Source organism: Podarcis filfolensis (genome assembly GCF_964270895.1).
Source record: "Podarcis filfolensis genome assembly, chromosome: 15".
NCBI classification, from domain to species: Eukaryota; Metazoa; Chordata; class Lepidosauria; order Squamata; family Lacertidae; genus Podarcis; species Podarcis filfolensis.
In genome coordinates this window covers 32,256,395-32,376,611 of record NC_139618.1, presented here as the reverse complement: position 1 = coordinate 32,376,611, position 120,217 = coordinate 32,256,395, and the positions used below count along the sequence as shown (strand labels likewise).

Below are 120,217 nucleotides of genomic sequence, written 5' to 3'. Positions count from 1 at the left end.
TTTAATGTTTTAATATGTTTTTTACATATGTTGGAAGCTGCCCAGAGTGGCTTGGGCAACACAGTCAGATGGGCCAGGTATAAATAATAAAATTATTATTATTATTATTATTATTATTATTATTATACCTCTGGTTACGTACTTAATTTGTCCCGGAGGTCCGTTCTTAACCTGAAACTGTTCGTAACCTGAAGCACCACTTTAGCTAATGGGGCCTCCTGCTGCCGCAGCGCCGCCGGAACACGATTTCTGTTCTCATCCTGAAGCAAAGTTCTTAACCCAGGGTACTATTTCTGAGTTAGCGGAGTCTGTAACCTGAAGTTTATGTAACCTGAAGCGTATGTAACCCGAGGTACCACTGTATTATAGAATAGGGTGTCCCTATTTTCATCAGAGAAATGTTGGAAGGTATGCAAACTGTGTGTTCAATGCCTTGAGACTGATATAAATACAATCAATTATGCCATAAGCTATTATTATGATTATTATTATGATTATTATTATATCCCACCTTTCCTTCAAGGAGCTCAATGAGGCATACACAGCTCCCCTCCTCCTCACTTTATTCTCACAACAACCCTGTGAGGTGCAATAGGCTGAGAGGCAGTGACTGCCTCAAGGTCACCCAACAACCTCCATGGCTGAGGGGGGATTTGAACCCCCATCTCCCATGTCCTAGTAGTCCAAACCTATAACCACTGCACCATGCTGCCTTTCTTATGGAGTAGTAGAGCCCCGTCTCTTCAGATCCCCATCTCTTCAGAGCCCTGTCTCTTCAGAGCCAGTGTGGTGTAGTGGTTCAGAGTGGTAAACTCGTATTCTGGTGAACTGGGTTCGATTCCTCGCTCCTCCACATGCAGCTGCTGGGTGACCTTGGGCTAGTCACACTTCTCTGAAGTCTCTCAGCCCCACTCACCGCATAGAGTGTTTGTTGTGGGGGAGGAAGGGAAAAGGAGATTGTTAGCCGCTTTGAGACTCCTTAGGGTAGTGATAAAGTGGGATATCAAATTCAAACTCCTTTTCTTCTTCTCTTCAGGTGTGTGTGAAGCATCTGCCCAGGCGACAGCAGAGGGGGGAATGTAAACATGAGATAAAATGCAAAATGTGGCTGTCTAGGGCAGGTGTGGGGAGCCTGCGACCCTCCAGACGTTGCTGAACTGCAGCTCCCATCAGCCCTAGGAAGCATGACCATTGGCTAGGGATTGTGGGAGTTGTAGTTCAGCAAAATCCAGAAATCGCCCACACCTGGTCTATACCATCTGTGTGCAAACTTCAAATGTGTGCAAGACAAGCAGATGCCCACTTTTGAGAGAAGCGTGGCAGGGAGAACGCACTCCAGTTTCCCTCTTCCTAACCTGTTGCAGATTGCAGGCTCATGCATGCTTCTCTAGGAGCCCCTTAATCTCAGTGGCACTTATTTACGTGGGGGGAAAATGCATTCAGTTACACTGTTAGATGGATTTTTGAGGGCGAAAGGCCTAAGCCCAGCTGCATCAAGATACTGGATTTCTCCATTGATTTCTTATTAATATTTGTCACTTCTAGCCCTGGGAACTTTTGAAAATAGCTTCTCAGCATGAGCCAGGAGATGACCTATGGAGACAGAGAAGTGGTTCGCTCTGTTATCTACTCTATAAGTCTTTTGATCCCTTAGCAGCTGCTCCATCCCATTCCACTCCCCACCTGCCTCTCTTGTTGTTGTTGTTGTTTTCACTCTCAGACCCTAAATATGCCATGCCATTGAGTACATAAAGGACTTTTTAGGAGCCTCCTCCTTCTGCGTTTTTTCTAGAGACTTTTTTGTACTTTTGCAAACCTCTGGGTTCCCTCAAGCCTGCCTGTACCTTCCTTTCCTGTGTGGGACAGACATGGTTTGTTTTAACATTAAGGTCGCTTCCTATGTCCCTAACCAGTTAGTTAAAAGTTGCAGCCCTAGTACAATGGTACCTTGGTTCTCAAACACCTTGGTATTCAAACAACTTGGAACCCAAACAGTGTTCCGGTTTGCGAACTTTTTCGGAAACTGAACTTTTTCCAGTTTGAGTGCCCCACTTCCGTTTTGAGGGTTACGCTGAGGTCCATCTGTTTTTGCTATTTATTTTGTGTTGTGTTTTTGCTTTTTTGTTTTGTTTCTGTGACTGTGTGGAACCCAGTTCAGCTATTGATGGATTGATTGTGTGACTGCAGCACATTGTTTATTGCTTTCATTTTATGGATCAATGGTCTCGTTAGATAGTAAAATTCATGTTCAATTGCTGGTTTAGGGGTTGTTTTTAAAAGTCTGGAACGGATTAATCCGTTTTGCATTACTTTCTATGGGAAAGCGCGCCTTGGTTTTGGAACGCTTTGGTTTTGGAACGGACTTCCGGAATGGATTAAGTTTGAGAATCAAGGTACCACTGTAAAAGGTTTCGATAAGTGTTCTGCAAATTGTTGGCCACTTTAACAAAGCAGCAAGAACACAGGTTTGCTATTTCATGAATACTAGAAGGTGTTTGGTTGGACACCAGGAGAAGTGGATCCAGGAGGGATCACCATGCCTGAATGTGTGGTGTTCCTGGGGTACTATTCCCCAGATAACCAGGATGGTAGGAAGGAGGGAGGGAGTGTGGCCACGTGGTATAGAGCTTGCCCTGTATTCAGAAGGTCCCAAGTTCAATCCTAGCCAAAAGTATTCTGGATAGGAAATTACTGGAACCAGCACCACTGCCTGAGAAACAGGCACCAGCTAGACAGGACCATAATGGGCAAATAATCTGCCCCAATCACTTCCTGTACTTGTGATATCAACTGGAATTATACAGAGATAGTTCAGACACCTGTGGGTATCTTTAAAAAAAGAAAGATCATAGCTTTTTTGCTTCAAGCCTTTGAAACCAAGACAAATACACCCACACATCAAAGCAACCTTGTGGAACGAGGACTTCATTATGTAACGGCTGTGACAAACTGCAGCTGACCTTAGACTAGTGCAGCGATGGGGGAAGTTATGGCTCACCAGATGTTGCTGGACTCCAACTCCCATCAGCCCCAGCCAACACAGCTGATGCCCAGGGATTATGGGAACTGTAGTCCAACAGCAGCTAGAGGGCCATATGTGCCTTAGCCTTCAAATTGCCGCTTGCTTAAGTCCACTTACGGTGCAATGCTTTCTGTGTCTACTCAGACATACGTGGGCCTAGGATTACAGCCTTTCATATGGCGGATTTAGATATGAACCAAGTGCAGGGAGCCACTGAGTGCCAACTGCATACCCTCTAACTGTCCCTATTTTCCAGGGACCGTCCCAGAATTACGAAAGCCACCCCGGCTTCTGATTTGATATTGAAATGTCCCTATTTCCTTTGCCAGTGCTGTCCCAAGCAACAATAAAACAGCAAACAGCATGGTGAAATAATGACTACTGTGATCGACACGAGGTAATATCACCAAGGCAACTATCAGGGGGAAAAAACAATAAACACCCATAAAAATGGCAAAAGTAGCTTCTTTCGCAAATAGGTTTTATCTTAAACAATAGCAAACGCAGTAAATAAAGAGTTCACTTGTAATATATGAGTGGTTCAGCGCTCATTTCTTCTCCTTCCAAAACAGATTTTATCTTGAACAATTGCAAACGCAGTAATAAAGAGTCGACTTTTGAATAGCAGTGGTTCAGTGCTAAGGAAAATTAAAATTAAAAATACGTTGAGAATGCATAATTAAGACATAACTTTGTAGTAAATAATATACAAGAGAAGACAGTATGTAAATGCCTTAAAGCAGGGGTATATCTACAACAGGGATGTCCAACAGGTAGATTGTGATCTACTGGTAGATCACTGGACATTTGTGGTAGATCACTGGTAGATCACCGGCTCTCAACCAAAGCAGCTCAACATTTTTGCCCCCCAAAAACAGGGCTTTTCTCCTCCCTAAAAGAAGCTCAACAACTTTGACCTGAACCCCTAAAAAAGGGCCTTCCTCTTCCCTAAAAAAACTCAACAACTTCAACCTGAAACCCTAAAAATTAGGATTTCCTGCTCCTTAAAAAACAAACTTTGACCTGAACCCCCAAAAAGGGGGTAGATCACTGCCAGTCTTTAACTCTGTGAGTAGATCTCAGTCTCTTGGGAGTTGGCCACCCCTGATCTACAAGAATAAAGGTGAGACTATAACTAGTCTATTTGCACATACACAGTGAATACCCCCAGTCCCACTAATACAAAAAATCTCTGTAGAACAGCCTTTCTCAACCTGTGGGTCCCCAGATGTTGTGAACTACAACTCCCATCACCCCTAGCTAGCAAGACCAGAGCTCAGGGATGATGGGAGTTGTAGTCCAACAACATCTGGGGACCCACAGGTTGAGAACCGCTGCTGTAGAACCTTACCTGTCCCCACCTGCATGTTCCCATCCGGAGGAGCACAGAAAGAGGATGATGTCCTTAAGTTTGTTAAACCTCCTTAGGAAACATGGTCAGGGCTCACAAATTTAAAATGATAGCGGTGAAAAGCCAAGCAATGGCAGCTGTGGCTGTGAGGAAGCATCCCGTTGCGTCTCCATGGCTGTGAGGGGAGGCTGGCTCTGACGGGCAGGCAGAGGGCAGAGCTGCCCCAGGCAGGAATAAAGGGGGAACAGAGCGGAGAGCAAGAAGTCTTGATTTGGGGGGGGGTTAAAAAAAATGCTTTGTGCATCCGCGTCTAATCTTACCCCTTTCTAAAATTTATTTATTGGGGTGTGCATTTCTTTTTGTAAATCTACCATGGAATAAAATAAAATTGGGATTAAGGGGTTTTCTCTTCCTTCTTTCTTTTAGAAATTGCTTTTATTTGATTTTGCAAACATAAATTTATAACAATACCAAATCTATATCTGTATAAAGAGCTTTCTCTGAATCTCAAAACTTCTCCCCCCCATCCCCTCTATGGGTCCTATTGTCAACATTTTCAACTGCATATTATTTCATAATCTATATTTTAGGTCTATCCATATTGCCCTTAGTGCTTGTTACATTACAAGTGAAATTAAAATCCTGCTAATGTTTTCATCTGCTTACATCGGTCACCTAAATAAATTATAATTCCCCCCCCCATTCTTTCCTGAAGTTTTTGTCTTCTTTGGTCCTGAGCTTTCCGGTCAGTTTTGCTATTTCGGTGCAGTCTAACAGCTTGGTTTGCCATTTCTCTCTGGTAGGGACTCTTTCTTCTCCCCATCTCTGGGCTAGTAGCATCCGTGCACTGGCGGAGGAATGGGGGGGAGCGCACTGCCCCTGGCATCATCGGGGAGGGGGGTACCATTGCAGCTGCCCCCCGTACACACACCACGCACCCCCCACCATGCCGGGCGCCATGCCCCCGCAGGCGGCACGCCACACCCCCGGGACACACGCCACTGCATCCATGCTGCAGTTGTCACATACATAAAAAGTCTTTCCTGCTCCTTTGGGATGTAAAGGTAAAGGTAAAGGTAAAGGGACCCCTGATCGTTAGGTCCAGTCGCGGACGACTCTGGGGTTGCGGCGCTCATCTCACTTTACTGGCCGAGGTAGCCAGCATACAGCTCCCGGGTCATGTGGCCAGCATGACTAAGCCGCTTCTGGCGAACCAGAGCAGCGCACGGAAACACCGTTTACCTTCCCGCCGGAGCGGTATCTATTTATCTACTTGCACTGGCATGCTTTTGAACTGCTAGGTTGGCAGGAGCAGGGACCGAGCAACGGGAGCTCACCCCGTCGCGGGATTTGAACTGCCTACCTTCTGATCGGCAAGCCCTAGGCTCTGTGGTTTAGACCACAGCGCCACCCGCGTCCCTCCTTTGGGATGTAGGTACCTACAATTCCTAATAAAAAGGCTTCTGGCTGGGATTAAGGGGTTTTCTCAGGACAATGGAGGGCATGTGTGCCATGGCCCATTGGGGTGGCGGCACTCACCCTTCTTCTGATAGAAGATGCTCTGCAGGGAAAGGGACAAAAATGGAGAGGGGGTGTCTAGGAGGGTCAGTTGTGGGGGAGTGAGAAATGTCCCTATGTTCATTTGAGAAATGTTGGAGGGTATGCAGTTGGTGGGAATCACAGAGCAGAACGTTGTTGCACTCACAATCTGGGCTTCCCAGTGGCGTAGCGTGGGGGGTGCAGGGGTGGCCGGTCGCACCGGGCGCAACATCTGGGGGTTAGGGTTAGGGGGCGCAAATCCATGGGTTAGGGGGCGCAAATCCACGGGTTGGGGGCGCAAATTACTTGCCTTGCCCCGGGTGCTGACAACCCACGCTACGCCACTGGGGCTTCCTGCAGGATGCTGGTGTGTAGATGGGCTGCTGGCCTGATCCACGCAGGGCTCTGCTTCTGCTATGTCCTTACGTTGTCAGAAGGGAGCTTTGCTGCTTATACCTAAAAGCTCACGGAAACGTAACCTGCCCCTCTGTCCAATCAAGGCAAAGCGTTCAGATTTAAGCCCAGCCAGCTCCCAACAGGGCTTAAATCAGCTTTCGTCCTCCAAGGAGTTTGGCAGAGAGCAGACTAAATATCTCTGCACTATGAGATCTCTTTGCAACGGTGAGTGCCTGTGTAATTAAATCCACGCCGAGAAAGCGGGGCGAAACTTTTGTGCCTGTCTGAGCCCAAGCGAAGCGAGAGGCTGAGAATTAACACGGCTCAACTGTATTCTCTCCCATCTGAGCTCCCTGCCCACATGGAAAAAAATTGCTGCCGAAAAATAAAGGCTTGGATGTTGCTAAGCAACCTTACAATTCTCCCACTTTATCTTGCAACTGTTCGGTGGCTTCTCTTTTCTTATCGCCCGGGGACTGATTTCTAAAATAAAAATAAAAATCTTTCCACTACCAGGTGCTGAAATTTCTTACACCTCCCTGCCCGCCCCCATTCTTAAGTACCAACATGTTCGTCTGAAAATCAGACGCAAAAAATAATCACAGTGTTCTCCTGTATCAGAAGGAGTAGTGCTAGCTAGTTGTCTGACCTTATGCTTCATGTTTAGGCATGTTTAGATATAAGTATTGTGTATAGTTATGCTTTTTTAACTTGCTATCTTATGGTATTTTTTCTAGAAAAAGAGGTGCCGGAACTCACCATGAACGCCTCCCTTGTTCTCTTAACATGGCAATGGTGTCCATCTAGGAACATACTCCTCAACATTTCTCTAATGAAAATAGGGACATCCTATTCCATTATTCTTCTTATTCTTCTTATTATATTTTTGTCCCACCCATCTGACTGGGTTGCCCCCAGCCACTCTGTGCAGCTTCCAACATATATAAAAACATAATAAAACATTTTAAAAATGTCCCTGTACAGAGCTGCCTTCAGATGTCTTCTAAAGGTTGTATAGTTACTTATCGCCTTGCCAAGGGGGGTCACATAACTCCATACCCTCCAAGATTTTGCCAGTGAAAATAGGGACATCCTAAGGAAAAGCGGGACATTCTGGGATCAAATCAGAAACAGAGATGGCTTCTGTAAATCCATGACTGTCCCTGGAAAATAGGGACACTTGGAGGGTCTGCCCGAGAGGTGCCAGAACTGAGCTCCGGCTGAAAACAAAAGCCATGATTTTATGGGTCATGATGTTTTGTGAAACACTTTTAATGTTAAAAGACAGCTGCTATGGATATAGATTCATATTTTTTAAAGTGGGATAGAAATCTACTTAGTAAATAATATCATAAGAAGAGCCCTATAGGTCCGTTGAGTGGAGCCGTCCAAATGAAACTCTACTACTCCTATCAGCCCCAGCCAGCCTTTGATGGCTGAGGCTGATGGGATTTGTAGTCCAAGCGATCTGGAAGGTGCCAGGTTTGGGGAAGGCTGTTAGGTTTCTGTTATGCCACTGTGCAGTTCTTGGAGTCACAAGACTCTGTTGACATTCCAGACTGTTGGAAGTCTCACGGGAGACGGATGTTGATGTTACTGGTTTCCTGTTTCTTTGTCCTGTTGTTCTCTGTCTCTCACAGAGAGCAGGCGCATAATCTTTCCTGTCTTGCGCAGGTAGAAATAAAGTAGCAAGGTAGCACATATTTCTGGCTCCTTCTGCTGCTGTCTGGGTACTCTGCGAATGGAGAGCGTGCCTGAAGTCTCATTCAAAGGCTTAGGTCGTCAATCACCATCGGAGGAGAGCCTGGATGGGTTCCGAAGATACGTCGAAAGAGTAGCCATTACATCTTGGTCGTATAGAGGCTTCGACAGGCTGGCCTAGTCTAGGATCCTATTTCCCACAGTGGTTCGCCAAGTACCTGTGGGAAGCCCACAAGAGTGCATGAAGGCTGCAGCCCCCTCCTGTTGTTCTTCTCGAAACCTTGTCTGAAAAGGTACACTGCCTCTGAAACTGGAGGCTCCATTTAACCATCATAACCGACGACGGCTGCTAGGCCTTTACCAACCAGGAATGTGTCTAATCATGCAGCAGTAAGTTCCACAAATCAGTCATGTGTTGTGTGAAGAATCATTCCTGAATCTGCTTCCAGTCGACACCATCAGTTCTAGTATCAACAAGTTACTAGATACAACATGCAGTATGCTTTACGGGTCAAACTTCGTTTTTATTTTTTAAAAGCAGCTCCATGGCAAGGACAATTCGGATCAGGACTGCTTCAAGGTGGGGAGAAAGATTAAGCCTTGTTCTCCTCCACCAATTACCTGACATCACTCAGCCCTGCGTATGGCTACAGTGGTACTTTGGTTTTCAAACGTCTCCGTTGACAAACATTTCGGTTTTCGAATGCCGTAAACCCGGAAGTAAATGCTTCAGTTTTCGAACATGCCTTGGAAGTCGAACTTGCCATGCGGCTTCCACTGAATGCAAGATCCTGAGGCCTAGCTGTCGGCTACTGAGTTTTCAAACATTTCAGAACTCGAACAGTTTTCCAGAACGGATTACAGTGGTACCTCGGGTTACATACACTTCAGGTTACATACGCTTCAGGTAACCCAGAAATAGTACCTCGGGTTAAGAACTTTGCTTCAGGGTGAGAACAGAAATCGTGCTCCGGCGGCGCAGCAGCAGCAGGAGTCCCCATTAGCTAAAGTGGTGCTTCGAGTTAAGAACAGTTTCAGGTTAAGAACGGACCTCCGGAACGAATTAAGTACGTAACCTGAGGTACCACTGTATGTTAAAAAACTGAGGTACCACTGTATTTGCTTCCCCTTCACAATTTATAGCAGCTTGCTGGGGTGAGGGGTGGGATGGAGAACAGCCTGAGATGAAAGGGTTAACCCCCCTCCCCATTCCCACTCCCCACAGATTCCTTCCTCCACCTTTCTTGGCACTGCTGCTATTTGGAAAAATGAAAATAACAACAGAACTGCCCTCTGTCATAAACACGCATTGAGTTCAGTGAGATCTGCTCCTTTAACTAAGGCTGTGGTCCATACTGGACAGGAAATCCCACTGACCAAATACAACAGGGCTTGCTTTCGACTGCAAATTCACCTGTTGAGAGGCTCGCCACCTTGGCAGGTTGCTCCGAAGGGAACTGGCGCCAGCTCCAACGCTAAGCCGCCGAACCATGTGCCGCACCGCAGCCATTATAAACACAAGCGCAATTACTGTCATGTCGACTGCAAGACTTGGCAGGTTTCGCTTTGTATTTATGTCATAATGCTGAAGGCTGTGATGCGCCGCAAATGTGGTGACGCTTAAAGGATTAATGCTGATCGCTCCAGTAATAACCTGCGCTGGTTAATAGCAACATCTTCCCTTGGCTGAGAAGGCGTTCGAAGGCAATTAGCCCGTTCTATGGAAAGCGTCATTTGTTAAGGATGCTGTTAGGAGACCCCTCTTTCCAGCATATAGCTATGTTTCCTAGCAAACAATGTCTCTTCCCAGGGAATTCTGGGAATTGTTGCTCTGCGAGGGGAATGCGGGAGGGAGGTGTCCCTCCAAACAAGACACAGTACCCTGAACAAGATACATTTCTCTTTTTTTGGGGGGGGGGAATCCAAATAATTTTTATTTGATTTTACAAATTTAAAATTATAATCATACCACAACAAATTCATAATTTAAAGATTCTTCCAAATTTCTGGACTTCCCACCTTCCCCTCCATGGGTTCTGTTGTTACCCCTGTTCTACTGCATCTTATTTAAATAATCCAATTTTTTTGTACCTCTGTTATATCCGTAGTTCTTGTTACAAGTGTTATCGCAGTCCTGCTAGTGTTTTCAGCTCTTTTCAGTGGCCTTCTACGTAAGCTATAATTTCCCCCCATTCCTTATTAAAGTTTTGGTCTTCCTGGTTTCTGAGCTTCCTGGTCAGTCCTGCCATTTCGGCATAGTCCAACAATTTTATTTGCCATTCTTCTCTGGTAGGGACCTTATCTTCTTTCCATGTCTGGGTTAACAACATCCATGCAGCTGTCATCGCATACATAAAAAGTCTTTCTGCTCCCTTGGAATTTCACATCTATAATTCCTAATAGAAAAGCCTCTGGGTTGGTTTTTTAAAAAATAGATTGCTTGAAGTGAGATGAATGTGTGTGTTTCTTTCTCGTGTTTGTCAGCCAGAAAGTTTGTTTTTGGAACATGAGGCTTTTATAGCACTTCTCAAGTCCTCATCGTCTGTCTCGGTGCCTCTGTCTTGCAAACATAAGGTTCTATCTACTGCAAATGTTGCTTCCCCTCCCCCTTTGTGCTGGTATGGAGGAAACTTTTGTTTTGCCACTGTTTTCGACAACATTTGCATTGAAATCATCTTTCAGCTTCTAAATAAAGACTCTTCTATTTCTGTGGCTCAGATCCCAACTCTGCTCAAACTAAGGTGATTTTGGTGCTTGTGAGTTTTATTGCTTTCAGTGGGTGTTTCAAACCTTGATGATAATCCTCTACGGGAGACTACTTTTCTGTTTGATCTTAACCAGAAGGTATCTCAGTCGCTTTCTGGACCCATCCTGGATTTGCTGCTATCCAGACTATCTCACTGCTGGATTTTTCCTTTTACCCTCAGGACATCGGTGGCGCTGTGGTCTAAACCACTGAGCATCTTGGGCTTGCCAATCAGAAGGTCAGTGGTTTGAATCCGCGCAATGGAGTGAGCTCCCATTGCTTTGTCCCAGCTCCTGCCAACCTAGCAATTCGAAAGAATGCCAGCGCAAGGAGATAAATAGGTACCACTGCAGCGGGAAGGTAAATGGCATTTTCGTGTGCTCTGGTTTCCGTCATGGTGTCCCGTTGCACCAGAAACGGTTTAATCATGCTGGCCACATGACCCGCAAAGTTGTCTGTGGACAAACACCGGCTCCCTCGGCCTGAAAGCGAGATGAGCACCGCACCCCATAGTCGCCTTTGACTGGACTTAACCGTCCAGGGATCCATTACCTTTTATCCTGCTTCCTGTTTCCCATTAAATTAGGGTCACCATATTTCAAGAAGTAAAAAATCCAGACACAAAAAGTTGTTGTTTAGCTTTTTGGGGAAAGTTTCGAAACCCAAGACATTTTGACTATTTCCCGAAATTCCCCCCAAACACTGATTCCGTCATTGGAATTCCAGACATGTCCAGGAAAATCTGGATGTATGGCAACCCTACATTAAAGCATCAAATGGAACTAGAATAGGATCATGGGGAGCTGACTTATACTGAGTCAGTCATTAGTCCATCTAGCTCAGTATTTCCTACACAGTGAGTAGCAGTGGGTCTCCAAGAAGTCAGGCGCAGTTCTCACCCCAACTTACCGGGAGATGTTGGAGATTGAAAGGGGACCTTTGGCATGCCAAGGAGATGTTTTACCACAGAGCTGTGACCCTTCCCAGTTCCTGTTCAGATAAATGCTAAATATACTTCAGCAATGACAAATATACTTCAGCAATGACAAACCTAGACAGCATCTTAAAAAGCAGAGACATCACCTTGCCAACAAAGGTCCATATAGTTAAAACTATGGTTTTCCCAGTAGTGATGTATGGAAGTGAGAGCTGGACCATAAAGAAGGCTGATCGCCGAAGAATTGATGCTTTTGAATGATGGTGCTGGAGGAGACTCTTGAGAGTCCCATGGACTGCAAGAAGATCAAACCTATCCATTCTTAAGGAAATCAGCCCTGAGTGCTAACTGGAAGGACAGATCCTGAAGCAGAGGCTCCAATACTTTGGCCACCTCATGAGTAGAGAAGACTCCCTGGAAAAGACCCTGATGTTGGGAAAGATTGAGGGCACAAGGAGAAGGAGACGACAGAGGACGAGATGGTTGGACAGTGTTCTCGAAGCTACCAGCATGAGTTTGACCAAGTGGGAGACAGGAGTGCCTGGCGTGCTCTGGTCCATGGGGTCACGAAGAGTCGGACACGACAAAATGACTAAACAACAACATACTTCAGCGAACAGATAACATGGGTTGTTGAAATATCACCTATGGGTTGTTGGCAACAAGTTGTTTTTTAAAACTTATTAATATGGAGGGCAGAAATACCGGCAGGCATTTTGATGCGAACAATATCATGTGGATGTTGCAAAGAAAGAAAAAACACCCAGCATTGGGATGTATCTGGAAAACTCACAATATGGACCCATTTGATGTAAGCACCTTGTGTGGATTGGCAATGCAGAAGGAGTCACAAGTCTAGTGATGGAAGATATGTTTGTTTCTTGATCCACACAGGCTGACTCACCCAAAGCTAATCTTCAAGGCAGTGGTGGTTTTCAAACCCCTTAGCGGTATTCTTGTTTGATCTTCCAAGTTTCGAATCGATCCGAGGTTTTTTAATCCCCCTTAGTACCAATTACAGCTTTGAAGTAAGGATAACTTAACATGTTGTTCGTTCCACTCAGAAAACCACCACAGAGAAAACAGAACTGCTGGCGTTACGAATCTTCTGGAAGGAGGAGGTTGTGCCGCAAAAGTGAGCTTGGTCATAGATGGTGAGAGGTAGCGCGGATCAGTGGGGTGGCTGCTTTAGTTTGAAGATGCTGAGGTCAGGGAGTGGCAGTGAGGTATTGGAGGACCTCCAATGTGTGCCACTCAGACTTTGTTAAACCAGTCTACTGTCCTCAAGGTCAGTGGAGGAGTAAGATTCAATGGTGAATGCTGAAATAAGATTCAACAGCCAGCCATTGTAGCTGATGCCCACTGTAGGGTTGAAGACAGGGAGCCCAACTGGGAGCCCAGTACACATTCTGCCCTGTATTCATCGCACGCAGCACTATTTCTGTTCCACTGCAGTCCGTCTTCGACCAACAACTGTGATATTCATCTCACTGTCTGTTGTCACAAAATTACGACTGTAAATTGTCATCACGTATGCCACCTTGCCCTCGTGATTGAGGGGGCCCAGGGCTGTGCAACATCACCATGCCATGCATGCACACACACCCCAGTGTGTTCGCATGACGTCAGCATGCAGTGGGGTGTGCTTGCACTGTACAAGCGTGCATGGCTGTCACTGAACTTTTTTGGGGGGGGCTGGCCCCCTGGACCCCCACTACTCGGCCTGTCTGGTTGTCATTACATTATTCTACCCCATTCATTTCAATACAAAGGAAACCGTGCACATGGGGACGCAGGGAGGAAACGTAATCATCCCATATTGTTTGCAGACTGAAAGCAACAACAGCAGAGAATACTGATCGCATTCACTGGATTGATTTCCATTCTGGACATGGGATAAATAAGCAAACGTCAGCTATTCCTACTCCTCTTTGCAGTTTTTGTCAGAATTCTCCAACACCCTTACTTCAAAGCTAGGGTGCATATAGCATTGCTGCCTTAGGGTTCCTCTAGACCAGGGGTTGTCAGCCTGGTCCCTACCACCCGCTAGCGGGCGTTTCAGGATTCTGGGTGGGCAGTAGGGTGTTCTACGGCACAAGTGGAATCCTCCTTCCATCGAGCACTGGTGGGTGGTAAGGAAATTTTACCATCAAGAAAGATGCATTAGTGAGCGGTTGGTATAAAAAGGTTGACTACCCCTGCTCTAGACAATCTACTTACTGAGCATTTATCATAATTCGCTTGCACAAAACCTGTGCAGAGGTTCGATTATATCTAGTCTTTATTGAGCATTCATTCTGATTTGTTTGCGGGGAGGTTATATGACAATGAGCATTCATTCTGATTGGGGGTGTTTATATGTCTTCCTGTTAACCATTTTTCATTCCACACATTTAAATGCATTTCACAGTCACTTTCCTTTGACCCACTTTCACTGCACAACCCTAAAAATCCCTGGAATGTGCTTGAATCCGTCCCACAAAGCAGTGACAGTCTGGAGGCACCCTTCGTTAAATTTCCAGGACATATTGCCCCACCCTCCAAATACTGGAGCCACTTTTGTCAGAAGCGAAGGACAGTCGAATGTTAAGGCTTTCCTACCACACAAACGTTGAGCTTTTGCATTTCCTTATTACTCATTGCGATTACATGATTTGATGGCTTCCCACTGAGCTGAGGGAGAAAGAAAAATCCTACCGGTACCTTTTTGTTCCCCTAATCCAAACCATTTCAAATCTGCTATTAACTTGATTCCAGCTTTCTTTCCTTGCCAGAGAACCACAAGTCTTTCTTGGTTTGGATTTGCTGACTGGAGAGGGACAAGCTAATTGCAGATAAACTGGGTGCCCTTAAAATGTCCCACCTGAATCTGCTCGTCTGAACCAGCAAGGATCTTCTTAGGTTCTTAACTCCCACCATGGCTAACGGTGGGTGTGATGGGAGTTGTAGTCCAGCAACTTCTCTGGAGGCATTATGTTGCCAACCGTTGCCTCAGAGCACCTCTGTGATATTTGTATGCTGCTTTCTCTATGTCCTGTCATGATTTGGAATACCTGCTAAGGAAGGGGTGGGAAACATTATTTTTCAATTGAATTCAAGGTTCCTTTGCTATGCAGATGGTTGCTTTGGAGACTTCCAATTATTTTATATATATATAAATAATTGGAAGTCTCCAAAGCAACCATCTGCATAGCAAAGGATTAATAAACCTTGGGCGATTATGATCATGTGCAAACTTATTCAACAAGTGCAGCAAGCGAGGAATTCTTGTTTTAAAAATGATTATTACGATACTATCGTTTCTGTTTATTTATTACGTTCGGAGTCTTTCATATGCCACTTGTCCAGGTGCCTATGGAGGTTTCTTGTATGAAATATGCATGGCTTGATAAAAATGCTGTGGGTGCCACGGCCATCAAAAAAAGGGGTGCAACTCTACACCAGGGAGTACTGTCACAAAAAAGGACTTGGTGGGGAACCTTTGGCTCTCCATACGGTTTTGCACTGCATCTCCCATCTTCCCTCACCATTAGCTACACTAATTGGAGTTGACCAGGGTGTTGGAAGCCGGATGGCTATAGTAGGGTTACCAGACATCCCCATTTCCTGGGGACAGCCCCTGGATTTGCGAATAAGTCCCCGGAAAAATTCCATCCCCTGAATGCGTTGTGGCTCTTTAAAGACTTCACAAATTTGTGTAACCAAAACTCAACGTAATCCTTTAAAAAAAAATCTGCTAAGTGCATTGTAGTTCACAAAAGCTCAGCCTTTAAAGGTTCAGCCTTTAACGACAGGGGTGTGGAACCTATCTTCCCCTCCCCCACAGGTGAACTCTTGACAGGTGAGCAGAACTACCTACCTCTTGAACACCTGACCTCAGCTGATCGCAGTGATGGAGCTTCAAGCTCTGGCGGTGGGGTGGAGAGCAGGTGGGGGCGTGGCTGACGTGTGTCCCGGGGCCATAGCACACTGGCCACAGGGGCGTGGCAGTGTCCTGGGGGCATGGCGTCCAGCGCGGGGAGGGGGGGAGCCGCAATGGCACCCCATCGGGATAGTGCCACCGGGGTCGAAGCACTCTCCCCTCACCTGTTCCTCCGCCAGTGGCTGATCAGCTGTGCCTGCAAATCTGTTTTTGGCCCTACAGTCTTTACCTGTGCCACACCCTACATCATACAGGGCACCAGGTGCAAAGCAGGATGTGCCTTGGCCAAAATGGCCTGGTCAGCCAAATGGGGGAGATGCCTGAAAAGCCTAATCAGATGTCAGAGGTTCCCCATTCCTGCTTTAAGGACATTTGCCGTAGTGCAAGATCAACATGGCTACTCCTCAGGGAGAAGTTTAGAGAGGTTATCTGATGAATTTTCCTTTTACTTCATACCACAGAGGAAAACCTGTATCTGAAATCCTTTGCCCTTCATCCATTTGGAACACAGTGGATGTTACCAGCTTAGAAGAAATCAGCTTGACACATGCCCAAGAGTTTTTACTCTGACCTCCTCACGATAGCACTTTATTCTCCTTTTCGCTATTGCATATTCATGACGCTTGCGATAATAGCAGATGCCACATTCCTCCCTCACGAAGGGAGTTGTGACAGCCTCCTGAGATGCTGGGAAACTAAAATTAGAACCGTTAAGTATCATCTAGAGAGAAGCACATGTAGATCACTTTTCTCTCTCCTTAAGAGACATGGGAGCAGGGCAGCACAAATGTTCTTACCCTAAAAAAAAAATTAAAAATACACCCTTCACAGAGCTATGAGTAAGAACTCTCAGGTGATCACATGTAATAATTGCAGAGACCTTGGGGATATATCCAATTATTGGCGACAATTTATTAAGTTTGCATTAAACAAGATTCCTGATGAGCTAATCTTCCACCCCACGAGCACACAAAGGAGGCAAGGTACTCTTTTGTTCTTCAATCATTGGTTTAGACATATTGTTAAGGAGGAGTGGAAAGGGAAGTGTTTGATCAAAGAAAAAATGACAACCCCCCGCTTTTGTTTTGGCAGGCTGTGTCCTAACATAACTATTATTTTTTAATAAGATACAATCTCACACACAAAAATTTAGAACTAGGCTGGAGGACTTGTGGCCCTCCAGATGTTGTTGGACTCCTTTGAGCCCTAGCCAGCATGGTCAAAGGTTTGGGAGGATGGGAGTTGTAGTGCAACAACAGCTGGAGGGCTGCAGCTGGAGGGTTCCTCATCCCAAGTCTAGAACAATGTTCCACAAGGTTTTGATGACTGAAGCATATCTTCCCTCCCCCAGGAATTAGAAAGACATTCTCTAGAACAATGGTACCAAAAATCCGCCTCTTCCCATGAACTACTTGAAAAATTTTGAGGGTCTTGGCAGACCACTTTGATTCTTCTCTTTGTCTGTTGTAGCAACTATAATGCACTGCACTAGGTGTGCTATAATTTTTATTTGCATTTTCATTGCTTTTTATTTCTGATGCTGTATTTTACTGTATTGCACAATGTGAACTCCATAGAATTCATAGAATGTCCCGTGTTTTTTCATAGTACACCAAAACAACAGCGTTATGTTGACTGCAGGGGAAGTGTTGCTGTCTTACCCAACTAGAATAACAGAATCATAGAGTTGGAAGGACCCTGAGGGTCATCTAGTGGTTGTAGTTTTACTAACAATATTGCAACATTAATACCTGTGACACCAGTAATTACTGGTGTGAAAATACTGTGTTGTATTCCTCTAGCTTCTAATCAGGAACACTCCTTAACTGCACTAACAAGGTAGCCAAAACGTTTACATTTTCCATCTTTTATCTGGGAGTATGTTTTGACACAAAAATATCAAAATAGCTTGATTACAGATTTTGATATATAGAAAAGGAACTAAGAGAGAACAAGCTTATACACTGCATACAGGAATCAACAGCATCTAGCTGGTCTCGAAAGAAGTACGAGGCAAAAATAAAAGCATTTTTAATAAACAGGGCAAGCATGCAATGAAAACTTAGGGTACATGGTGGTATGCAGGTTTTTCCTCCCAGGGCAAATAGCATCTCTAGGGAGGAGGATTAACCCCATGCCACAGTCCCTAATGCATAACCCCTCTCCCCAAAAACTGCTATTTAAAATATGTACGGAAATATGGAAATGCAACCATGTGTTTCTCTTCTTGTCTTCCCTGGCAATCACTCTCTGATGGAAATGGAGCATTTCTGTCTGCATTAAAATAGTAACAGCTTTTTGTTTGTTCTTCAGCAGTATGGCTTTTACTAGAACCTTACCAAGGGTATAGTGTGCTCTCTCAATATATACATTCTTTTATTTAGTTAAGAAATTTGTATCTCACCTTTCAGAAATATTTCCTCACATATGTACTGGCCTTGTGAATCAGGCTGAAGCTACAATCTTAAACACACATTTACTCAGTGCTTTTTTTCTTTAAAAAATGTTTAGGGGTCCTCAATTTTGACTCAAGAAAATCACCATTTTATAGTTCAAATCGGGGGAAATAAATACAGTAAATGGACAAAAGTACAAAGATTCACAAAATGTTTAGGTGTACCCCCTGCGTACTCCCAGAAAAAAAGCACTCATTTACTAACAAATAAACTCCACTGTAGGCAGTGGGACATCCTTAAACTGAGTTGTCAAGGAAGCAGGGGTCAAGAGATGCAAGTAATCCTGATCCCTCTTCAAAACTGATCCTGATGTTAGTTTGTATAGATCAGAACTTAAGAAGAATATTGTCAAGCTGCAATGTGTTCAGAGAAGGGCAACCAAGATGATAAAAGGGTCTGGAAACCAGGCCTTATAAGAAACAAGGCCTTATGAAGGAGCTGGATATGTTTAGCCTGGAAAAGATGAGACTGAGAGGAGAAACGATAGCCATTTTCAAATATCTAAAAGGCTGTCACATGTAGGATGGAGAAAGCTTGTTTTCTCCTGCTTCAGAGACCAGGACCCAAACCAACGGATTAAAGTTATAAGAAAAGAGATTCTGATTAAATATCAGGAAGAACTTTCTGATAATAAGAGCTGTTCAACAATTGAACGGACTCCCTTGAGAAGTGGTGGACTCTCCTTTCTTGGAGGTTTTTAAGTAGAAGTTGGACGGCTGTTGAGATTCCTGCATTGCAGAGGGTTGGACTATGACCCTCGGGGGGGGGGGGTCCCCTCCAACTCTACAATTTGATGATTCTATGATCTATGATTCTAAGACTGGTGAAGTAAAAGTCAAGAGCCCAGGATATTAACTGAGAAACAGAAATAAGATATATGAATTTCTCTTTAAGCTTGAAGAGTGGATCACCCTCTCTTTCTTTCGACTGCTGTGGCTAATATGTATGTATGCTTAAAACTTTAACCACCCCCCTGGTTCTAGGGATGGAAGGAACCATGCTAAAATAGAAAATCAGTATTGGTATTAAAACAAACTCAGCATCGATACCATTGGATGTGAAGTTAAAGTAGGTACTTACCAAAATCCATGACATTTTTTGGTCTGTGTTGTTCATGGTTCAGATTCAAAGAAAAATTAGACATGGGTCAAAACTGGCAAACATGTTTAAATACATTTAACTTGTGTGCATTCAGCTTTAGGAGCATGGCAAAAAATAATAATTAAAAATTAAAAGGAGGTGCAAAGGGGGCAGAATTATGGGGGAAATGACTTTGGCAATCCTGCCTGCCATTGAATCCCAAGGGTTTTGACTATACACAATTTTGGCTTTAGGCACAATCCCTGGAATGTAACCCCCATGCAAGTTGTGGGCTTACTATAAATATAAAAATCTCCAACCCAAACTAAAGATTCCCCACCCAGCCACCTGAGGCACCAAAACTGGCATAACCACAAAAGGAGACGACAAGAGCAAGGTCTGATTGTACAGGCTACAACGTTCATAAAGGTGCTTTGCACTTTACATCCAGAGAACCACAACAACTTAGCAAATGAATTACTAACAGAGCCATAAGATCATATACCTCATTTTGCTCCTCAATGTAGCCAAAAGGATGATGAAGTAGTAGGAGACTCACTATTTGTGCCTTAAAACAGATTCAGGCTGCCGTTCTGCTAATGAGCACCAAGAATGACAAGGTGTGCTTTTGAAGGTTATTGTTTATTTCATAAACGTGACACATGCTCCTAAAGCAGACCCAGGGGCTTTGCCTTACGCCACTTCTAAACTTGACTGCTGGCAGGTTGCTGTGTAGCATTACTGTGGCTCTTTCTTTTCAGGTTCACTTGGCTTTTCCTCCTTTCCCGGTGCCTTCTCCTCCTCCCTCACTTCTTCCAGTTCTTCCTTTGTGGATTTTGTGTTCCTCCTTGATCTGTATCCCCTGTATGTGGCTTGAATTTTTGTAGCAGCCTCTTCTTCAGTTAGGCTCATAATACTCATAGCTGCTGGTGGTTTCTCCACTCCTCCCTCCTTTACAATGGAAAAGAAAAACAAATGTACATGTCTAAGCTTTGCCTTTAACCAGCTGAGGGGTTTGAAGAGATATATAGATCTCTCTTTGAAAAAGAGAGTGAGAGCTTTAAAAGTAACTCAAACCTCCATTATTCCAAAGGCTTTTTGGAAGGTGGTTTATGAGTCCTAGGGTGGGTGGGAAAACAAAATGCAACTTGTTTTGTCATTTTTTAAATATGTACTTTCCACAATATATTCACAGGACTATTTTTAGTGCTAGATGTTCTGTATGTCACTTGGGCAACTTTCCATCATTTTTTCAAAGGAAGTTTTGTCTGCTAAAAATGTGAGAATTTAGCACTCAGAATTTAGATATTGCCAACTGTTCATCCTTGGGATGCAAGAAAAAAAAATCCCCTACCAGAAGAGAGGGGAGCAATGCAGTTGCCTAATCTGTTTGCCTGCAATGGACAAAGGCTTCAATGTCATTCAAACGTTACAAAATACACTTCATCCATAGTTAAGAAGTTTCAAATCCCAGTGATTTCAATGGGTGAATAGAACAGAAGCTTAAGCCTGCAAATATCTGCACACCTACCTGGAAATAATCCCCACAAACACAGCAGGGCTTCCTTCTGACTAAATATGCATATCATCATCATCAGGGCTGGGCAATATACCAATATATTGTCCAAAACCGGCTTTAAGTCCATATCATGATACCGGTTTCATAATTTCTGACCTACCAATATATTGCGAATCATGTTGTGTGTGTGTGTTATGCAAAAAGTAAGATGCAAAGAAAACCATTAAGCCAGTCAGTGCCTCTACATAGCTCCAACCTTATTTCAGATATTGTGATACAGTGGTATAGCAGGAAATATGTTTATCGGGCGGTATATCACGATGTTGAAAACTAGATATCACCCAGCCCTAATCATCATCCTATTTGTTGCTGCCTTTCCACAAAAAGAAGCACGCTGAATGTGGTTTAGAAGAAAGAAAAGAGTACTACACCTCAAAATCAACATTGCAAGAACAATTTCATAGTAACATCATAAAACAACACAATAGCAATTATAACTGCATGCAAAAAGCAGTATTTCAATAACAGAGTATAAATATAACAAGATTAAATTAACATTACACCTTCTAGCAACAGTAGAAATAACAAGGGAGCATGACAGTTTCGCCTTAGTCCTATGGTGTTGCTCACACTGCAAGCCTTTTTCATAGAAAGCAATGGGACTTTAAACACTTGGTTGGGCTGTGCCTACATTTTCCCTAATGGAACTTGTTGAACAAAAGTGTAACATAGCTCTCACTGATGAGCTGCTCCCTTTGATTGCAGGTTCAGAGATCCAACTCAAATGTTAGGGAAATGTTAGAAATAGGGCAGGCATAGGTAAACTCTGGCCCTCCAGATGTTTGGGACTACAATTCCAATCATCCCTGACCACTGGTCCTGTTAGCTAGGGATGATGGGAATTGTAGTCTGGAGGGCCAGAGTTTGCCTATGCCTGAAATAGGGCCAGCTGCCCATGATGTTGATTTCCAGAAGATTTCTATACAGATTAGGGCAATTTCCTTAGGAAAATATCCTGATGCCTTGGAGAGGGCATGGGCGTAGCCAGGATTTATTGGGGGGGGGCTTTATGTTAGGGGGGCAGAACCGAGTTATCTGCAATTGGTCAGTTAGTTAAGTATTTTTATTTCTTTACTTGATTTGAGTGAGACAACTGCCCACCCCTACCCCCCACCCCACTACTTACATGGGAGAGGGAGCTAATTCCCAATGTTTGTTCTACCTGTATTTAAAACTAAGGACCTGACACCATCAAGCTTACTTAATATTGCATTTGCAACTGGCATCCATTCATAGTTACTAATTAATTTATGAAATGGGAAAACTTTCCATTGGAAAATTTTCTATTTAATTTTTCCCACACCACACTGCCACTGTCTGCCACTTTATCCAAAGCAGATTTAAAGGTAAAGGGACCCCTGACCATTAGGTCCAGTCGTGGCCGACTCTGGGGTTGCGGCGCTCATCTCGTTTTACTGGCTGAGGGAGCCGGTGTTTGTCTGCAGACAGCTTCCAGGTCATGTGGCAAGCATGACTAAGCCGCTTCTGGCGAACCAGAGCAGCGCACGGAAACACCGTTTACCTTCCCGCTGGAGCGGTACCTATGTATCTACTTGTACTTTGACGTGCTTTCAAACTGCTAGGTTGGCAGGAGCAGGGACCGAGCAACGGGAGCTCACCCCGTCGCGGGGATTCAAACCGCCGACCTTCTGATCAGCAAATCCTAGGCTCTGTGGTTTAACCCACAGCGCCACCTGCGTCCCTAAAACAGATTTAGAGATGTGTTAACTGCTCTCACTTATGTGACTAGGCTAATTTCTCTCCCCCCCCCCCCCCCCGGCATGCATTTAAACTTCAAGTGAAGGATTTTTTTTCAGTGCATCAGCAACTAGGGATTTGAAACTGGAATCCATGCAGGGAAGAAGAGACTCCATAGATTGCTACCGATGAGAGTCTCTGGGTTGTATCCAAAGTAGAGCTAAGTTGGTAAGTCACAGTCCTGTGTTCAGAAGGATTTCCGTTTGTGCAACAGATTCTCCCCCCTCCCCAATCTGTTCTTGGGGTTCCCCATACCCTCTGGAAGGCACAGGGTGCACATGGTGGGAAGATGATGGGATGCTTTAGTTGGATGCCTCCCTCTGTAAAAAGCAATGGAAATTATTTAGAAAAGTGAAAAGATCATGACAAATTGACTGTTGCTGCACTCTATGCAAAGATTAGTCTGGCCTCGCGGCAGCTTTTGAGCATGGCAAGGTCAGTAGTGATTTAGCTATGTAGCAAAGGGCTGAGAATGGTCTTCAGGTTCAAGAAAAGTACAGTGAACTCATTGAAGATTGCTTACTGGCTGTGCCTCAGATCCTTCCTTCTTCTCTTCTGCTTTATCACCACCTCCTGGTGGTGCAAGTTCCTGCAAAAACAAAGGCTATTTTCAATGCACTTGCTTGCAAGAAGAGCACCAGGGTCTGGTGGTACAGATGATACAGTGGTACCTCGCAAGACGAATGCCTCGGAAGACGAAAGAGTTTTTCGTTTTTTGAGTTGCTTCGCAAGATGAATTTCCCTATGGGCTTGCTTCGCAAGACGAAAACGTCTTGCGAGTTTGTTTCCTTTTTCTTAAAACCGCTTGAAGAGGTGCAGTTGCGACTTGACCATGCTTCGCAAGACGAAAAATTCGCAAGACGAAAAAACTCGCAGAACGAATTAATTTCGTCTTGCGAGGCACCACTGTACTTAATTCAAGCCCAATCAAGGTGTAGGGTGAGAAGGGTCAGGGAGTTGCTCACAATCATTTGGGTGGGTGGTTTTCTCTAGATCAGGGAACTTGTAGCTTTCCAGATGTTGTCGGACTCCATTTCCTCAACCAACGTGAGTCAGGATTGATGGGAACTGAAGTGTGTCACCATTTAAGGTCACAAGTTCCTCACCCACAGTCTAAGAAGGGGTGGACTATGTGCCTTGATAGCCTCTGTGACCAAATCAACAAACACATTTGTTTTTTCTACCACCTTCCATAGTACTGTTACACAATTGACACATTCAAGTGTTAAATGAGCACCTAGAATTATTTCTGAGCTTTTGATTCAGTTCAGGCATAGCAATTTGAGGGCGGTGGCAGATGTTTAACCTGCCCTTCCAAAGCACCACAGTGCTTCCTATGCTACTAAGCTGTCTCTGCCCACACCCTCTGCCCTGTTAGTCCCATCCCGTCCCCCCAATATGCCCACCATAAAATAAGACTTACATTGAAGGCATGGTTATTGTAGTATCGGTCGTCTATTTTTGCTCCCCATTCACATGGATCATAACCACTTTCTAAACAGAGTTTTGTAAAAGAAAATAAACACTGAATTATTTTATATAAAATAAGGGTCATATCCAATGCTGGTCACTAAAATTAAATAGGCATAGCTAACTTGGATCTATTGTTCTTGTGTGTCTAATCTAAGTACAGTTTAGTTGGGGACAACCCAAAATAAGCTACCCATTCAAGTATTTAGAGTAGCAGCTGCAATGAAATGCAGGTATCAAGTAACATGTCTTGGTCTAGTTATGCACTTTCAGCTTTAGGGACTGTAGGATCATATTTCTTTTAAAAATCTCTTAACTATTTATACTTACACCTGTGTACTTATATACAGCCAAGTGCAAGACAAAGGGGGAAGCAACTGTAAGATTCTCTATGGAGTTGAGTCAGGATTGTAAGTCAGAACACATGATTTCCTTCCAAGAAAAGAGCAGAAACAACCAAGTACGATGGGTTATAGTAAATGAGCGAATGGGCAAAACAATGCTTTAAAACGTCTTGTTTTCGACAGGGAAAAGGGGTCTGATAATGAAAGAAATGTAGAGTAAGAGCTGGAATGATACACGTCATGAAACATTTGCCCAGTCTTACTGAGTTAAGGTATTCAATTTTGCATGAGTAAGTGGGAAGTAGAATGGTAATCAAGGACAGTTGGGTGGCAGAATGAGAAGTGACTATACTGGCTACTCATACCATTTTAAGTAACAGATGGTGCAAAAAGGAGTTAGTACATTGCAATCCTATGCACGTCTCCTGAGAAATAAACATTTACTCCCAAGAAAGTATCAATAGTATTGCTGCCTATATCTGTTTTCAGCAACTACTTCAGGTCCCACAAACTGAGAGCTGCTACTTCATTTGTACTGCTTTGGAGGACCAGCCCCATCTTGCGTACAACTGCTTATTCCACTCTGTTCATCATCACCCATCCTAAGCAGACAACATCCACAGGTACATTAGTCACAGGCGGGAAACAATCTCAGTGTCCTGTGACCCAAACCCTTTCTTTTTAGATGCATAGCCTGCTTTTGGGCTGGAATACACAAACAGGCTTAAGGTGTTCATACAGTTCAACAGTTTCCCTTGAGACAGTAAAATATTTTTAAAAACATAAACAACAAAACAAATGCTCACAAGGTTATATTTCATGGCCTCAGACCATATCCACCCAGCTACAAAGCTCACTGGGTCATCTTAGGAGAGCTACTCTCAGCCTAGCCTGCATTACAGGTTGCAAGGATAAAGTGGGTGCACCACCTTGAACTCTTTGGAGGAAAGGTAGGATAGAAATGAAAGCCCCTTTAAAAAAATACTGAACTCAAGAAAGAGGGGGGGTCAACACAACCAAAGGGGGGGGAAGAGTCCAGGTGATTCACAGTAACAGATATATAATGGCATCTTCAACTCATGCAGCAGCTAGACTGGTGACTGGGAGTGGCTGCTGAGACCACACAATACCGGTTCTGAAAGACCTACATTGGCTCCTAGTATGTGAGTCATGCAAGCTGGAATTGATGGTAACTGGAGTTCAACAACAACTGGAGGGTGACATGCTCTCTCTCCATCCCTGTCCTAAACAGGACTTTGTAGACTCTTAAAAAGCAAACATAAGAAGCTTAGCCTGGCTCCCCACGTTTGGAAATATTTTTCCTGTCCCGCTTATGCAGACAGATCTGCACGGTGTCCTTAAGTTGCATAATAAAATCTGGCTTCACAATTTGTGTTTCGGGGCCAGGTGGATAAGGTGTAGAACTCACAGAACCCCATTATAAAATTGCTGATGCTGCATGCCCTATAAAATTAAAACAACCCTCCTGAGTGTCAGTCTGCCTAGCAACATCTACACGTATAGAACCAATTACATTCTGAAGGTCTGCTAAAGAACAGTGTATTTTGAAAGGAGGGTATCATTCCAAGCAAAAAAGTGTAGGCTTCTACCTGCAGCTCTGAGGCACAACTGAGTATTGCCTCTGGGAAGAGGAAAACTAATTATATGAGATGGTAAGGGGTTCTTTCTCTTGCACCCAGAACATTCACTGCTCACTAACTTTCCTTGCATAACGCTATAAACCTTCTCCAAAAGTGTCATTTACTAGACATTTTAAAAACAAAAAAGAGGCCAAATAGCTCTGAACTTCACTGTGAGTCATCCTGCAATTAAAAACACCACCAGTTTGTAGCTTGGTCAATCAGCAAGACTGCTTCCTCCGGCCGGCTATTTTTTTAAAAATGCTTCATAAAAATTCTCCCAAAGAACTAGGAGTACCACATTACCAAGAGAAGGCCACAACAACATGAAATTAATCATACTTGGATTGCTGTCAAGTAGCTTCAAATGAAGAAAGGGGCTTCAAATCCATCAGGGGCTTTTTCCTTGCCTCAAGATGCAATCCTACTAACTATCAACACACTTTCCTGGATAGTACCTATATATAAAGTAGACAGGAAAGTCCTACACTTGCTTTTAGTAGAGGGTCAAAATGCAACAGTGTGTAAGAAACCTTCTATCTTGGAAAAGAGAAGTGTAAAGATGGGGAATCTTTGCTCCTTGTTCACAGAGCAAGCCATGTACTCTGTACTTGCACACCAAATGGCCAAGAAGGGAAAGAGGAACATGTCTTCTCTGCACCCTCAGACTTCCAGTGCATTTTCTTCTTCCCATCCTACCAATCTAGGTTTCCCATGACCTAAAGAAAATGCCTCTGTTTGTGTAAAGCTAGTACTGGGTAGTGTTTTATGACTGCAACCACAAACAGTAAACTTCCACATCTGCCCTCCAGATGCTATAGACAGCTTCAATCATCCCTGACTCTTGAAGGACTGTGAGTGATAGAAGCTGTAGTTTAAAACATCTAGAGGGCACCAGTTGAGAAAGGTTGCTGTACACACTTACCTGGAAGTCCCACTGAATACAGGGGGACTTCTGAATAACCGTGCATAGGATTAAGTTGGTTTGGATCTTTCCTCAGGGAGAAGAATGTGTGCACATTTACGTTAAACATATGTGAAATTATCTCAGTTTATGCTCACTTTCTCTTTCAATGAGAAGAGTTTCAAAATACTTGGCTGCAAAGCTTGGTATATCCGCAGGCTGGCTCCTCAAGACTTCCCTGGCAAGCCCTTCGAGCAGATTTGCAAATCCTGGAGGAATGCGTTGAGTGGTGTTGGAGAATGGAATGGACATTGTCTCTCAGTAAGTTTCTATCCCACCTGCAGCTTCATTAACAAGAGAAATGCATTATTTTTGTATCTGAAAAACAGAATTTTTGTTGGTCTAATATATACAGATGTTACAAGTATTACAACTGAAGTTATGAAACTCATACATTCCTCACCCACTGCATCATTTACTGAATGAAGCGTGAACACAAATGCCTACATTATACTTAAGACACAAATAGCACAAAATAACAATAATCATCACTGCAATTTGCTATCTGATATTCAGAAATCTGCAACGGCAGCTTTACTCTGGGGCTGCAATGCCTTATTTATGAGATCTGTTGATGAAAAACGTTTTGATCAACCCGAAACAAGAACTCATTTAACCAGGGACAAGGTATTTAATTTAAAATAATTTTCTTTCAAGACCACAGACTGCACTTCCTTCTCTTTCTTATTATGAGACCAGAGAAGCCATGCCGGGGGCGGGGGGGAGAGTGATTTAAAATTGTTTTTAATACAGGTTCTTATATGGCAAGTGCCATATCAAGGCAAAATGCCCACAAATGAAAGACAAGAGATGTTCCTCTTCTAACATGATTTTTTTTGCACGAACAACTCCCCTTTTCTTCAAGAAAGGGGGTGCAGCTAGCATGAAGGAAGGCTAGGAAGGCAGCCTCAGATCTTCCTGTGAGAGGAGGGACCTCCTGCCTCAATCCCAGATGACTTCCTGACTTCATGGTGAATGGTCAGACACTGAGAGGGCTGCTGTTGTAGGCAGACCCTAGTGCAGGGCTGGGCCAGATGTGGTTCTTCAGGAATTTCTAGCTGACCATCAGAATGTCCCCAGCCTACACACCCTCCCTAGCTGCACCATCTGTAAATATTTTTCCCCTAGCTGGAATGTGTCCTTGAATACTGATGATGACTCTTGTGTGTCTAGATAGAGCATAGAGAGTGGGGTCTGTGAGTGTCTGTGTTGAAGCTAGCCTAAAAAGAGAGATGCAACCTTCCTCAAGCAGAGTTCATTTATTAATTATATATCTTGTTGCAATTTATGAAAGCATGTATACTTTTCATGTTGCAAGCCACCTTGAGCATGGTTTGAACAGTGGAAAGGTGATATACAAATAAAATTACTGATGTATGTACACAGTGCTTTTTTTCTTTAAAAAATGTTTAGGGGTACTCTCATTTTCCTACTCATATTGAAATACTGCCCCTCAATGATGCCAAACTTAGATTCACAAAATGTTTAGGGGTATGCATACCCCTGCATCCCCCCAGAAAAAGGCACTGTTGTACATATGCTATGCTTGAATGCATCATCTAAACACAAAAAGTATGCTATCTTCTGCAGGAATCCCCTCATATGCAAATTTATCTGTTTATGTGATTAAAGTTCAAACACTTAACTCACCAAGGTTTGGTTAAGTGGGCCCTACTTTTTAAAGCTTGGGAGTACATATTTCCACTAGCTAATTGCAGTTCAAACAGATGTTTAAAAGCACAGCAAAGCAGTCAATACAAAAGTCAAAGATTCAATAGAGCACCTCTGTTTCCTCAGTTCTGCCATTAGAAATAAACTCTAGGATATTAAATGACAACAGTTTGTTGTAAAATTCTTCTTATGAATTTAGTAGCAAGCAAAGTCAGGGAATGCAGGAGTTACAGAAGATAGAAGCCTTAATTCATTCTATTCTGACATATTACACCTCTGCTAAAATTTCACTTGCCTTTTATACAGTCACAGTTTACCTTCACAGCTTGAGCGAGGTTACAAATGTGAGTTTGTGCACCTCTCATTACCCTAATGGATGTAATTAGAAGCGCAAGTACTCAGATCTGGAAACAGGAAACAAACTCATACATTCGCAAACACTTTCAACAGTGCAATCTTATACATACATGTCTAAGTATTCCACAACAAGCAGAATTGGACTTTCTCTTAATTAAGTATGTATAGGATTGCAATCCTATGCTAACCACCTGGAAATAAACACCACTGAAAACAGTGAAACTTCCTTCTCAGTAAACATATAGTAATGTACTGCTAATACGGTAACTGTGATTGCAATCAAACTATACTTAAGTCTCCTTGACCTCAATGGGTTCTGCATTCTGAGCTGGCTGCAAAGGATCAGAATGCAAAACTTACATGAATTTGTAATTTTTATTTGGGAAAATATTTTAAATTGTGGTATAACTACTGCCTGTAGCTGCTTGCAGTCCTGGGAACACTTACTTGAGAATAAGTTCCACTGAACTCAGTGGGATTTATACTCAAGTGAGTACGTATACAGCTTCGATCCTGTATACCTGAAGGAGCATCTTCCCCCTCATTGTTTAGCCCGGACACTGAGGTCCAGTTCTGAGGGCCTTCCGGCAGCTTCCTCATTGTGAGATGTGAAGCTACAGGAACCAGGCAGAAGGCTTTTTCGGGTAGTGGTGCCCACCCTGCGGAATGCCCTCCCCTAGACCACTGAAGGCAGCCCTGTATCAGGAAACCTTTAATGTCTGGTGTTTTGTTGTGCTTTTCTTATATTCTTTTGGAAGCTGCCCATAGTGGCTGGGGTAACAAGTTATAAATAATAATTACTATTATTTCTATGTAAATATGCACAAGATTGAGCTGCAAACTGTGGATTTAGTAGCCTTACTGACAAAACAGACAGAAAAGTCTACATTCAAGGTTCAATTCAAAATGACCATTATTTTTAATTTTAAAACATATATAGCACCATTCATTTTGTTTAGGATTCTAGGGCAATGTACAATTTACTGGTCACCATGCTTTCTTGTTCTATCTTTGAGATCAGCATAGAAATGTCACAGACATCTTTGGCCCCAGCAATTCCCCCAACTCAGTTTATTCTTGTCTATCTTTAACATGTTACCATTCAACATGGTTGATATTATTAATTTATGATTAATTTCTTAACCTCCCTTCACCATGAGGTCCCAGAGCAGGTTACCACAATCTAAAAATATATTAAAAGATGACTTGTAATAAGCTATACCTATTATTAGGGATTAGTGACCTGTTTTCCAATTCCATTATTTTATAATGATTTTTTTAAAGCACTTCCTGGAAGAAGAGGAGCTGGGTCACTTCTAGACTGTCACTAATTTCAGGTGGAATTCAATCATATGCCGACAAATGTGAATAAATGCACAATAAATAGGTTTGGAAGTGCCCTAAGTCTCCCATTTGCTGGGAATCTGCACACACAAACATAAGACAGATGCTCTGCTTTCAAATGCAAGAGTAACAATGCCTGGTTACTTCCACACAACTCGTTCACTGAATGTTCATTTTGATCTTGATTTGTTTGCAAGGAGGTAACATGAAGCAAATTTCATCCCGTACTGGCTGAGACCCTACTTGCCTGCAGACTGTCTCGCCAGAGTAGTGCATGCTCTAGTTATCTCCCACTTGGACTACTGCAATGCAGTCTATGTGGGGCTTCCTTTGAAGGTGACCCGGAAACTACAATTAATCCAGAATGCGGCAGCTAGACTGGTGACTGGGAGTGGCCACCAAGACCATATAACACCGGTCCTAAAAGACCTACCTTGGCTCCCGGGACGTTTCTGAGCACAGTTCAAAGTGTTGGTGCTGACCTTTAAAGCCCTAAACGGCCTCGGCCCAGTATACCTGAAGGAGCATCTCCACCTCCATCGTTCAGCCCGGACACTGAGGTCCAGCTCCGAGGGTCTTCTGCTAGTTTTCTCCTTGCAAGAAGCAAAGTTACAGGAAACCAGGCAAAGGGCCTTCTTGGTAGTGGCGTCTGCCCTGTGGCCAGATGTCAAGGAAATAAACAACTATCTGACTTTTAGAAGACATCTGAAGGCAGCCCTGTTTAGTGAAGTTTTTTATGTTAGAAGTTTTATTCTGATTTTAATGTTATGTTGAAAGCCTCCCAGAGTGGCTGGGGAAACACAGCCAGATGGGCGGGGTAGAAATAAATTATTATTATTATTATTATTATTATTATTATTATTATTATTAAAAATGTCAGTCCCTCAACTCAGCTGCCATTATTATTATTATTATTATTATTATTATTATTATCCAGTGCGTTTTCCCCTCACTTTCTTCAGCGCAAAGAAGTCCCACAGAGTTTATGAAATCCACTTTAAAGGCGCACCCTGAACTGGGCTGCTTGAGGCGGAATCCCAACGGCCGAGTTGCACCAGTGGAAGCACCCTGGGCGGAGATTTTGTGGACCTCAAGACGTTGCTGGACTTCAGGTCCCAGCAGCCCTAAACCATAAGGGCCAACGGTCAGGAACAGCCGTAGACCCACTTATTCCCCACTGCCTGGGTTAGCCGCCCTTTCGCGTGGACAAGGCACTCTGTCCATGCTCAGAAACACTCGCCCTCTCCCGACCCGCCCCACCTGAAGGTGACGTCACAAATACGCTCCTCGCACTCCTATCAGTCTTATTTCACCTCGGCCTATTTGACTGTGGGGAGCGGGAGAGGAAGCGGCGGGAGCGATAACGAAACCCCACCTCTCGGCCCTTTTTCTCAACTCGCCTGAGAGAACCGAGGGAAAAGCTCTGCGTTTGTTGTTAGTTGCCTTGGCAACCCCAAACGGGACGGCAAGCGGGGAGGGACATAAGAGCGAACCGTTAGGGGAGCTGTCGGCCGGTTGCTCTCGCGCAGCCCCGGATTCGTTCTCCGAGCCAAGGCCCGCCTCTCGGATGCCCGGAGCCGCCCACCTATTGGACGACGGACCCGCCTTTCAAGCAAAAGTTTCGCCCCCTCCCCTGCCCGCCCACTCGAGGCCTCCGCTTATTGAAACTGCCTCAGCGCCGCTCTCGGGTTTCACCTGGTTGCCCGTTTACGCAAGGGGAAGCTCGCGGCGTGGCCAGAGAAGGAGGCGGTGGCGAGGCCAAGCCTTTTGGCCGAAGCAGGGGAGCCAGCGCTCCTGTCGCGTCTAGTCAGGGCCCATTGACTTGGGACTCTGCGGGGCGGAGCGGGGGCCGGCAGACGCCTCAGGGGTCGCGCGAAGGCCTTAGGCAACAAACGGCGGCGGCGTCACGCGACGCCCCCCCCCCCTCAACCGCCTCAGCCCGGCAACATCCGGGGATTCAGGGCCGCGGCCTAAGGTGGGGAGCGGGCAGGTACAAACCCGCCGCCCGGTGCGCCCTGTTAGGGTGCCGGGGCTGCCCAAGGGAGACTCGGGCGCCAGCGCCTGGTAGGCCGCGGGCTAACTCTGGGCCAGCCGCGCACCTGAGCAGGGTTGTTGTGAGCAATCCCATAGGTTGCTTCGGTCTTGGGGAGGAAAGCCCGGATAAAAATAAAATGCAGAGAGATTGTTCTGGCCGAAGGGGTTAAGAGGCTGTGGGAGCCCAAGTCCCCATCTGTCATAAAGGACTCTTGAGCCAAAATCATCCTTCGCCATAGCCTGAAGGTTCTGGAATAAAGTTGTTGAAGCCTTGGACTCTCCAGAAGAAAGGCGGGATATAAATGCATGGTTAAATCAAGAGTAATGCTGACATATTTTACCCATTTGACATTATGGGATTTGTAGAGACGGTCGGAATTGCTATGTACCTTCATCCTTTGCTCAACAGACCATTCTTTGCTAATGTGCCCAGGTAATTTCTCGGGAGCAATTTCAGCAAGTGCTTTTTTAAAAAAAACACATAAAATAATGGAATTGGAAAACAGGTCACTAATCCCCAGTGTACTGCTCATTACAAGTAATCTTGCAAGTAAGTATAGACACATGCACAATAAGAGATTATTCCTGAAGCCCAAATTTGGGGAGTCGTGTACAGTGGTGCCTCGCAAGACGAAATTAATTCGTTCCGCAAGTTTTTTCTTCTTGCGAGTTTTTCGTCTTGCGAAGCACGGTTTCCCATAGGAATGCATTGAAAATCAATTAATGCGTTCCTATGGAGACCGCTTGCCAGGCTGGCGGTGCGGAGAAGGGCTTTTCTCCCCACCGCAAGCCTTCAGGACAGGTACGGGAACAGAGGGGAAGGCGTGCAGCGCTTCTCCTCTGTTCCCGGGGCTTGCGGTGGGAGGAGGGTTTTTCCTCCCCACTGCCAACATTCAGAACAGCATTCTGAATGTTGGCGGTGGGAAGGAAAACCCTCCTCCCACCGCAAGTCTTCAGGACAGCCATCCGAAGGCTGGCGCGGGGAGAAGGTCTCTCCGCCCCACCGCCAGCCTTCGGAGGAGGTCCGAGGACAGTGGGGAAGACGCGCTGCGCTTCCCCGCTGTCCTGGAGATTTCCCTATGGGCTTTCGTCTTGCGAAGGAAGCCCATAGGGAAATTCGTCTTGCGAAGCGCATCGGAAAACGGAAAACCCTTTCGTCTAGCAGGTTTTTCGCCTTGCGAGGCGTTCGTCTTGCGGGGCACCACTGTATATATTTCTGGTAGGGATGGTGGGAGCCCCTCCACCCGGCAACATCCAAGGTTTTTAGGGCCTAAGCTGCCCCCTTATGGTGCTCAGTAGGGAGTGGGCAGGTACAAAGCCCCCAACTGGTGTGCTCTGTTGGGGTGCCAGGGTTGCCCAAGGGAGACTCGGGTGTGAGTCCTTGTTAGGCCGTGGGCTTCCTCTGGGTCAGCTGTGCACCTGAGCCTCTCACAGAGTTGTTGTGAGCAATCGCATACATTGCTTTGATCTTGGGGAGGAAAGGCCAGATAAAAATAAAATCCCTTTCTGGCCGAAGGGATTAAGATGCTGGGGTTTTTATTATTATCTATTATTATTACTTCGTTAAAATAAATTTAAAAATGAGGGGGGGAGAGACTGGGGGGAGCCCAAGTCCCCATCTGTCATAAAGGACTCTTGAGCCAAAATCATCATTCACTTATTATAGAAATTATAGAAACCATCAATTCTAGCATCCGGAAGGCCGCCTAAATTATATAATTTGAATGATTTGTATTAGAAATTATATTATAATTTGGCATTGTTATCATGACGCTCTTATTGGATTGTTGTAATTGAAAACTCATAAAAAATATTATCAAAATCATTATTCACCATAGCCTAGTTTAGGCTCTGAAGGTTCTGGAATAAAGTTGTTGGAAGTTGTGAAAACCATCTTGAGCTCTACAGAAGAAAGGTGGGATATAAATGTGTTGTTAAATCAAGAGTAATATTAACATATTTTACCGATTTGACATGGGATTTGTAGACAGCCGATAGTTGCAATGCTATGTACTCCTGCAATCCTTTGCTCACCAGGCCATTCTTTGCTAATGTGTCCAGGTAATTTCTCAGGAGGAACAGAAGTCTAGACGTGTGCTCAAAAGCTCTGCAAGAGGCTACTCCTGAAGCCCAAATTTGGGGAGTCGTGTATATATTTCTGGTAGGGATAGTAAGAGGCTTGGATAAGAAATGTTAGGCTACGATACTGCAAAGGCTACCTATTCCTATCTGTGGCAGACCTGAAGCCACATGGCTGAATAAAGCAGAAATTGTGTTATATAGCATTCCAGCTGGTGGAGGGCATTTATTAAAGCGTGCATTGCCTTTTCTGTACTAACGCTTTCAAATGGAAATCATGCCCCACCCCCATCCCCTTTTTTTTTGGCCCCAGGTCAGTTGTGAGATCACAAGGAACCTCGCCTCTTTAAGATAAACTGGCTGCTGGAATTCTGCACGCCCTAGAATCACGTGCTGTTACTTCCTGCTTTTGTTTGGTCAGAGGGGCCATGGCTTCTTCCGTGCTGCTTGTGTTGCTGTTGGTTTGGAGGGCAGGTGAGTGCGGAGGGCGGGAGCTGCCCCTCACAGGAAAATGTCCTTTGCTAGGAGACATGTACACAAATGGGCTAGAGGGGAAATTTGAAACGGCAGCAACTGTATTCACATTAGTCACAGAACTTTCATGTTTATTCACCTTCCTATTTGAATCTCCTGATGTGAAGGGATTGCAGTTCTTTCAAAAAACAAAACTAATAGCAAGGACAGAGAGAGGTTTTTCGTGGGAAGCGTTGGAGCACAACAACCAGAACTGTGATTCCTTTCACAATAAAAAAATTGTGTAACTCACTTTTTTTTTTCAGTGTAACTGTCACTACCCTGTGCTTTCAGCATTTCACTTTCCTCTCATCACACTTTTCATATTAAGTCAGGGGCTTAATATTAATAAAGCAGTTCAGATATTGCTAGCCGGTGACTGGAAACAGGTTTTTTGTTTTAAACTTACTGGATTTTCCCTGGAAAGAATGTATCTGGATTAAATGGGGATAATTTATGGGGTGGCCTTTTGATGCCAATGTGGATGCTGGGAAAAGTTGCATGCAAGGTTTCAATAATAGGTTTATGTGTCTGTGTATCATATTGCAGATATCCAGCTGTGTATCATATTGCAGATATCATCGGGTTTTTTGATGTGAATGTAACATCCCATACCATGCTTCCTTTCGTTGTGTTTAGTTTTTATGCGTTTGCCTCATTAAGTTGTATTTTGTTATTTGGGTTATATGGCTAATAATTCATTAAAAAATACTTTCACCAAAAAAAAATAAAATGAAAAAGCATCCTGGGGAGGGGTTCTCCAAAAAGTCAAAAGAAGCATGCATATGAAATATTTTCTTGAAATCTAAGAACAATTCAGGGTGAAGAAAAGTAAAATGTCTGAGGATCTGTTCCTCTTTTCACTAACAGACTTGGCTTCCTTGACAACCTGATACAGACTGGCAGCTGTTTCTGCAATCAGAAAAAATCTAACTGTTGATTGGCTGCAAAGCAGCCCATTTCCCACAGGAACATTCCAGAGAAACCCCAACTACTAACAAGAATGTCATGACATTTTGTGTTCTCCCAGGTGCTACGCTTCGTCTTGCCTCCTATTATGGCGATCACATGGTACTGCAGAAGCAACCAAGTCAGGCCGTCATATGGGGCTATGGGGATCCTGGCGCCAACATAGTAGTGACTGTTTCTAAGGATCGCAACGTTATGGAAAAAATGACAGACGTTAAAGGTAAAAAAGGCAGATTCAAGTGGTGGATTCAGAGCCAACAAAAAGCAGAATTGTAGTTTTTACACATTGCTTCCTTAAATTCTCAGATATGTTGCCAACAGATGTGGTAATGACCACCAGCTTGGGTGGCTGTAAAAGAGATTAAGCAGATTCATGGAGGATAAAGCTACTATCCGTGGGGTAGCATCCAACTATGTATTATTGCTCCATGTTTTTGTTTTACAAACCACCTTGAGAATATTTTTAGATGTTAAAGGTGGCACAAACATATTTCATCTAAACAAATATTAGCTTCAGTTTCGGAGGCAATATGTCTCTGAGCACCAGTTGCTCTGGATCACAAGTGGGAGAATGCTATTATGCTTATGTCCTGCCTGTGGGCTTTCCAGAGGCATCTATAGGCCACTATGGTCATGGCTCTTGGTCTGATTCATTTGGGTTCTTACATTCTTAAAGTATATAAAGCTTGCCCCACTGCCCAATCCTAACACACAGTCTCCTGAACGGCACAACTTTATTTGACTTCTTTGTGCCTCTATTGCATACTTCTGTGAGTACCAGTATGGTACAGGGATCCCATAAAGAGGGAATGTTTCTTGTGACAAAAGTTAAGCATTGATAAAATGGAGGAATCGTTGGTCCGAGATTCTGGCAATCTGTTGGCTTGGTTTAGGCATGTATACTTTCCTTGGAACAGATTCCATATGATAATAAGCCCGAGATCTTAGGTGTCCTTTTTATGTTGAGATTCGTAGAGACACCATTGATCCTTTGCTGAGGAGGCTCGCCAATCTTTCAGACAAGTCTAAACTTAATTCTCTCCTCTTAGGCAAAGATCCTAAGACGACCTGGCTGGTAGCCAGACTCTGCGCCTAGATTTGTAGGCACAGATCATCCTCTAGAATAAAATAGCTTACTAGGGAAATGCTGAAATAGCCCTTTGGGGTGCCTCAGGGTCAACTTTTTATGGTAGCCCAAATCTCAGTTGTACAGGTGTATGTATATATCTCAATTTTAATTCATGAGCTATTGCTGCAATCTGCTCCAATTGTATATTTTATCTTTATGAACGCTGTTTTTATTGTGTTATGTTATGTGAGCTAGTCTTTGACCATAATAAATTATCTATCTAAGCCTGAGATCTTTATAAATTCTCTCCCTCCCCCCCCCAAAAAAAGGCTCTGGGATCTGGAAAGTACTCCTGAGTCCTATGGCCCAAGGTGGCCCTTTCAATATACATATACAGCAATACTGGACGGGACAGGAATCAAATGTGACGTTGAACGATGTCTACTTTGGAGATGTCTGGTTTTGTAGTGGGCAAAGTAACATGGAAATGACAGTTTCTCAGGTAAGCCACATCACTATAGAGTGCAGCATATGCTCCATTGGGAGGAAAAGTACTGATAAAGGCCAAGTTTGGACAATATGCAAAGCCATGATTTCTGTTGCTTATGCAGGGGTGGGAAACTAATGACCCTATAGATGTTGCTCAACAACAACTCCCATCATCTCTGACCACTGGCCATACTGGCTGGGGCTGATGAGAACTGGAGTCTAACAACATTTGGAGGGCTAGAGGTTTCTACCCTTGAGCCAAACCCGAGCCTGCCTCCCAAACTTTGATTTTATTGTTGCTGACAAATCCAGATCTGAAACCATGGGTTCAGGCTTTCTTTCAGGTTTGCTATTATGTCTGAATTCACAGGTTGCAATTAGGGCCATTGCTTTGCTTCAGGAGGTTGCAGCACATGCAAATGGGAATGAATTTGATAAGCTTACAGGCTGACGGCTAAATGTGGATTAGAAGACAACACAAATATTGTGCTCTTGTGTTGTTCAGCCACTCCTCCGACTCAGTCAAGGCAGGGGATCCTGCCTTCTCTCCAGGCTGAGGGGATTGGGTGGGCTCGTTTGTCCTAGTTTCTGAGTCTCCCAATAGTGACTCCTGCTCCAGTCGGGCCTCAGGGACCTGGTTTTCTAAAGTTGCTTGTTGTAGCTCAGTTGCCAGATCGACTCCCTCCCCTCCTCTGTTTGCTTCCATATCCTTCCCATGCCAGGTACAGTCAACAGACCATTTGTGAGTGTGCAGGCTCTCCATGTTTCTTGTATCGTCTACTTTTGGTTTGAAATAGTATAAGATTTTGGCCTTCTTTTTCCTTGGGGGGGTTTCTGCAGCTTGTGTAAGAGAAATTCCCAGTTCTTTATAACTCTTTCTTATGAGTACCATCCCCGGACTAGATTTGGGTTACTTTGTCCTGTCCGTATATTTGAGGGCTTTGTTTTGAATTTTGCTTACCTGTATTTCAGTAGAATCTGCCCTGTTTCCTAGATATTCAATGCCAGTAAGGAGCTTGCAGAGGCTTCCCATTACTCACTCGTCCGTGTGTTTTCAGCCGGTCTTGTCCAGTCCGAAGTGGAACTGCAGGACCTTGTCAGCGTCAGCTTGCCGTGGTCTATTCCGACAGCCAGTAAGAGCCTTTTTTTAAAAAAAGCAATACCTCCGGCAAACCATCTGAAGCAGAGGTTTTGAGTGTGTTCTGTCAAAAGCAGGCATCTTCTGTTTGTGGTTTGGCCGGTGGAGTAAGAGTTGAACAATTTTCCTTCCTGAACTTTACCATGGACTTCAAGGTAAAAAAAGACCTTGAAGATTTAGTTAATGGAAGCAAGCATCTCAAATATCTCCGCCGATCAACGGGCACTTTCATTCTGGCTCAGATACATGATGATCCACACAGCCTGCTACACAGTTTCTGAGAGTGGCCAACATTAGCTGCTTCTGCAGAGCATGTAGTAGTTCTTCAGTATTCCATTCCCTGATCTATCACAGCTGTACAATGGCTAATATATGAAAATACAGCAGCAGAAATTATTTTTGTAATACAGCATTTAGTTGTATTACATTTAGTTGCACTATTAGTTTGCAAGTTTGTATATGCTCTAAAGTTTCTTTTAACATTGCATTGAACAGAGAACCTTGGCCATGGAGACTTCAGTTACTTCTCTGCTGTGTGCTGGCTCTTTGGCCGGTATTTGTTCGAGAAGCTCAAGTATCCCATAGGACTGATAGACTCCTCCTGGGGAGGGACACCAATAGAGGCCTGGTCTTCCAAGAGGGCACTGCGGGAATGTGCAATCTCAGGATACTCTAAAAAGTAAGGAGGGTTAATGACAGTATGCTCTGTTCCTTCCAGCCGTGTTAGACTGGTTCCTCAGTACACTGAATGCTTTCCACTATTACAGAACATTGTGTGCTCACTGGCTTTGCAGCACCTCCTTCCTGTGTGGAAACAGCACACAAGCATCCACACAACCTGCAGTCCTGCAGATGGTGTTGGACTTGGACTCAAACTCCCATCTTCCTTAACCATTGGCTAAGCTGATAGGAGTTGGAGTCAAACAACATCTGGAGGGTTGCAAATTTCCGTACCCCTGGCGTAATCCCATTTGGCACTAGAAAGGCAGTGCAGTGTGCCTGACTTGTGCCTAGTTTCTTACAGGTCGGATGAATAACCTTAGACCCTGCAATCATTATGATAGGAATGTAAGAAGAGTATACTTCCCCCGCCCAGAAGCCAACCAGTTACGTTTAGGAGGTCCCCAAGCAGGACACAGGGACATTAACCACCTACTTCTTTCCTCCATCACCTAGTATCCAGAAGCATGTTGCCTCTGATCCTGAAGGCAGCAGTGTAGCTCTCATGACTAGAAACCATTGATAACCTTATCCTCCATGAATTTGTCTTAACCATTGGCACATATTGTGGAAATATGGGGCGCGGGTGGCGCTGTGGTCTAAACCACTGAGCCTCTTGGGCTTGCTGATCAGAAGGTCAGTGGTTCAAATCCCTGTGATAGAGTGAGCTCCTGTTGCTCTGTCCCAGCTCCTGCCAACCTAGCAGTTTGAAAGCACACCAGTGCAAATAGATAAATAGGTATCACTGGACTTAACCGTCCAGGGGTCCTTTACCTTTACCTTTTTTTATTGAGGAAGCATATTCCATGACCTGGGAAAGCCGGTGTTTTCTCTAGGTTTTGTTCTAACATGGTTTAAAAGGTTCAGTCCTTGAACATGTTATCGGCATGAAAGCTTTTCTAGTTTTGCTGTTTTATTCTGACAGTAATGAGAGAGGTGTATGTAACAAGATATTTGCACAAATAGGATGAGTTCAGTGAGGGGCATATTTTCTCTGAGGTGTACAGATACCATGACAAAATAAATGATTTTGCTAATGTATTCTACTTTATGAAAAACCATTGAAACATTTTTTTAAAAGAGTTACGTTTAAAAGCCTCTGGTAAGACATATATGACCAGGTCAGCTTCAGAACAATGCAATAACATAGCCTGAGCTGTGTAGATGTGTGCTTAATCCTTCAGCCCTCTCTGATCACAAATATTCAGAAAAGTGCTTCACCAGCCGGAAATCAAGCATTGGCTGCTTGCTGTAAATTCTTTTCTAATTGGTCGATCTCATATGTTGCAGGGCTGCTTCCTTATCCATTGATTCTGGCCCCAAAGTGTTATCGGTGCTCTGGAACGCCATGATTCACCCTTTTCTCAACATGACCCTCCAAGGTGTTATTTGGTATCAAGGTAGGTATTAATAATAATAATAAAATTATTATTTATACCCCTCCCATCTGGCTGGGTTTCCCCAGCCACTCTGGGCAGCTCCCAAAATAATAATAATAATAATAATAATAATAATAATAAGAAGAAGAAGAAGAAGAAGAAGAAGAAGAAGCAATAAAACATATAACATTAAAAACTTCCCTAAACAGGGCTGCCTTCAGATGTCTTCTAAAAGTCAGATAATTGTTTCTTTCCTTGACACCTGATGGAAGGGTGTTCCACAGGGCGGGCGCCACTACTGAGAAAGCCCTCTGCTTGGTTCCCTGTAACCTCACTTCTCGCAGGGAGGGAATCGCCAGAAGGCCCTTGGTGCTGGACCTCAGTGTCCGGGCAGAATGATGGGGGTGGAGACGCTCCTTCAGGTATACTGGTAGGCCCCACAGAGTTGAGCAGGCATTGTGTCACTATAGTTACCCCATCTGGGCTATTTCCTGCTTTGTGTGCCCTACCACAGGTGAAGCGAACACCCTTATAGACACCAGTCTGTACAACTGCACATTTCCCGCACTCATAGAAGACTGGCGGAAAGGCTTCCACGAAGGGTCTGATTGGCAAACTCAGCGGTACTTTCCCTTTGGCTTTGTCCAGGTAAGTGGCCGTAGGGTGGTGGCTTGAGCCCTGAGCTATCAGCTTTGAGACAACTGCAGGAAGGCAGCACTTTGTGCAAGCAACGGGAGGCGGTATCAGTTTGTCTCCCATCCTAGCTATTTCCTATGTCTTGCATCACAGCTGAGTATTTTCTCACATTTGTCTTCGAACCTCACCCCCCTCCCCAATACATGTTGTGTAGAACCACTCACTCCATGTCCTGACATGATCACATTGCTGGTTTCTCAACACCCTTCAATACTGCTGGTAGTTAAGTGATTCTACAAATGATGGAAGACAGGGTGGTAGGCTTTGGAATGTGGGTGCCATTCTTAGGAGCAGGCTTGAGTCTTGGATAACAGAGTAATTCAGGTGAATTCTTTGTGTGGCCTTACATCTCCAATGTCTTTCCTTAGCAATATGACAGTTGACACCTTTGTCTATGTCTGTAACGCAGAAGCAGCCTGTGGGTCTATTGCAGCCAGCCGAGTCGCCTGCCCGTTCATGATCTGGTGTGTATGTGATGTGCGTATGGTTCACAGTGTGAGCATCTATGGAGTAGCCATCACCACCACTGGCATGCCCTTCCCACAGGGTATGCAAGGTGGTGATGTGGTCCTCAAGTCTGGAATAGCTAACCCCCCCATGCTGTAGAAAACTCTCCCTTCTCTGTATCCTGGATCAGAAGGCAGGTTCTGGGTCTGCTGTGGGAGATATTTCCAGCAGTGCTTCCTTTTCTGCTGGCCTGTATTGCTTCTCCCACCACTGCCATAACTGTGATCCCAAAATGTGTAGGTGTCCTATTTTCCGCAGTCTCTATGTTCCTGATGGGCAACATGCACACTGTTTGCTTAGATTTGTTATTCTGATTCAACAGGCATGGCTTCCCTTAAAGAATCTTGGGAACTGTAGTTTGCTCAGGGTGCTTACCTCACAGACCCACATTTCCCAGCAGCCTTAACCATCAACAACTCCTGAAATTCTTTGTGGCCGCTAAAGTGGTATAAGAATGCTTTAGATGTACGCTGTGGATGCTGTCATTAAGCCATGTCTGTCTGCAGGAAGCACAAACAAAAATAATTCTATGACATCCACAGCTGGAGATAGGTTTCGTCTCAGAATATCAAATGTTGTTCTGTGTTGCAGTTATCTACAGTTCGCTCTAAGGAACATAATGACAACTTTGCACGTATCCGATGGCACCAAACAGCAGACTATGGCTTTGTCCCTAATAAGAAAATGCTCAATACTTTCATGGCTGTGACTATAGATCTTGGTGATGAAAATTCCCCCTATGGAAGGTAAAGATAGCCCACTTTCTTTCTTCGTCCAAACCCGCCCAAACCATCCATAAAGATTTTCAGGTGCCTTCTGTAACAGAAGGCATCTGGAGATGGAAACCTTTGCATCTTATTGGTCGGGAGTCTAAGATGACCTAGAGTCTACACCAGTGCTCTTCAGACAGGTGGAGGGAGGAGACGGGTAGCCTGGGAGGCAGAGGCATGATGCCGGGGGGGGGGGGAGAGAGGGAGGAACAGTGGAAGAAGAAACGGGTACAGCTGCTGCCATACATGAGAACAGCTGCTGCCCCAGCTGGGTCTGGTCCAGCTGCTGGCAGAATGCAGCAGCTAGACTGGTGACTGGGAGTGACCGCCGGGACCATATAACACCAGTCCTAAAGGATTTTCATTGGCTCCCAGTGTGTTTCTGAGCACAATTCAAAGTGTTGGTGCTGACCTTTAAAGCCCTAAGCGGCCTCAGCCAAGTATACCTGAAGAAGCATCTCCATCCCCATTGTTCAGCCTGCACACTGAGGTCCAGCTCCGAGGGTCTTCTGCTCGTTTCCTCCCTGCGAGAAGCAAGGTTACAGGGAACCTCTAGGAAACTGGATTAAGCACTTTTGCTGTATTCTTCCATGTACTTCGAGATTTTTAGGGGGGGGAAAGGAATGACAAAGAGCATGGAGAGAGGGGCAGAGGCAAAGGATGGAGACTGTATAGAGATGGGGGTGAGGAAAAAGAAAACTAGGGACAGTGGCAGTAGGTGGACAAATAAGAGCTATTGCGGGGGGTGGGGGGTGGGGATTGCTCCATCTGTTGCCCTCCTTCCTCAGACAACTGTTATGAACCTCAGCTAACACAATTGTTCTCAGCTAGCATAACGTTTCTCTACATCCATGAGAGCTAAATGGGATTTTTATGAGAACTGGAAAAAATGGTTGGTTTCATGTTTTGCACCCAGTACCTACCTTAACTCAGTAAATTTGCAGGGCTGGGGACTGAACAGAACCCCAGTAGTAATCTCCTCCTTTCTTCCCTCCCACTACTACTTTCCCTTGCTTTGCAGCATCCATCCTCGAGATAAGCAGACAGTGGCCTCTCGATTGCTCCGTGGTGCCTTGGCATTAGCGTATGGTGATAAAAGCATGGCTTTCCAAGGCCCATACCCTGAGAGAGTGGAGGTGGATGTAGCCCGCAAAAGTATCAATGTCTCCTATAAAGGAGATATCCTGCTTCGCCGCTTGACCAATAACACATTTGAGGTAAGAACCGCAGGGGAAAGGGGTACTCTTTCTGCCATGTACCATGTGGGAAAAACACAGAGTTGTGCTGCCCATTAGACAAGCCGTTCATTCATCCAATTTACTCATTCCTGAATCCAGCAGCGCCAGCCTGGTTTGTGTCCCATAAGAAAGAACAGACTGAACGGATGTGGACCTGCTATACTTCTATCCTTTATGTTTTTACCAATTCAGATAGCAATATTAGATGCCACGATTATATTATTCCCCTTAACTGGGCTTGTAGCAACTTCAGGAGTGGAGGAATAGGGTGGGTAAAAACCAATGGTTTTAAAAAAAATAATAAAAAAAATGATTTTTATTTAAATCGGGGGTTTTTATTTAAATCGGGTTTTTTAAAAATAAAATGCTTCTGGAGGAAAAATCTTTCTAAAGATAGTTTTTTATTTAAGTTACATTATTGTCCAAAGCCTATTCATCAGGAAATAAGGATTTGTTTTAAGTTTTTCCTGTGTGCTAAAACTCAGCCTAAGTTTTATTTTTAAAAATTGTTTAACCACATCAATTAACAAACATGAGTACATATGCTATAATGTTATTGTTTTAGCTAAATAAATTGTTTAAATTGTTATTAAGGAAATGACTATTTTTCTGCTTCCAACAAAGCACAGCAGAAAAGTTGTCCAAATATAAACAGTTAACTTATTAAACCTCACAATAATTTCATAGTTATCTGTGTATTTCTAATAGTATAACCAAATCTGTAATTTTTGATACAAGTGTAAAAACTATTCTGAAAACTGATTATTCAAAAAATGAAACCTTCATCTGGTTGTAAATATTAAGATTATACCAGCAAGAATGAGTCTTTCTGTAAAAAAAAAAAAGATTTAAATCAAGTCTTTCCAGTGATTTAAATCGTGATTTAAATCAAATCCACCCTGGGATTAGATGAGGAAGACAACATAGTGGGGAAAGGGTTACATGCCCTCTTGCCTAGCACTGCTGCTCCTATCTAATTTCCATTCCCCATTGACTGCTTTGTGGTGGGGGGCAGATCAAAACATCAGCATGCCTGATCATGGCTCCACTGAATAATGTGTACTTTGGCCCAGAGTCTGGTGCCAAGTGCATCTTCCACAAGCTGAGAAGGAGCTACATGTGTTTAATGACTCTACCATTCTAGGGCTTTAGTTCCTAGGGCTTCATCTGAAGCAAGTTTGGGTAAGTCCTCTATCTCTCTCTTTGGCAGGTGTGCTGCTCTGCAGAGTCATTGTGCCATTGGAGCCCAGTATCCATTGCTACCAGCGCCTCCCACACAGTGATTCTGCACAACCCAGAGTGCCCAAATAGCACAGTCGGCCTCCGCTACGCGTGGAATGAGTGGCCATGCGACTACAAGCTATGTCCCATTTACAACACAGAAGGATTGCCTGCCCCTCCGTTCATCACATTTTCGCAGAAGAACTCTGGTTGGAATATATCGTGAGCAGAAAGATGGGTGGACAATCTTAGATTTTGGCCTCACAGGCTGCCGTATGAAGTTCTGAAAAATTGTAGTAGCAGATTATGTTTCTCAATGTAGTAAACCTCTCTGACAGAGAGAGAGAAAAACCTTAAAATTGGGGGTTGTGGTTGCTTACTCCTCAGAAAAGATTATATAGAAGTTGCTGCTGGGGAACTTTCATTGCACTTAGCGCCTGCACGAACCTTTAATGGTCCCTTCTTCACTGCCTGCTCTGAAGTTTTGCAGAAACCGCATCATCTTGGTGAAACAAGGCAAACCTGCTCAAAATTCTCTCTGTGCAGCTGTCCAAAGGAAAAGACCTAATTTGGACCACGGCTTCAGACTAAAACAGGTGTAGTGCTGCAACATAATACGTTTGTTTGCTGCTTCTAGAACATAGCTGAGTTGGCTTAAACAGAAAGCCAACTTTATCTACTTGCACTGGCATGCTTTCAAACTGCTAGGTTGGCAGGAGCTGGGACTGAGCAACGGGAGTTCACCCCGTTGCGCAGATTTAAACCGCCAACCTTCTGATCGGCAAGCCCAAGAGGCTCAGTGGTTTAGACCATAGCGTCACCCACATCCCCTGCCCCCCCAAAAAGGGAGTATTAGTATTTTTCTACTTATCACTATGAAAATCTTTGGCCACAGCCAGAAGCTATGGAAGTTTTTCCAGTAGAGGATTGTGATAAACTTGATTGACTTCACCACTTAAGTGGAACTTATTGCATGTCTGCTTTAGAGAAACAGAGAGCCAGCCTTTTGACTGCTGTGATCCTTGAATGCATTGTGTAAACACAAAGTCTTCTGTATAACTTCCCCCCTCTCATATGCAGATTTTCATATACGCTTATTTTATTAAAACTCATACCTTTAACTCACTAAGATTTTGTTAATTGGGCCCAACTTTTTACAGCATGTGAGGGTAAATACTTTCTCTGGCAAATTGCAGCAGTTCAAACAGCTCTTTTCAAGCACAGCTTAAAGGAGTCAGTTCAAAAGTTGGGAATATAGCACTTTGGTTTCCTCAGTTGTGCCTTTAAAAATAAAATTTAGGAAATTAAATGCCAACAGTGTGTTGTTGTAATGTTGTACTTTTGAATTTAATAGCAAACAAAGTCAGAGAGTGCAGGAGTTAGAGATGGCCGCATTCATTCTATTCTGAGCGTATTACACCTATGTTAAAATTAATGCTTGCCGTTTTATACAGTCACAGTTTACATTTGCAGCTTGAGTGAGGTTGCAAACATGAGTTTGTGCATTTCTCATTACCCTAATGGATGTGTTTAGAGGCGTAAGTACTCTGATCTGGAAACAGAAGACTTAACACACATTATACATTTGCACACACAGTTGCTAACCTATACATACCTCCTTAGAAAGTAGACTGGGGCTTACTCTCAACTAAGTATATATAGGATAGCAAACTTTTGTTCCCTCCATAGAAGTTAGCACCACTGAACATAGTAGGAGTTCACAGTAAAAACTATTAAATAAATATAATTGTGATTGCAATCAGAACTTTCTGGTGACCTGCAAAGAATCACACTACAAAAGATACACGATTTTAAATTTTTATTTTGGAAAATATTAAAAATTTTGGTAAAACTGCTGTATGCAATCCTGGGAGTAAGCTCCACTAAACCCAGTGGGACTTATTTCTAAGTGAATATGCACAAGATTGAGCTGCAAATTGTGAACGTGGCAGCCTTATTGACAAAACAGACAGAAGATTTAACCTCAGCAAATCCTGACTCTTGTGATGTGTGACAAATAACAAAATAAAGAATGAAATAGTTAGCAGTGGAGCCAAAATGCCCCCAAATGCAAAAGGCACAGCCAGCTCAGAACTTATGAAAGATAAGCTGAATGACCGTTACTTTTATTTTTAAAACATGAATAGGATTCCAGAGCAGTGTACAATTTAGTGGGCACTTTAATTAACTTGTTTAACGGGGTTCTGCATAGAAATGCCACTGTATTTTCACACTTTGATCCTAGCATTTCCCCCCACGCTCGTTATGTTCCTCTAATGTTTACAAGTCGGTGTACAAAGTGGCACACTATTCTTTGTTATTATTTATTCTTCATTTCTTAACCACCCACCTCGGTGAGGTCCCAGAGCAGATTGCAACAATTTAAAACTACAATGTTAAAAACAGGTTGCTGTATTTATAAGGACTCTTATAAGGTATTAGTGACTTTGTTTCTCAACTCCATTATCTAATACTTAAGTGGTTATACAATGCTTGAAAGGAGAGGAGCTGGGAGAGCTTCCAGACTGTTACTAATTTCAGGTGGGATGCAATCACATGCCCACAAATGTGAATAAATTCATAATACCGTGGTACCTTGGTTTAAGAACAGTCCTGTTTGCAAACAATTCAGTTTATGAACTCCGCAAAACCAGAAATAGTGTCCAGGTTTGAGAACTTTACCTCGGTCTAAGAACAAAATCCAAACGGAAGGGCACCGGCGGTGGGAGGCCACATTAGGGAAAGCGTGCCTCAGTTTAAGAACCGTTTCGGTTTAAGAACGGACTTCCGGAACGGATTAAGTTCGTAAACTTAATCAGTGTGGTGTAGTGGATAAGAGCGGTAGACTCGTAATCTGGGTAACCAGGTTCGTGTCTCCGCTCCTCCACATGCAGCTGCTGGGTGACCTTGGGCTACTCACACTTTGAAGTCTCTCAGCCTCACTCACCTCACAGAGTGTTTGTTGTGGGGGAAGAAGGGAAAGGAGAATGTTAGCCGCTTTGAGACTCCTGAAGCGGAGTGATAAAGCGGGATATCAAATCCAAACTCTTCTCTTATTCTACCACTGTAAATAGGTCATCTGGAAGTGCCCTGGACTTCCCATTTGCTGGGAATCCACGCATAAAAGCATAAAAGACAGGTGGTCTGCTTTCAGATGCAGGAGCAACAATCCCTGGTCACTTCCACACAACCAGTTCACTGAATGTTCATCTTGATTTGTTTGCAAGGAGGTAACAGGATGTCGCATGGAGCAATTTTAATCCTGTACTTTTCAATCCAGTGTGTTTTCCCCTCACTTTCTTCAGTGCAAAGAAGTCCCGCAGAGTTCATTAAATCCACTTTAAAGGTGCACCCTGAACTGGACCACTTGAGGCAGAATCCCATCGGCCAAGTTGCAACAGTAGAAGCACTCGGGGGCGGCAGGGATTCTGTGGCCCTCAAGATGTTGCTGGACTCCGGGTCCCAAACCAGAAGAGCCAACAGCCAGGAATAGCCGTAGACCATGGATAGGCAAACTAAGGCCCAGGGACCGGATCCAGCCCAATCGCCTTCTAAATCCGGCCCGCGGACAGTCCGGGAATCAGCATGTTTTTACATGAGTAGAAAGTGTGCTTTTATTTAAAATGCATCTCTGGGTTATTTGTGGGACATAGGAATTTGTTCATTTCCCCCCCCCATATATATAGTCCCCCCATAAATATAGTCCGGCCCCCCACAAGGTCTGAGGGACAGTGGACCGGCCCCCTGCTGAAAAGGTTTGCTGACCCCTGCCATAGACCCACTTATTCCCCACTGCCTGGGTTAGCCACCTCTTCATGTGGACAAGGCACTCTGCCCATGCTCAGGAACGCTTGCCCTCTCCTGCCCAACCTGAAGGCGACATCACAAAACGGCTCCCTGCACTCCTGTCCGTCTTCTCTCCGCCGGCAACATCTGGGGTTTCAGAGTGGGCAGGTACAAAGCACTGGGCCGGTCGCTTAGCTGAGCCTGCCTCGCAGGGTGGTGACACTCTTTTAACACCTGTGTGTGTTTACATGTTTGAAACTAGCTGCACTTGTTTCTCAAGATGCCTGCTTTGGCCACAGTGATAACATGACTGAGTTACATCCCATTTAGAACCCCCTTTCTCTGTGGGGCTGCCATTGAAAAGCCCTTGGAAACTTCTGTGAGACTATGTTGCTGCGGCCAGATTGCTGATGAGCTGGTTATACAGAGGACAGAAAATACTTGTTAGGTGGCTCCACTGGCTACCAACATTTCCTGGCACCATTCCATGTTCTGGTTATGACCCACAAGTCCCCTATATGGCTTGGGGCCCAGGTAATGTGAATAACCTTCCTTATTATTTATTGAGTTTACCGCCCTATACCCAGGGCAAGTTCACAGAATAAATTCAAGATATAAAACCACAAAATACATAATAAAAATAAAAACCACAACCTAATAGCCCCCCCAATTTTTTTAAAAAGGGCATAGGATGTCAATCCTTACTTACTTACTTACTAATTAATTAATTAATTATACTGCCCTTCGTCCGTAGATCTCGGTGTGTTTCACAGCATAAAAGTACAAGGTAAAAAAATAAAATACATATTTAAGAGAAGAACAGGAAGAAAGAAAAACAAGCCAGCTACTTTGAAGCTCTCCGGCACTAGTATATGCTTTCTGAGATGTGTATTTGTTTTCAGACAGGCTTTCTTCAGATTGTTAGCATTCCCTGAATGTTGGGCATTCATTATGAAATATATATAGAATCTTCCCCCCACTCCCTCTTTCTTTGATCATGATTGTTTAAGTTCATTTGTCTCTTGAGTAAATCTAAAGTATAGGTCCGAGGCAACGGCAATCAGAGAATCGGGGGGGAAACATCCTGGGTGTGGGTCGTTTTCCAAAAAGACAAGAGAAGCATGCATATGTCCTGAAAGAGATTTCAAGACTCTAAAAACAGTTCAGGGAGAAGAAAATGTCTGAGAATGTATTCTTCTCAGCAACAGACTTGGCTTCCTTGGCAACCCGATACAAACTGGCAGCTATTTATGCAGTCAGGGAGGGAAATGTAACCGTTGATTGGCTATAGAGCAGCCCATTTCCCACAGGAACATTCCAGAGAAACTAGTAACAAGAATGTCATGACATTTTGTGTTCTCCCAGGTGCAAAACTTCACTTTGCCTCTTATTATGGCGGTCACATGGTGCTGCAAAAGCAACCAAGTCAGGCCATCATATGCAGTGCCGGATTTACGTATAAGCTAAACAAGCTATAGCTTAGGGCCCCACTCTCTTGGGGGGGCCCCCAAAATTAAAAAAAACTGGATGTACATTTCCAAAATATACATCTAAAACAAGTAGAATGGCTTTAGATACCTATTAGGTCCATAAATTACCATATAGCATATATTCAGCACAAAAAATAGTGACAAATTGCTGTTGACTTAGGACAGCTGGACATATAAAGGGCCCCATTACCTTCACAGTAGCTTAGGACCTCATCAAACCAAAATCCGGCCCTGAGGCTATGGAGATCCTGGCACCAACATAATATTGACTGTTTCTCAGGATCACAATGTTATGGAGAATATGGCAGGCGCTACCAGGGCTTTAGGCTAAAACAGGTGTAAGGTAAAGGTAAAGGTACCCCTGACCATTAGGTCCAGTCGTGGACGACTCTAGGGTTGCTGCGCTCATCTCGCTTTATTGGCCGAGGGAGCCGGCATTTATCCGCAGACAGCTTCTGGGTCATGTGGCCAGCATGACTAAGCTGCTTCTGGCAAAACCAGAGCAGCGCACAGAAACGCTGTTTACCTTCCCGCCGGTGTGGTACCTATTTATCTACTTGCACTTGACGTGCTTTCAAACTGCTAGGCTGGCAGGAGCAGTGACCGAGCAATGGGAGCTCACCCCGTCGCGGGGATTCGAACCGCTGACCTTCTGATCGGCAAGCCCTAGGCTCTGTGGTTTAGACCACAGCGCCACCCATGTCCCTAAAACAGGTGTAGTGCAACATAATGCATTTGTTCATTGCTTCCAGAACAGAGCTGAGTTGGCACTTCAAAGGACTCTTGCAGCCTTGTTCCAGAGCTACAATAAATCGTACCTCGTAGAGTAACACATATGCCCAGGGATTTTTCTCAGCCAGAACTCACAGGAACTCAATTCTGGTTCCTCTCAGATGGGTGCCTTTGCCATTATAACACAAGGTAGGTGTTCATGGTGAGTTCCGGCACCATTTTCCCTAGAAAAATAGCACTGCATACACCTCTCATTGAAAAAGCATTAAATGTACGCTGAAATGGTGAAAATGACCGGGAGGATCAGAACCAGGAAGATAAGAACTTTAATAAGGAATGGGGAAAATTTCATAAGTTACCTTGGAGAACACTGCAAACAACTAAAAACATTGGCAGGGTTGTTATAACACTTGTAACAAGAACTATGGCAAAAATCAGAGTTTTTAAGAAAAATGGAAGAAATTATACGATGCAGATGAAAAAGATTAACAATGGAACCCATTTAGGGGGAATGGAAGTTAAGGATTCAGTGAATCCTATTTTGTTTAAGATTATGATTGATATTTCAATGTAAATATTATTTGTAAAACTGAATAATTTTTTTAAAAAAGCATTAAATGTGTAGAGTGACTGTTCCTTTTGGGTTGTGTTGCGTATTGCAATACCCTAATTTGTCACTGGGCTTCAACTTCAAAAAGGGAACATTAGGGTGTACATCCCTTTCTGTCATCATGGGGGGAAAACCTGGCTGCAGCCAAAAGCTGTAGAAGTTTCTCCAATAGCAGATCCTGAGTAACTTGACTTCACCACTGAAGTAGAACTGATTGCATGTCTGCTTTGCAGGAGCAGAGAGCCAGCCTTTTGCATGCCAAAGAACTGTGACTGTTCCTGTTGTGCTAACCAGAGCAGAAAAGAAGGAACAGCTTGGTCTTGTTGCTGGGTTCATTGGATTTGAGCAAATACATGGACTGCTGCTGAGTAAGGTGTTTGGAGGAGCAGATGCACAGCTTAAGGATAGCATGCAAGCAAATATGCTTTGGTTTATTTCCCTTCCGCTGTCTGCTCTTGAGATCAGCATAAGTCTTGTGATCGTGCATGTGAAACAATCTCTCAGATTTTATACTTGAAATCCCCCCCCCCAAAAGTCCTCTTGGTTATTTACCAGGGACAGGCTATTAGTTATATTTTAAAAAAAATAAAAAGTGACATTTTTGCACTCTGAAACGACTGTCTTATAAATTCTTAAACTTTCCTAGATATATTTCTGGTTCTGTTTATAACAATTCATGAGATAATGGATTCTCAGCTACAGTGGTACCTCAGGTTAAGTACTTAATTCGTTCTGGAGGTCCATTCCTAACCTGAAACTGTCCTTAACCTGAAGCACCACTTTAGCTAATGGGGCCTCCTGCTGCTCCTGCGCCACCAGAGCATGATTTCTGTTCTCATCCTGAAGCAAAGTTCTTAACCTGAAGCACTATTTCTGGGTTAGCAGAGTCTGTAACCTGAAGCGTCTGTAACCTGAAGCATATGTAACCCAAGGTACCACTGTATAGACTGGACTAGTGTTTAAGATGGAATATATGGATTACTATGTGTCCAGGTTTATGTGATCCAGCTGGTAACATGGTTTCTACATCAGAACCAGGTCAGACAGGAGCACGGTCCCCAACTGATCAGTGTGACATTAAATTTAATGATTAGTTTGCAGAACGACCACAGCAAGGCAGACAAATGGGCTGTAGGTTAGGTGAACATTAGCATACAACATAAAAAAGCCACTATTTTTTTTTTCATGGAAAGGCCACTGCACCTTCAGCAGGTTTGTAACAGATATTAAACCGGTGAATCACACTTGCCGTGGTGGAAAAGTTCAATCTGTCTGCAGCACAACTTAAAAGGCCCAGGATTCCGCCAGAACAACTGGCAGCCTAACCTTATGAGTACATGAAGCCTCAAACAATACAAAGACATTTGCCAGCAGCCTATAGCCAGCGTGCAAGAATCGTATTCCAAATATTAAATTCTATGGACTTTGAACCCAATAAGCAAGCAAGCACTTAGGATGGTGCAGTCCTGTACCAGGAAAACATGATACAACTTGGAATCGCGATGAAAGCACACAGCACATTGCTGTACGTAGGATGGGGGCACCGGCTGTCTTTGTGTTCCAGCACTGTTCATCAGTCCCATTTCCTCTGCTGTTGGCTGCCCTGTCTACAGTCTGCTGCCGGCTGGAAGTGTCAGTCTTCTTTAGATTCCAAGGCAGGCTTCATTTCTAGGGGCAGGAAAGAAAAGATTGTGTCAAAATGATGCTGCATCTCACGGACAATGGACAATCGGCGGGTGCCATCCCTGGAGAGGAAGAGGAGGAAGGCAAGAGGGCTCGGTCAGAGCACAAAGTTAGAGCCATGCTGTTGCCTGCCTCTTCTTTGCACCTGATCAGCTCAGGAGACCACAGATGAAACCAAAGCCAAGCAGGATCTTCTAAATATGGTAGTGCGCAGTACAGGAGCACCCTCTTTTTACAGTATATGTACTGTGCATGCAAGTAAATACACAAATATCAAGAAAACTGGGCTCAAGGAGGCTAACAACAAATTTAAAACTCTTAATCGATGCAACCAAAAACAGCATAAAATACAATATAAAACGTGAATAACAATAAATTCAGAATTCAAAAATCAATTTAGGGAGAAAATCCATCCAATAAACATTAGATGATCACCAGGCCAACTAGCTAAATCAGTCCTATTTGGGCCAGCGTGGAGACCAGGGGAGAATTAGCTGTGGGACCCCAGAGTGGGTAATCTTCATAAAAAGCGGAGAGGGAGGGGAGGAAGGGGAATAAAAGATCAGGCTAAGTTCAAGCTGAAAGCCAGGCGGAATAGCTCTGTCTTACAGGCCCTGCGGTAGAGAAACTTGGACTTCCCATCACCCTCAGGCAGCATGTCAAGGATGGTGAACATGGTAGTCTGGAGGTTCGCAGGTTCTCCACTCGTGATGTAGCACATAGCCTGCCATTTCCCATGTTACAGCAGTTGAAGTAACATCTTGCTTTACATTTGCCCCCACTTATGTGCTCAGGTGCACATGGTTCCCTTGCCTGCCGCCTTCATCCGTTGTACAGTGGTACCTTGGTACTCAAAGGCCTTGGTTCTCAAACACCTAAAACCCGGAAGTAAGTGTTCCAGTTTTCGAAGATTTTCGGAAGCCGAATGACCGATGCAGCTGTTGGCTATTGTTTCTGGGGTGCCTGCACCAGTCAGAAGCTGCGCCTTGGTTTTCAAACATTTCGGAAGTCAAACAGACTTCTGGAATAGTTTAAGTTTGGCGCTTTTGTTTTTGCTATTTATTTTGCGTATTATTATTTTTTTGAGGCTTTCCCGGTTAATTTGTTTTTGTGACTGTGTGGAACCCAGTTCAGCTACCGATTGACTGATTGTGTAACTGCGAAAATGGATAAAAGCCCCCCATCCAAACAATGACTATCATCAGTGCAGTTAAGAAAAAATAATAATTTTCCACTCATACCTCGGGTTGAATGTGCTTCGGGTCTCGCTCCACGGCAACCCGGAAGTAACGGAGCACATTACTTCCGGGTTTCGCCGCTCACGCAGACGCTCAAAATGCCGTCACGCGCATGTGTGGAAACGGCAAAACATGACACGTGCAGACGAGCCATCACGTCTTACAATCTATTCAGGATGCGAACGAGGCTCTGGAACGGATCCCGTTCGCATCCCAAGGTACCACTGTAATTTTAATCATCTAGGATACTGACTTATTTATTTTATAGTACAGTACATTGATTCTTGCTTTCATTTTATGGATCAGTGGTCTCATCAGATAGTAAAATTCATGTTAAATTGCTGTTTGAGGGGTTGTTTTTAAAAGTCTGGAATGGATTAATCCCTTTTACAATGCTTTCTGTGGAAAAGCACACCTTGGTTTTGGAACGCTTTGGTTTGGGAACAGACTTCCGGAACGGATTAAGTTTGAGAACCAAGGTACCACTGCATACTTGTAGCAATCCTGTGAGGAAGGTTAAGTAGACAGAGAAACACTGGCCCCAGATCACCCAGTGAGCTTCATGGGTGGAAATCTGAACCCGGGTCTTCCTAGCCCTAGCCTGATAGTCTAAACAAGGGCTGGAACATCTTTTTCAGCTGCATTCTCTTATGGGGAACCTTCGGAAGAATTCATGCCAGTGGTAGAGAGAAAAGCCAAACAGGGTGACCTGAAAAGCATGTTATGGGATTCAGGGACTATCTATCCTTCCAACAAGCTGGCAAAGCACTAACTGCTCAGCTTTTCAATTGCTTAAAGAAGCCAGAACGACCTTCGCTTAGCCAAGACTTTTCAGCCTGCACACCCTACCAGGGAGAGGCAACTAGCCTTAAAAAAATAAAAATAAACCTCTGTCACAAGTCCCAGAAAAATAGCAGGAAAAGATTCTCCTCAGTTGGCATTTGCTTTGCTGCTGGCAGAATCTTGCCTTCAGCACGGCAGCAGGCGGCTATTGGAGTAAGCTTTTCGGTGACACATTTGTTCACGCTACGCTGTTCGTCAACAAGACATCTCTCTCCCACTAAGAGCTACCGTGAGAGTGATGTTTTTTTTTTAAAAAAAAGTCTGTATATTTAATGTATAATACAATACAGAAATACATATACTGTGATTTTTGTAAGATTACAGTAGACTAAGCCCATCACATGGATGTGCATTGTCTTGATATTTATCATTCCAAAACATAAGAAACATTTCCCCATTCATCTGTTTGGCTGATTTGTGTCTGTCCTTTGAAGGTACCTTAATTTTATCATTGTTCCAATAGGCCATACCTTATCAGTCCAATCAAATAAAGATGGTGTATTACTCTCTTTCCAGTTTTTTTGCTGTTATCACCACTGTTCCAGCTATTAGTAAATTGATAGCTACTTCCAGATTGTGGTTTCTAAGAGGTCTAAAAGCAGCTAGCAGTTTTATCTATTGCATCTAGTAGGATTGCCATGTGTCCTCTTTTTCCAGGACATGTCTTCTTTTTCATGGGTATGTAAGATACGAGTCATCATAGTGACCCATAGTTAAAAGTAGAAGTTGGCAAATGTGTCCACTTTTTTGGTCTTCAAAATGCTCTACTTTTCCCCTCCAGGGTTTAAAAGCTTTATCAAACTTATCTGCGAGCTCTGGCATAAATTGCTGAAGATGCTTCATAAACCCTTCAGCACTCAGGGGGTGGGGGGCTAATTTGACAGTCATTCACACCTCCAGCACCAACTAGCAAATTTTGAAAAACTAGTATCATTAGATCAAGTTCATCACTTTTGTGGAACTAATTAATCTAAATTGTGTCAATTGGATTTTGAATAAATTGTTACTGTTGTTAAAAGAATTTTAAGGTCTCAAATATAGAATAAAGGTAAAGGTACCCCTGTCAGTTAAGTCCAGTCACGGACAACTCTGGGGTTATGGCGCTCATCTCGTTTCAGGACGAGGGAGCCGGCGTTTGTCCACAGACAGCTTCCGGGTCATGTGGCCAGCATGACTAAGCTGCTTTTGACAAACCAGAGCAGCGCATTGAAACACCGTTTACCTTCCCGCCAGAGCGGTACCTATTTATCTACTTGTACTTTGATGTGCTTTCGAACTGCTAGGTTGGCAGGAGCAGGGACCAAGCAATGGGAGCTCACCCCGTCACAGGGATTCGAACCGCCGACCTTCTGATTGCAAAGTCCTAGGCTCTGTGGTTTAACCCACAGCGCCACCCGCGTCCCGTAGCAAACATAGACAAGGTGGTAAATAAAGGATTTTGCACACTTAAACACACTTTTGTCAGCTGGATTGCTTGTGTTCAGCAGAACAGGGTTTTTAATAATAACGGGGACTAGCAGTGTGCCTTCCCTCATTCATAAAGTGGTACCTCGAGTTAAGTACTAAATTCGTTCCGGAGGTCTGTTCTTAACCTGAAACTGTTCTTAACCTGAAGCACCACTTTAGCTAATGGGGCCTCCCGCTGCTGCCGCGCTGCCAGAGCACGATTTCTGTTCTCATCCTGAAGCAAAGTTCTTAACCCAAGGTACTATTTCTGGGTTAGCGGAGTCTGTAACCTGAAGCGTATGTAACCCGAGGTACCACTGTATGTCTCTTTAGAGATGGGGTGGATATCAGGGGTGTTGCTGCATCCAGGGATCGTGCTGTTGCTCTGTGCTTTGCTGCACGTAGCCTTGGAGCTGCACTCTGTTTTCCCCAGTTAACGAAAAGCACGGCAAGCAGTCACACTGCACTGGGGTTTTTCCCTTCCTTGGCACTTGCCATGCAAAGTAAATTTCCACAGCTTTCCACAAATGCAGGAGGGTTTGAAACACCCTGAATCCTCTCTTATACTCAACTTATTTTTTAAAAACAACAAACAGTAGCTGATTATGAAGCAGTTGGGATACACACTGCTGAGCCCCTATTGCACGAGTTTACACAAGAGAAGCCCTACAGTATACTTATGTAATTATCATGTGGCACAGAAGAACGTCTCTCCAAAGCCAAAAGGCAAGACTTAACCTGAGCTAAAAGCAGTGCTTTTTTTCTTTAAAAAATAATGTTTACGGCTACTCTCATTTTGACTCAAGAAAATCGCCATTTTATAGTTCAAATCGGGGAAAATAAATACAGTGGTACCTCGGGTTACATACACTTCAGGTTACAGACTCCGCTAACCCAGAAATATTACCTCAGATTAAGAACTTTGCTTCAGGATGAGAACAGAAATTGTGCGGCGGCAGCAGGAGGCCCCATTAGTTAAAGTGGTGCTTTTGCTTAAGAACACTTTCAGGTTAAGAACAGACCTCCAGAACGAATTAAGTACTTAACCCGAGGTACCACTGTATAGTAAATGGACAAAAGTATAAAGATCCACAAAATGTTTAGGGATATGTGTACCCCTGCGTGCCTCCAGAAAAAAAAGCATGGGCTACAGGCAGGTCCCAGCATAAGCTTTAAAATAAGAAAGCAGTCCACATTGTTTGCCAATGTTTAAACCCACATGGTGCAACACAAGTAGAGAGGTTTGGCAACTTGGGCAAATGACGCACATAGACTTGCTGATTTTGCACATAATATATTCGTGATATAAAATTGTGCCCCCTTTTTGTCACTCTCTGTTAAATTTCTAACTGTGCACTAACCACCGAACAGGAGAGGGACACATGGGGCTGCAAATAAGGATGGATGGGTGAATTTCCCTTTCTCAATTTTCCAGTCTTAAATTCAGTGCTGCACATTTCCATATCTGTTTTTTCAAAGTCCTCACTGAAATTCATCGGTGAATCTCTCCTAATAGTTTGTATGAGGTTTTGCGTGAAGTTAACTTTGTGTAGCGTTTAAAGGTGCCCACAGCTAAGTCACACTTTCAAATATGTTATGTGAACCAAAACATAACCATATTTTGTAATTTGCGTTTCTCTAAATTTTGCATTTCTCCAGTCCAGTAATGTGTACAAAAATGTACATACAAGGGTAAATTGTGCAGATACTAGTGTACCTAACATTAAAATATGCAATATCTTCTGCAGAATTGCATATGGCAAAAATGTCTATATTTGAATAAACCTGCTGATGAATTTTCATGACTACTTTTTTCACAAATTGCAAACAGATGTGAATATGTGGAGAAGTGAATTTAAAAATGGAAAGATGAGAAACTGAAATGGACAGATTTGTCCATCTCTAATAAATCTATCTGGTCACTCCTTTCTTTTCTTTCTCAATTGCTAGCAAAAACTGCTCTGTTTACCCTGACTTTTGATGGTTAGCAGAAATGTTTTGTTTACTTGGTGCCTGTTTTGGTTGGCAAATAAAAGTGTTTCAGCTGTCTAATTTGTGGCAACTTGTTTTATGAGAAACTTGCTGCTGCACAGATGGCATGTGTATCTTTTGGTCTTAGTGATTTCTTCTTAGCTGCCCCATTCAGGGGAGAAAGTATGCAAATATTTTCATAAAGTAATGACTAAATAAAGCAGTGTGCTAAATTAGACTTCCTTCATAGTAAACAAAGAATGCTAGCAGACAGGGCTTTATATCACAAAAGGGTCGTTCAGATCCATTTTTTCTGCATGCAAAATTAATTTCCTAGTTCCCATGCATTCTGTTTTGTTCAGGCTATAGCTATGGCTAATATTCCACCGCTTGTCATCAACTCCAGTCTGGGCCAACCCACCTATTGGGCAAGGTGAGTTAACTTGAGCGGGAAAATCCACAGGGGCAGCAGAGAGCTAACAGACTCTCTCTCACTGGAGACTGTCCAGCCTATTAGTCCAAGGACATGTAGAGCTAATAATAATAATAATAAAATTAAATAATTATTATTATTATTATTATTATTATTATTATTATTATTATTATTAATACTCCGGGCTCAGGGTGGCTAACAACAAATTTAAAACACTTTAAAACACTTAATTATAAAAGCAGCATAAAATACAGTATAAAAACATGAATAACAATAAAATTCAAAAATCAATTAGATAAACCCCAGGGCTAGCTGGCTGAATTGATCCTACTTGGGCCAGTTAGGAGGCCAGGGGAGAATTAGCTGTGGGGCTAAGGCGGCTACACAAAAAGCACAATGGTTGCAAGATGCGAAAGTGACCAGGGGGAAAAGTTGGTGGAAACCTTAATTGGGAACACCTTCATTCCGAGAATGGCTGCTTTGTTCTTTTGCTGTGATCATTAAAGACTCTTTAAATGGTAAGGAATTCTTTTTGCTTTTCCTGCTTATCTACGGCCAAAGGAGGGGAGGAAGCTGAGTCCCCGATGCCTGACAAGATATGAACAAATCTGAGTTGTGCTGTGGTCTTTGTCCACAAATGTTAGAAAGCTTGGCTTTCTGCTGGTATCACTTACCAATAATTTCACTGTTGTGATGAGGCGAGTTTCCATTGGCACAGAGATTCTGCTTAGGCTTCGACATCTCCAGACCAGCCAAGAGGGTCATAAAATCCACCACCGTGTCAATGTCCTCCTTATCCGCCCTGACATCCCTCAGAGTGCACAGCACGCTCAGCCTGCTGAAGGACTTGACCTCCGAGATGTTGGCACGCAGGAACAGCAAAATGATGTTCAGGTCGTTCAGAGGGCAGGTCAGCATCTTCCTGCTGAGGAGGTCAAAAGCTGGCAGCATCTCATAGATGGATAGGAGCCTCTTGTCCCACTGGCACAACTGAAGCAGGTGGTAGATGACGACGGGCCCCAGAAGGACATACACGCACCCGATGCAGATGCTGGTCACCTGGAAGACGGTGAAGAAGACGAGCTTGCAGGGGACTGAGCCTGGGATGTGAAGCTCATCTCTAAGCAGGCCCACCTTGATGGTGCAGCTGAACTCATCTTGGAAAAAGACGCCCACATGGAAGTAGGCCAAGTAGAAGCAGGTAGCAGCGAGGAGGAAGAGGAGGAGGAGGTTCCGTAGCACGTAGACCCCAACGAGGTAGTAGGAGCGCTGCTTGCAAGTGAGGTACCTCTCCAGTAATGGGAATTCAAAATAGCGTTCCCTGCGAGCCCTTGGCGAGAGAGAAACAAGGACTGTTTACTGTTATAGCTGGAAAAGAGCTTGGATCTATAGATCTGGTCAATCAGTGGGGCTCTGCCTTACAGGGGAGAGAACATGATCGAGGAGAGGCTGCAATGGTCAGACAGGTAATTTTAGGCTCTGGAGTTTGGACTTTAATGGTTTTACCAGGCGGATGGTGGTGAAATTCTTTAAATCAGTGGTTCCCAAAGGTTCCCCCCCCCCAGACTACTTGAAAATTGCTGAGGGTCTTTGTGGACTACTTAATGTGTCGTTCCCCCCCCCCCTTTGGAAGTTGCAGCAATTGTAATTCACTGTGCTCAATGCTGTATGTTTTTCCACTGTATTTTGTTGCTTCTTTTGCTTCCTATGTTGCATTTTATTAAACAGTGGTACCTTGGTTCTCAAACTTAATCCGTTCCGGGAGTCTGGAACGTTCAACTCCCGAAACCATTCAAAAACCAAGGCACAGCTTCCGATTGGCTGCAGGAGCTTTCTGCACTCAATTGGAAGCCGCGTCAAATGTTCGGCTTCCAAAAAACGTTCGCAAACCAGAACACTCTTGGTGTTCGGGAGCTGATTTGTTTGACAACTAAGCCATTCAGGAAGCAAGGTACCATTGTATTACCATCTGAATCCTAAGGATTTCGGATTGTAATACCATCAAATGCAATATAGGAAATAGAAGAAGCAATAAAAATACAATGCAAAATCAATCTGGATATTTAATGTGGACTCACTTAAATGAAACTCGCAAACCACCAGTGGTTCACAAGCCACAGTTTAGGAACTGCTGTTTTATATTGTTAATTACAATCCTATCATTATTGTTATTATTAAGCCAATATATTGTTATTAATATTAATCCAATTTCTTACCCACCATTCACCATAAGGGTCCAGGGTAGGTTACAACAATTTGAAAAATACAGTGTTAAAAACAGTTGAAAGTAAGTTACAGTCGCAAGAATAGCATGGTAACGTCTGTTGCTTCACTTATACTGCACATTCAGCCAGTTGAGGGACCTGAACTTCTGCCCAAAATCACTTCCGGCAATTGCTCTCTAGGAATTTCTCGGAGAGGGAGATGCCAGGGACTGAACCTGGAACCTTCTGCATGCAAAGTGGGTGCCCAACCACCTCGACTACAGGGGTGCCAACTTGAATAAAATATTGTAAGGGTGGGGTGTGTCATTTTACATTTCTTAGTGCAGAAATTATTGATCTGATGTGTAAGAGATCTTTACTATTCTAATTAATTCAAGAGGGTTCTGGATTCTTCTGGAAGCTTCTCTGTGTGAAAGAAAAAAGCCGAAGGTTCCTTATGTTTGGGTTATTCCTTCCGAGAAGCTGAGTACAGCTGGCTTAAACTACGGTAGTTCTGTTATCTCTCTCAGTCAAGGTCATGCTGACTATAAAAGTAAGGCCAGAAGCAGCCTGGGTTTCACTTTCTCTTTCCATCTCTCTTTCCTTCCGGTGTGGTGTTCTGTATATAGTATGCTTAGTGTTAAGGTTTAATTATAAGTTATTGTAAGTTTAAGTTCAGTCTGCTGCAACTGGATTTCTTACGGAGAGGGCCAATCCTGAATGTATTGGATTTGTGACCATTGTGCTCATTTGCCTTCAGTAGCAGTAAAGCTCTGCTGGATGAAATACAACTGCCTCTGGTCTATTTTTTGGGGGATCCTGCAACGTGTTTAAGTTTTTACTCTGCTAACTATACACTGGAATCTACTCTGGATCTATACTGAGTAGAATTCCATGACAGGGGGTCCACATACGCCATTTGAATGACAATGCCCATCAACTCTGGGGGCCCCTGGCACCCTCAAATATTTTATGGGGGGCTGAAGAGTTCTTGGCCCCTGGGAGTTGGCCCCTGTGCTCGGCTACATCCCTTCTTCTCAGCCATCTGTTTGTCTATTTTTTTTATTGGAAATTTTATTTACAACATAACATAACCCCCCATACAGAAATCCACCCTCATTAAATGTGAACAAAACATACAATAAGCATAACATACAACAGTACAAACAACCAAATAAAAGACTTCCTTTATCCTGTATCTGGCCTCCTTATTTACTTCTTATAAGCTATTTCCTTTATGAATAATTATTAAGATTTTTCTAATTATAACTTAAATATCCACAAAGTCTCCTGCAGACATTAATCGAAACAAGTCCAGGTATGTATTTTAGGGCACTGTTTTGTGAAGTATTCTCTGCATTTTCCCCATACTTTTTGAAATTCTTGTCTAGTGTGACCTCTAATTGCCTCTGTTAATCTAGTCAGTTCAATATACTCTAACAGTTGTCTTGCCATTCCTTTTTTGTTGGCACAATTTCCTTTTTCCAGTTTTTAGCAATTAGGATCCTTGCCGCTCCTGTGGCATAGAGGAATATTTTCTGATCTTCTTTTGCTATACCTATGTCCATTATCCCTAGTAGAAATGCTTCTGTATTTTTCATAAAGTTATACTTAAACATTTTTTTAAGCTTGTCATATACTATGTTGCAGAAGCTTTTGATTTTTTCACAGGTCCACCAAACATGTATAAGTGTCCCCTCTGTTTTACCACACCTCCAGCACAGATTTGTTTTTGTCTTATACATTTTAGCTATTTTGGTAGGTGTTAAGTACCATCTCTCAGCCATCATTTTGAGCTTACTTGTCATATTCCTCCCATAGCTCTTCTGGGTCAGTACCAGACTGTTGTAGTTTCACCATGTGCTGCACTAGGCGGATGGAACGGTTGTAGGATTTGTCCAGCTCATCAATGATGAAGAGCAGGTCGCAGTTCAGCGATGAGGCAGCCGCATATCTCCAGAGCAGAGAAGGCAGGTACATGGCGACTGCAATCACCAGCAAGGAATATGGGAAGACCTAGGTGGATAGAGAAAAGTACAGTAAGAACTGCTGAGGAATCGGGGGCGTGGGAGAAAGAAATACGAGGTATTGGCCCAACATATTTTTCTAGAATACTCTTCTCCAGGAGTTCTTTACATCTTGAAAAGGGAAAAAGAAGAAGCTTGAAATATACTCGGAGTCGAGAGTGGATTTCATGCTCTTTATTCAGCTCATAGTGGTGAGGAGGAATGGAAGTTCCCCCATGTAAAAATATACATTATTTACACAATGGGCCCCACGTGATTGGCTAATTCCGGGATTCACCTGTAGGCCAATCAGGTTGCAGATTCACTTCCACCTGGAGCTGGATTGGGTGGCTCCTGTGGACCAATCAGACTGCTGCATTCTGGACCCTATTGTTCTAGGACCAATCAGACTGCTGCATTCTGAATCCTATTGTTCTAGGACCAATCAGACTGCTGTATTTTGGATCCTATTGTTCTAGGACCAATCAGACTGCTGCCTTTTGGATCCTATTCAACTCAGTACATAACAAAGCTCATTGCATAGAGAAAGGGGCAGGGCCCAAGAAAACAAGAAGAACAAATGTTTTAAAGAAGATTGGAAAACGTTTGTTGAATATATGGGGGGAAATTGTGTGCACTTGAAAACACTGGCAGCATTAAGATAAATTCAAGAGTGTAAATATATTTTGAAGGATGTAATAATGGAATGCTGAACGGTTTAGTTTTTGTAAAATATGCAGGGATTTATTATATGTAAAATGAACCATGGAAAGAGAAGAAGGGAAGTCATGGATATTTTAAGGATGTTTAAATGAGTATTCTAAATTGTAAAATGGAAAATGTAATAAAAATTATATATATTTATATAAAAGAGAAAAGGGCAGGGCCATACTGCTGGCCCCCACCACAGTCTTGTATTGACAGTCTTGCCTTGCCTCCAGCCCCCATGTGATGAGTGCACACCTTTTGCAAGGAACCCGTACGTGTGAGCAGCAAAGATGCTTCCTCTTCAGACATCTGCACTTAGTGTAAATAATGGAACCTTTCAAAAAATATACTGAGAGTGTGCTAGAACCATATTATTCAACCTTAGGTCCCCAGATGTTGGCCAATGTTGTGCCCTTCAGATGTTGCGCAACAGCTCCCATCATCCCTCTCTATATAAGATTCCTGGTAAGATCCCTTCTTGTCCCTCTTAAAAAGAATAGACACGGCAATCTTATTAAAGTGCATATAAAAGTAGTTTACTCACATTCATTCAGTTCACAGTTTGATCCCTGAAGGCAGACTTATGTTACAAAAGTATATTCATATGTGGAACTATCCCACAAGGGAGTTAGTTTCTAAGTGACTGCATAGAGAAAAACAAAAATGGAGAAGAGAGGAGCAAAAGAAGATGGTGTGCTCCTCTTCCTTGCTCTTGTTACCCAGGCGGACTAGGCCAGATTAGACCATGCTCACATCTAGTCACATGCAGAGGAAGTTTGTCCCAGCTCAGGAATGTTGTACTTGACTGCAATGTGTTTTACATCCCACAAATAGGACCCTCATGGGGAGGATGGGAGTCCAGAAGATTCCTTGGAATCTTGTTTTTATGATTTATGTTTGATATATCACTGTGAAATTTTAAGTTGAAAAACCAAATAATTTTTTATAAAAAAAATAGTAAATATACCATATTTTTTGCTGTATAAAACTCACTTTTTCCCTCCTAAAAAGTAAGGGGAAATGTGTGTGCATCTTATGGAGCGAATGCAGGCTGCGCAGCTATCCCAGAAGCCAGAAGAGCAAGAGGGATCGCTGCTTTCACTGCGCAGCGATCCCTCTTGTTGTTCTGGCTTCTGTGATTCAGAATTTTTTTTTCTTGTTTCCGCCTCCAAAAACTAGGTGCCTCTTATGGTCTGGTGTGTTTTATAGAGCGAAAAATACGGTAATAACCCTTCCTTTGAAACACTAAGGTGCCCCACCCTGATACCTTGAGGACCCAGAGAGATCTGGATTGAGAGTCTCCCATAGTATCGTAGTCATGGTGAAGCAAGGAGTCCCAGCACACAGCGTCGACGTAGGCCGATTGCTTCCCTGTGAAGTTGGCGGGAGAGAAGCAACTGATCTGGGAGCCTGGAGGGGAGAACAAGGTGGAAACAGATCCATTAGCCTCCAGGGCCGTTTCTGTTGGTACTTCATCCAGCTGTTCTATCAAACTGCAGGGAAGGTGGACGCTGCTTCATTCCAGCAGTAGCAGCCTTGTGACTCAAGCAAGTAGATGGTCTTCCTGGTCAATGAGCAGAATGAGTCTGGTTCTCCCAGCAAATACTCCTCCTGATCAAACTGCTCCCCATCACGTAACCCCAACTGTGTTTTTTTCCTAAAAAAATGTTTACGGGTACTCTCATTTTGACTCAAGGGAACCACCATTTTGTAGTTCAATTCGGGGGAAATAAATACAGTGGTACCTCAGGTTAAGTACTTAATTCGTTCTGGAGGTCCGTACTTAACCTGAAACTGTTCTTAACCTGAAGCACCAGTTTAGCTAATGGGGCCTCCTGCTGCTGCTGCGCCACCGGAGCAAAATTTCTGTTCTCATCCTGAAGCAAAGTTCTTAACCTGAAGCAATATTTATGGGTTAGCAGAGTCTGTAACCTGAAGTGTATGTAACCTGAAGTGTATGTAACCCGAGGTACCACTGTACAGTAAATGGACAAAAGTACAGTGGACCCTCGGCTTGCAAACGTGATCTGTGCAGGATGCACGTTCGCAACCCACAATGTCCACAACCTGCAGCGGTGTGTCTGCGCACGCGTGGGTTGCAATTCGGCACTTCTGCAAATGCGCAAACGCCATTTAGCACTTCTGTGCATGCACGACCGCCAACACCTGGAAGTTACTCGTTCCAGTACTTCCGGGTTTCAGAGGTCCGTAATCCAAAAAAACACAACCTGAAGCTTCTGTAACCCGAGGTATGACTGTACAGTGGTACCTCGGGTTAAGTACTTAATTTGTTCTGGAGGTCCGTTCTTAACCTGAAACTGTTCTTAACCTGAAGCACCACTTTAGCTAATGGGGCCTCCCGCTGCCGCCGCACCGCCGGAGCACGATTTCTGTTCTCATCCTGAAGCAAATTTCTTAACCTGAGATACTATTTCTGGGTTAGGGGAGTCTGTAACCTGAAGCGTCTGTAACCGGAAGCGTATGTAACCCGAGGTACCACTGTACAAAGATTCACAAAATGTTTAGGGGTATGTGTACCCCTGCGTAACCCACAGAAAAAAAAAGCATTGGCTGCGTTACATTAGCACAACCAGCCTTTGGTGACGGCCAGCCCATGGAGTGACAGTTAACATGCCAAAGTTCAACACTTTGAGATTTTCTCCAGGCCATTTCGAAGGGTGAAAAGTGGGGGTCATGCTGGGGCAGAAAGAGAGAGGTTGCTGGATTTAGGGAAGCAGGGGCAGCAAACTCAGGTGAAACAGCAATGTGCCACCTGCACCCAACGCTTCTGCCGCCACTGTAATGGTCTGCTCTCGCCACACTCGGCAAGAGGGGGAGCGTTCTGCAAGGCCTTCTTGCTCATCTTCTCTGCTACAGGGGCCCTGCAGATGTGCTTTTACAGCAGAGTAAGGAGAGGAATTAAGGTTGCTAGTATTTCCGCGTGCTAAACGAGAACCTACAAAATCTGCAGTTCCTATACCAATACATGAACTGAGACAAAGCACTGTCACACAATTTGCACTTCTAATTTTGAAATGCAATTTTTCCAGCCATAGAATGTGTTCCAGCCATAGAAAGGTGCATGTGAAAATATATTGATTGATTGATTGAATTTATATAGCCGGAATTTATATACCCAGAGGTTTCAGAGCAGTTCACACAAAAAATCACAATATATAAAGTCAAAATAAGAACAATAACCCCCGAAAGAGCCACTATATAGGATATAGTGAAAAATAAAACAAAAGTGTGTTCTATTGGGGGAAATTCTGAGTAAACATGTATGCCATTGCATCATTAATCTTTCTGAACTCTGGGCTCCCCTTCTGAATGTATGCTACCTTTTTCACATACAAACCCTTGCTGCAACAAATTGTCAACCATCTGTTCCCCATGCAACAGCGAATTACAAGGTATTACTCAGCCTATAAATTGGGAAATTGCTTTAGAATTTATACAGAACGTCTCATTGGACCTGAAATTGATACTGAATCAGCAAAAATTAATATTTTTTAGTATAATGGATTCTTCAACATCTGTATAGGAAGGCAGTGTCTAACACATATAGATGTTGGGGGTGTAATGTTGAGAGTCCCCTTTGAGGCATATGATGTAGGCTTTTCCAGTGATATATTCCTTTTGGGATTGAAGCGGTATTGGCAAAATCCTTTATATTTGCAGGTGCCCGTGTGCCTTTAAATGATACCTCTGTGGTACAGGGCTTACCAGATGGAAAACAAAAGTGGATTTTGCAAGCCCTTGTAGTGGCTAAGACACTTATACTTCCAGCCTGGAATAGTACATATCCATTATCTCTTATATAGTGGTCCGAGAACCTTACTACACTGGCTACATTTGAACATATTTCATATATAGGAATAAATTCCATGTGGATTCCTATTTGAATACCTGGAGCTTTTACATTAACTTGCATGCTTCATTTAAGATTTGTGTTCTGGTGGTCACTGCATTCACAATGTGAAATGATGGTCTATTATTATTACGGTAGTATTATTTTCTTATTGTTTCTCTTTTTCCTTCGTCTCTTTTTCTTCTTTTATTTCTATTTTTATAAAAAAATTCTTGTTAAATTTGCAATTTTTTTAAAAAAAGGTTTTAAATTGGAATTGGACCAGAGTCCTAAGGAAGAGAGATGTATAAATATTTATACAAATGTTTTCTTAATTATCATCTGGTGGAGCCAAAATTTATTGGCTGAAGTTTCCAAAATTTGCACGTAAAATTTCAGAATAAAGTTCGTAGTTCAGTTATGAATTTTTATTTTCAAATTTGAGTGCTTTAGGCTTCTTGACATAACTCTGGCAAGTGCTGAATACAGAAGCACACAAGACATGAATAACTAAATAGTATTGCACCCCAACTAACAAATACTAAAATCAAGTATCCCAGTGCATATATAGTCCATAAACAATTTAGTGAATTATCTAGCAAACATCTGAGTGCAGAAAGAGCATCTAAAGGTGTTCAACTTCAATTTATTGCATAAAAGTTTTTGGAACAAATGAATTTCAGCTTGAGAACAGAGCAGGTTAGATTATGAATATTCATAATCTTATATATTCATATGAATATTCATAATCTATGGTTCAAAGGCATTTTGGACTAGAGACAGACTAGGGTGCATTTAGTTCCCGTTGTAATCAATGCCACTAAATTTTTCACATCCATTTTAATTCATAGGCCCAAAGTGCAACTAACGCAGAGTGAATACAGCCCAGTGAGAATATATTTTAAGTCGGTTTAACTAGAACCCTGGAACAAATAGTAGTAATAGTAAATAAAGCAAGTTAACGTACCCGATGAAAATTCCCGCGCAAACGACAGGGACACGAGCAGCAAGGGCAGCCCCACAGTGACAAACTTCACAATGCGGTCACACGATAGCTCCAAGCGAAGCCCCTTTGCCCTGGAGCCATTCGGATCCGGAAGCAAAGCATCCGAGAGCATATACTCGCCCGCAGTGTGTGCGATCGACATGGTACTTTTTGGCTGGGCCAAGCACAGGCAAGAGGAGAAGAGGCAGCTGCTGCAATCGCACTGCTCACAAACGGCATCTAAAAGCTTGACGTTTGCCTTTGCCAAACTGAAAGCTTTATTTGCAGAGAATTAAGCACTGGACAGCTGCAAATGACAGCCTTGGATGTTTGCGAAAGGGAAGGGTAATTACAAGGCAAGCCGGTTTCTTACAAAGCAGCGACTGCCATCGGCCCCAGAAATAGCGCAAGCAGCATCGGAGCGTTGTGATTGCCGGGGACACCATGTACCTCCGTCTACCACAGGCATAGCATGGCAAGGCTGGGTCCTTGTGGTTTTACATCTCTCTCTCATAAGCAGATGTTATTTCCAGCAAGCATCTGCAAGAATGTGGGGCTGTGGATTTGGTTTTACTTCCAGGAACACGCAGGGGTGGGCTTTCAGGGTTAGCTGACTAGTGGGAATCGTGGACCACGCTTGCATTTTCAGAGCACAGTGGTGGCTTAATCACACGCAGAACACCTGCATTCAGGGAGTATTTTTAGCCCTGTGGGGTACGCAGTGGGATTGGCAAAGCCCTTTCCATACTTGATATTAAAAGGCACACTTTGTGGATTTTGCAAACCCTATAGCTTCAGGTCTTCAGTAGTAAATTGAAAGGAGGTGATCTGGAGAATTGATCCTTGGGTGGAGAAGATCAGGGGGCCAAACGCAGCCTTCCATCCTCTCTAACTGACCTGTGGGACTCTACCGCAAACACTCTCTTCTCAGACCTCCCTCTGCTTTGCAGGCTCCTTGACTGTTTTTGCCTGGCTGGAATGAGCCTTTTGATGGCTGGATGGGAGGGTTTAAAGGGGGGATGTTTGAATATGAAGAAATGAGCCTACTGTGCAGAGACAAAATTCATATTTGTCCCACCCACCACTTGCGCATATGGATGCTGGGTGATTGTTCAGAAGGGAATGTGGCTCTCAGGCTGAAAAGGGTTCCCCATCCCTGGGACAGCAGGATAAAATGATATTTTTGAAGAGTTTGGATTTGATATCCCACCTTTCACTCCCCTTCAGGAGTCTCAAAGCGGCTAACATTCTCCTTTCCCTTCCTCCCCCACAACAAACACTCTGTGAGGTGAGTGGGGCTGAGAGACTTCAAAGAAGTGTTACTAGCCCAAGGTCACCCAGCAGCTGCATGTGGAGGAGCGGAGACGCGAACCCAGTTCACCAGATTACGAGACTACCGCTCTTAACCACTACACCACACTGGCTCTCTCAATCAATTTTGATTGACTGAAATATTAGAAAGCAGCTGTTTCAAACCTTTGCTCTAGCCTGAGGCAGCACTAAGCACTACTACTTAGCATTTGTCATTATCATCCTAGCTACCAGCCTGTAAGGTGCCAGAATTATTATTCCATCCTGTTGCAAATGGGGAGACTGAAGCTGAGAAAAGGTGGCTTGTCTGTAGCCATGGCAGAGGAAACAACTGGGAACTTCCAGATTTCTAGCTTAGTTTCTTAACTGTTCTACCAGCAACTACCAAAGCTAAAGCAATGTCCCAAACTACCCAAACGTCTCTCTTTACCAGTAGAAGTCAATGATGGGCCAGGTGGCTCTAATGCAATATTTCAACACTTGCAATACCCAGTCAAAACATTTGGAGAGCTCAGCCACTGCCAGGCCATCCAAGCTACACATGCAGATTCATAAGGCTAAGCCATTTGCATAGCTGGCTTCTTGCAATGAGTACAGAGGCATCCATCCCTTCCGAAATATCTGCTACCTCCCAGGACATTTCCCACACACTATGCCGCCAAACTGGGAACCAGTATTTTTGTTCTGGTTAAGACATTGGTTTTCAATCCGATATTTTCAGCATGTTTCAGTGTTCTACCAAATCCTCCCCTCCTGCAAAACTCTCAAGTGTGGAATACTTTCCCCTAACCTACTCTCTCACCCCTGGTAATCTTTGTCCTGGACATGTACACTGTAGGGTATGGGATTAAGCATGTCCTTGATTTAATCAGGACACTGAATTACATGCCTAATATCAGCGCCAGCAGAGATTTTCATAGGAAGCCACAACTGCTGATATCCAAAATTACTACTAGAAGCACATCTCTTAGAACACTGTTCATCAACTGGTGGGTTGTAACAGGAACACTACCATTCTGTAAATTGATGCTAGAAGATTAAGAGATTAATTAAAGTTAGGGTTAAAAGTCTGTCCTGGGTCTGAAAAGGTTGAAGATACATTTTTCAGAAGACTAAATCTTATTGACAGACTTCTCTCTAAGAACCCTTCAAGATGCCTTGTAGTTAAGAGTTGCATTTTCTGTCCATCCATTAGAACATGTTGCTATTGTTCAACATATCGCTGAAAACACTCTTAGCTGTAATTCTGAAAAGAAACCCCCCCCAACGCTTCATTGATGGATTCTGCAGTTCTGTGAATCAATTCTGTGTTACTACAGAATATGTCAGTCATCAATATGTCACCTTGCCCCTCACACCTAAAACAAGAAAGCTATGTAAAATTATGCAAGTGGCTGGGATGCTAAATGCTTGAATCTGGTAGCTGCCACCAGAAAGGCATCTTTTGTCTTCGTATTTACAGCCTTAAATGCCACAATTTCTTATTATGTTTGCAACTGTATTGTAGCCACAAGTATCCTATATTTTGTGGCAAACAAAGCACCAGCATGCAAATGTGAACTCAGAAAAAACATTTGGAACAGTTAGGGCTTCGGGGATTTTTTTTAATTGAATTAAGCAGCAGTTTAGGAGGAAATGCAAGAATCAAAGAGGCTAGACGTGGTGCAGCAGCCAGTCTCCATATTACACTAGGGCAGAGGTTGGAAATTTGTGGCCCTCCAGCTCTTATTGGGTCTATATATTATAGTCATAGATGATGCAAGCTGTCATCCAGCAAACATCTGGAGGCCCACAAGTTACCCACAAACCACAAGCTGTAGGTTTGGATGCTCAAGTCTGGACACAGCACTAAACCAAAATATAGCTTAGCTCCAATAGCACACAGCAGCAGGAGCAGCACTTCTGTCCCAGAGCCCACTCATTTGTATTAAGCCATGGTCTGGCTGAGTGTTACATGTGAACCGGGCCTAAGAGAAAGTCTAGCTGTCTAAAGCCAGCAGAGGCATGATTTGAACCTAAGGGCTTCTCAACGTGTAGCCGACTTCCATCACTATTACAGCAGCAGAACAAACTCCAGACTGAGTCTTTCTTCAAAAACCCCGTTACAATTACATCATGCCCATTCAGTCAATTTCTTCAAGCAAGAACGTTGTTTGTACTGGGGCTGGGTTTCAGATGCCTCGACTGCTGTCTCCATCACCATGTCTGTCAGAGGACTACTGCATCTTCAAAAATCCCTGTCTGAAACCTACTGGGACCCCTGTCTTCACTTCCCATGGCAGCTGAATACAGAGCCACAGCACTTGCCACAAAGATTCTCTGGACCGATGTAGGCTTCTAGGAGAAGCAAATCTTGCAGTTCCATGGTTGGCCACTTTAGAGTCCAAAAACCTCTGCACTTAGTGGAATTCCAGGAACTAGGAGGTCAAGGAAATCAAGTTTCTCCAATAAAGCTACATAGGCCATCATTGCTTTGGTTCACTATTTCGTATTTCTGGGAACTCCAGCTTCAGTCGCTGTAAAGAGCGAATGAAGAACAGGGGTGGCTTGCAAACCAAGTGGATTTTATCTTCTTCGCTGCCGTTTTTTGCAGGCAGAGTGAGTTGGCAGGCATGGAGGTGAAGTGGGAGGTGGCGAGCTTTGACTTGTTCCAAGCCCAGCCTCTTCAATGCAGCCTTTGGAAGCTTCTGCAAAAAAGGAGGAAAGAAATGGTTAAACGGTGAATTCCAGGGGCAAGGACCTCTTAACTTTCCACTTTAGATCTCCAAGTGTTGGGAGGTGGAAATGCTCTCTTGAAAAGTGCAAATGATGTAACGAAGTTTTTTTCTCAATTTTCTGAGAGATGTTGTTAGAAATTGACCTGGCAAGGGACCAGAATAATGGGTCTTAATGCTTTCTTGGAGATTTTGAGGATCAGGAATGATAAAAAAGAAAAAGGGTGTGCTTAGCCATGATTAGTGGTTGGCCGCTGGGGAGAACTGGACAGTTACAAACAGTTGATTTGTTCACATGGATGCATGGAGTATAATGTAATGAACATTCTGTGCATTTGGCAAGAGATTCTCTTCAAAATTCGCAAGTACAGTGGTACCTCGGGTTACATACGCTTCAGGTTACATACGCTTCAGGTTACAGACTCCGCTAACCCAGAAATAGTGCTTCAGGTTAAGAAATTTGCTTCAGGATGAGAACAGAAATCGTGCTCCGGCGGCACGGCGGCAGCAGGAGGCTACATTAGCTAAAGTGGTGCTTCAGGTTATGAACAGTTTCAGGTTAAGAACGGACCTCCAGAATGAATTAAGTACTTAACGCAAGGTACCACTGTATGCAGCAGATACTTTTCAGATTATACAATGTATAAAAGGAAATAGTTTATAGTTGAAGTGAATTAAAAAGGAACTTAGTTTTTGCAATAACGGTCTGCTCTGTTCTAGCTATTAGTGCTACTCTGTATTTGATTTGTAATAATAACAAAATTAATATTAACATCATAAATGGTACTGCTCCCTCTCCAAACAGATCAACAAATATGCACCTTGACAGTTCTTAGAAGCACTAGAGACTGCAGCATGCAGCAGGCATATGCCAAAGGATGCAGTGAACGCCCAGTTGGATTAGTGCTTCACAGCAACTCAGACTAAAAGCTCTTTTTGATTCAGCCATAGCAGTGCTCTACAGATTCCAAGTCGGGATGGCAACATCTCATCCAAGCTCCTACTCCATGCAGGAAATCTAGGGCTACAGAATCTCCAAGAGTCAACTGTCAAACCTCTACATGAGGACTGCCAGCAATTACCCTTCAGGTAGCTGGTTCCAGAGATGAACTGCTCTTCCTGTCAATACATTTCTCCTGATGTTCAGCCAAGATCTACCCTCCCGTAATTTGAGGAGCCTTGTGGAATGGTCCCTCCCTGATGGTGTCCTGGCAAGTGTTCAATGTGTTTTAGTCGGTTGTTATTCTGTTGCATACCACCTGGATGACTTCTGGTTAAAGGCGGCATATAAATGATTTTTTAAAATAACTAAATAGCTCCATCAGGCCTCCTCTCCTACAACTGTCACCTGGTTGCAGTCATTCCATCAGGCTGCCTCAGTGGGAAAGGTGGGAAGCAGGGTTCATTCCATCAACTTTGCCGAAAGATCAGCTCCATCGGTCACTTCCTGACGCTCATCTGTTTCTATGCCAGCTGGTCATTATAGCTACTATTTAAGAATTATGAGATCTATTTTTTTTAAAAAAGAATATAAGTCTGAAGGCAGGGACTGTCTTGTTTTAATGTATTGTATGTAAGCCGCTCTGGCAACCTTTTTGGTTGAAAAGCTGGGTACATATGCTCTAAATAATTAAGTGAATAATACACTCCTTAGACCTCGCCCTGCCTTCTTAGGCTGCAGAGAGCAAGCCCTTGCAGTCTACTGTGTGACAGCTGTTCACATAGACCAGGGGTGGACACCTGGCAGCCTATGAATTTTTATCTGCATCCAAGTGGTCCTTTCAAAACGTCACTGATACACAGTAAAAATTCAGCCAGGTTTATGTAGCCAGTAGCCTGAGGCTACTAGTTCCTGGTACTCTCCTACCTAAAGCATTTAGCAGCAGGTGAAAAGGGAGTGGTTGTTTGGAATGGACTGGAATTTGAAGCGGATGACAACCACTTCAGGGCAGGAGATCAGTCTACCAAATTGAGACCCCACCCACCATGTTTTGAAATGGATGTGAGTGCAAGCCAGGTTCCTTTCTAGAACTTGGCTGAGGCTTGAATCCTAAGGAAAATCCTAAGGAGACTCAACCAGTCCACTATTTGTAAAAACCTAATGTTTTCACAGCACTCAAAAGTTCATACATAAGCAAATTTGATACTTATGAGAAGTTAAAAAACTAATGATTCTTAACAATAACAGTTTATCTAAAGTAAAACATTGCATGTAATTCTTACATTACCACGTATTTTAAGTCATTTCTGATTTAATACAGTGGTACCTCTGGTTACAAACTTAATTCGTTACGGAGGTCCGTTCTTAACCTGAAACCGCTCTTAACGTGAGGTACCACTTTAGCTAATGGGGCCTCCTGCTGCTGCCGTGCGGCTACCGCGCAATTTCTGTTCTCATCCTGAGGTAAAGTTCTTAACCCGAGGTACTACTTTTGGGTTAGCGGAGTCTGTAACCCAAAGTGTTTGTAACCAGAGATGTTTGTAACCCAAGGTACCACTGTAGTTAGCTTTTAACTAATTTAAGCTGTTGTATGAGTTGATCTTGCTGAAAAACACTTAAAGACAACTATAATTAAGCAGTATATAATTGAAGTTAAGTTAAACACATAGTATTACATAAGGGTTTTTTTAAAAAAAAATGTGAACAATTTGCTGAACAGTTCTTCTCTTTCACTTTGAACTTGAAATGTCAGGGTCAGCCTACACTTGTCCAAAAAAGGGGTAGGGGAGGAAAGGGGAAAAAATAAAATTTAAGTAAACACCCATTGTTAAAAACAGTCCTGATAAGTAGGCAGGACTGTTCAAGGATAAAGGAACACCTGCCAATATCTGACCAGTGTGCCAATCTGATTTTCAAGTAAGCATGCATAGGTGTGCACTGACAGCAGAGGCATAAGAGGCCCTTATTTCATTCCACTGTCTTCTTTCACTGAAGAAGCTCCGTTCATCATGCTTCTCTTACCTGTGGTGCAAGCTTGTTCCAATGGGAGTATTTATGGTCTCCAAGGATTGGACAGCCTAAGCCATAGGCCAAGTGGACTCTGATTTGGTGCTTCACTCCTACGTAGAGGGGGAAGGAAGGCAAAGAGAAAAAATTAAGAACACATGCATACAAAGCCACAACCACCAAATACACCCGTCTGCTCATTCTTAGCAATGGGCTGCCCTTACTGAGTTCCATTTGCAGTTTGCTAGAAATGGCGGAGGAAGGAGGAGAGAAAGGGCGGCTCCACTCATCTATCCCTGACATGCAGTCTCCAAAGGGAATGCCGTTCCTGCACCACTATCATAGTATGAACAAATCGCTGGTCATCAAATTAAAAGCTTAGAATTCAAGTGGCACATTCATGCCTTCCTTTTTCAAACAGCAGCCTGTATTTCCTACATGTACTTCAGCAGTAATGTGCTTTTCTGTTTGCACCGACTCTCAAAGAACAGCAGGGCTTCGCCCTGAAAAGCAACATATGAGTCCTTTCAATAAATAAAATAAAATATACTCCTGCATGGGTAAACACTACTGTATGCTCCAGCAGAAGATTTCAAGATGACCAAACTTGCTCTGCACTCAATTGCACAGAACAAGGGGCAAATAATAATAATTTTAAAATGCCCAAATAAGAAAAACTGCCAGGCTTAGAGATGTTCAGGAAGGCTTTTAAGTACTCAATGCTGATGGCACCACTCTGCAGAAGTTCCTGAGGCCTTACCTGTGACTGGGTGCAGTTCAAGGAGGGAACAAGAGGAGGAACTACTCAGCACTCGGTACTGGGTCACTGCCATACTGGCATCTCTGTGCTTGCGGACTTTGAACATATTCCCATCCTCAGAGGACACACGATAGTTTGGCGCAAGTGTCATCTAAGCCAAAGAGAGATAAATAGATGTATCATGCCACAGAGGTCCATCACTCATTATCCACCTCCCAGCACTTTGTCACTGAAGGATCAGGCAGCGTCAGTGAATAGAAGGGCCTTTTACCAGTTGTAGCTGGTGCAAAGTTATGGCTGTTCCTGGACTGGGAGAGTATGGCCCTATTAGTTCAGGCATTGGTGACTTCAAGACTGGTTTACTGGCACGTGGAGCTTCCTTTGCTCTTGAGCTGGAGTGCAGAATACTGCAGCACAGTTGCTGACAGAAGTGAGGCCCTGTAAGCATAGGACACCTCTGCTTAGAGAGCTGCACTGGTTGTGCATTTGCTACTGGCCAAATTCAAGGTGTAACTATTACCATATGAAACTCTTAACAGCTTGGGAATTTGCAGGATCCCTTTACTACTCTATATAAAAAGGTAAAAGACCCCTGGACAGTTAAATCCAGTCAAAGGTGAGTATGGGGTTGCGGCGCTCATCTTGCTTACAGACCAAGGGAGCCAGTGTTTGTCCACGGACAGCTTTCCGGGTCATGTGGCCAGCATGACTAAACCGTGACGAAACCAGAGCGCACAGAAACACCATTTACCTTCCTGCCACAGCGGTACCTATTTATCTACCTGAACTGGTATGCTTTCAAACTGTTAGACTGGCAGAAGCTGGGACACAGCAACAGGAGCTCACCCCATCGTGGGGATTTGAACCACCGACCTTCTGATCGGCAAGCCCAAGAGGCACAGTGGTTTAGACCACAGCGCCACCCGTATCCCTGTATGTGCCCACCTGACTGCCATGATTTGCGAAACTGGCACTGGAAAGCTGTTGCAAATCCAACTCATGCACTGTGTTGAATTTCCCAGGAATAAAGCTTAAATAATAAATCAGTGCCTTGGTGCTTGAGAGAACTGGAAAGCATCAGAAAGCCCTCCTGTGAAATGGTGTGGTTAGAAGAGTCAAGACACTGCTGACAGGAAGCAAACTCACTTTATAGTGCAATTGGTTGCCCTCGGCTTCCTTCTCCATGATGGGAATATCCACCACTCCTTCTGCTGGCTTTGGTTCTCCAGTGCAGATCGCCCTACCAAGATAACAAGTGATGAACAGTGCCATATTTCAGCTTGTTACAGCCATCAACTCTCCTTTCAAGAGGGAAAGAAACTGAATTCAGCACTTCATTAACAGGCATTGTCCCAGAGGTGCAGTTCTGAAGGGACTACTGGCTTATAAGAAGTCAAAGTTTCTATTAAAGCTGAAGGTGGGAGGGGGGAAGAGTATATGAACCCCAGTAATGTGTCTCATACCAGTATTTTTTCTCCACCTGTCGAGTTTTGAAGAGCTGCTGGATCTGGTGTGCGGTGTCCTCATCCCGGGCAAGCACCATCACTCCAGTTGTTTCTTTATCCAGCCGGTGACAGAGATGAAGGGGTTCAGCTTTCATGCCATCCAACATCTTTGCCAGTACTGGCAGCACATCAGTGATGCACATTTTTACCTTGGGGCCACCTGGAAGAAAAGCAGAAACAGCCTTGATCACATAGCCTCCAAAGAGCAATTTCTTTTCCCTTAGCAACTTCACCTGCAATGTGTGAACACACCAATATCACAGAACTGAAAGGATAATTTTCCTGAAGCCCAGATTGTCACAAGCATCTCCTAAGCAAATTGAAAAGACTGTTGGATGTCCACATAATTACGCACTCATCTGTTCAATTGTAGCCAGAAGCCAAAAGCTGTTACTCGAATACCAAGAGTGTGCATAAACAGCAACTGTATATGGGGAAATTGAGACGTGCTGTATTTGCTTTGTTCCCCTTTGTCTCTCTTCCCTAGTAGAAAAATAATATTTTTTTTTTTTGTGGGGGGATTAACCCCACACCCTATCACATTTCCACAGGAAGGAGATAGTCACATACCACAGTTGCTGCCTCTGTAGTGTGTACCTTTCCAGTAGAAGTAGAAAAGACTTACGCAAGAGAAACACCTCCTGAATTATTATTTGCAAGCTGGTCTGTGTAGCACTCAGAACACAAGTGGCAATGGCAGAGGCAGCTCCTACATGTACATGCAGCACTGAGGTTTCATTGTTTATAATGTAGAAGAAATGTCTCTCTGGGAAGACTAAAGTTAATAAGACACTAGTCCGACAATCTGGGAATCTCTTAAGCAGAGGATGATGAGAGAAAACTATCCTTTTGTCATCCCCTCACCCACAACATCTAATTCAGAAGGTTATACTGCCTCTCAGTATCACTGAGAGTAGGATAACTAGGATTCTGCTCCACAGGATGAATTCATATTTAACCTGTTGAACAGCCAGTACAGACCTCAAAAACAAATAAAAGCAATGACTCTGATTAAGTCATAGAGAAGGAGATATCTGAATAGTTAGGTCTCTTTGCAATGAGGAACCTTTGGTCCTCTAGATGCTTCTGGAAGACAACCTCTGACCATTTGCCATGCTGAATGAGGCCGATGGGAGCTGAAGCCCAACAACATCTGAAAGGCCACAGCTCCTCCACCCTCTCTTTATAACTACCAATCCACTATAACAGTCTTTCAGTAACATCACACTGCTCATTCTTCTCACCATGAACTGGAAGGCCATAAGGTTTGTTAATCACCACAATCTCTTTGTTCTGGTAGAGGATTCCATTTTTTAGTGCCTTGGCCAACACATTAGGATGAACCCGCTGCAACTGCTTCGTTAGCTGAGCAAGTTCTTGCACCCGCCGTGATACTCTGTCTTTAGGAACCTGTGAAGGACCAGGGAAGAAAGAACAAAGTAGTTCATCAATCCTTTATTGTATCATTTCTGGTGTCACAAAATATGTATAGGCATGCATGTGCAAAAAGAAATAAATGGTTTTTAAAAAGGTAAGAACAGAAACTACTGATGAAAAAATACACTAGAACTCTCTCTACACACACACCCACACACCCTAACTGCTAGGAAAATAGCACTGCAACTGGAAATCATAAATCTCTGTCACCAACTTGCAACAAGCAAGTCAATTAAAGCTGTGGAAGAAGAAGCGGAATGTTTATTTATTTTTCCCTCTGGCCATTGCCCCACAACAAAAACCCCTCCCTGTAAACGATGACAGAAATTATCATACGTAACAATTTAACTACAAAAGTTAAATCAAAGATTAATAACAAAACCTATGTTTAGGTTTTGCCAGGAGCTTGAGTGTTTACACAATATAGAAGTAAAGGTTGATCATTTAGGAGACCACTGTAAGCAGATGAAAACATTAGTAGGATTTTAATCTCACTATGGGCAATATGGAGAGATACAAAATATGGTCATGAAATAATATGCAGTTGAAAATGGACCCATGGAGGGGGTGCTAGTAAGTCTGGATATTCAGAGAAATCTCTAAATGTGGATATGTACTTGTTATAACTTTACGCCTGTAAAATCAGATAAAAAATATTTTCAAAAGAAAGAACAGAAGTAAACGTTGGGAGTTCCAACCACAAATTGCAAATGGAACAACACACCAACCCCTTTAAGGGCTGCTGAAGAATGTTGCATGCTGGGAAGTGTAGTCTGTCCTTCCCGGCGCAATGCACTCTGGGAAATAGAGTCCCAACTGACAAACGGACTCACCTCGGCCTGCTTTTTTTTCTGCTCCTGCTTCTCGGCTCGTATTTTCTCCGCCAGCTGCTGGGCGCTGAGAGGGGCGGCCACGCCCTGGCTTTGAGAAAAGGCCCGCCGGCCTGCTTTCAAAACGAGCCGCAGAACGCAGCGAGGGGCGCCACTCTGAGCCGCCATCTTGTTTAGGGCTGTCCGAAAAAAGCAAACGGAACCCGGATGTGGGCGTGGCCAGCACCGCCCTCCCCTTTCGCTCGCGCGCTACCACGGCGGCAAACCAAGCAGAGCAGGGCATTAGAAGAGGTTCCGGCTAATCTCGAGCAAGGCCCCCCCCTTCCTCTCCAATGAGATAGCCGTGCGGCGTTCTCCGTATCCAATGAAAAGCAGCCCTTACGTGCAGTGGGTGGGAGAAGAATGTTGGCGCACCAATGAAATATGGCGGAACGGGAGCGGGCCAATCATGGAAAGAGGGCGGAGCTTGCTATTTCCTTTTCGATTTGAGCAACGGCAGTTGTGCGGCGGAGTAACCGTCGCCGCGCGAGGGGAGAGGGAGCCGGAGCCGGCGGCAGCAATCAGGTATTAAGCGAAGGGCGCAGGCCAGCAGAAAGCGCACGTGGCCGGTCGTGGAAGATGCGCGCGCATTCGCTTCTGGCCGAGCCTTGTCCTCTCTCATCCCCCCCCCCTTCCTTTTTAAAATTCTCACAAGAACTTTGTGAGGTAGGTTAGGCCGAAACATACAGTGGTTGGTTCAAGGGTCGTCCACTGAGCTTCGTTGCGAAGGGGGGTTTGAACGGTAGCTTCCTATGCCTGCCTCTGGTACTCTAACCCAGGGTGGGAAATCTGTGGTTCTGCAGTTGTTGGTACTCCAGCCATGGGGATGGGGGGAGAGCCGACCCCTCCCCCCTGAATCAAGTAAATAAAAATATATATGCTTAACTAAAAGTCGAAATAAATCAGAATATTTGAAATCGAAATGATCTCTGGGGTCACTGGGAGGATGTTGGGAATCCCAGCCAAATGGGTAGGGTATAAATAATAAATTATTATTATTATTATTATTATTATTATTATTATTATTATTATTATTATATTAGTAGTAGTAGTGGAAGACAGGAGTGCCTGGCATGCTCTGGTCCATGGGGTCACGAAGAGTCAGAAACGACTAAACAACAACAAGTAGTATTTATTATTACACTGGTTCCCAGTACGTTTCCGAGCACAATTCCAAAGTGTTGGTGCTGACCTTTAAAGCCCTAAGTGGCCTCGGCCCAGTATACCTAAAGGAGCATCTTCACCTCCATCGTTCAGCCCAGACACTGAGGTCCAGCTCCGAGGGCTTTCTGGTGGTTCCCTCCCTGCGAGAAGTGAGGTTACAGGGAACCAGGCAGAGGGCCTTCTCGGTAGTGGCGCCCGCCCTGTGGAACGCCCTCCGGTAAGATGTCAAGGAATTAAACAACTATCTGACTTTTAGAAGACATCTGAAGGCAGCCCTGTTTAGGGAAGTTTTTAAAGTTTGAAGTTTTATTCTGTTTTTAGTGTTCTGCCGGGAGCTGCCCAGAGTGGCTGGAGAAACCCAGCCAGATGGTCAGGGTATAAATAATAAAATTATTATTACTACAGTGGTACCTCTGGTTACGTACTTAGTTCGTTCCGGAGGTCCGTTCTTAACCTGAAACTGTTCTTAACCTGAAGCACCACTTTAGCTAATGTGGGCTGCCGCTGTGCAATTTCTGTTCTCATCCTGAAGCAAAGTTCTTAAACCGAGGTACTATTTCTGGGTTAGTGGAGTCTGTAACCTGAAGCGTATGTAACCCGAGGTACCACTGTATTATTAGCAACCTGATTGAGTGGTAGACAAGGCAAACAGAGGAGGATGACAGGTGCCCACCCCCCCAAATATATATCATGGCTTTGCCCAGGACTCCAGCTGCCATAATCTTTGATGGGTGGATGAGTGATGGAGCACAGCATCACCCCAAGAGCCACAGGGTCTCCATCCTTTCTCTAGTACCACACTGACCGCAGCATTAGCTCTGTACCTTTTTTTTTTTTTAAAAAAGCCTTCTGTTTCCAACCTAGATCCCATCAGCACTCTGCAATGTAAGCAGCATTGTACTGCTGTAAACACTCATTGCTTCTTCCAAAGAAGCCTCTCCTGGGAACTGTAGTTTGCCAAGGGTGCCGAGAAGCTGCTAGGAGACGCCGGTTCCCCTCAAAGAGCAACATTGCTCAGAATACCTTGGGAAGAGAAGCCCAACACTGCAAGCTGGAACAAACCCTATGCTCTCAGATTTTACACACGCTAACTATTTAAAGGGATGTCAAAAGAGGATTAGTGGTTCTTTTAAGACCCACTAAAAGTAGAAGCAGTGGGTTTAAATTACAGTAATGTAAGCTTTAAACTAAAGCTGCAATCTTAAAATATATTTCCTTACGAACAACTTCCACTAAATTCAATGGGCTTAGTTCCAATTAAACTTCTGTAGGATTGTGGCCCCAATGTAAACTGGCATTGGAATAAGTTAACTGGTAAAGTGCAGTAGAAAGGGATTGACCAGATGGCATGGTGCCAAATCAATGCAATAATAATAATAACTTTATTGTCATTGTACAACCTGTGTACAGTGAAGTAATACATACAAATGATCTTTTTCATGTGAATTTTAACTAAAGTAACTATTGAATGGCTGCTATGCTTTCTAATAGGCCACAACGTATCTGCTCATCACATCCCTGACTAGTGGAACTGTTCTTTCTCTTTTTCTGAGGTCCTACTAACCTAGTTAGTCCAGCTTTTCCTAGTTTTTATTTTTGCTCCTTTGTTCCTATCACTTCATCCATATGGAAGAGCAGGATGAAGCTGAACATAAGGAAGTGTAGAAAGAGGTGAGTCCCAACCTAAAGACGCTACTACTTGTTTATTCTTGTAAATAAAAAAAGGCACCACACCCAGCTCCGTTGATATGACAAGGCTGATTCACATACCAGCTCGTGATGTGGTGGCCATATAAGAAGACCCTAATCTGGGGCCACTTACTCCTCTTCATACAGTTACCCGCCTGGTTTATAGATCTGTTTTGGCAATGATTAATTGCTTACAACTGTTGTAAGAGCTATAAACGCTTTCAGTGGTTGTAGCAGTAGGACGAGAATGTGGAGCTAATAAAGAGATTTGCCTGTATTTTGAAAACAATTTCACACCTGCTTTATGCTATTATTTTAAAAAAATGTTTATTTCTTAAATGCAAAGCATTTAGTGGTATGCCTGTGTTCTTAAAAAGAACAAAAGTAAATAAGGATCCCAATAGGTTTGCATGAAAAGAGATCTGGAGATATCTGCTTGGAGATAAGAGATGGTGTGGAAACTTCAGTCTGAACTCGTACAGACTCTCTTTGCAGCTTGTTCTGGAACATCTTTGTCAGTCTCCACACTTTTGTTGTGGCTGCTCCTAACTTCCATCTCTTCATCTGATTCCTTTTCAGAGTGCTTTGTTTTCTTAAGGTGTGGAAGTTCAATGCGTCCTCTACGCACAAAGTAATTGATGCGAGACTCCAACCCTTCACATTTGGGGCGATCCATTAATGGCTTGTAGTTTCGGGCTTTTGCTCCCTCGATTAAGGCACTGATCTGATTGTGGACCGGGGGCTTCAGCTCTCCCCACCGAATTGTGCCATTGCTTGAACCTGAAAACATAACAAGTGCCAACGGGTCAACAAGTCCTGTGTAGCATATTATTATTCACCAGTTGCTTCTATCCACTTTTAAATTACCCAGTTCTGTACCCATATATGTAATCACTAGAATAGTGCCTTAGAGCCACACTCATACCTAGCAACAGTGAATTCTGTTAGAATTCTACAGAACTATGCATCTCCTACCTGTCTCTGTAGACATCTCAGCAAAATCAAGCCCTTTTAACATGCTACGCAGCATATAAGTTTTAACAGCATGGTTGGCCCAAAGCTGCTGTAAATGAGTGACATTAAACTCCTGGACGTTGCGATCATAGATCCACTGGATATTTTCAAATTCACAGTCATACAAAACCAGAGGAAATTCCACTGCCATGCTGCAAGAAAAGGAGAAGATAAGGTGTTAAGGAGCTTAAATCAGATGCCTGTGACTTAAAACAGGGAAGCACATGCATAAGACTGAGTAACAATCTGATGTGATACAAAGCAGTGATTAATCTTTATAGTGTTAGATTCCCATACATGTAAGGCAATTGGTGTTGATCTTTCTGTGCCAGTAACGGGAGTGCAGTTTTTAGTGCACACTAATGCACATCTATAGCTTCCCTTTCCACCCGCTCTTCAGCATCTTGATGTGGTTTTGCCTGGAGTCCAATTGTATTATGGAGCAATGGCACTGGAAAAGCTATACTTAAGAGCTAGAGAAATCCCAATTATGTTTGCCAGGACTTTGCTAAATACTGGCATGCATTTTCATAGGCAAGACTATGTCATTGGGAGTGATGCAGGAATACACTGGTTAGACTTTAAGGTACCACAGGGGTACGGTGATGGCTCAGAGCTCAGTGGCAGAACACAGGCCTTGCATACAAAAGGTCCCAGGTTCAATCGCTATAACCTCTGATTAAAAACGGCTCTCTGATATTAGGTCTAGCAAAGACCTCTGTCCAAGATTTGCATCCACTGCTAAGCTTGTTTCACGTCTAACAAATATTATAATGGTTATATAATATATATTAATTTCTTTGCAAATACATACCTGTATTGTGGTTTTCGAGGGTTGTTCTCTACATCCAGCAGCACATCAATAATCTCTGGCTTTTCCATCCTTTGTCCAATCAGGAAGAGAATAGCCATCATGCAACGGACCTGGTGGTAGAGGAATGCTTGGCCTGTCACTTCAAACAGGTACATTTGGAAAGGGTTGTGCAGCTCTGCATCCTCTGCTCTAGCCACGGGCTTCACCTCTGCAGTAAGAATTGTCCGTTGAAAGTTGGTCACACCGTTGGCTACATCCATCTTGCATAGATTACGAAAATCATGGGTCCCCACGAGCTTCTGAGCTGCAGTATTCATGAGAGCTACATCTAGATCAGCACGAGGGAAGAAATAGTGATAGGTCCTTTTGAGGCAACTAAACCTAGCACTGAAGCTGGGATCTACTGGGGCCCAAGCCAGTACCCGTATGTCATGAGGGAGCACTTGATTCAATATGTGTGTGTAGCGGATCTCCTCTGCAGTATTTGTAGCTGTGTCCTTCGTTGCACCCTCGGCTTTATTTACTGCTTTATCCTTTGACAGGTTTGAGCGGAGATCTAGGGAGATCACCTGAAACATTGGAGAAGGATAATATGGAGTAAAATATGCAAAAACAACACTATGGACAGTATCCGATGCCCTCATTCCGTGACACCCCCCCATGGGCACCTTGCACCGTCCACATTCCTTGTGCAAACTGTACAACTGACTTAGCGCTACTTTGGATACAAACCTAAGGGGGTAGATCCCAAGTTAGCCATATTTGGAGTAGACCCATTGAAATTAATGGGCATGAATAAATAACCATATTTTTCCCTCTGCGCAGCGCCCCTTCAGCAAAGCGGGAGGAGAAATCGAAGGGGCTCTGTTTCTCCTGCCGCTTCGCTTAAGGGGTGCTGCGCAGAGAGGGAGAGAATAATTTTTTCCTTGTTCTCCCCCTCTAAAACTAGGTGCGTCTTATGGTAGGGTGCGTCCTATATAGTGAAAAATACGGTAGGTCCATTAATTTCAGTGTGTCTGCTCTGAGTAAAACATAGTTGGATACACCTCTAATATTTATTTTATTTTTCACGGAATCAATGAGAATTCTCCAAATATGATGGTGTTGGTGTAGCTTCCTCAATGACTATTTGGACCTGAAATGATCCGGTGGTAGGTTTTATCTTGCAGTCCAGGATAACTCAGGCTACAATCTTTTACACCAGGCATGTCCAAAGTCTGTCTTGGGGGGCCTAATCCGGACCGCCAGAAAAAGCTCAACAACTTTGGGGTAAAAACTCGACAAATTTGGTCAGCCCTCACACATGTTCACTTTATCAAATCTGGCCCTCTTTGAAAAAAGTTTGGGCACCCCTGTTTTACACACTTTCCTGGGAGGAAGCCCCATTGAATGAGTTTTGATATCAGCATATCTAATACCCAGTATTCAGCACCACACCACACCTAAGAACTATTTGCTAAGTGGGAATATCACAGAAGGTAATGCTGCTGCCCCCGCTTTAATTCACATTCTGTTATAGTGCTGAATCCAAATCCCCCCCTCCCTCACCCTCTGAGCAGGTTCCCTTATTTTCTGCTGTGAGCTAAGCAGGTGGGTTTCATAAAAATGGCAGTTAGATAGATGCTGATCTCACCTGTCCAAAGGCACTGACTCCCTTGTCAGTGCGCCCACAGCGGTGATAGTTGGAAGTCTGTCTGCTGGCCACCAGCCGGGTTTTGCTGAGAGCCTCAAACAGCTTTTCTTCAATAGTATTGTTGGTGTTCTCCTGGCTAGCAAAGCCCTGATATCCCCAGCCCAGGTAGGCTATCTTCAGTGCCACATGTCTCTGGCCATAAGCGCTAAAATCAAATGGCCTCTGCTGCCGTTTCTTAGTCTTCCCTGCTGCTGAGAGGCCGCCTTCTGTGCCTGCAGTCTGCTTGCTCTCCAGCTTTTCTTGCAGCCTTTGCACCATGTCTTCCAGTTCCTGGACTCTCTTCAGTAGCTTCTCTGTTTCTGCTCCATCTCTGGCCATAGTGAGAGTCCCTGGGAAGGGAAAACGAGTTTCCACAATTCAAACTTTTGTATTTGCTGCTAAAGGAGAGGCTATTCAGCTGGGGACTGTCAACTTGCTATCCAGCTTTATGCTTTTATTTTCTACCTATACTGTATTGCATATTTGAACGTAATGAAATACTTCCAATATTGAATTGTGAGTGCATGCCTTTCTCCATTTACTGATAAATTCATACTAATTCCCAGTGGGCTTTCGGGACATTTTTTTTGTTTACATGGAATGCAAGGTGTAGGGGACAGAAAAGGTTTGCTCTTGACACCCATGGGCTACTCCTGCATAAGGAAACCCTGCATATAACACAGGATTCTGGGGTTTTGTTCTGAAGTTCACATATTTCATGTGAGATACTGGTCCACCCTGTTGGGTCTCGCAGTTCCCAGTGTGAACTGAATGTGCACCATAAAGCATACTTAACCTCAGGGAGGAAGATTTCAAGTTGCGGGCAAACTGCCTTTCAGGGATTCAGATCCACCATTACTGATTCTCATTGTAGAATCTCTGATACATTACTAAGCAGCCTCAGGATTTGCTGGAAAATAATTTGAAACCCACTAGTATAGCTAATAACTGTAAGACTTAACACGTACTCCAATGTACTGCAAAGGGGGAACATCGTAACGCAGCAGTACTCAGGATTTTTATTGTATCCTAAGCTGACTTAAGTGAAAGCAAATTCTTGCTAGAAATAGGTAAATGACTATTCAATCAGTGAATAAATTTAGTACAGTGGTACCTCGGTTTTTGAATGTAATCCGTTTTGGAAGACCGTTCAACTTCAAAAATGTTCGAAAACCGAGGTGCAAAGGGTGGCCTGCAATTTCAATGGTGAAAATTGGGGAAAACTCAGCAGAAAACCGTTCAACTTCTGAGGCACATTCGAAAACAGAAGCATTTACTTCCGGGTTTTCGGCGCTCGAAAACCGAAACGTTCGGCTTCCGAGATGCTCAAAAACCGAGGTACCACTGTACTTAAACTTGTTTTGGGTAGATATAGCCCACTGTGAGAATTAACATTTCTCTCTTTCAGAATCAGTGACTGCACCAAGCCAAGAGAAGCAATGGAAACATTCATGGGACTTGATCGTCCCCGCTGGGCCTCTATGAGCCATGAAGATCGGCTCAAAGAAGCTGCAATGGCATTCATCCGCCTTTGCGCAGAACAGGGAGAAGGTGATAGCCCAAGGAAGATGTGTTTTGCACCTCAGCTGGACCCCTACACAAGAGCCTCAGTGGCCTCTTTGGTCAGACCCACACTTCCTGTGAAGATTAGGCATCTTAATTCAGGACCCACCTTGCAAGCAAAGACTCCCGAGGAACCCAGAGTTGCTAGGAAACCTATAATAAAAAGGAAAGTTCTGAGGCGAAGGCCTGATGGGGAAGTAGAGGTGACGGATGAGTCCATCACCAGCACACCAGAGACCAGCAGTCAGAGTGACCCCGAGTATGGGGAGTTGAGTCAAAGAATGCACAGTCTGAAGACTCAGCAAGAGGAAGAAGAGTCAGAGGAGGAGAGTGAGCCAAGCATTTGCCCAGAGTCTGAGACGGCTTATTCCTGGAGAACTACAGAGAGCCAGAGCCAAAGCTCGCAAAGAGAGAGCCAGAGCCGCAGCAGCACATCCTATGAGCAGGACTTGATTGTTGCTGGCCACCCAAAATCCTTCATATTACCAAGATTTGATCAGCTAAGCCGGAACAGAATGAAGACCGACCGGGTAGCCCGTTACTTGGAGCATAAGCATGACTGGGAATCTCTGCGGCTACCAGGGGAAGATCCCAGGAAAGGGGTGCGCTGGAGCATCCGGGAACAGATGCTCTGCAAGTCAGAATTGCCTCCCAGGGCCCAGCACATTTATATTCCCAACAACTACCTGGTGCCTACAGAGAAGAAGAGGTCTGCCCTGCGCTGGGGAATACGCTGTGACCTGGCAAATGGCGTGATGCCTAGGAATACCTACTCCTCCTAGAAATGCAGAGGTCTCTATAGTGCCATCCACAGGAGCATGCCTTGCTTAGCACAGCCCAAATATCTAACTACTCCAGGCAAGCAGCTAAGCTATTTTGTTTCCTTTGAAACCCTTTCAAATCCTTATTGGTTTTAAATCTCGCTTTCAGAATGAGTGTTCCAACGACACAAAAGGATTTTACTTATTCGTGCTTCTTGAATAGTTGTCCCAGATAGGATCATTTAGAGATTTATATTGCCTCATCAGAAGCCAGGCAGAAGATGAACCAAAGTTTACTGAAGTATATGTCAATGAGAATAATCTTTATTTTTATTGCAAGATCTTTTAAACCCACTTCCTCTTCCTAACGCAATCATCATACTTCTGTATGATGTTGTTATTTTTAAAGAAAGTTTAGCTTCTAGATGTATGGATTAAATTAAAAGTGTGTGGTATAAAAGGATTGCTTCTAGTTTCTCTATTGACTGGTTAATTTGTTGAGAAAGTAATATTTTATCCGGAACAGAAGACAGGTCAAAAGCTTCACCTCATTTATCAATTGTTGTGTGGAACTGCTGTGCTACATTGTAAACAACTCTTCGCTTTCAAGTGGGTATGTGGTTCTTATCCCATTGAGAATATTGTCTTGGTGCGTATCTATGTATTTTTTAAAACAATTTTATTGAAGGTTTTTAACATGTTAAGCAATAAAATCCAAACACATTTATAAAACAATAAAAATATATAAAAGAGAGAGTAATAATGAAATACCTATATATAGGCAACTCCCAATTTAGGTGCCAAACCTAGAAGTAGCCCCAAAACATCACTGATAATGGAGGGGTGGAGCACAGTGGGCATCCACATGCTCCTCTATAAACCGGAATTACTTGTACTAAGGTTCTCGAGCAAAGTGCTTTTCTTCTGTTAAGTTTCTTTCCCCACTTGGAAACACTACGGATATAATGAATTATGGGTTGCATATTGGAGAAGACAATGGACAATTGGAGAAGATTTTAATTATGCCTGGCTGCAAGCATAAGCACCGGGGAACACACTGAAACTTTTGAGTACGGTGGACACTTGGGTTGCGAATGTGATCCGTGCGAGATGCATGTTCGCAACCCACAGTGGTGCATCTGCGCATGTGCGGGTTGCGATTCGGCGCTTCTGTGCATGCACGACCGCCAAAATCCGGAAGTAACCTGTTCCGGTACTTCCGGGTTTCAGCGCGTCTGTAACCCAGAAAAAGCAACCCAGAGCGTCTGTAACCCGAGGTATGACTGTATAGTGGAACAAGGAAACTGCTTTAGCCAGAAGGCTGCTTTTCCTTCTGGGTAATATACCAGTGGTGGTAGGGCTGAAGGGGCAGAAATGGGCAGAACAACTAGTCCAAATTCTTTGTACAATGGGCTAATTTCTACACATGCCTGCACACACCTCTGTCCAGACTAGAGATGGGAAGGCCTGGTAAAAACCTGGAAAACGGGGGGGGGGTAAGCTTTTGGGGGGAAAAGCCCTGGGTTTTTTCCAATTTTTCCCAGGCCTTCCCATCTCTAAGACAAACTCATTGGGTACATGAACTGCCAGAATCTGTAAAACTTGAGCTAGTTGACACTTTTTCTTACGCTTAATGTGAAATTACAGCCCAGTTAGTTTAATGTTTTTTCCTGGTAAACTGGTGGAAACTGTTAACAATAAAATAACCAACCCTATAGAAGTCTTGCTGATAGCTTCTGTAAGGGTAAGTCTTGTCTACCTAACCATTTTAGAGTTCTGCGAGAGTATCATGCAAATGGGGTGATCTTGGGTGTGTACCTGGACTTAACTGATTAAAGAATGCTAAGCGGAGAGTAGGACTAATTCACAGTTCTAACAATGGAAGGATTTAGTAAGCAAGGTTCTCCCAAGATCTGTAATGAAAACAGCTTTTTAACTTATTCATAACTCTGGAATCAGGGAGCAGTGAGGTGGCCAAGTTTGCTGATGACACCAAATAGTTTAAGGCAGAGCTTTCCAAACTTTTCACGCTGGCGACACACTTTTTAGGCGTGCATCATTTCATGACACAGCAATTCAGTTTTGTGTCATTTCGCGACACAGTTTTACTAGCAAGCCAGAGGTTAAACTAACCCCTTTCTCAGCCCGGGAGGAGCGTTTGTGGGACCCACCTACACACAGCAGCCGACACACTAGCATGTCACAACACACAGTTTGGAAAGCTCTAGTTTAAGGTGATTAAAACCAAAAGGGATTGCCTGGAGCGCTGGAAGAATATCTCCTGACTGGGTGAAGGATCATTAAAAATGCATACAATCTTATTTGGAAGGGATCCCCTAAAGGTCCAATCCCCTGGCAATACAGGAATCTCAACTAGATTTTGACAGAGTCCACCACCTCTTGTGGGAGTCCATTCCACTATCAAACAATTCTGTCAGAAAGTTCTTCCTGATGCTTAGTCGGAATCACCTGTATTGTAACTTGAAGCCATTGGTTCAAGTCCTATCTTCCAGAGCAGGAGAAAACAAGCTTGCTCCTACCTGCATGTGTCAGCTCTTGAGATATCTGAAGATAGTTATCACCTCTCAGTCTCCTCTTTACCAGGATAAACATAACCAATTCCCTCAACTGTTCTTCATAAGGCTTGGTTTCCAGACCCTTTTATCATCTTGGTCGCCCTCCGCACATAATAATAATAATAATAATAATAATAATAATAATAATAATAATAATAATTTATTATTTGTACCCCGCCCATCTGGCTGGGTTTCCCCAGCCACTCTGGGCAGCTTCCATAGAAACCAAAAATACACTAAAATATCACAGATTAAAAACTTCCATGAACAGGGCTGCCTTAAGATGTCTTCTGAATGTCAGGTAGTTATTTATCGCTTTGACATCTGATGGGAGGGTGTTCCACAGGGCAGGCGCCACTACCGAGAAGGCCCTCTGCCTGGTTCCCTGTAGCTTTGCTTCTCGCAATGAGGGAACCGCCAGAAGGCCCTCGGCGCTGGACCTCAGCATCCGGGCAGAACGATGGGGGTGGAGACGCTCCTTCAGGAGCTTGTCAATATCCTTCTTAACAGAACTGGATACAGTACTCCAGGTATAGTCACACCAGGGCAGAATATAGTCGGAGTATTACTTCCCTTGATTGGTGGAAAGTGATGCATGCTGATGCAAAAAAACCCAATAACTTCACATGTACTCACAGCATCTGAACTGGTGTTAACTAGCCAGGAAGCAGATTTGAGAGTTGTGGCAGATAGCTTGAGAAAGATGTTTTCCTAGCATGCAGTAGCTATGAAAAAGGCAAATTCCATGTTAGGGATCGTTAGGAAAGCGATTGAAACCACCAACAGGAGGCCCTTTTACAAATCCATGCCGCAACCACACATAGTGTATGATTCTGGTTGCCATACCTCAAAAGGCTCCTGCAGATCAAGAAAATGGCAACCAAAACGATTAAGGGAGTAGAACAACTCTACTATGAGAAAATGTTGCAGCATTCAGGGGTTTCTAGCTTATAAAATGTGGGCATGATAGAGGTGCTAAGATTCTGCAAGGTGTGGGAAAAGCAGTTTTTTATTCTACTATTTGAAGATAATGCTAGAACACACAGTCATCTGACACACCAATTCTTTACTGTTTTTTAATTAAAGAAAACAAGTATATTATAAAAGCATTAAAATATACAGTAATTGGACACACTGGCCCACGAGAATAGACGTGCATTTTAGTGCTTTTAGCATCAGTGAATCAAGCAGCCTGGTCCTGTGTACCTTTATTCAGAAGTAACTGCTATTGAGGTCAACGAAGCTAACCTGCTAAGGATTACAACATCCTAAATGCATCCTTACTCAATGGGATTTCAAACCCTGCACCCAGTGAGTGTGTGTGGCAGAAGATGAGCCCTGTTGGATCAGGCCGATGGCCCGTCCAGTCTAACATCCTGTTCTCACAGTGGCCATCCACGTGCCTACGAAACGTCAGCAAGCAGGACCTGCGTGCTCCCTACGTGCGGTTCTCAGTACTTCGAACACGCGTGATCGTGGCTCAGGGTTTGAAGTCGGGCCACTAATTTCGGACAGAAACGGCCAGTGCAAGAGCTGATCACGGAAGGCTAATCAGAACAGGCCAACTAGTAACACCCCCCCCCCCAAAAAACCCCCATATATATTCTAAGGGTTCAGAATTGTTATATGTTACAGCGGTGGGGGAGAGACGGGCGATCCAATCAACGCTGCCTGTGAAGGCGATCAGCTTCACTAAAGGAGCGATCCTAAACGCCACTTACTCACGAGTAAGCCCAATGAACACTGTGGGATTTGCTCCCGTATTAAAACATGCGCTGTGAACGCGCGCCGCGACCCCCGTGTTCCTACCTCCGCAGCTTTTACGCTGACGTTCGTTGAGAGCAAAAGACTCTGAGCCCAGGCATGCCGCCCCGTCCACGATTTCTCCGCAGGAAATGACGTAAAGGCTTCCCTTTCCCCAACACATGACACAGAGGAGATTTGTGGGAAATGTAGTCTTTCTCTAAAAAGCGGCCGGATTAGCCTTTTACTTCCAACAGCAGGCAGCCAAATGTTTTTGGAAGGTTACAGAAGGTTATCCTGAACGGGATAGCCCTCCCCTCCTTGTTTGACCCCAGCCCCATGCCTCTGACATGGAGGCTCCATTTAGTTATCATGGCTATGAATCATTGAAAGCTTTATCCGCCATAGTATGTAAAGTCATGAGCTACTGAATTGAGATGTTAGGCAAAATATTACTATTTTAATTCCCGCCTCAGTGGTTGCTTCTATTTCAACAATAATTTAGAGTGTCCAGGGTGATTCTTGAGAAGGGTTCACCACACCTTATTGCCATACCACCCTGAACATGCACAATCTCGTACCATCATTATGCCTCACAGAAAAGTGCTTGGAGTTTATTCATTTATTTAAGAATAACTAGTAATAGATACCAAAGCATCGTATTCATAGCCAACATCTAAACGTTCAAAATATTCCAGGCCAGACCAACTATCAGGTTCACGTGTAAGGCCCATTAATTTCAATGGTTGTGAGTAGAAGTATGTTGAATACAACCCTTGGAATATGAAGCATGGTGTAGAAATTTAATAACAATATTAATGTTTTGGGGTTTTTTTAAGGAAAAGCACCATCACCACATAGAATCACTGAGTTGGAGGGGAGCCTGAGGGTCATTTAGTCCAACCCTCAACAATGCAGGAATCTCAACTAAAGCATCCATGACAGACCATCCAACCTCTGCTTAAAAACCTCCAAGGAAGGAGTGTCTACCATCTCATGTGGGAGTCTTGTGGGAGGCTCTTACTGCCAGAAAGTTTTCTTTACGTTTAGTCGGAATCTCCTTTCTTGTAATTTGAAGCCATTGGTTCAAAGTCATGACATCAATGTTCCTATTTATGTTTGTTTGTTTGCCGATGCCTTGGGCAGGCTTGGTCTAGAAAGGGGTGCGTGGGTGTTTCTAAATATATATTCTAAATATATACAGTTAACTATTGCATCTACTGAAAAGTATTATTGTTTATTAAATTTCTATACCACCCTTCATCCGAAGACTACAAGGGTGGCTAATAATAATAATTTATTATTCACACCCCTGCCCATATGGCTGGGTTTCTCCAGCTACTTTGGGCGGCTCCCAACAGAATATTAAAAACACGATAAAACATCAAACATCAAAAACTTCCCTACACAGGGCTGTTTACAATACAGGCAACCAGGCAGAGGGCCTTCTCGGTAGCGGCGCCCGCCCTGTGGAACGCCCTCCCATCCGATGTCAAGGAAACAAACAACTACAGGTGAAACTCGAAAAATTAGAATATCGTGGAAAAGTTCATTTATTTCAGTAATTCAATTTAAAAGGTGAAACTAATATATGAGATAGACTCATGACATGCAAAGCGAGATATGTCAAGCCTTTATTTGTTATAATTGTGATATAATGGCATTGTTGTTGTTTAGTCGTTTAGTCGTGTCCGACTCTTTATGACCCCATGGACGCCAGGCACTCCTGTCTTCCACTGCCTCCTGCAGTTTGGTCAGACTCATGTTTGTAGCTTCGAGAACACTGTCCAACCATCTCGTCCTCTGTTGTCCCCTTTTCCTTGTGCCCTCCATCTTTCCCAACATCAGGGTCTTTTCCAGGGAGTCTTCTCTTCTCATGAGGTGGCCAAAGTATTGGAGCGTCAGCTTCAGGATCTGTCCTTCCAGCGAGCACTCAGGGCTGATTTCCTTAAGAATGGATATGTCCATGGGACTCTCAAGAGTCTCCTCCAGCACCATAATTCAAAAGCATCAATTCTTCGGCGATCAGCCTTCTTTATGGTCCAGCTCTCACTTCCATACATCACTACTGGGAAAACCACGGCTTTAACTATATGGACCTTTGTTGGCAAGGTGATGTCTCTGCTTTTTGGCATACAGATTATGAAAACCCCAAATTAACAATCTCAGAAAATTAGAATATTGTGAAAAGGTGAAGTAGCTATTCAATCCATAACAGCTGCAATGGGTTCCCGAGCCTTTAAATGGTCTCTCAGTCTGGTTCAGTAGGAAGCACAATCATGGGGAAGGCTGCTGACCTGACAGTTGTGCAGAAAGCAATCATTGAGACCCTCCATAAGGAGGGAAAGCCTCAAAAGGTAATTGCAGAAGAAGCTGAATGTTCCCAAAGTGCTGTATCGAAGCACATTAATGGAAAGGGAATGTGCGGAAGGGAAAAGTGTGGAAGAAAAAGGTGCACAAGCAGTAGGTATGACTGTAGCCTGGAGAGGATTGTCAGGAAAAGACGATTCAAACGTGTTGGGTCTTTCACAAGGAGTGGACTGAGGCTGGAGTTAGTGCATCAAGAGCCACCACACAGACGGATCCTGGAGATGGGCTTCAAATGTCGTATTCCTCGTATTCCTCTTGTCAAGCCGCTCCTTGACATCAGAAGCATCTTAGCTGGGCTAAAGAAAAAAAGAACTGATCTGTTTCTCAGTGGTCCCGAGTCCTCTTTTCTGATGAGAGCAACTTTTGCAGCTCATTTGGAAACCAAGGCCCCAGAGTCTGGAGGAAGAAAGGGGAGGCACACAATGCCAGATGCTTGAAGTCCAGTGTGACATTTCTACAGTCTGTGTTGATTTGGGGAGCCATGTCATCAGCTGGTGTTGGTCCACTGTGCTTCATTGAGTCCAGGGTCAATGCAGCCGTCTACCAGGAGATTTTGGAGCACTTCATGCTTCCTTCCGCAGATGAGCTTTATGGGGATGCCGACTTCATTTTCCAGCAGGACTTGGCACCTGCCCACACGGCCAAAAGTACCAAAACCTGGTTCAATGCCCATGGGATTACTGTGCTTGATTGGCCAGCAAACTCGCCTGACCTGAACCCCATAGAGAATCTATGAGGCATTGCCAAGAGACAGAAGAGAGACACGAGACCGAGCAATGCAGAAGAGCTGAAGGCTGCTATTGAAGCATCCTGGTCTTCCATAACACCTCAGCAGTGCCACAGGCTGATAGCACCATACCACGCCGAATTGAGGCAGTAATTGATGCAAAAGGGGCCCAAACCAAGTACTGAGTACATGTGCATGCTTCTCCTTCTCAGAGGTCCACTATTTCTATATTTGCAATCCTTGTTTTGCTAATTTCATTTAATATCCTAATTTTCTGAGATTGTTAATTTGGGGTTTTCATCAGCTGTACGCCATAATCATCACAATTATAACAAATAAAGGCTTGACATATCTCACTTTGCATGTCATGAGTCTATCCCATATATTGCTATTGTTGTTTAGTTGGTCGTGTCCGACTCTTCGTGACCCCATGGACCAGAGCACGCCAGACACTGTCTTCCACTGCCTCCCACAGTTTGCTCAAAATCCCATATATTAGTTTCACCTTTTAAGTTGATTTGCTGAAATAAATGAACTTTTCCACGATATTCTAGTTTTTCGAGTTTCACCTGTATCTGACTTTTAGAAGACATCTGAAGGCGGCCCTGCTTAGGGAAGTTTTTTGTTTTTATCGCATTGTTAATATTCTGTTGGGAGACGCCCAGGGTAGATGGGGAAACGGGGTATAAATACATTCTTCATTATTATTATTTATTTATTATAAAAGCACAAAAAATACATCCCACTGAAGCTCCATGGGGCGGGGAGGGAACCTACACGCAAGGAAGTGCGAATATGCCTTTAAAACACATCTCTAACCAGATTAGAGAGCCCCGCCTCGGAGCAGAGATCAAACGGACGCGCGGGCGTTCTAGAACGCCCACGTGCACCTCAAACGACCCCCTTCGAACGCCCGTTTCTCCTCCACCTCCTCACTTTCCCTGTCTCCATGGCAACCCCGGCCCCGCCCCGCCGAGTATAAATATTTACCAGTTTCCCACCGCCCCCGCCCCTTTCCCTGCCTTCACGCGAGGCTCCCGCGTCTCAGGGCCTCGTGCTGCTGCGGCGACGCCTCGCACGGCCGGCGCATTGAGATTGCCCGGCGGGCGGATGGACCAGTGGGCAGAACGGCGGCTGGGCGAGATGTGGCCGAGGCGGAGCAGCTTGGGGAAGGGGCAGGAAGCGAATTCCCGCGGGGTCGCCGAATCTCTGCCTCAGAAAGTAAGGGAAGACGCCAGGGACTAGCGCCTTGAGTTCCTTTTAACTTCTCTCTCGTAACAGCTTCGAGCCCTCGTTCTTCCCCCTCCGCCTTTTTTTGCGTGTTCTGCCCCGCAGTCCTTCCTTCCTCCTCCTCCTCCTCTCTCTCATATGCTTGCTGGAGATGGAAGCCAAAGCTGACCCCCAATTTTATATAGGGGCTGGTTTGCTGCAGAGAACGAAGAGGGCTCTCTGCACACGCTCGAAGGTCCCTTTAAAAAAATTATTTCCTCACGTGTTAAGGCTGTGCTTCCTGCTAGCTCCCACAAAGAGCTCTTGTTGCAGGGTCAGGCCAAAAGGGCCATCTCAATTTGCGGGTTTTTAGGGACAGGCGTAGCTGACCTGTGTCATTAGCTCCGGTCATTTGCACACATACCTCAGTATTGTCTACACTGACTGGCAGCATGCTGCAGGGTTTCAGGCAGGGGACATTCCTAGCTTTACCTGCTCTACCACTGAATTATGGCTTTTTCTTCCAATTTGAAGTTGTTGGCATTATATATCAGATGTCGGGTTTTGGACACTGACCTGGAAGGGCATTTGTCCTAAAACGCAGGATATAACCCATATGTGTGTGTAAAAATAAGGTAAAGGACCCCTGGACCTTTAGCACCCAGCCCACCATCACTCTCCCCCCCCCCCAATGCATCAACTAGTTATGTGGCCCCTGAGCTAAGGAGATAAGTACCGGTAACTCTTCAACCTTTAGAAGACATCTGAAAGCAGCCCTGTATAGGGAAGTTCTTTAATGTTTTATTAGGTTTTTATATGTGTTGAAAGGAGCCCAGAATGGCTGGGGCAACCCAGCCAGGTGGGTGGGGTATAAATAATAAAAATATTATTATTTATAATAATAGGACATCTCTATTTTCATCGGGGAAATGTTGGAGGTTATGCAACCAGAAACCCAGTGGAAGTCACTAATTCTGCTGCTGTTTGCTTCCTAGCTACTGCTTGTTGTCTCTGAAGACTTGGCTTGGCTATGCTGATCAGTAGCTACTGACTAACCCAGGGTTAGGCAACCTAAGGCCCGTGGGCCGGATGCGGCCCAATCGCCTTCTCAATCCGGCCCGCAGACGGTCCAGGAATCAGCGTGTTTTTACATGAGTAGAATGTGTCCTTTTATTTTAATGCATCTCTGGATTATTTGTGGGGCATAGGAATTTAGTCTGGCGCCCCACATGGTCTGAGGGACAGTTGACCGGCCCACGGCTGAAAAAGGTTGCTGACCCCTGGACTAACCTATCATTTATTGGATTTATATCGTACCTTTTCCTCCAAAGAGCTCAAGGTGATGTTTAGGGAAGCTTTTAATGTTTAAAAGGTTACTGTATTTTAGTGTTCTGTTGGAAGCCGCCCAGAGTGGCTGGGGAAACCCAGCCAGATGGATGGGGCATAAATAATAATAATAATAATTATTATTATTATTATTATACATGGTTTTCCTATTTTATCCTTGCAAAACCTCAGTAAGGTAGGATATAGACCAAGAGACAGTGGCTGCTCCGAGGTCCCACAGTGAGCTTCATGGCTGTGTGCTGATTCGAACCCCTGTCACCGCCAGCACTTTGACTGCTGCATCATACTGGCTTCATGAAACTCCCACTCCTTATTCTCCTAGTCTAGCCTTTATAATGCCTGTTTTGTCTGTTCTTCCACCCCACCCACCTTACTGTACTTCTCTTTAAAAGAAGTATGCCCCACAGAGAGCCTCAAGGTCCATAAATAACACCCTAGTGGTCCCAGGCCCTAAGGAAGTTAGATTAGCTTCAACCAGAGCCAGGGCCTTTTCAACTCTGGCTCCGGCCTGGTGGAACGCTCTGTCTCATGAGACCAGGGCCCTGCAGGATCTGATTTCTTTCCGCAGGGTCTGTAAGACAGAGTTGTTCCGCCTGGCCTTTGCCTTGGAGCCAATTTGATTCCCTCCCCCTCTTTCTTTTTTCTTCTCCTTTCTCCTCCTGCGATGAGGCTACATTTTAATATTTTAATGTTTTAATGTTTCAATATTTTAATGTTGTATTTTAATTTTGTTTTTAAGTTGTATTCATTTGACTTATTTTTATTATTGCTTGTTAGCCGCCCTGAGCCCGGCCTTGGCTGGGGAGGGCGGGGTATAAATAAAAAAAATATATTATTATTATTATTATTATAAAAGATTTGCCGCAGTTCTTCATTCACGTTATTTTATTTATATCCTGCCTTGGGGGGGAGCAGTGATGGGAATTATTCGGCAGCACAAAATAATATATCAAATACAGTGGTACCTTCGTTCTTGAACTTAATCCGCTCAGGGAGTCTGTTCGACTCCTAAAACGGTTTGAAAACCAAGGTGCGGCTTCCGCTTGGCTGCAGGAGCTGCCTGCACTCAATTGGAAGCCACGTTGGACGTTCGGCTTCCGAAAAAAGTTTGCAAACCAGAACACTCACTCCTGGGTTTGCGGCGTTCGGGAGCCAATTTGTTTGGGAGCCAAGCCGTTTGAGTCCCAAGCTACCATTGTACATTTATAAAACATCATACCTAAGGCAAACAACACATTTCAGACTTGCTTGTTTACCCCCCTCCCCTTGTTGCATTTGGGGGGCTTATTTCTTTCTCTCCCCCCTCTCCCCGCTCCTCTCTAATGTTTTAAATGGCACTGAAATGGTCTTTTAACATGTGATGAGTTTGCTGTAGTTTTTACTGTTTCTTTCGATCTTTTGCTTTGGGAGGCGCCCAGAGAAGTCCTCACGGAGGCCCGTGGAGATCATCCCCAGGTAAGTGTGCATTGCAGCCCCTCTGGCCCAGTCTTTCCTTTGGCTTGCCTCTAGTATCACAGAATTATAGAGTTGGAAGGGACCCCAAGGGTGATCCACTATAATCCCTTGCAATGCAGAAATATGCAGGTGGCCCATATAGGGATTGAACCAGCGACCTTAACATTATCATACTCTAACCAGCTGAGCTCTAACCATCAATTCCTTCCCACACCTTAATCTAGAAACTTTTAGAAGTTTTAAACTGTTTGAGAAGGCTATTTTTAACTGCTTTTAGAGGCTTTGATTGTATTATTTTAAAATTGACTAAAATGTAAATTTAATAAATATTGTCTACCAGCCCCTCTCTGTTGCCCAAGACCTTTTATTTCTCACATTCCTCCTACACCTCCTTAACTTTTCCCTTGTTGCCTTTCCCCCATTTCACTATTTCCCCCACAAGTTTCCTTTGCAATGCTCCAAATTATTTAAAAGCCGTATGTCCTGACCCACCGTTAATTTTTCTTGCGTGTGTCTTGCCTGGGTGTGTCACAGGTTGGCTGTGCTAGACCAAAGAGTCTCAAAAAGCTTGTGATCTGTTTGGCTCATACTTGTAACCATTCCTTCTTCTAGCTGAATAGATCGTTATCCTGCGGGAAAAATCTTGGGTGTTTTCCGCATCGCCCTGTTTCAGGTAAGGAGATCCTTGAGGGTGCTTTGCTTGCATGCTTAGCGCAACAGGTTTGTTTTCTGATCTTACCTGCCCTAAATCTTTGGCCACAAATTTAAGTACGATGCTCCTGGTAGCATCTCCTGAAACATATCACATTGGAGGGAGTGTGGATGTGTTGCCTTAAAGTCAAAGAGCCTACCATCACTCATTGTAAGAGAAAGCAAGGTATGTTTCTTGATACAGATTTTTAAGCACATTGTCCAGAATGTTATACAGTGGTACCTCGGGTTAAGAACTTAATTCGTACTGGAGGTCCGTTCTTAACCTGAAACTGTTCTTAACCTGAGGTACCACTTTAGCTAATGGGGCCTCCCACTGCTGCCACGCCACCAGAGCACAATTTCTGTTCTCATCCTGAAGCAAAGTTCTTAACCCGAGGTACTATTTCTGGGTTAGCAGAGTCTGTAACCTGGAGCATCTGTAACCTGAAGCATCTGTAACCTGAGGTACCACTGTATGTTTATTTTCTATGTTCCGCTTCTCAGACATTTGTCTCCCAGAGTAGATCACCTCAAAAAAGTGACATAGCTTGTCATTGGTTTTTTTAAAAATAGGACATGGCACACAAATGAAGGGAAGTTGAGGGCAAAGGTTGTGGGATGTAATGTAAGCAGTCAAGTACAACACTTCCTGCTTGCCTAGAGTGGACACAGACAGGGGGATTTTGATCCAGCCAGTTGAACTTCCTGTTGCACCTGGGCTGGAGCATTACCAGGAATATACAGTCATACCTCGGGTTACAGACTCTTCAGGTTGCGTTTTTTTGGGTTATGGACCGCTGAAACCCGGAAGTACCGAAACAGGTTACTTCCGGGTGTCGGCGGTCGTGCATACACAGAAGCGTTAAATCGCGCTTTGCGCAGAAGCGCCAAATCGCAACCCAAGCATCCATTGTATTCCAATCTGAACAAAGCCAGATTGGATTGCTTAAGTAAAGAAATTCAAATGAATCTACCAACTAGTTTCCTGCTATATATTGAGGAATACACTCTGCTACTGGCTTACAAGCGTGAGTTAGGTATGCAACAACAGCAGCAAGAATACTTATTGCAAAGTATTGGAAGACACAAGAGCTACCCACCCTGGAAGAGTGGCAGATGAAGGTGACGGATTATATGGAATTGGCGGAAATGACTGGCAGAATCCGAGACCTGGGAGAAGAGCTGGTGGAAGAAGACTGGAAGAAATTTAAAGACTATCTTCAGAAATACTGCAAAATTAATGAATGTTAAAATGATGTTGGATTGAAAATAAGTGGCATTAGCAACAAAGTTAATAAGAATATGCAAAAATGAATTGATAATGGATGAAAATATAGAGTTATAATATGTCAAGATACAGAGTTAAGACAAATGAAAGAGGGTAAGGATTTGCTGATTTGATTATTTAAATGGGAATATAAAAAGGGGAGGTGTGAGGAGGCCAAGGAAATAAGCTAATGAGTTCAAAGTTACAAAAAAGGGATTTGTTTTTAATTCTTTTTTTAGCTATTTGTCTTTTGTCTTTTGTATTTTTATTCATCTTTTTTCTTTTTCATGTATTTATGTTCTTTTTTTGGTATCTTTTTCTTATTATATGACCTTTTTTCATTTTGTAAACTTATGTTTTTGTGAAACTTCAATAAATATCTTTAAAAAAAAAATACAAGCGTGAGTTAGGAAGGATACTATTAAATCAATATATCTTCTCCTAGTATCGACAACATTCCCACAAAGGTAGATGGTGGAGACAATTTTTTCAAGGCGAGACCCAAGTGGTGAACCATAAGTAGAGATGGAGGAGGAGAAATTTGGTTTGGTTGCAATTTTAATGCAATTGTAGCTAATTTGCACTTCTCGAAGCAAATACGTGAAGCAAAACACTGCTGTCCTTCAAAATGTGCACTTCTCCAGTTCACCAGATGCAGTTCTCCAAGAGAATGTGTGCAAAAATGTTTATATTAGGGGAGAGTGCATGCAAACAAACAAACAAACAAACAAATAAATAAATAAATACAGAATCATAGAACTGAAAAGTTGGAAGGGACCCTGAAGGTCATCTAGCCCAACCCCCTGCAATGCAGGGATCTCAACTAAAGCATCCATGTCAGATGGCCACCCAAACTCTGCTTAAAAACTTCCAATGAAAATAATACAGTAGTGAAATAATGTAGTAGTGAAAAGAATATAAAAATGCATAACTAGAGAAAAATCCACTAAAGAGCTTTTGAGTTTTCATTAGGACTTAAAAAAACGCAAGCTGATGCACTAATGCTGAGAACTGGAAGAGAAATGAGAAAAGGAGAGGATCTGAAATTGATAGAGCCGTCCCTTACCTATAAGCAGGCATTTTGTGTCTCGTTCAGCCTAGCCTGACCTCCCCTTTGTGGTGATGGGGCTTGGGTAGCAGGTGGTGCCTCGAGTTCTTTTGACCAATGGGTAGGGCCAGATGGTCCTGTCCCTTTGCTTCTGCAGCCCTAGGGCAATTGTTAGGTGGGGCAAAATGGTTCTTCATGGGAGGAAAGGAAAGCTGTTTCTCTGCCCAATAAATGGGACCAAAGGCAGAGGCTGCAGTATGCTTCACTTCAGCTCTGCATCTCTGCCCGCAATGCAAAAGCATCCCCAAAGTTCTCTCTCTCTCTCTCTCTCTCTCTCTCTCTCTCTCTCTCACACACACACACACACACAGTGCTTTTTTCACAAAAATTAAAAATGTTTAGGGGTACTCTCATTTTTACTCAAGAAAATTCATTTTATAGTTCAAATTGGGGAAAAATAAATACAGTAAATGGACAAAAGGCCGCCACCAGGGGTAGCCACGGAACTGATGATTCACTGTGCTAGAGAAGAAACTAATTTTAAAAAATGTTTTAGTTTCTTCTGTTAGATTCACAAAATGTTTAGGGGTAAGCTGTGTGTATGTATACATGTTTGTGTGTGTATACACACACACACACACACACACACACACTAATACCTCGGGTTACAGACACTTCAGGTTACAGATGCTTCAGGTTACAGTCTCTGCTAACCCAGAAATAGTACCTCGGGTTAAGAACTTTGCTTCAGGATGAGAACAGAAATCGTGCAGTGGTGGCAGCGGGAGGCCCCTTTAGCTAAAGTGGTACCTCAGATTAAGAACAGTTTCAGGTTAAGAATGGACCTCCGGAACGAATTAAGTTCTTAACTCGAGGTATCACTGTAATTAAATTTTCTGTTTTACGTATTAGACTATTCATTTATACAACCTTAAAATATCCATGACTTCCCTTCTTCTTTTTCCATGGTTCATTTTACATAGCATATTTTATATAAACTAAGCCATTCAGTATTCCATTATTACTTCCATCGAAACTTATTTACACTGTTGAATTTATCTTAATGCTGCCAACCTTTTCAAGCGTGCACAATTCCCCTCCCCATATATTCAATAAATATTTTCCAATCTTCTTTCAACAAATGTTCTTCTTGTTCTCTTAGTCTATACGTTAGGTCTGCAAGCTGCGCATATCACATCAGTTTAAGTTGCCATTCTTCTTTAGTTTAAGGTTACCAGATTTTTTTTAATGAATCCGGGGACACTTTTCAACTTCAGTAGGAATGATAGGATTTTGTATGGGGACTGATTTGTAAATCCGGGGGCTGCCCCCAGGAAACAGGGACATCTGTTAACCTTACTTTAGTTGGGACTCGCTCGTTTTCCATTTTGGGGCTAAGTAAACACGGGCCGCCCCCAAAGTTCTGATATGATGCGTGTTGTCTGATAAGGCAAACTTTTAGCCAGCTAGCTATATGCACTTGTGACTTGGAATGTTTCTTTGCTATATTTTCTGCAAGGCGCTAGTTTGTGGTGCCTTTAATTAAAAACATGTAGGCCAATTGTCTAACGTTCTGAAAACTTTTTTAAAGAGAGCAGCGAAGGGAAGAGCGATGCAGATATGAAAAAGTTTGAGGATGATGATTGCGACCGAGGTAAGATGACAGGCAGTTACTAGCTGTCGCCCTTCTTAAAAATTGTGGTAGTAACCCTGAGCTTCCGACTGCTTGCAGGGAGACACATGATTGAGTATTCCTCCATACCAAAAATACCCCCAAACATCTCACTGCCTATAGAAATGTGTAAGGAAGAAGGCTAAGCTAGAGGCTTTCTTCCTGACATTCCATTTCTCTGTCTGCAGAGATTTTTGTGAATGGATGAGCATTCAGTTGCATAAACCCTTTTGTGTCTCTTTAGTTTTTATTGTTTTCATATTGAATGTTGTCAGCTGCATGGGTTGCCTGTATTAATCAAGAAACTATACAGTATACTAAATTTATATTGTGTAAATTTAGTAAATAAATAACTGATGCCTTTTTTCTTCACGCAACACAGTACCTGCAGCAGAAACTTCTCTCTTAAACAAGCTGATTAGAAAATCTTTAGTGGAGTCCTACCATCATGTAGAGGTTTTACAGCGTGATCCCAGCTCACCGCTGTTTTCCGTGAAAACCTTTGAGGAACTGCATTTGTGAGTATCTAGAATCAATTGACGTTTGCATTTTGTTCGTAAGTTTTGTTCACTCAGTGACTGCTCTTCTCCGGGCTGTGGGTCTACTCGAAATGGATAATTATATATCAGAAACTGAATCAGCCTGTGCCCGCTCACCAGAAAGTGCTCATCCACCCTGTGGTCTGATGCTCATTATGGGTTTTGCATTTCCCAGAGCTCAGGTTCAGATCCTGCATTTCGCAAAAGCTCGTTTGGTTTACGAACCTAATGTGCTGCATTTCAGTATGAGTCCATTGTCTTCTATTCCTATTGACCTTGCTCTTGGTTTCAGAGCGCCATTTGCTTCCATTGCACTTCTTATCCTTCCTTAGAGCTATGTTGACTTTTTCTGGATTGTAGCCTTGGTGAAATATTTAGATGTGCTCTGGTCTGAGGCACAAGTCGTAGATTGTGGTTCGAGGACCCGACCTCCGCTTGGAGGAATAAAGGCACGTGGACACAGTGTATAAGGTTAATGGGCTAGAAAAGGCCACAACTTTATTGATTACAGCAAGTGAGAGGTATTGGCTTAGGTATTGGACCAACAGCAAATTTTGACTCCACCCACTCGGAGAGGGGTGAGTCTGACTGGGGTTAACCACCAGTAGGGGATCCTGTTGATGCTAATACAACTATAAGCTCTTCCCTGATGTTACCGAGGGTCGTGCCATGGCCCCCCGCCACACAGGCATCGGACAGGATCCACAACCGCCGGATTCCTTTAACGGAATACCCAAATTTGAAGGGGTAGGCGATGCCCACACCTTGCCCTTCCACACACCAACAACACATTTCAATGCCTAACCACCAAATACCAAGAAAGTTGAGACGATTGCTATGAGGTAGGCGAAAAAAACCAAAAGGCCGGTGCCAATTTGCCAGTTGGAAAAAATTACTACCAGGCCCCCTGGGCAACCAGGGCGACCAACCATGGGTCCATAGCAAGGTCAAGCGAGAAGCTACGCACTAAAGGGAGTGGTGGGTGGGTGACTCGCGGTGAAAAGGTGAAGAAATGGGCGGAATGGCTGGCGTGGCTGCATCTTGAACAGCAAACCACGCCCCCACCAAGCCGCCCGGTTGGGTGCTCAACTGGGGGTGTGGCGCGCCAGCCATGTGAGTGGGGCAGGGGGCATAACGACCCCGGCGTGACATGGGAATCGGGTCCGGCCCACAACACCTCCCCTCCAGAAGGAGGAGAGGCCCTGTAAAAACACAACAGAGTGGCTGGGGCTGACGCCTTTCAAACCAGTAATTTCACAGGAAGCTGCCTTATACTGAATCGGACCAACTTACACTGGTCCATCTGTCTCAGTAATGTCTACACTGACTTGGCAGCAGCTCTCCCGAGTTTCAGGTAGAAGTCTCTCCCCTGCCTGCAGAAGCTAGGGATTGACCTTCTGCTTGCATGTGCTGTACCACTGAGCTATAGAAAATGCATTATTGAGGAATATTTCCTGATAACCAATGCTTAAGTTAGACAAGGGAAAGTTTGAGAATGGTGGGTCTGAAAATTACACTCCAGATCATGGACTTTTGGGAGCTAGCTGACCTGATCGGAAGAGTCCGCAACCAGAAAGAGGAGGAGTACCAGGAAGAATGGATGAAATTCAAAGACTATTTAGCTAAATATGCTAAGATAACTTAAATAGAAATACTTGCAAGTACCAGATTGGCTTAGGATTTAAATATGTGATGTTATAGAATATTATTTTTAATGTTAATATGAAAAGAAAGAAAGCTGTTACTCGACTAAGTAAATTTTATGAGAAATTAGTTTTGGAAAACTGTTACAATGATATACATTGAAACTCAGCTAGGGGGATTCGAGGAAGTCACCTAATAATGTTAACAAAAGTGGAATTATTACAGTTAGGATTTATGTTTCTTTGTTTATGTTTGTTATAAATTTGGAAAACGAATAATTTTTTGTGGAAAAAAGAAGAAAATTACACTCCTAATACTTAAGAAATGTTGGGATAGACCTGCGATATGCTGTTCTATGGGCCTCTTGCTGTTATTAATAAGCCACTTTTTGCACTAGCTGACTCCTCTTAGAAGGGGTTGATGGGAACGCAACATCTTTGTAGCAGGCTGTTATTCTGGTTTTCAGGGCTTTTCATTTTGCTACCGCCCAATTCTATTGGTTCGAGACCAAATCATATAGTTTATCTTGACGTCATTTTGTGTGAAAATGAGCCCAGCGATTTGCAATGTGTTCTGCCATCTATCCAAATTTCTCAGTTATGGCAACTCTTGATTCTCTAAAATCATGACGGCTATTCCTTTTAAAGTCCACAGCAGTACATGGAGGTCAGGGGATCTTATTTACCAGACTGCTAGCATCCTCCAGTTTCACTCAGAAGTACCTGAGCTGCTTACGTGTAAAACTGTTAACTTTTATTCTCATCTTAACAGGAAAGATGAACTCTTGCAAGGCATCTATGCCATGGGCTTTAACAGACCTTCCAAGATTCAAGAAACAGCACTTCCAATGATGTTAGCTGACCCGTGAGTTGGTTTCAAACAAATTGAAAGATATTCTTTGTGTTGCAGCCAGCATGGGACACAGTTGTGCCAATTAGCCAGCGAGCTGTTGAGCTAATTCATGTTAGATTTCTTGTAGACGCTGAAGTTTCATCTACATAGAATGGGTAACATAACTTCTGTCCCCAACTGACACACAGGTTTAGGGAAGGGATATTTCCCCTCTGATTACTATTCTGTTGCCTAATAGTTTTTGCATCCCGTTATCAAACGAAAATCCGGATAAAGATACCTTTTCAGTCTGGTTATCAACCACCTTTGAAATCAGAATTTTTTGTTCTGGTTGATCTGTTCTTTAGAAGGTTGTCAGTCACTGTTTTCTGTTCTTTTCAACCTCCTTATTCCCAGTTCATGTGCTTAAAAGACTCGTTCTCCCAATGAAACTTGAAGTATAAAATATTATTAACACTCTGAAAAGCAAATCCCAAAAGTTTGCTAAACCATACTTCCATGTAAAACATTCTTCCCACTATGCCTTTTGTGTGCCTCTGAAGTATCCTTGTTGTATCTGAAGAAGTGTGCATGCACACGAAAGCTCATACCAATAGCAAACTTGGTCTCTAAGGTGTAGGGACGCGGGTGGCGCTGTGGGTTAAGCCACAGAGCCTACGACTTGCCGATCAGAAGGTCGGCCGTTCGAATCCCCACAACGGGGTGAGCTCCCGTTGCTCGGTCACTGCTCCTGCCAACCTAGCAGTTCGAAAGCACGTCAAAGTGCAAGTAGATAAATAGCTGTTACGGGCGGCGTTTGGTTCTGTTTTTATGCTGCAATGTATTCACATTTATGTTTTAAATATTCTGCAAGTCTGCTGGAGACTCTTTAGTGAACAAGGGAAGAAGACATCTAATAAATAATAGTAATAGCCTAATGCTAAAGTGAAAAGGAAAGGGACGCGCGGGTGGCGCTGTGGGTTAAACCACAGAGCCTAGGACTTGCAGATCAGAAGGTCGGTGGTTCGAATCCCCGCGACGGGGTGAGCTCCCGTTGCTTGGTCCCTGCTCCTGCCAACCTAGCAGTTTGAAAGCACGTCAAAGTGCAAGTAGATAAATAGGTACCGCTCCGGCGGGAAGGTAAATGGTGTTTCCGTGCGCTGCTCTGGTTCTCCAGGAGTTGCTTAGTCATGCTGGCCACATGACCCGGAAGCTGTACGCCGGCTCCCTCGGCCAATAAAGCGAGATGAGCGCCGCGACCCCAGAGTCGGCCATGACTGGACCTAATGGTCAGGGGTCCCTTTACCTTTAAAGTGAAAAGGAAACATGGCCTGGGGTCCCTTTACCTTTACCTTTAAGGTGCTACTGGAAGGGATTTTTTAATTTTGTTTTGACTACGGCAGAACAACATGGCTATCTATCTGCAACTTGTTTCAGTTACACATATCCTTCCTCATTATTATTTCGTTGAAACAGAAACACTCCTTAGGACCCCCGGCTTATTAACTCTGTAGCCCAAAAGCTGGGATCCCCTCCAAGCCTGTGCCAAAGTTTCGCAGCCGTTTTGCGACAAAAACGCCACATTTTGCTGCGCCCCCCAAACTGAGTAATTGATACATCAACTTGGGGCTCGAAGTTAACGGCCAAAATTCCAACAGTGAGTCACTTCAAACCGGTGCCAAAGTTTGGTGATAGTTTTGCAGCACTCCACAAACTTGAGAAGCCCAGACCATTGGATTATTGTTGTCTGTCTGCATTAATCCCAGCTTGATTCTCTGTTTCAGACCCCAAAATCTTATCGCACAAAGTCAGTCGGGGACAGGCAAAACAGCTGCTTTTGTTCTGGCTATGCTGAGCAGAGTGAACCCACAGGACAGATTTCCACAGGTAAAATAAACTCCGCGATACAGCCTCTGGCTGCAGAGTCATCCTCAGTTCACTAACGGCAACAAGAAATTGAAATATTTGCTATTAACCTGAGTAAGGGCTGCTTCCCTGGGTTTTGTGCCTTTTCTGTCTGGTCCACTGCTTCTGTAGAACAGCCGTTTTCAATGCTGGGAGTTTCCTAAAAACCTGGAAGCTGGCTGGCGGAAGCAAACTGCCGTAAAATTGACACACAGACTAATCTTGCACAAGTGGAATTAAGCCTCAACATGGTAACAAAGTAATGTTGGCACCAGGGTGGATTTTATGTAAATCAAATCAATTTAAATCACGATTTAAATCACTAGACAGTAAGACTTGATTTAAATTACTGGTCAGTAAGACTTGATTTAAATCACTTTTTTTACAGAAAGACTCATTCTTCCTGGTATAATCTTAATATTTACAACCAGGTTTCATTTTTGGAATAATAACTTTTCAGAGTAGTTTTTACAGTTATATCAAATATTACTGATTTGGTTATACTATTAGAAATACAGTGGTAGATAATTATGAAATTATTGTGAGGTTTAATAAGTTAACTGTTTATATTTGGGCAACTTTTCTGCTGTACTTTATTGGAAGGAGGAAAAATAATCATTTCCTTAATAACAATTTCAACAATTTATTTAACTAAAACAATAACAATAACATTATAGCATATGTATCCATTTTATTTTAAAAATCCGATTTAAATAAAAAAAATCCAATTTTTTGATTATTGTTTTTTAAAAAAACCATTGATTTTTATCCACCCGGGTTGGCACAATCATCAAGCAACCATCCCACTGTGATCATCCGTGCTCGTAGCTGTGACATACTGCATAGGGAAGGGACATTTAACCAGGTTTTTTAAAAAATAAATAAATCCCATGATTCATTTGCTTAAAATCACTTTTAACTTTTGTGCTGATGCACTTAAAAAAACCCAAAAAACCCAGTGCCATTGTGTGATTGCTTCAGCTTTCAAAAGTGCAAGACAAAAACTAACACGTTGATAAACTTGCACTGAACGGAACTTCTGTTTGCTCTAAAACACTTTTTCATGTGGGTGCTAAATTGAGCAGATATTTCCATTTTTAAAAACAGGCAGAGAAGCCCAAACCCAAAGATAGATTAAAAAGAATATGCTAAAATGAAACCAGCCATAAAGGAGCATGGTCAAAACTGTAGCTTATTTAAAAAGGCAGAAGACTAGTACTGAGGCGATCAACATCCAGTGGCGATTGCACTTATTCTCCCTTCCTTTTAAAATAAAAACAAGGTTTTCTGCAGTTTGATAAAAGATAGGAGGAGCTTAAGGGAAACAGGAGAGCAGTGCTTTCAGGACTGTGTTGTGTAGATGCCCCATAAAAAGTAAATGAACAAATTGTATCTATTCCACATCTTTTCAGTGCCAGATAAAAGCTTCTCTTTCTCCGCAGGCTGTAAGGTGATGTTGTTAGGTAGCTAGTGTGCTGCCAAAACCTTCCTGTGGCTGTTACGGGTGGCGTTTGGTTCTGTTTTTATGCTGCAATGTATTCACATTTATGTTTTAAATATTCTGCAAGTCTGCTGGAGACTCTTTAGTGAACAAGGGAAGAAGACATCTAATAAATAATAGTAATAGCCTAATGCTAAAGTGAAAAGGAAAGGGACGCGCGGGTGCCGCTGTGGGTTAAACCACAGAGCCTAGGACTTGCAGATCAGAAGGTCGGTGGTTCGAATCCCCGCGACGGGGTGAGCTCCCGTTGCTTGGTCCCTGCTCCTGCCAACCTAGCAGTTCGAAAGCACGTCAAAGTGCAAGTAGATAAATAGGTACCGCTCCGGCGGGAAGGTAAACGGTGTTTCCGTGCGCTGCTCTGGTTCTCCAGGAGCTGCTTAGTCATGCTGGCCACATGACCTGGAAGCTGTATGCCGGCTCCCTCGGCCAATAAAGCGAGATGAGTGCCGCAACCCCAGAGTCGGCCATGACTGGACCTAATGGTCAGGGGTCCCTTTACCTTTAAAGTGAAAAGGAAACATGGCCTGCATGTCATATTGGGAAAGCACTGCACCATTTCTGAAGGCTAAACTGACCTCCATCTTTCTGTTTCCTTCTCCCTCTGTTGCCTCCTCCCAAAGTGTCTCTGCTTGTCTCCCACCTTCGAACTGGCATTGCAGACGGGGCGAGTGATTGAGAAGATGGGAAAGTTTTGCGTCAACATAAAGGTTGCGTTTGCCATTCGAGGGAACAGACGTAAGGCGCTCTCTTGTTGCGTTTTTTTCTGCCTACGTTTGTCTTGCTGCCTAACGCTTTTGTCAGAAGTACTTTTGTTATAAAATCCAGATGTTACAGAGCACCACCCACCCACCCCCAAAGCTGTTGTTGCCGTGAAATGCATACTAAATATTGCATGCCTTTCGTAGATTAGATTCGGCGGCAGCTTCCATCTTTGGTAGCAGTCCTTTGTCATTAGGTGAATGAAATATACTTGGAGTCGAGTGTGGATTTCATGCTCTTTATTCAGCTCATAGTAGCGAGGAATAGAAGTTTCCCCAAACTGTCTGCTTTATATACATTATTTACACAATGGGCCCCACATGATTGGCTAATTCCGGGATTCTCCTGTAGGCCAATCAGACTGCTGCATTCTGGATCCTATTGTTCTAGGACCAATCAGACTGCTGCATTCTGGATCCTGTTGTTCTAGGACCAATCAGACTGCTGCATTCTGGATCCTATTGTTCTAGGACCAATCAGACTGCTGCATTCTGAATCCTATTCAACTCAGTACATAACAGTGAACTAAGTATCCACCTTTTCAATTTGCTTCCTCCGTTAAAAAAAAAGATTTCTAACTTACCAAGATGTTTATGCCATGAAACAGCTCCCCCCCTTCAACCACCACTCTAGAATTGAGTGTAAACCAGGGTTGCCAGTGTTGTTTCCCGCAGATGTTGTTGGGCTGTAGCACCCATCAGCCTCATGGATCGCAGCCATTGTAGCAGATGATGGGAGTTGAAGCCCCAACAGCTTTTGGATGGCATCATGCTGGTTATCCCTTGTCTTGGCTGCTGTGTCCGGACTCAACGGCGTGCGTCCTTCTTGCCCCTCCCTAAATTTTTAAACCTGGTTTCTCTGCTCCTATGGCGGGGTTTTCCTGGAAGAGTGTGTTCCAGCTGGGCACGTTAACAGGGCATTTGTTTATGGCTTGCATGTACTGCTTAAGTGGGGCACTGGTGGCGCTGTGGTCTAAACCACTGAGCCTCTTGGGCTTGCCAGTCGGAAGGTCGACGGTTCAAATTCCCACAATGGGGTGAGCTCCCATTGCTCTGTCCCAGCTCCTGCCAACCTAGCAGTTCGAAAGCACGCCAGTGCAAGCAGATAAATAGGTACCGCTGCGGCAGGAAGGTAAACAGCGTTTCTGTGTGCTCTGGTTTCCGTCACGGTGTTCCGTTGTGCCAGAAGTGGTTTAGTCCTGCTGGCCACATGACCCAGAAAGCTGTCTGTGGACAAACACTAGCTCCCTCGGCCTGAAAACAAGATGAGCACCGCAACCCTATAGTCGCCTTTGGCTGTACTTAACCGTCCAGGGCTCCTTTACCTTTTACTGCTTAAGTAAAGTGGAGAAAGAACTGCAGGGGATATACCTCCATGTTACTTCTTGGCACTTGGTCTTCTGCAAAATGATGGAGATCCTTTAAGCCAGAAATGGGCAGGGGGGACACCTGTAGCCTTCCAGATCTTGTCGGACTCCAACTCCCATCAGCCCCAGCTAGCATCCAGGAGGACAGTACTAGCAGTTGGACAGCCCTGTCTCTGATTTAAGCCTCAGGCCAAGCTTGTGCAATTGCAGTAAGCATATCAACATCAGTTTCATATATTTAGCCCTGGCTCTTGTGCTTATTGTAATTGTAAGTGTGTCGAAGAGCCGGGAGTGCATCTTGCAGCCTTGCACCGGACACAACGTCCACACACACTGGTTACCTGTTCACTTGTTCCTCCCCCCCCCCCCCAATTGCACGTGGTTAACAAGCTGCAGGTTTGGGAGCCAAGGCTAGCACCGTGATAACAAGAAGGGGGGAAACAGCAGCTGTTATTCTCCAAAAATTAATTGCAATAACCCCAAATCTTTTTAGTTTAGCAAATGTGCACTGGTTGACGTAGCAAAAGTAACTCAATGTCTCTCCCAGTTCCAAGAGGGACTGTAGTGGAAGAACAGATAGTAATTGGAACCCCAGGAACTCTGCTAGATTGGTGTTTCAAGCTAAACTTGTTGAATCCGAAGAAGATCAAAGTATGTGTGCTGGATGAAGCAGATGTCATGATCGACAAACAGAATTACTCAGACCAGAGTGTCCGAATTCAGAGGTAAACGTGTGTTTGTTTGTTTTTTTGGTAAGATAGATCTTGGAGAAGTAACTTACTTCTTGCTGAAAGTCCTGCATGTAGAACTTTTCTAGACATGCTCATCCCTGTTGGAGCATCTTGGAAGGTTTTTAACCACTTAATTTGTATTGATAGAATTTGCTTTTCCACTAATTTATTATTACTTTGGAGAAGGCATGCCCTATTGAAGACTTGTCTGTGCCGAAAGCGGCTTCAAATGTAGACCTAAGGGCTTTTGTACTGTCATATTGCTGCCATGTAGAAACAATAGCATTCTCACCTTCTTGTACATGCGGAAGATTATTATTAACATCCTAAGTTCCCTGTGTGGGTTACAACAATTTAAAAATACAATATTAAAAACAGTTTAAAACCAATGACCGTCGCAAGAATAGGATGGGACCTAAAAATATTTACCTCAGGTGTCAAAAAGGCCAAGGTAAAGAGGTGCTTCTTCAGTATACGATGGAAGCTGTACAATGCCACCATTGCACAAATCAGTCTCATCATTTGACCCTCATGTCCCTACACTGGCTTCCTGTCTGCTCAACACAAGCTCCTTGTCCCTGACTTGAGAGCCTCCCTGCCTCCCTTTCTGCTTTTATATCCTGATAATGTTTCCGCATGTGTCCTCTGCTTATCCATCTCCTCTCTCAAAGCCTTTGCCCTTTCTCAAGCCTTCTGGTGTCCCTCCTTTCCTGCCCCTAGTGTCCTAGGATGCCTCTCAACAAACCCTAAGCATTTGCAACTGAAACAGTCACCTCTGCCCTTCCTCTGTTCTTCCCCCGTGCTGTAAGCTCCTGGGCAGAGAGCTTTCCCCTTGTGTTCTGCAAAGCACCATGTACCTGGATGTTTAAGAAGAAACCCCCCCCCCCTGTGATTTGGCTTTTATAATTGGTCTGTTACCAGGTTGGAAGACACATAGGTAGGCAGTCTTTTTCCAGGTTCATGGAAGTGCCTGAGAGATGTTTGATCAAGACCATATTAATTGTAAATACTTCTATCTAGGAACGGAGTCTGTGGAATATGGTGCCAGGGGAGAAATTTGAGGGAGGCAGACAGGCAAAGACAACCTCAGAGCCTGCTCCCTTCCCCTCCTCCCAAGTCCCAAGAAATTTGTATCACTGCCCTCTTAGAAGAAACATCTTTCAGTGGGGCTGGTGCTTTGGTTTTTCGTATATGTGGATCTGGCCTGTATATTACATGTGTTATATATATATAAAAATAGCTGATTTGAATTCTCTAGTTAAAAACTGAGAGGTAAACCTACTTATTAGGAATGAGTAGAAATACACTGCAAAGTCTCCCTTCTTACCTGGTAACAAGTGAGAATGAAGAGGGTTAGATGCTGCCTTCTACCAAGGCAGGCAATTGGTCATGAAGCTCAGCTGACTAAGCTGTGGGCCTCAAGGCTTTCAGGCAGGAGTCTTTCCCAACCCTTCCTGAAGATTGAACCTCGTATGTTCTGCATGCAAAGCACAAGCTGCATCGCTAGGCCACAGCTGCTCCCCAGTGTGTTCAGTTCTAACAGGTAGGCAATCTTTGGCCTGCCTGATGTTTGCCAAACTCCCATCATCCCTGCCCATTGGCTGTGCATGCTGGGCTGATGGGAGCTGTAGTTTGGCAACAGCTGGAGGGCCCCAGGTCCCCCAAACCTGATTTATAAAGAGGCAAAAGATTCGTGGCCATGATTTCTCTTGAGAATGAAATGCAGGCTGCTTTTTGTTTTTCTTCCTTCCAGAGCTTTAGACCCTGGTTGTCAGATGCTTCTCTTTTCCGCCACCTTTGAAGACCCTGTGCTGCTCTTTGCCCAGCGCATCGTCCCCGAACCCAACATTATTAAGCTCCGCCGAGAGGAGCTGACCCTGAACAATATCAGGCAGTACTACTTTGAGTGTGAGAACAAGGAGGACAAATATAAAGCCCTGTGCAATATCTATGGCAGCATCACAGTCGGCCAAGCGATCATCTTTTGTCAGGTAAGGCGCCCCTGCAACATCGAGGTAACCTGGGGCCCCAGAAAACGTCTGGAGAATATATTTGGGGTGAGGAGGAATGGTGGGCCCATGGTCTTGGGATGAAAATTTGCTGACTTCCAAACCAGTCTTCCTAGTCAGATACGGCCTTACTAGTCAGTTACAGGTGGTGACCATTTTGTGCAGGGGTTCATTCCTGGACCCTGCGCCCGTCGACACAGCACACATCAGCCAGTCCCATCCTGCCCTCCTGCAGGTCCAAAAGGACCGTGCGTCGGCAGCCACGCTTCAATTGGACTAGTGCAAAACGGTTGCCACCTGTACTTTGGGGGGTCCAGAGTGGGAGGGTAAATGACTCAGGACTGCAATATGTCAAGGACCGCCTCTTTCCATATGAACCTACCTGGACCCTGAGATCATCTTCTGAGGCCCTCCTTCGCGTACCGCCGCCTCGAGAGGTCCAGAGGGTGGCAACACGAGAACAGGCCTTCTCTGCAGTGGCTCCTCATCTGTGGAATGCTCTCCCCAGAAAGGTTTGCCTGGTACCTTCATTATACACTTTTAGGCACCAGGAAAAAGCATTCCTTTTAAACCAGGCCTTTGGTTGATCTGATTTACATCCTATGCCCTTTTAAAATGTGTTTTTTTGTGGGGGACTATTGGGTTTTTATTATGTATTTTGTGGTTTTATATCTTGATTTTATTCTGTGAACCGCCCTGAGACCCCCGGGTATAGGACGGTATATAAATTCAATTAATAATAATACAGTGGTACCTTGGTTTAAGAACAGCTTAGTTTATGAACAACTTGGATTAAGAACGCTGCAAACCCGGAAGTAGGCGTTTTGGTTTGTGAACTTTGCCTTGGAAGCAGAGCATGTTTCGCTTCCTGTTGAGTGTGTTCCATTTGTAAACTGAGTCCCCCGCTGCTGTGGGAAAGCACGCCTTGGTTTAAGAACGCTTTGATTTAAGAATGGACTTCTGGAATGGATTAAGTTCATAAACCAAGGTACCACTGTAATAATAAATATAAATGGTTCAAAGCTAAATTCCTAAAAGCTGGACCTGCCAGAACAGAAATGTCGGTGTCATTGCAGGGAAGGCCATGACCTTGTATGTCTCTTTTTTTCCCTGTGTTCCTTTGGCAGACTCGTAAAAATGCCAAATGGCTTCACTGGGCTCTGTCGAACGATGGGCACCAAGTATCCCTGTTGAGTGGGGAGCTCTCTGTCGAAGAGCGTGCAGACGTGATCCAGAAGTTTCGCGATGGGAAAGATAAAGTCCTCATCACAACCAACGTCTGCGCCAGAGGTAATGACTTGGACGAGCAAAAGCGAGGTGGGAACTTGCTCCTTCAGCAGGAAGTGACCTTGTTTTGTGTCGCCTCGTAGGCATCGACGTGAAGCAGGTCACGATCGTTGTCAACTTTAGCCTGCCTACGACGACGCCCTGGCTACCGGACTACGAGACCTACCTGCACCGCATAGGCCGAGCAGGTCGCTTTGGAAAGAAGGGTCTGGCGTTCAATATGGTCGAAAGGCATAATCTACCGCTTGTCTATGCAATTCAAGACCACTTCAGTGAGCATGATACTTTCATGTGACTTAATAGTGCAGAAAGTTAGACATCGGGTTAGGGTAATTGGGGTTTGAATCTCTGCTCAGAAACATGCTCACTGGGTTTTAGCCTCTGAATTAGCTATAATTGGGAATTAAAAAGGTTGCACAGCAAAGAGAGAGAGAGAGAGAGAGAGGCTGAATTATAGTTGGACATTTTTCCTGCCAGAAATGACTTGGTCTATTGCCTAGACAAATAACAGCATTTTAAAATAATTAAACTTTCAACATAGCAACAGAACTACATTTTTAACCATTTGATACATACACGTATTAACAAGACCAAATTCTTTATTGCATGCATCACATGCCTTTTCTTCAGGATGGTTAAGGTAGTTACTCGTTTTTATTTATTCAAAAGCATTTATAAGCTGCCTAATAATTAAAAAGGGATGCGGGTGGCGCTGTGGGTTAAACCACAGAGCCTAGGACTTGCCGATCAGAAGGTCGGCGGTTTGAATCCCCGTGACTGGGTGAGCTCCCGTTGCTCGGTCCCTGCTCCTGCCAACCTAGCAGTTCAAAAGCACGTCAAAGTGCAAGTAGATAAACAGGTACCGCTCCGGCGGGAAGGTAAACGGTGTTTCCGTGCGCTGCTCTGGTTCGCCAGAAGTGGCTTAGTCATGCTGGCCACATGACCTGGAAGCTGTACGCCAGCTCCTTCGGCCAATAAAGTGAGATGAGCGCTGCAACCCCAGAGTCGGCCACGACTGGACCTAATGGTCAGGGGTCCCTTTACCTTTACCTAATAATTTTAAAAAGTAAAACTTTCAGCAGTGTACAATATAAAAATAGTTCAGTATCATTAAAACAAAAATACAGCCTGGAATCAATAACAGGGTACTATACATGGCTGTCCCCTTTTTGCACACAACAACCTTGCGAGAGGCAGGAAAGACCACAAAATGGTGTCTGGCCTGCTTCGCTTTGGTTAGGAGGCAGGCTCACATTGCTTCCCAGGGAGCTTCATAGCTGCTTGGCGGCCTGAAATGTCCTGGTCCAACACCCTAACCTAATGAGTCCTCAAGCTGGCTGATTTCATGGGTTGAGAATATTAGGAGACAATTCTGCATAGTTGCCTTTTTCTTTCCACGCCAGATATTTTCTCAGACAAAGGTTGCCTTTAGAAGTGTCCCAGCCGTATCACAAGCATCTGTTGATCTCTCTGTCCACCGTGTGGAATTCTTGCGAGTCAGAGAGGAGAACAGGCCCAGAGTATTAGTCGCCCTCCCTGTGACCAGTGGCTTGTGAAGGATTGAGTTCTTCTTTCTGCATTGGGATCCTCCTTCTAGCAAAAATGTCTTTCCTTTTCAGAAACTACCATCAAGTGCCTTGATCCAGAGGATATGGAAGCACTGGAAAAAATAGACGACTGAATTCTTCTACGGCTTGAAGGGGAAAGGGTGGCTTTCCGGAATACAGCTGGGCTCAATCTCCCAATTTTCCCTAGCCTGCATGGCCAGGAGCAAGGGATGGTGGGAGCTGGAGTCGAGCACGTTTGGAGGGCCCCGGGTTACCCATCCTAGAGAGTTCTGTAATGTTAAACCATTTTTCAGACGATGCTGATATTTTGTCAGAATAATAATAATAATTAAAAAACAAAACTCATTACTTGCCCTTGGTTTTCTTTTGCTTGCGCCAACTATTAAGACGCATCAGATGTCTTGTGTGTTTGGAAGAGCTATCCCTGAGTGCCTTTAACACTGCCTCCAGGCCACGTATGTGCCCTTTGACGCTGTTATAGATATGAACTGCTGTGATTTGTGATCTCCCTTGAGAGAAATGGGCTCTCACTTAGGGATACAGCCTGCACGTGATATAATTCCATCCCCCAATTCAGTCTGTAGCTCTCGTAGTGCCAAGTGCTCAGATCTTTGCGTATAATAAAATGGACTCCTTGAGTGCTTCCCAATATGCAATATTAATTTG

At 43.9% G+C, this 120,217-nt stretch overlaps 7 protein-coding genes across 18 annotated transcripts; 3 read left to right on the top strand and 4 right to left on the bottom strand.

Annotated features, from left to right (window-relative positions):
- Positions 1-19,776: 19,776 nt before the first annotated feature.
- On the bottom strand, positions 19,777-32,112 carry SPA17 (sperm autoantigenic protein 17). Of its 9 annotated transcripts, none has more exons than XM_083589182.1 (5): positions 31,973-32,112; positions 27,004-27,189; positions 23,911-23,981; positions 23,011-23,076; positions 19,777-20,101 (listed from the first exon to the last, which is right to left on the bottom strand). In XM_083589182.1, the coding sequence occupies exons 2-5, from the start codon at positions 27,155-27,157 to the stop codon at positions 19,889-19,891; spliced, it is 504 nt and encodes a 167-aa protein (XP_083445308.1). In that variant the 5' UTR covers positions 27,158-27,189; positions 31,973-32,112; the 3' UTR covers positions 19,777-19,888. The 9 variants fall into 9 exon arrangements, with proteins under 9 accessions (XP_083445308.1, XP_083445310.1, XP_083445314.1 ...); XM_083589184.1 differs by having other exon boundaries at positions 27,004-27,183; positions 31,973-32,110; XM_083589188.1 differs by lacking the exon at positions 31,973-32,112 and adding an exon at positions 31,678-31,798 and having other exon boundaries at positions 27,004-27,183.
- Positions 32,113-34,724: 2,612 nt separating this feature from the next.
- Positions 34,725-45,493, top strand: SIAE (sialic acid acetylesterase). The gene is made up of 10 exons (XM_083588753.1): positions 34,725-34,864; positions 35,934-36,092; positions 37,271-37,443; positions 38,425-38,563; positions 39,064-39,247; positions 40,579-40,688; positions 41,182-41,315; positions 42,462-42,616; positions 43,662-43,857; positions 45,089-45,493. The coding sequence occupies exons 1-10, from the start codon at positions 34,819-34,821 to the stop codon at positions 45,323-45,325; spliced, it is 1,533 nt and encodes a 510-aa protein (XP_083444879.1). The 5' UTR covers positions 34,725-34,818; the 3' UTR covers positions 45,326-45,493.
- A 934-nt stretch (positions 45,494-46,427) lies between these two features.
- PANX3 (pannexin 3) lies at positions 46,428-70,265 on the bottom strand. Of its 2 annotated transcripts, XM_083588885.1 has the most exons (7): positions 69,067-70,265; positions 65,517-65,659; positions 63,337-63,551; positions 60,006-60,661; positions 53,090-53,385; positions 49,469-53,030; positions 46,428-47,287 (listed from the first exon to the last, which is right to left on the bottom strand). In XM_083588885.1, exons 1-5 carry the CDS (start codon positions 69,245-69,247, stop codon positions 53,351-53,353), a joined length of 1,230 nt encoding a protein of 409 aa, XP_083445011.1. In that variant the 5' UTR covers positions 69,248-70,265; the 3' UTR covers positions 46,428-47,287; positions 49,469-53,030; positions 53,090-53,350. The 2 variants fall into 2 exon arrangements, with proteins under 2 accessions (XP_083445011.1, XP_083445012.1); XM_083588886.1 differs by lacking the exon at positions 46,428-47,287 and having other exon boundaries at positions 51,415-53,000; positions 53,080-53,385.
- A 1,720-nt stretch (positions 70,266-71,985) lies between these two features.
- On the bottom strand, positions 71,986-80,795 carry RPUSD4 (RNA pseudouridine synthase D4). Its single transcript, XM_083588976.1, has 7 exons — positions 80,592-80,795; positions 79,566-79,731; positions 78,280-78,481; positions 77,963-78,056; positions 76,817-76,967; positions 76,072-76,169; positions 71,986-73,082 (listed from the first exon to the last, which is right to left on the bottom strand). The coding sequence occupies exons 1-7, from the start codon at positions 80,754-80,756 to the stop codon at positions 72,861-72,863; spliced, it is 1,098 nt and encodes a 365-aa protein (XP_083445102.1). The 5' UTR covers positions 80,757-80,795; the 3' UTR covers positions 71,986-72,860.
- A 142-nt stretch (positions 80,796-80,937) lies between these two features.
- HYLS1 (HYLS1 centriolar and ciliogenesis associated) lies at positions 80,938-89,764 on the top strand. Of its 2 annotated transcripts, none has more exons than XM_083589226.1 (2): positions 80,938-81,152; positions 88,389-89,764. In XM_083589226.1, exons 1-2 carry the CDS (start codon positions 80,953-80,955, stop codon positions 89,323-89,325), a joined length of 1,137 nt encoding a protein of 378 aa, XP_083445352.1. In that variant the 5' UTR covers positions 80,938-80,952; the 3' UTR covers positions 89,326-89,764. The 2 variants fall into 2 exon arrangements, 1 of the variants encoding a protein (XP_083445352.1); XR_014542157.1 differs by lacking the exon at positions 80,938-81,152 and adding an exon at positions 85,387-85,521.
- Positions 83,794-93,777, bottom strand: PUS3 (pseudouridine synthase 3). Of its 2 annotated transcripts, XM_083588787.1 has the most exons (7): positions 93,690-93,777; positions 92,517-92,605; positions 88,095-88,172; positions 86,942-87,330; positions 85,309-85,877; positions 84,456-84,646; positions 83,794-84,260 (listed from the first exon to the last, which is right to left on the bottom strand). In XM_083588787.1, exons 4-7 carry the CDS (start codon positions 87,317-87,319, stop codon positions 83,944-83,946), a joined length of 1,455 nt encoding a protein of 484 aa, XP_083444913.1. In that variant the 5' UTR covers positions 87,320-87,330; positions 88,095-88,172; positions 92,517-92,605; positions 93,690-93,777; the 3' UTR covers positions 83,794-83,943. The 2 variants fall into 2 exon arrangements, with proteins under 2 accessions (XP_083444913.1, XP_083444912.1); XM_083588786.1 differs by lacking the exon at positions 88,095-88,172.
- A 3,727-nt stretch (positions 93,778-97,504) lies between these two features.
- DDX25 (DEAD-box helicase 25) lies at positions 97,505-119,896 on the top strand. The gene is made up of 13 exons (XM_083588648.1): positions 97,505-97,941; positions 100,687-100,731; positions 101,344-101,404; positions 105,331-105,393; positions 105,794-105,929; positions 108,366-108,458; positions 110,210-110,312; positions 112,452-112,566; positions 114,504-114,681; positions 116,441-116,678; positions 117,824-117,986; positions 118,067-118,255; positions 119,603-119,896. The coding sequence occupies exons 1-13, from the start codon at positions 97,516-97,518 to the stop codon at positions 119,662-119,664; spliced, it is 1,872 nt and encodes a 623-aa protein (XP_083444774.1). The 5' UTR covers positions 97,505-97,515; the 3' UTR covers positions 119,665-119,896.
- Positions 119,897-120,217: the final 321 nt, after the last annotated feature.

Bases quoted from the DNA above. Each gene is read 5' to 3' on its own strand.
- SPA17 (XM_083589182.1), bottom strand. From the start codon at position 27,157: ATGTCCATTCCATTCTCCAACACCACTCAACGCATTCCTCCAGGATTT. The intron at 23,982-27,003 runs GTGAGCATAAAC...AACTCTGTTTAG, and splicing joins TCTTCTCATTGAAAGAGAAA to AAAGTGGTTATGATCCATGT. The intron at 23,077-23,910 runs GTAAGTCTTATT...TTGTTTTTGCAG, and splicing joins ACAATAACCATGCCTTCAAT to GAACTTGCACCACCAGGAGG.
- SIAE (XM_083588753.1), top strand. From the start codon at position 34,819: ATGGCTTCTTCCGTGCTGCTTGTGTTGCTGTTGGTTTGGAGGGCAG. The intron at 34,865-35,933 runs GTGAGTGCGGAG...GTGTTCTCCCAG, and splicing joins GCTGTTGGTTTGGAGGGCAG to GTGCTACGCTTCGTCTTGCC. The intron at 38,564-39,063 runs GTAAGAGCCTTT...TGCATTGAACAG, and splicing joins GTGGTCTATTCCGACAGCCA to AGAACCTTGGCCATGGAGAC.
- PANX3 (XM_083588885.1), bottom strand. From the start codon at position 69,247: ATGTCGATCGCACACACTGCGGGCGAGTATATGCTCTCGGATGCTTTG. The intron at 65,660-69,066 runs GTACGTTAACTT...TCTCCCCTCCAG, and splicing joins TGCGCGGGAATTTTCATCGG to GCTCCCAGATCAGTTGCTTC. The intron at 60,662-63,336 runs GTAAGCTCAAAA...TCTCTCGCCAAG, and splicing joins CTATGGGAGGAATATGACAA to GGCTCGCAGGGAACGCTATT.
- RPUSD4 (XM_083588976.1), bottom strand. From the start codon at position 80,756: ATGGCGGCTCAGAGTGGCGCCCCTCGCTGCGTTCTGCGGCTCGTTTTG. The intron at 78,482-79,565 runs GTGAGAAGAATG...CTTTTCTTCCAG, and splicing joins TTATGGCCTTCCAGTTCATG to GTGGCCCCAAGGTAAAAATG. The intron at 76,968-77,962 runs GTGAGTTTGCTT...TCTTTGGCTTAG, and splicing joins GCAACCAATTGCACTATAAA to ATGACACTTGCGCCAAACTA.
- HYLS1 (XM_083589226.1), top strand. From the start codon at position 80,953: ATGAAAAGCAGCCCTTACGTGCAGTGGGTGGGAGAAGAATGTTGGCGC. The intron at 81,153-88,388 runs GTATTAAGCGAA...TCTCTCTTTCAG, and splicing joins GAGCCGGCGGCAGCAATCAG to AATCAGTGACTGCACCAAGC.
- PUS3 (XM_083588787.1), bottom strand. From the start codon at position 87,319: ATGGCCAGAGATGGAGCAGAAACAGAGAAGCTACTGAAGAGAGTCCAG. The intron at 85,878-86,941 runs GTGAGATCAGCA...CCAATGTTTCAG, and splicing joins GAGTCAGTGCCTTTGGACAG to GTGATCTCCCTAGATCTCCG. The intron at 84,647-85,308 runs GTATGTATTTGC...CTTTTCTTGCAG, and splicing joins CCTCGAAAACCACAATACAG to CATGGCAGTGGAATTTCCTC.
- DDX25 (XM_083588648.1), top strand. From the start codon at position 97,516: ATGCCTTTAAAACACATCTCTAACCAGATTAGAGAGCCCCGCCTCGGA. The intron at 116,679-117,823 runs GTAAGGCGCCCC...TTCCTTTGGCAG, and splicing joins AAGCGATCATCTTTTGTCAG to ACTCGTAAAAATGCCAAATG. The intron at 118,256-119,602 runs GTGAGCATGATA...TTTCCTTTTCAG, and splicing joins TGCAATTCAAGACCACTTCA to AAACTACCATCAAGTGCCTT.